Source organism: Gadus macrocephalus, chromosome 21, assembly GCF_031168955.1.
Source record: "Gadus macrocephalus chromosome 21, ASM3116895v1".
Taxonomy (NCBI): domain Eukaryota; kingdom Metazoa; phylum Chordata; class Actinopteri; order Gadiformes; family Gadidae; genus Gadus; species Gadus macrocephalus.
In genome coordinates this window covers 17824137-17968315 of record NC_082402.1, presented here as the reverse complement: position 1 = coordinate 17968315, position 144179 = coordinate 17824137, and the positions used below count along the sequence as shown (strand labels likewise).

Genomic DNA, 144179 nt, shown 5'->3' with positions numbered 1-144179 from the left:
CCCCCCTCCCCCAATGGACATGTGAAATCTTCTACCATATATATATATTTTTTTTTAAAGACACTTATATTTATGTCTGCATATTTATATTTATTGTGCCTATTTCTGTTGTTTGTGTTTGTATTTAGCTTTTTGCACTGCTCTATTTTGCACTATGGGTAGTGAGCACCACCCCAATTTCCTTGTACAAGTTTGCACAATGACAATAAAGTCTGAATCTGAATCTGTTAGGAGCCAGGGGTGCGTTCGTATTACGCAGTTTTTCAATCAATTCATAGTAACGCATTGCATTTTTCGGACAGTAACGGTAACGGCGTTGTAACGACGGAAATAGTAATTAATTAGATCACCCCGTTATTGAAAAAATAACGGCGTGGGTGTTACTAGCTTCATACTTGCTAGGTGTTCAGTAGCACTAGCTGTAAAGACCTTTTTACCCTAGGTTGGATTATTCAGCAACGGCACATATTTTTCAGGTGGTGAAGCATCAACCCAGACACAATTGCCAGCTAAATCTTTCCCCAGAATGACATGGACCCCCCCATTTACGAAGCCAAAAAAGCCAAAACTGATTTTGTGCAAAGGAACACAGAGTGTATCTAACCCCATTCCCTGCCCCAGCACACAGTTACCTGTGTCAGTGTCCTGAGAAAAGGGCAAAGGAGACGACAATATGAATGAGTCCCTTGCTTCTGTATCTCGCAAAATTCCAACTCTACTTTGACCACCAGACAAAAATCCATCAGAGATAAATGCCTCAACACCAGAAAATTCCTCATTCTCAGCTTTATAGAGGACCATCTTAGAGACAACTGGAAGATTCCTAACTGGAACCGTTGGTGGTTTAACAAATGTATTGCCTCCTCCGCTTTCCAGGAAAGTATTTACAAAACTCATCAAAGCCACCTGAATGTGAACAATGGTTCGGCTTTGTGGACGCGGACCACACCATTTTAGCAGAGCGACCAACATTGGTCGATGTAGCATGCACCTCTGGAACACAGCTGCTCCCCAACTTTCCTTTATGAGCCAGAATATATTTGTCTGCTAACGTTGCTGCTTCATCAACAGTGTTTACCCAACGCTCAGCAATAATAACTCTCCTTTATGAGCCAGAATATACTCAGAATATACAACTTCAGCTGGAATACAATCTCTGAAATGTTCCAACACAATGATATCACAGAGGTCTTCAAAATGAATGACCTCTAAAACTCACCATCTCCATATCTTGAAATGTTTGCTAATTCCAAATTAGACTGTCTATCAGCCTTTTCCCAGGACCTGAGTGTTGCCGATAGGCCTCTGGCAACAACTCGTATGCTATAAGAACTGCATCTTTTACAGTGAAATAGGTCTGAGAGGCCGCTGCTCTAAGAGCAGAATAGGCTTCTTGGGCCATTCCTGTGAACACTAATTGTATCATGACCACCCTGTCAGAGTCAGGCCAACCTCTCATATCTGCTATACGTTCGAAAAGTGTAAAGGATGTGTCTGGATCTTTCTCGTCAAACCTTGGTATCAGACGTAAATTATTAACCACATCAAACCCTTTTAACCGTTCTTTAGTGGGTGTTCCAGACCATTCTGGACCCTCAGGATTACCTGCTTTAATAAGGTCTAATCTGTACTGCTGCAACCCTATTTTTTCCCTTTCCAAAGACTGTCTTACCCGCTCTTTATCAATTTCCAACTTATCTCTTTCCATCTGCAAGGGCAACAGCTTATTTTGCTGCTCAAATGTTAGAACTACTGAAGGAGAAACAACCTCAACAGCAGGGTTGCAACCCGGTCTCACGAAAAGACGTGACACTGTCACGTTATTTAATCTATTGAAACGTGATCAGGATCACGTATTTTCAAAATTTTCGTGTTAAAAAGCACAAATTTCAAACCCATGTATTTCAATTGGAAGTATTTGTCGTGTCACCAGCACGACTTCCAAACTAAGGTTCTGTGCGGGAGCGTTCTCCCTAATGTCCCTTAAGGAGCTCCGTACAGTAGCCTACATTTATTGTTAAAAATTGTGAACAATATGACAGCTTTAGGCCACCCCTTTCTACTTTCACCTTTGATTCTGAGAAATTGTGACAATTCACGGATATAGGCTATTAAATGCAGGTGCGCTGCTCAGGCAAACTGCGAAAGAAAAAAGGGTAGCTGCTTAATCTGTTCTTTTTAGAATTGTATGTCTTGATGTTTTGATCTAGCCATAGATCTATTGTCTTGTTTTTGGCTATGTGAATGGAAGTCCGCGTCGATGCCTCGCAAGTCCAGTGTCGCGAGCGGACGTGACATCTAGAAGTCATACCGTATAATAATGGGTTATCATTAATATTGATGCGTAGGGGTTGATTATAACTCTTGTTTATTGTTTATACCACAGTCTGGGGGAATTCTCGTATTCTGATTGGCTGCAGGGTCTGTATTATCTCCTGATATAGGCCTACAGACACCTGCTAAGTAGTTCCAGTCAGTGTTTAGATTCTCTGCCCGAGCCCGAGCCCGACCCGAGCCGACCCGCGGGCCGGGTCGGGTCGATATTTCCCATCACTATCCTCGGGCCGGGCCTTTGATCGAGCGTTTTTACTTTTATTTTATCATTATCATAAATTAGCCTAATCTGAGGAGAAATCTATGCCATAAACAGAAATATTATGGGTCTTTATTACACGGGTCTTCTCAATGCCGTGGAACGCTCCGTTCACTTGCATGGGTCCGGGGATATCTCGGGATTGGTTTCTTTATTAATCGAATGGGAAATGCAATAGGCCTATTTAAGGACCGAATCACCGTTGAACTTGTTTCTAATAAAATTTCTAGCGAGAAATATACTATTTACTTGCATAATCTTTAGTCAGTGATTACGTCTGATCTTTAGTTTTATAGTTATTAGGAAGATTGTATCGGCTCGCTCGCATGTTTCAATGACGTCAGGTTGCTAAGGACGCTGCTTTCGCTAAACTAGCAGCTCACACACACACACACACACACACACACACACACACACACACACACACACACACACACACACACACACACACACACACACACACACACACACACACACGCGCACACACACACACACACACACACACACACACACACACACACACACACACACACACACACACACACACACACATAATGCATTTCGCTGCAGATATTCCCTCAATTATTATTACTTTCAAAACGTTGGCCAAGGTGGAATATCCTTTTTATTTGGGCTGCTTCTAGGACATTTTGGGTGGATTTTGAACGGTATGTGGGCGGGACGTTTTTTGCAGGACCTGGCAACCCTGCGCTGTTGCCCGGGGTGCTGAAATGCTCCGGAACAGATCTGGATCCACTATGGCCAAAAGACTTGTATGCCCCCCCACCTTAAATAAATTCTATGGCAGAATAAAGAATAAATTCATGCATTATCATTCAACTTGAACATGTGTTTTTACAGTATAGCGTGGTGGAGGGCTGACGTATGTTGCCCAACCCGGAAGTGAGCATCGCCCTGGTTTCCCTTGACAAAAAGCCAACGGGTTTTTCCATTGGATTTTGGATTATTGCAGAAAAATTAGCATCTTTGAAGCACCTCCTCAAAAACTGAAAATAAATAAATAAATAAAAATATCTGTGCTCCAAAGAACGAAATGTAAACCAATGCATTCTGAATAATAATAATAATAATAATACATTTAATTTAGAGGCGCCTTTCAAGACACCCAAGGTCACTTTACAGAGCATATAGTCATCATTCAAAACTATGTAAAACAGACTAGGAATAAAAGAAAAACAGAGGTTAAACATGAAGAATAATAATAATTAATAACACTCAAAGACGCCTACAGTGAAGGGGGGACCTCACTAACCACCACCAATGAGTAGCACCCACTTGGGTGATGAATGGGAGTGTTTCTCCGATTTTTCCATGCTACACAGAACGAAATGTAAACCCATGCAAATAAAGACTTCATGTTCATAATCATTTAAATATCATTAATCTTCTATTTTTTTCAACGGGGCTGCATCCAGTCACTTGACCGTCATGGTTGCTATGGTGGTTGCTATCGACCGCCCCCTCTAATCCTTACATGGTTCTAAAAACCACGCGGCAAAGGAGCTGCCGTCCATTGTGTTGTTTTTGTCGTAAACTAGGGTCAGATGGTTAAAAAATAGACAGATATTCCAAGGTATCCTTAAAAGGCAGCTTGGATGTTTTTATTTTGTGCAGTTTAGACTTCTTCTATAACCTATTTTTGAAAGCAAAACACCAAGCTCATTGATTTAACGAGGCAGGGTTATTTGAAACAATTTATTGAATAAATATTTATGAGAGGTCATTCCTTCTCCTGAGTTTGCTTCCTATTTATGTCTAGTGTACACCCCTACTGTCAACAAGCATCACCCCCCCCCCCTCCCCATATGGATTTGGAGAATTGCTGCCACGTCCCGGTGGTGGAGGTATCATATATATGAAAGAGGGCATTAAATTATACTACAATGATCAATTAGGAGGCCGAAGCCCTAAAGGAAGTGATGCAATAGGTGACTGAGTCGACAACATTTAAGTAAGCCTTGGGGTCTCTTATATATCAAAGGGGGTCTCAAAGGACGCATATACGCTTCAACCTGTGGCTTACAGGAAATGACTCAGCAAGTGCTCCATCTCGTTGCACCTCACCCAGCGGCTCGCTTGCAAGATTTTGGCCTGAAGTTCTTCCCAGACCTACACCGTAGCCATCCAACCTGCATATCGGAGAATCAGGCCTCTCTTTAATAATGACAAAGTTATGAGAGGAATACACATAAACTTTTGTTGTCTCATAAGCGGCGTGGTGCCGGCTCCTTTTGACCTTTTGACCCCAGACTTCTGAGGGAATAGCTGAATCAATTCATTAGTCAATCAGAAGTATGTAAATATCTTCCCGGTGTCGTAAGAGGGCGAACAAGGTGTCCTTCAACATCTACGCTTCCGGGCGATTGCAATGGTGCCACACATGAGCATATTCGAACATGTTTAATGGTAGTAATTAGCTGTCGAAATTGGAGGCCTTAATCAATAATGAGCAGCTATTGATTTACTTTCCGATAGAAATTTGTGACAAATGACATATTATTTAGCATCTACACGTTGAGCTGAGTCCAATGACACCAAGCATGACACTCTAGCAAATGTATTTTACATGGTACATATGGTCTAGGACATGATCTCGGTGTGGCAAGAGGGCAAGCTTGATCTCATTGGACTCAGCTTAACGTGTAGATGCTAAATAACATGTAATTTGTCAAGAATCTCCATCGGGAAGCAAATCTATAGCTGGTCATTATTGATAAAGGCCCCCAAAATCGACAGCATGTGTGGCACTGTTGCAATCGCCTCGAAACGTAGATGTCAAAGGACACCTTGTTTGCCCCCTTACGCCTCCGGGAAGATATTTTCATACTTCTAATGGATTGATTCATATTTTAAGGTTCTCGGAATGAGACTTTAGGCGGCTGCAGCAGAAGTGTTGAGACGAAAGATGATATCAAGACATTTATAGAATATTCCGATTCACATTATGATTCCTCGTCATAACTATCCGACCAAACATCCTTCACATTCACCGAGCGAAGATTATGAAAGTCCAGGTCCCCCCTTGCACTCGGGTTCCGACTGGGCCAAGTTTCGGGCAGGAAGGGCCCTCCGGGTCCGACCGGGCCAAGTTTCGGTGCGGGGGTCCCAGTTAGGCCCTAGAATAAGGTATTCAAATTTCAGGGCGGTACGACCTTCCTATCTCAAAAACTGTTTTTCCACCACATTCTGGACCATTAGGTCTTGCAGGCAACACTTCTGAGGGCACCATTGCAATCGCCTGGAAGCGTAGATGTTGAAGGACACCTTGTTCGCCCTCTTACGACACCGGGAAGATATTTACATACTTCTGATTGACTAATGAATTGATTCAGCTATTCCCTCAGAAGTCTGGGGTCAAAAGGTCAAAAGGAGCCGGCACCACGCCGCTTATGAGACAACAAAAGTTTATGTGTATTCCTCTCATAACTTTTTGTCATTATTAAAGAGAGGCCTGATTCTCCGATATGCAGGTTGGATGGCTACGGTGTAGGTCTTGGAAGAACTTCAGGCCAAAATCTTGCAAGCGAGCCGCTGGGTGGGTGCAACGAGATGGAGCACTTGCTGAGTCATTTCCTGTAAGCCACAGGTTGAAGCGTATATGCGTCCTTTGAGACCCCCTTTGATATATAAGAGACCCCAAGGCTTACTTAAATGTTGTCGACTCAGTCACCTATTGCATCACTTCCTTTAGGGCTTCGGCCTCCTAATTGATCATTGTAGTATAATTTAATGCCCTCTTTCATATATATGATACCTCCACCACCGGGACGTGGCAGCAATTCTCCAAATCCATATGGGGAGGGGGGGGGGGTGATGCTTGTTGACAGTAGGGGTGTACACTAGACATAAATAGGAAGCAAACTCAGGAGAAGGAATGACCTCTCATAAATATTTATTCAATAAATTGTTTCAAATAACCCTGCCTCGTTAAATCAATGAGCTTGGTGTTTTGCTTTCAAAAATAGGTTATAGAAGAAGTCTAAACTGCACAAAATAAAAACATCCAAGCTGCCTTTTAAGGATACCTTGGAATATCTGTCTATTTTTTAACCATCTGACCCTAGTTTACGACAAAAACAACACAATGGACGGCAGCTCCTTTGCCGCGTGGTTTTTAGAACCATGTAAGGATTAGAGGGGGCGGTCGATAGCAACCACCATAGCAACCATGACGGTCAAGTGACTGGATGCAGCCCCGTTGAAAAAAATAGAATACCACTCGACACACTCAGGAGATTAATGATATTTAAATGATTATGAACATGAAGTCTTTATTTGCATGGGTTTACATTTCGTTCTGTGTAGCATGGAAAAATCGGAGAAACACTCCCATTCATCACCCAAGTGGGTGCTACTCATTGGTGGTGGTTAGTGAGGTCCCCCCTTCACTGTAGGGGTCTTTGAGTGTTATTAATTATTATTATTATTATTATTCATGTTTAACCTCTGTTTTTCTTTTATTCCTAGTCTGTTTTACATAGTTTTGAATGATGACTATATGCTCTGTAAAGTGACCTTGGGTGTCTTGAAAGGCGCCTCTAAATTAAATGTATTATTATTATTATTATTATTCAGAATGCATTGGTTTACATTTCGTTCTTTGGAGCACCGATATTTTTATTTATTTATTTATTTTCAGTTTTTGAGGAGGTGCTTCAAAGATGCAAATTTTTCTGCAATAATCCAAAATCCAATTGAAAAACCCGTTGGCTTTTTGTCAAGGGAAACCAGGGTGACGCTCACTTCCGGGTTGGGCAACATACGTCAGCCCTCCACCACGCTATACTGTAAAAACACATGTTCAAGTTGAATGATAATGCATGAATTTATTCTTTATTCTGCCATAGAATTTATTTAAGGGGGGGGGGGGGCATACAAGTCTTTTGGCCATAGTGGATCCAGATCTGTTCAGGAGCATTTCAGCACCCCGGGCAACAGCGCAGGGTTGCCAGGTCCTGCAAAAAACGTCCCGCCCACATACCGTTCAAAATCCACCCAAAATGTCCTAGAAGCAGCCCAAATAAAAAGGATATTCCACCTTGGCCAACGTTTTGAAAGTAATAATAATTGAGGGAATATCTGCAGCGAAATGCATTGTGTGTGTGTGTGTGTGTGTGTGTGTGTGTGTGTGTGTGTGTGTGTGAGTGTGAGCTGCTAGTTTAGCGAAAGCAGCGTCCTTAGCAACCTGACGTCATTGAAACATGCGAGCGAGCCGATAAAATCTTCCTAATATAAAACTAAAGATCAGACGTAATCACTGACTAAAGATTATGCAAGTAAAAAGTAGATTTCTCGCTAGAAATGTTATTAGAAACAAGTTAAACGGTGATTCGGTCCTAAAATAGGCCTATTGCATTTCCCATTCGATTAATAAAGAAACCAATCCCGAGATATCCCCGGACCCATGCAAGTGAACGGAGCGTTCCACGGCATTGAGAAGACCCGTGTAATAAAGACCCATAATATTTCTGTTTATGGCATAGATTTCTCCTCAGATTAGGCTAATTTATGATAATGATAAAATAAAAGTAAAAACGCTCGATCAAAGGCCCGGCCCGAGGATAGTGGTGGGAAATATCGACCCGACCCGGCCCGCGGGTCGGGTCGGCTCGGGCTCGGGCAGAGAATCTAAACACTGACTGGAACTACTTAACAGGTGTCTGTTAGGCCTATATCAGGAGATAATACACACCCTGCAGCCAATCAGAATACGAGTATTTCCCCAGACTGTGGTATAAACAATAAACAAGAGTTATAATCAACCCCTACGCATCAATATTAATGATAACCCATTATTATACGGTATGACTTCTAGATGTCACGTCCGCTCGCGACACTGGACTTGCGAGGCATCGACGCGGACTTCCATTCACATAGCCAAAAACAAGACAATAGATCTATGGCTAGATCAAAACATCAAGACATACAATTCTAAAAAGAACAGATTAAGCAGCTACCCTTTTTTCTTTCGGTTTGCCTGAGCAGCGCACCTGCATTTAATAGCCTATATCCGTGAATTGTCACAATTTCTCAGAATCAAAGGTGAAAGTAGAAAGGGGTGGCCTAAAGCTGTCATATTGTTCACAATTTTTAACAATAAATGTAGGCTACTGTACGGAGCTCCTTAAGGGACATTAGGGAGAACGCTCCCGCACAGAACCTTAGTTTGGAAGTCGTGCTGGTGACACGACAAATACTTCCAATTGAAATACATGGGTTTGAAATTTGTGCGAAAATTTTGAAAATACGTGATCCTGATCACGTTTCAATAGATTAAATAACGTGACAGTGTCACGTCTTTTCGTGAGACCGGGTTGAGTATTACTCTTTACTGCTGGCAAAACAGCACTTTCAATTAAAGCAGCCCTCAATACCTCTTTAATTTCCTCTTTTAACTGATTATCCCAAATGTCAACCTCATAATGCTCCACAGGCTTTAACAGTTGGTCTCATGTGCAACTATTCAAAATTGCCTCAGAGGGACACTGAACAAAACTACTGACAGAAGCCATATTAAAACAATTTTGATTACAAAAACCAAACCTCCCCACTAACTGCCTATCCAAAACGGAATAATCTCAACCCTTGCCGTGTTCTTTTTGGAAAAAGTCTGCCGAATCAGGATCGCTTTAACTCCCTTTATTTGGTAAAGTTTTGGACTTGTCTCTATGAAGCAAAAGGAGGGGAATTGGTATGTGTCTTTGTGCTGTCCCTTGCGGCTATGTGTTGGCTTTGCAACTTGGTTTGTGGCCATGTGCGGGAATTACCCTTGTTCTTGTGGCCTTGAGCGTCTGGGTCTCTCGAACATCTTGACTGCTCGTATCTCTAGAATTGACACATGATGAATGGCCTCCTGTATGAGCTGGACGCCTCCCTAGGCTCCGGATCCCTCCTTAGCGTGAGAAAGAAGCCTCTTTTAATTGGCAAGGGCATATGTGGCCTGTTGGTATGAATGTGTGAATTATGTTACATCCTAGTCTTCATGCAGCTTGAGGTGGGTATTTATGCTGCATGACGTTTAATCAAGGAAATGTGCTACAACAAATACACCAGGGAGAGTGAGCCAATTGGGCAGGACTGCTTTAGCGGCTCCCAAGCCAAGCCTGCTCAGGTGCGCCGCATCTCACCAATGGGTGTGGCTCCGCCCACCAGCTCCCTGCAGATTACACAAGCAGCAAACAACAAAGGCAACCCTTTGGCCGTAACACTACTTTGTTCAATGGAAAGCACTATTTGACGTTGCCTTTCAGCAACGTGTGCAGACTGCTCCCAAGAATGACTGTATCTTTCCCCTAAGATTCAGAACGAGCTAATGGTGCCGAGGAAGACCTGACTAATAAGAGCCGCCTGAGTGATAAAATACAGGAGGCTCAGTACTTTACTGGGTCCGCTGATGAGTTTGTGGTCGTCAGTGGGACAGAACCGATACCATTTCTATCTATTACCTCAATGAGGAGGAAGAAAGCTCTGAGATAAGAGAGGATAACCTCAGTCGTTCTTGGTCAGCTGAAAAAGTAGGCCTTCACCGATTTACTGAAAGGAATTATCCTGCAATGCTTGCAGCTTACTTGGTTTCAACATATTTGAATAAATGTAGGATATGGTATTGAACGCTGGAGGCACAATATTCAATCTGAAGATGGGGCCTTTCCTTCATCAGCATTGGAAACTCAAATGATTCAAATAACCGAAATGGCATTTTTCCCAATGTACAATGTTGCTGAAACATATCCTTACACTTCCAGGGTCTGCCATGCAAAGGCTCAAAACATGGCTCAGATCTACCATGTCTGATGACAGATTCACAAAAATGGCACTCATGTCCTAAGTCAAAGAGTCCCTCGTGGTGGAATGCCTCTGGCCACAAGAGGAGGCCGCTAGTCTTCCATGAAAGGTGATCAATGTAGTGGAGATAAGTCAGCCAACATGTTCTCTCTGTTTGCATTCACACTGATAATACGAGTGTTCCACTTTCTTTTTCAACAAAACAATCAAATTCAGATTGTCTTATGTCGTTTATTAAACACTAAAATCTCTCTCTGTTTAAAGGCCCACTATGCAACTTTTTTAGCCAAAATTACATTAATTATGCTGGTTGAGAGTTATTCTGATGGTTCTGCAACCATTTCTGGGTCGTTTGGTGGGTGTGTCATTGCCCCATGTCACCTCTCCAAGGAAAAAGCGCGTATGCAACTTGCTCTGTTCGGACCGACACAATCCGGATGTGACGCAGCGGAAGTATCCAATCCCGCCTCGAAAATGTAGTCAGATTGTAGTTTCAAAAATGCTTTACGGCACAGGCACACACCCAAACATGGCAACGGCTAGTTGCGAGGCAATTGTTGCATTCATCATGGATCAATCGACTGATAAGGGACCCAAGAGGCGACTGTCGGTGGAACAAAAGAAGAATGGACCAGAAAAGAGATCAGACACGAGTGAAAGGGGAACTATGCAACTTTTTTGGCTTTGATTTACCTTAATATAACAGGCTAAGAGTCATTGCGATGGTTCTATTACACATTTTAGTTCGATTGTTCGTGGCGGAGAAAAGGAATATGTTTCTGCCGGCGACCCGCCGCCCCCTCTCGCGGGAGTCTCGGGTCTCGCGAAGTAACGAATTGCTTTACGGCACAGAACCCCAAACACGGAACCGGCTCGATATAAACAAGTAACTAAGGGATTGTTACATTCATCATAGATCAGCCGACTAAAAAGAGACAGAGAAACCCAATGTCGGAGGAACAGAAGAAGAGAAAAGGGAGACTGACCGACAGAGAGGCCAGACACGAGTAAACGTTGGGCAAGCTTTTCAGGAATAGCGTGAACTGAAAGAAAAAGAAGACTGCTAATCAGACGCCGACTTGGCCGTGTTGCTTTTGAAATTGAAAGTACCCTTGGGTGAACTTTGTCTTCGTGGTATTCTTGATGTTGATAGTCTCTGTACAAATGTGTTTGCTCAACCATTTTGTTGTGAGCCCTGTACAATTTTTTTTCTCAACCGTTTTGTTGTGAGCCCTGTATGTTTCTAGCTTGCTTGGTTGCAACCATATAAACACCTTTGTTTCCATGGGTGTTTTGCTGTTCGTCTGTCTCATCCCCCAGACACAGACTGAATCCCCGAATCCAGGTTCTTGTTTATTTAGATTATTATGTTGGCCAACACTCTTACACTGATTGTTCTGTTCAACCTAAGATAAAACAATTATAATCTAGGATATAAATTCTCCCCGTCAACTATAAAAAAGGATGGATTTATGTTTATTGCAATACAAAAACACCATTTTAAAAATGTATAACCTTGCCTACACTTTATGAACATCTACTTCGGACATGGCTCCATGCATTCGCCGGCTTCTTTGAAAACAAATGCACATGGCTCGCGTAGAAGTGCATGGGGAAGGGTCGTCAATGAGTTGTTACGACAGTGTTGTGAAATATCTACTACGAAGCTGTAGGGGGCGCTGTGTAGAGAAATGTGCATGCCAAAACCAAGAAAACAGCGAAGAAATGCCCGAAGTTGCATAGTGGGCCTTTAAGCAGACAACTCAAGCACACACGGCAGACTTATGATCATATAACGGAGTATTATATATTATAACCAGGTTACAACAGCGTGTAGCTATCCAGGGTAGAGCGGAGTACCAAGAGGCCCCCCTGGTGGCGATTCTGCCTTATACACTTTTCAGGAACACACAATAGATTACCTCGAGCTTATTAAAGGAGAATTCCAGTGTAAAACGGATTTGGGATATGTTTTGTATGATAACGAGTTGAAACCTTCGTTTTGGAACACACAAAACGCATATAGACGCTTTCTTCAGCTGGCTGTTTTTAGCCGATTCAAATCAAAACGCTATAAACTTTGAACAATGGGGGCAGTGGTTATGGTAAAAACTAAATCGCTATTTTAAACCATTTAAAAGGCTAGAAGTAGCCTGACACTTCTTTGGTAGTACAATAAGGGTCTTAACATATAAAACGAGGCATTGACAACTTTGTACCCGTCGATGCCATTTTGTTTTCAAGACTCGATAAGTAGATTGACGAACACAGAGATTGTGACATCCGTCAGCAACACGCAAGATCTGTGCACGCCAATCTACTTATCGAGTCTTAAAAACAAAATGGCGTCGACGGGTGATCTACTGATGGTATTGTGTATGAAATGTACTTTTTAATAAACAATCTGTATACTCACAAAGTTCTCAATGCCTCGTTTTACATGTTAAGACCCTTATTGTACTACCAAAGAAGTGTCGGGCTACTTCTAGCCTTTTAAATGGTTTAAAATAGCGATTTAGTTTTTACCATAACCACTGCCCCCATTTGTTCCAAGTTTATAGCGTTTTGATAGAATCGGCTAAAAACAGCCAACTGAAGATAGCGTCTATATGCGTTTTTGTGCTAAAAAACTAACGTTTCAACTCGTTATCATACAAAACATATCCCAAATCCGTTTTACACCGGAATTCCCCTTTAAGTACTTATCACATTGATCTCTGAACTTACAAAACTGATAAAAAACACACTGGTTAATATTCTATGTTGGGTACAACAACACATCTTACCTACATTTACATTTAAATATATTTCACTTTTATCCAAAGGGACTTACAATAAGTACATTTGTCATAAGAAAGTGAAACAATATATTGCTGTCGGTACATGGTACGAACACACCAAACGCGTACCCCGCGTATAGACGCGTATAAAATCGGCAATTTTTCCATAGGGAACCATTTTTTTACGCACGTATGAGCTGCGTACATGCGTTACATGCGCTAAAGCAACATTTTACCCGCGTTAGCGCCGTATATATACGCGCGTACATATACGCGCGTACGCGAGGAGTTAAAAAAATTGAACTTTCAACGCTCATACGCGTGATGCTTAGCCGCGATAGCCAATCAGCGTGGAGCTTGACCCGACGTCACTGGCAGAGAGTAGTGACGCTTGCACAGAAGCATACGGCCGACATCTTTCTTTATTCTGTGTGGAAATAGTAACATAGTTACGCCATTAAATGCGTTTATGGAAAAAATGTTAGCGAGAAATGTGCATTTTACTTTCATAATGTTCGCTCGGTGAATGTGAAGGATGTTTGGTTTGATAGTTATGACGAAGAGTGAACGCTCCGTTCACTTGCATGGACAGAGTCTCTGGTTGCTAAGCAACCTCAACGTCTTGGCGGACTATTTCTCTGCTGATCAACACTACGAATGGTGGAAACACACCAGACACACCATGTGAAGTTATTTAACCCGATTATTGTTATTTATATCCGAGATTATTTAATCTAACCCGATCCAAGCTCTATCATGCACCCAAACACGGCGGCGTTTGGGTTTCCTTCCTCGGACTCCTAAATCCAGCGCAGCCACAGGCGTGTGAGGCGCGTTGAACCATTTTTGTGACACACAATGATCAAGAGTCAAGTTAGGCCCGTTACACGCGTTACGCCCCGTGCCCACTACCTCCGTCAGTTGACCGTTGCCCATTGACTTTGAATGGGGACGGACGCGCAATGCATTGTGGATCCGTCCGTTCAGTTGGAGCGTTCGCCACCGTCAGAAAGTTGAAAAATTTTCAACTTTTTCGGCAGCGACGGTTCCGTCATCCAATCAGATCGCGTATGCAAATTTAAGCACTGTGACGCGACTCGGGCTCTGACGATACTGGAAAGCGGGAAAGCGGGTCATCTTGCCTCGCAACAAGCAGGAAGAAGCGGGAAGAACCCGGCGAAGCGATTTGATTGGCTGACGGATGCCTCTGCAAAGACTACTCCCCTATCCGTCAGCCACGCCTTCCCACGTCCGTTGACTGACGGTGCAGTGGGCACGAGGCGTTATCCAACGCGAGTCCCCGTGCCCACTACCTCCGTCAGTTGACCGTTGCCCATTGACTTTGAATGGGGACGGACGCGCAATGCATTGTGGATCCGTCCGTTCAGTTGGAGCGTTCGCCACCGTCAGAAAGTTGAAAAATGTTCAACTTTTTTGGCAGCGACGGTTCCGTCATCCAATCAGATCGCGTATGCAAATTTAAGCACTGTGACGCGACTCGGGCTCTGACGATACTGGAAAGCGGGAAAGCGGGTCACCTTGCCTCGCAACAAGCAGGAAGAAGCGGGAAGAACCCGGCGAAGCGATTTGATTGGCTGACGGATGCCTCTGCAAAGACTACTCCCCCATCCGTCAGCCACGCCTTCCCACGTCCGTTGACTGACGGTGCAGTGGGCACGAGGCGCGTTTGGTGTGGCCGTAGCATAAGGATGTTCATAGAACCAAGTGCAAAGCACTAATAATCGCTAGGTTTACCCATTCCTCGTAATACAACAAAGATAGCTAGGATAAGATGCTACATAACTAAGTACTATAACTAAATACGACACACAATAAGTGCGTACATTAAGTTCCAGAACGTAGGCCTACAACAAGTAGGAGGGACGGGGTGACAACGCAGAGTCTCTAGGTGAATGCACTTACGATTTTTTTATGAATAACAAAATCACGTTTCAATGTATCAGTGAATCAATTGTCATGTTTTTATGTACAACATACAGAATAAATACATACGTGTGTGTGTGTGTGTGTGTGTGTGTGTGTGTGTGTGTGTGTGTGTGTGTGTGTGTGTGTGTGTGTGTGTGTGTGTGTGTGTGTGTGTGTGTGTGAATGTGTGTGTGTGAATGTGTGTGTGTTTGTGTGTCGAGGTAGGCAGTGCGCAGGCGCGGGAGTTCCAAAGCGAAACTGACTACGAATCAGACTGCTGCTCTACGGTACCGGAGAAACGTTTAACAAACTGATATCAGGGTAAGAATACGCCTCCTCAAAAGCGATGATCTTTAACCACTTGTCCGTATTTCACTGTTTCTAATTGTCCTATTGATGACAACTGTTACAGGCATTATTTGCGTTTTTATCAGAGTAGTCCGTTCAAACAGAGCTAAAGTAAACCTATGTCCCCATTGTAGTGCTATGTTCACTTATGATCCTTCAAACGAAGTTGTCGTGTTAACACCTTATTTGATAACTGGACGTTGTCTGAAAAAAATCGCTACCTCTCACGTCAGCCCTTGTTCGGCTGATGCAATGCATTTGCCACAAAGGACAGAATACGCGCGCTCTCCAAATTTAACGACTTTGACCACGGAGTAGCGATTGTCGGCCAGCTTGAGCGCAGTGTAGGCCTACAGAACCAGATGACAGACCTACAGAAACGCATGATTGACCTACAGAACCACATGAAAGAAAAACACGCTGCAGCTCTAGAGGGAATAACAGCATGGAATGTTGTTCTCCATCAGAACTTAAAGAACAACACTGACAAGTCTTGTTTCTTTTTATGTAGCGTCCAGAATGAACAGCCTACGTGAATGGTTTGGGAGAGAAGGTAGGACTTTACTTTCACATTCTTGTCAATAATTTTTATTTTCCTCTTGCTGAAGACCAATTCCAGAATAATGGCTAAACACAAATGACCATAATGCCTTAAATTGAGTTTGTAGTGTTTTGTCGGTTGATTATTTTTCAGTGGTTGTAATGACGGACTGAAAGACATTTATTTACTCAAAGGAATGCGAATGAGGAGTTTCTACAGTGTGAACGGCAGTAATGGCTGTAGTCTCCGCATCTGTGAGGAATTTAAGCTAAAGTTGAAGGCCAAGGGTCAGACTGAGGTGATGTTACCAAACCAATGTGACTACCTCCTGGCCTTCTGTACCATCAGTACACGGCCGGGGATTGATATCCATGAGACTATGGAGAAATGTCCAGGTGAGGACTGCAATGGAGTTCAAAATAATGAATCTATTAACCCCAAATGATCCCTGTTATTATATATTTTTATTCTTTGTCTGGCCCTCCCTTTTCTGCTTTCTCCCACACTCCTCTTGTTTCACAATGCAGGTGGAAAGCAGGTTATTTTGGTGGTGCTACATCATACCTATGACCATGAAAAGTTAGTCTCTCCCAAGGCAAAAGAGATTTCATCAAACATCCTCCTCAGTGTGGACGTCACGTTCTATGAGGGAAAGATGCTGGAATGCCCCCACAATGAAAGGGAATTTGATAAGATCCTGAAAATAGTTGGATACCCCTATTCTACGGTATTTAAAAAAAATCCAGATATGCCATGAAAAACGTAGATGCATCACACCACAGAATCACATGTATAATAACATATATGGAGACATTTCTGTTGAAATTAGCTTGGAGATTTTGTCTGCCAGACAGTTTGGCCTCGACGGTATATTAGCCCTGATGGTTAATATAATTTCAATTACTTCCATTTCACACCCCACATTTTGACCAATACTTCTGGAAAATCACATCGCCTGTATGGTCGTTATTGTCATTTATGACATAAACATTAATATCTCTTCAAAATTTGTTTGATGACTTGGAAACAGAGGACAAAAACAACCATTGCAACGATTCACTCTTGCCTCCTTTTGTGGACAGGAACAGTGAAATAGTCATTGCAAATTGTGCAAATATATATTTTTCTTTATTAACATCTGTGCTTTTCAATTCCCAGTTCAACCGTTTGAAAAACCGGGTCATCCGCATTTGCTATTGTAAGTATGATACAAATTGAAACAACATTTGAGTAATCATTGATCTGTAAAGCAACATGAGACTAATTCTCACAATACCTAAAACTTCTATAACACTGAATATTCCAAATTTATTTTTTTCTTAATCTTAGGGTTGGTAAAACCGAAGGTGCTGCTGGCTATTCTCGTGTTCGTAGGAACACTGTGGTTTTTACCAAAGAAAGATCGCAGTCTCTTCCGCAAGGACTCTGCCAGTTTATGGAACTACTTGCCAACTGTTTCGAGTCCATCACCTTGATGAATCTAGTAATTAAGGATGCTGTTTGTAACATGTTGATGGATGTAATTATTCCAGGTGCTGTAGATAAGATTTGAAAGAGCGGAAGAGAGCAAGCCAAACAACCAATTTTTTTTTTTTTAATTGGTGAGAAATTTTGCATTTTACACACCTGTGATTGGTGCGATGTAGTAGTCTATCATCTAAATTGTCTCAGAGGCAGAAACCAGTCAAAAATATTTTCTCACAGAGCATTCCACTCACTAATAGCTGAATGATGCATGGCATTTCTATAAAATTATTAAACCCTATATAATATAATAATAGATCTTAAATCGTACCTACCGCACCATTAATGATGATATGATGAATGATGAATATCATCGTTGTGCTTGAGGATATATCAATGTTTGGGAGTGATCTCAAGGACCACAGATGTTCGGAGGTTATTGATCAAGAGGTTTAACTTGGTAGCAAAAACCTTTGCGTTCAGAAGTGGATTTTATAAAAAAGGATAATAGAATAAAATTCTCTACAATTTATTCATGTTATTCTTGTGTTAAGGGCTTACATTTGGACAAACAATCTTTTTTTGCATTTAATTCATCATTTAGAAGTAACTACTACATTGCCCATGATGCACATCTGCAACCCAAGCAGTGTTGTGTTTGATTATATGATTGTATGTACTTCACCTGGCTGGCTAGGCGCAGAATTGCAACTCGCTAAATATGTTATTTTTTTCTAGGAAGACATCTATCATTTATGAATTATATACATCAAAACGTCTAACTATAATCTAGATAAGTTTGGTTTGTTTACAACCAACTGTGTTAATATGTGTTGCACCAAATGTGTATCCAATTCATAAAGGAAATAAAATACTGAAGATATATATTTTAGTGACTATGTATAATGATGTAGCCCATACACTGGTACACAACCAACATTAGCTATTCCAGGCCTCCAGTGTATAACAAATACCGGCAAAAAATGCTTCATTACAAAATAGCACAAAATATAAGTTTAGGTTCGTAACACACACACTTGAAAATATACAGCAGCAGGTCCCATGCCTCAACCACACAGTAAGAATAGATCACAATCATCAACCAACGAACCAATCAATACACAGCGCTAGATGCTGATGTGTTATAGTATAGGTTATACTGGGAGAGGTTGATGCTGCTGCTAAGATTATAATGGGAGTTGTTGATGCTGCTGGTAGAGTCACTCAAACATCACAACATAGTTCGCACGAGACGGTTTTTAGTGGGCACGAGACAGTGACTAGTTGGTCCGGGAACCCTTCTCGTGCGGAATATATATAATATATGTATGTATGTATGCTATGTAATATATATATATATGTATGTTTTTTTAATAGCACGGTGCGCAAACCACACAGAAACACCACTGCTGTTTCTGTGTGGAAATGACAGTACAGAAGTTAGTTGGCTAATTTTGGCTTACATGAAACTTCATTAAAATGACTGTACTGTTCTTATAATCAGTAATAAGACCAAAGTTTGTAGTGCCAAACATAGCGAAGTTGGCCCTTTATTTATTCCTGTCTCGTTATTTCTCTCTTTGATAGATAGAGCAACAATGTGGATTCGGAAGTGAAGCTCCCATTCATTTTCTGCATAGAGTTTTAGATTTTTAGCCATAATGTCGTAACCATCCAAAGTATACTTACCACGAGCCAAGAGATTGTGCATTGTCTATTACTGCTGCCACTGAACTCTACGATCGTTTACCACAGAGCCGATTGTTAGAGATGAGGACCAGAGCGTCCACAGGGTGAAAACCAGTACAAAACAGGCTTATGAGGGCGGCTTGTGGCTTGTGGGTCAGGACCAGTATGAAGACTACAGGGTCCTGGGTTCTGGACCAGTATGAAGACTACGGGGTCCTGGGTTCTTGACCAGTATGAAGACTACAGGGTTGTGGGTTCAGGACCAGAATGAAGACTATAGGTTTGGGTTCTGGACCAGTATGAAGACTACAGGGTTGTGGGTAGTTTAGCAGGCTGGCTATTTAGGTAGCTGTATTCTGTCCTCTCAGATGCCTCCCTTTGCATCCAATGTGCAGATAGTTAACAAAAAAAAAATCCAGTAGGCGTTGCTTATGCTGAAGCGTATTTTACTGAATTTAGTATTATACGCTTCAGCATAAGCAACGCCTACGGGATTTACTTTTTGTTAACTATCTGTATATTGGATGCAAAGGGACGCGTCTGAGAGGACAGAATAGTGAAAAGACAGATCTACATCAAAGATAAACGTGAGGAATAACGTGTGGAGCTGCATTCAGCTTGTGTGGATTCTGCTTATCACAACTGCAGTAACTAACAAAAACAAACAAAATGGCGGCCGAAAACCCTTTTTTTTCATGCATTACCTAAAATGGCCACTAGGCGCCACTAATTTACAATGACTGGTGTCAGAACAAGCTGACATCAAGCCGTAGACCTGGAGTCAATATTGGGGGGGACCAAATCTCAACTAGTAATTCATGTTATTCTGCAAATAAAAAAGTACACAGATGGATTAGAACCGGTAGAGTTTGGTTTATCAGCCAGGCACATTAGCAAACAACGCCACAACATAGCTTTCCAACACAATGGAACTGACAAATAATTTTTATAGTCAGAACGCTGAATAAATAGCTGATTAGTTTCTTCGCGGAATTACGAATGAGTGACATGTTCCGTGGTGTTTGTTTGACCCAAAACGATTTGCTAGCAAAACTATATAAACTACTTCGTATCGTGGACAGTTGGAAGCAAACGTGAGTAACGTCTCCCTGACAGCAACTATGAAGATGGGACAACAATTCTAAGTGGTTACTCTTCACGTAAAAATCCATCATACATTGGCTAATTCACAATATACCCACTGCAATCAAATAGACTGCACCACTCTCCCCCCCAATATATATCGTTATTATGGCCGTGTTCTGATTAAATTTGCCAATGAATATTTCGGACGGAGGTGGTATTTTGGACGGTGTTGTGAATGTCAAAGAAAAACAAAAATAATATATTAGGGGGGGGGGGGGGGGGGGGGGGGGGGGGGGGGGGGATGTGTCCCCCCCCCAATGTATATTGGAATTACGGCCTTGGCTGACATGATTCAAGATTGAAGATGGTTTATTGTCATAAACACAACAATTACAAACGCAGTTGCTGTCAATGCAATTCTTGAGTCTCAAGCTCCTTCCACAGTGCAATATAAAAATAAAAGTATAAAAGAGACACAAGTAAGAGTGCTGACACCTAAATAAAGAAGAATAAATAATTAAACTACAATACTGGACATATAAACTACAATACTGGACATAATAAATAGAATGAAATTACAATTAAAATAAAATAAATATATAGTTATAGTTGTATTGTATAAATAGATGCAGCATAAACAGAGTGTGTGAAATGTAATTGTCAACAGCGGTTTTATACGGATGTTGATTGTTAAAAAGTGTCAACTTGAGTCAACTTGAGAGACTGTCCCTGAGTCTGGGGGGTTCGAGACCAGATGCTGCGGTAGCGTCTACCAGACGGGAGCAGCTGAAACAGTTTATTACCGGGGTGATGAGGGTCTTTAATAATCCGGTTAGTCATCTTCCTGCAGCGCTGAGTGTAGAGGTCCTCCATGGATTGGAGCTCCGTCCTGGTGATGGGCTGGGCAGCTTTCACCACCCTCTGTAAGGGCTTACGGCTGAGGGCGGAGCAACTGCCGTACCAGGCGTAGATGCAGGCGGTCAGGATACTCTCTGTGGTGCACCTGTAGTAGTTGAGTATCCTGGTGTCCTTGTTGAACCTCCTCAGCCTGCGGAGGATGAAGAGCTGCTGTCTTGCCGTCTTTGTGATGGCGTTGGTGTGGTGAGTCCAGGTCAGGTCCTCGCTGATGTGGACCCCGAGGAACGTGAAGCTGCTGACCCACTCTACTGTCATCCCGTTGATGGTGATGGGGGGCGTTCCCGGCTCCCTGCCGCTTCCTGTAGTCCACAATCAGGTCCTTGGTTTTTCTGAGGTTGAGATGGAGGTTGTTGTTCTGGCACCAAGATGTCAGGGTACTGACCTCTTCTCTGTACGCTGTCTCGTCTTCATCGGTGATGAGGCCGATGACGGTTGTGTCGTCACTCAGCAAACTTGACGATGGTGTTGGAGCTGTGTGTGGCCACGCAGTCATGGATGAATAGGGAGTAGAGGAGAGGGCTGAGCACGCAGCCCTGGGGTGCGCCGGTGATCAGGGTTCGAGTGGATGATGTGGCGTTTCCTATCCGCACTGCCTGGGGTCTGCCCTTCAGGAATCTCAGGATCCAGTCGCAAAGGGCGGTGTTGAGACCGAGGTCCTGGAGCTCCACAGCGAGCTTGGAGGGCACAATGGTGTTGAATGTTGAACTGTAGTGAATGAACAGCATTCTCACATATGTGTTCCTCTGGTCCAGGTGAGAGAGGGCATTGTGGAGGGTGAGGGTGAGGGCGATGGCGTCGTCTGTGGACCTGTATGCAAACTGTAGGGGGTCCAGTGAGTTGAGTTGTACTAATCATGTCATGCTGCAGTGAATATTAAAAAGTGTAATGACAGTTAGAGAGTTGTTGTTAGAGCTGTTGACGAAATGAGCTGTACATTACTCAAATGTTATTTCAACTTGTAGGCCTATAGCTGAAATATGTTTACATAGAATATATATTTGATCAATACAATTTAGTATAGTAATTGGGGTAGTATTAAGGCTAGGAATACATAATCTTGAATGAATATGTACATTTAACGCGTAACAGAATTCACATACACTAAAAAACAAGTTTTCCAAATTTACCTCAGAGTCAAACGTTTTATAATCATGACTAACCTGACGGATGATTGGCTTGGCTCCCGGCTTGAAACTTTTTTGTGGATGGTTCTGTATATCATTTCCTTAGTGTTAATTTGCCCGGGGGCCCCTGACCAAGAAAGTGCACAAAAACATTTTTCTTCATGTCTTTATTTGATAATCATGATCAGTTGGATAATCTGTATCTAATACAGTCCATGTGCCTTCGGCTGGTTATGCATACTCTTCTAAACGTTATACCCATTGGATACATTTTTAAACGTGATTCCCTCTTGTTGAATTGCATTTTAGTAGGTGACCTGTTAGATTACCTTGTAATTCACCAATTTTGTAGAAATATTGAAAGACAATGGCTCTAGTGTGTGTCTCCGGTCTGGAGCCACACCACTAGCTACAACATTAGCCACACCACTGGACTCAAGGCAGACGTTTCCTCTTTCGTCACCATTGTCACATTGCTAATTCAGAACTTAAATAGTTGTTGAATATCAAAACTCTTTCTAACTAAGAAGAAAACTAAGCTTGAACTGCATAAGGCAACTAAACGGCAAACTAACCTATAATTTGTGTTAGTTATCTAGAATGTATTTAATAAAATCCCTCACAGACTCCATAATGCCTCCATAATTTATTCCCTAAATAAATGCCATCCTTCAATAACACAACTGCCTTTCAACTTGTAGTCCAACTAATAAATTAGTCATCAATCATTAACAAAATAGAGAACATCAGATCACTGTTTACCCCCTCCCCATCACCCACTCCACCTGATTACTTTGGTACACCAGTTATTTTTAACCAATTTCAGCCCATTTCTCTCTCTGAACTGCGGGAATTAGTATTGCACATGAAACCCACTGCATTCCCCCATGATGCCATTCCCTCCTCTATCATTAAGGATTTTTTGATGCAGTTGGCCCTTCAATTCAAATAATTCTAAACTCATGCCTTACATCTGGCACTGTCCCCTCATGTTTTAAACATGCGGTTGTCCAACCCCAGTTAAAGGCCCACTATGCAACTTTTTTAGCCAAAATTACATTAAGTATGCAGGTTGAGAGTTATGCTGATGGTTCTGCATCCATTTCTGGGTCGATTGGTGGGTGTGTCATTTTCCCATGTCGCCTCTACAGTGAAAAAGCGCATATGCAACTTGATCTGCTCGGACCGGGACATTCCGGATGTGACGCAGCGGAAGTATCCTCGAAAATGTAGTCAGATTGTAGTTTCGAAAATGCTTTACGGCACAGACACACACCCAAACATGGCACCGGCTAGATATAAACAGCCAGTTGCGAGGCAATTGTTGCATTCATCATGGATCAATCGACTGATAAGGAACCCAAGAGGCGACTGTCTGTGGAACAAAAGAAGAATGGACCAGAAAAGAGATCAGACACGAGTGAAAGGGGAACTATGCAACTTTTTTGGCTTGATTTACCTTAATATAACAGGCTAGGGGTCATTGTGATGGTTCCATTATACATTTTTGTTCGATTGTTCGTTGTTTCAACTCCCCCTTGCGCATCTTGGCGGAGAAAAGGAATATGTTTCTGCCGGCGACCCGCCGCCCACTCTCGCGGGAGTCTCGGTCTCGCAAAGTAACAAATTGCTTTACGGCACAGATCCCCAAACACGGAACCGGCTCGATATAAACACAAGTAACTAAGGGATTGTTACATTCATCATAGATCAGCCGACTAAAAAGAGACAGAGAAACCCAATGTCGGAGGAACAGAAGAAGAGAAAGGGGAGACTGACCGACAGAGAGGCCAGACACGAGTAAACGTTGGGCAAGCTTTTCAGGAATAGCGTGAACTGAAAGAAAAAGAAGACTGCAAATCAGACTCCGACTTGGCCGTGTTGCTTTTGAAATTGAAAGTACCCTTGGGTGAACTTTGTCCTCGTGGTATTCTTGATGTTGATAGTCTCTGTACACATGTGTTTGATCAAACCATTTTGTTGTGAGCCCTGTAAAAATTGTTTTCTCGACCGTTTTGTTGTGAGCCCTGTATGTTTCTAGCTTGCTTGGTTGCAACCATATAAACACCTTTGTTTCCATTGGTGTTTTGCTGTTCGTCTGTCTCGTCCCCCTGATACAGACTGAATCCCCGAATCCAGGTTCTTGTTTATTTAGATTATTATGTTGGCCAACACTCTCACACTGATTGTTCTGTTCAACCTAAGATAAAACAATTATAATCTAGGATATAAATTCTCCCCGTCAACTATAAAAAAGGATGGCTATGTTTATTGCAATACAAATACACAATTTTAAAAATGTATAACCTTGCCTACACTTCATGAACATTTACTTCGGACATGGCTCCACGCATTCGCCGGCTTCTTTGAAAACAAATGCACATGGCTCGCGTAGAAGTGCATGTGGAAGGGTCGTCAACGAGTTGTTACGACAGTGTTGTAAAATATCTACTACGAAGCTGTAGGGGGCGCTGTGTAGAGAAATGTGCGTGCCAAAACCAAGAAAACAGTGAAGAAATTCCCGAAGTTGCATAGTGGGCCTTTAAAGAAACACAACCTTGATGCTAAATGCCTGAAAAATTACCGTCCCATCTCTAAGCTTCCTTTTATCTCCAAAGTCCTAGAAAAAGCTGTTCTGTCTCAGTTGACTCCCTTTCTGACCACCCACAACATACTTGAACCTCTTCAATCAGGTTTTAGATCCCTTCACAGCACCGAAACAGCCCTGCTCAAAGTAACCAATGATCTCCTCCTCACTCTGGACTCTGGTGATAATGCCATCTTAATACTACTTGACCTCAGTGCTGCTTTTGATGCTGTAGATCACAACATCCTCCTCACCCGCCTGGACCAGCAGGTGGGCATTAGGGAGACTGCACTACTCTGGTTCAGCTCTTACCTTAAACATAGGACTTTCTCTGTCTCTATTGGTCAGTTCTCGTCATCATCCGCCCCTGTCTCATATGGGGTCCCCCAGGGGTCCATCCTGGGTCCCATGCTCTTCAGCCTGTATATGCTCCCACTGGGTGACATTATTAGAAAGCATAAGATCTCTTTTCACCTCTATGCCGATGATTTGCAGCTGTACTTGCCCTTAAAATCTAGGGACCATCCAATCTCTCCTGGTCTGTCTTGAAGACATCAGAAACTGGATGGCTAACAACTTCCTCCAGCTAAATGGTGACAAGACTGAAGTCATAATTTTTGGTCCCTCCAAGGCAAGACACACTGCACTGTCAAACTTAGGTCACCTCACGCCTCTTGTCAAACCCCATGCCAGAAACCTTGGTGTCATCCTCGACTCTTAACTCTGTCTTGACAAACAGATCAGCACTGTAGTCAAAAATAGTTTTTACCAGCTCAGAGTGATCTCCCGCCTCAAATCCTTCCTATCCCACAACGACCTCGAGATAGTTATCCATGCCTTTATTACATCATGGCTGGATTATTGCAATTCCCTCTACCTTGGCCTCCCCCAATCCTCACTCAGACGTCTGCAGCTGGTCCAAAATGCAGCTGCGCGTCTTTTAACTGGCACCAGGAGGCACGAGCACATCACACCCATTCTGGCCTCCTCGCACTGGCTCCCAGTTATTTTTAGGATCCAATTTAAAATTGTTTTATTTGTTTATAAGGCACTCAATGGGCTGGCCCCGGGCTTCTGTGTGTGCCACACTCACGGCTCAAGCAGAGAGGTGATAGAGCCTTTGCCATTGCTGCTCCACGTCTGTGGAACCAGCTCCCCCTGGACATTAGATCCGCCCCCTCCATTTCTGCCTTCAAATCTAGGCTAAAAACCCACCTCTACTCCCTGGCCTTCCTTGCCCCTTGACCTTTTAGCCTACCTCCTGTTCATGTCTGTGTGGTATGCCCTGGAAATGAATGTTCCCCCTTTGTATTATTATGACCTCTATGTATTGTTGTGTTGTTGTATTTTATTCACTTTTTATCTCTATTTATTATTATTATTATTGTTATTTTTAATTATCATTATTATTTTTATTATTTTTATCTTATTGTACAGCACTTTGGTCAGTGTATGCTGTGTGTAAATGTGCTCTATAAATAAAACTTACTTACTTACTTACTAATAATGCTCTGTGTAATAAACATCTACACAGGAACAAAAATAAGTAAATGGCTCCTCCATTTTTTTAAGCAGAACAGCAGAAATTGAGTCATTGTGAAATTAAGGCTGGGAGTTGGACTTGGAACTCCTTCAAACTGATTTAACTGGACATCCAGTCCATGGACTTTCTCTTTATTCGTATGACAATTATAACTAGAATTGCAATCCCTGAAGGTATTGCGGTGTGACTGAAGATGAACGTTGAAGAATCATTACACTGAATCTAGGTAATATTCTGAACATTTTGAATGTACAATTAAGTCTGTAGAATGAAGTATGAATGAGTTGAATGGTTTTGAAGTCATACTGCTAACGTCTGCTAACGTCTGCTGACGCTTAAATGCTGCACTACACTGCTGAAGCTGAAGATTGAATCATTACACTGAATCTAGGAAATCTGCTGAACATTTTGAAGGTAGAATGAAGTCTGTAGGATGAAGTATGAATGAGTTGAAGGGTTTTGAAGTCTCACCGCTAACATCAGCGTTTACGTCAGCGCTAACGTCGGCCCTAACATCACGGAAATCGGCGTGTTTCCGTGATGTGTCCACGGATTTCGAGTTATTCGTCCGTAGTCATTTCACGGATTCCTGTGAGACCAGGTTGTAAAGGAAGTACACTATCTGCACTATCCGTACTCATTTGAGTACGCTAATTTTTCAGATGTGAGTGCTGTTCCAAATCAAGTACTCTGTGGTGCACTTACCGGAAATGACGATCAAGACTGCCGCCGTGGCTCCTCACCCGCAATAAACATCCCGCTTTGAACGGTGAACTCTTTACGCCTAGCAGCTATAAAAAGCTATAAAAACTATAAAAACTACAAAATGACTATTAATGCAGGCTATGTGGAAAATGCGCCGACTTTGGCTCAGCCTGGCTCCGCCTCTGTCGCTACGTAGCTAAGATGGCTGCCGTTGAGTACGGGGAGTGTCCTTTGATCCACACTTCACTATTAGCCCATTTTGAGTACGGCATCCGGGTCCTTGAAGTATACTTCTTTTCGACGGATCTGAATTGGAACGTACTCCGTACTCAAATTTTGGCTAGTAAGTACGGACAGTACGGGTATTGGAACACGGCAAAAGACTACACCACCCTCTATCACGGTGACTTTAACAAGACTCCAGAGCAAGCCCCCAGGAATAGTAGCCTGGCTCCGCCCGCCTAAGTACTTCCGCTCAATTTGAATTTCCCTTCAGTACTAGGTCTGGACCTGCTGTATGTAATTTGGTTTTCTGGTGCCGCTGTCACGTTAAAATTGTACCGGGGGCGAAAATTGTACCGGCCTACGTCATCGTTTGTTTATATCCTGACAACCTGACAACCTGCCCGGCAACAGACGACGCGATGCAGAAAACATGTTTCCAAACGACGAAATAACATAATACAGATAGCGGATCGCTATCTGTATTATGATAGATAGCGATAACACTTGTTTTTACTTTATATTTGTATTGTATTTAATTGTCTAATCGAAACAATAAAAAAAATTGCCCGCAAAACGGGCGATCGCGTCAAATGACGCGTCAAATCACGTAGGAAGGTTCTTGAACATTCTAGACTATGAAACCTGCTTAAAACACTCAGTTTCAGGGGCGTTGCTAGACCTAGAGTTTTACTGGGGCACAGGCCCCCAACTGCCAATACTTATTTTATTTTATTTTATTACGTGGGCACAATATGAAATAGATGGATACAGAAGGGTATGTACGAGCTTCAAAATCATTGTCACTGTCATACTGTAGGCTATATTAAAGCACTGGTAAAGGTAAAGATTCAAAGATAGATTCATGAGTACCGTACAATGATATGTATTTAAACACATACACATCTCAAAGATTTACAAATAAGGTAACTGACAAATAAACAAAAAGTCTCTTTATGACCTTCACCTCTTTATCAGGAGAAGTCTACACATCTATATTTATTTAAAAGCTGTGTGGAAACAGCATAATTTTGCCAGAACGACATGGACTATAAAGGCCAGAAACAAGGTTTAAAATATAATTTCTGACTTAAGGTGAGGTGGCTCATTGTCACCAATCAACCTGGAAAATGTTATAGAACATCAAAGCTCTTAAATTTAACTAAATAAGGCCATACACTACTGCATAGAGCCTTTTTAAATTATTATTTTTTCACTATTAAGCTGTATTTTCCTTTTTAGTGTTAAGGAAGTTTTTGGCCACTAAAACTTCCTCAAATTTTGAAGATTATTAATTTTCCGTGTGTGTGTGTGTGTGTGTGTGTGCGTGCGCGTGCGTGCGCGTGTGTGTGTTATAAAACGACAGGCTACAGACGCTCAGTATTGAAAAACTGGTGCTATTTATGTGGGCAACATTCTCTAACAGCAATCAAGTTGTCATTGTTTGTGTCAAACAAGTTGTGCATTTGTTGTAACGTTAAAACAGGAGATGACTATACTCTGCGCTGTTTCCAGCTCCCGTGGTTTCCAACGAAACATTCAGAAGAGTCACGTGGACGAATCCGGAAATAACTGATTTTTTTCATTGGTTGTTGCGTTAAATCGTAAATTTTCTGATTGGCTTTTATGTGGCCCCTTTCGTTTTTTGATTGGCTGGTAAGTGGCAGGCTCGACTGAGGACTCCCGAGGCAGCAGGAGATGCACTTGATGAATCCTGCCGATTCCATAGCGAGAGCGGCGCTTCTGCAGATTAATTTAATGATGATCAATGGAATTTTACTGGGGCACTGGAGACTTTTACTGGGGCACGTGCCCCAGTAAAAAGGGCCTGCTCAGTTTACTAGCTAAATTTGATTAAACAATTCAATACAATACAAATATAAAGTAAAAACAAGTGTTATCTAGCGATCCGTTATCTGTATTATGTTTCAAGAACCCTCCTACGTCATTTGACGCGATCGCCCGTTTCGCGGGCAAAACATTTGTCATTTGACGCGATCGCCCGTTTCGCGGGCAAATATTTTTATTGTTTCGATTAAACAATTAAATACAATACAAATATAAAGTAAAAACAAGTGTTATCGCTATCTATCATAATACAGATAGCGATCCGCTATCTGTATTATGTTATTTCGTCGTTTGGAAACATGTTTTCTGCATCGCGTCGTCTGTTGCCGGGCAGGTTGTCAGGATGTAAACAAACGATGACGTAGGCCGGTACAATTTTCGCCCCCGGTACAATTTTAACGTGACACCGCCACAGCGGCCGCCAATCAGCGAACAGAGGCCGTGTCTGAGAACAATGACGATAAAGTCGTACGCCAGTTTGAGTTGTTGTTGTAGGTCGGTAGTTGATTTACAATGTGCAATTTTTCCCTGATAAATTAAATTCGACGAACAAAACCTGCAGCTGTCGTTGACGGACATTTTCGTGCAGACGCGCAAGGTGTTTGGTTTGTGTACAACCTGCGCGTGATTCCCGGCGCATGACATGCGTCACAACCAAATGTTAGCGATTGGTTATGGCAGATCCAGAGTGGCACTGGGCAGATCCAATCATTTTAAACTTCAACAGACACCCGCCTTCAAGTGAGTTAACGTTTGTCTATTGATTAGGTCCAGACTCTCTGTACAAATGAAACGAAATGAAGTGAAGTACGAGAGTCTGGTAGAACCAGGCTACAGGAATAGTGCATACTTCCGCAATCCACCAGTGCTCAGCGGCCAAGCCTGGTATTGCAGCTGTTTAAGCAGGCTGTGGACGGGTCCCTTGATTCAAGGGGCCCAGAAGTAGATGTCTCCGTTCACTCCAATACAAGTGGGGAACAGGAATGTGTCTCCACAAAATATGTCTGGATCAATCAAAGGCCCACAATTATCTTTACGTCATGTACTATTTTTTGTTGTTGTAGTTTTCTCTTTTCAAAACGCCACCTCAATCGTTTTATAAGCCGTTTTATGTGATTATTTTTTGCTTGAGAAGGAGGGGTGGGCAGCTGAAAGGAGTCGTAGTGAAATGTTGTTTCGGCATGGCATTCGAGAGGGCCTAGCGCACGGCTCCGTTAACTTCTTGTATCCAAGGTTTTTCCTTTTACTGAACATGAATGACGTTGAGTTTTTAGGCACTGTGGTGACTTTTTATCACTAAAAGTCTTTTAGTGATAAAGGCATTTTTAGACTGGTTCAGCTGCTGCTCAATGACTCACGTTCCTCTGCTTGCGATCATTGCGATTCACCATTTATTGATCCATTTATTCAAAAGATCCAAAGACAAAGAACGGGTGCATTACGGTATAATTTTTATAATATTGTTAATAGCCAAATAGACATTTCAGTTGCGTTAGTATTTAATTTTTCATTTAATTGTTTAGCTATGTATGACAGTTAACAATGTTGGGTAGGCTACTCCAACCTCGTTGCTGATCGATATGTAACCATTTAATTGTATATAAATGATTGATTGCATTTTTCGTAAATAGTTTGATGGATCTGTTTCTTAACCCTCATAGGGTGTTCGTTTTTTTGTTACACAGGAGGTGCTGCTGGGTCTGGTGGACCCATTGCATTTTAGGCCTTTTAATTCAACATAATCTAACTTTTTTTTTTAAATACTCACCAAATGGTTACTTCAACCCAATTGCAAGTAATATAAACAACACATATGTTAAATTTTTTCCCTTTACCTTTGTTAAATCACATTTATGAATAGAGGTGCCACTCGTTTTTGTTTATTTTCGTATTAGCATGTAATAAAATAAGGAAATGCATCATAAAACAGGCATAACTGGGAAATTATCAACATCATTAGAAATTGAAACATACTCAAAAACATCTGTCTGAACAACACATTAAAGCCTTTGAACACAGCCATTATACGTATATCAGTCTATACCACAGGGGCAGAGTCTCACTGTGTGTGTATTGCATATGTATTTTTTGCACTGGTTGCATGTATATTGTGTTTTATATTATGATGTATTATGTATATTGTGTATTTGTCTTTTACGTTTCGGAGCTGGCTGATGCTGATCCTCCTCTTCAAACTCAGTGTCAGACTCTGAATTTTCAGAAATGTTATCCTCACTTTCTGAAACTGTTTCCTCTGCATCACCATCAAAACCCTGTCTCTTCAAATATCAACTGTAAGGCAGTCTGAACAGAGAATCGCTTTGCCATCTTGATCAGTTGTGGTATGGAACCACGCTGACAGAGATTTTTTATAGTGTCAGATCCCCAAGCTTGGTTCCCGCAAGACAGAGGGTGAAATGTGTGGGAATATGGGTGTAGATAGTGTTGGGTGCTCCAATGTTGCAACCTTCACACCAAGGGCCCATTCACCTGCTTTACTATCCACACACACACACACACACACACACACACACACACACACACACACACACACACACACACACACACACACAGAGAGGAGAAAGGGAAAATGAGGGTGCACAGAACCTATGATTTCCACACTTAAACTAGCTCCGGGTCTACTGGACCCGAACACCCTGTGTGTAATATAAATGTGATGGGGGGGTATACAGGGTCCTTGAAAATGTTTTCTGATTTATGTTCCTCACAGAAAATGAGCCAAAGCCAATGAATCTTAGTTCAAAAAAATAATTATTTGTATCACTTTTATAAAGCTAAAAACTGAAAACGGGTCCCACAGACCCGAAAACCTTATGAGGGTTAAGCAATAACATTTAACTGTATTTTTTCTAGGCCTACATACATTTACTATGTTGTTGGTGTTACATGTTATATGGAGCAATCTTTTCATATTCATGAGGTTCTATTTCATGTAAGCTACGCCGTCTAGGCCTCGCCTTATGGGCTTGTCCCGTGCGCGCACTGAAAAATTTCAACTATGCACCTATCAACGTGGGCACCGGCCACATTTCCCACGGTACCGTGTATATAAGGCGGCGCAAACCACCGCCCTTTTCTTTCAGCTTTTTGTACTGATCAACGAAAACGAAGATATGACTTCCAACAATAAGATGACCGGTGGCAGCGGCGTGGGCGAGGCCACGGACCAAGGCCACTGGAGAGCGCTCCTGTAAGAGCTGGCTGGCCCTTTTCAGGGTCTCAGTGCGCCTCCTGTCCCGCTTCCCTGGTGCCGGGTGACGGGCACCTGACGTGTTTCAGGTGCCTCGGCACTGAACACGCCGCGGCTGCCTTGGTTGCTCCCCCCGCCTGCCGCGCGCTGCCTGAAGAGGGGCTCCTCTCCAGGCACCTTTTTTTTTCTCCCCGTTGGTGGATCTCGCTGAGGCCATCGACATCTTCGGGGCCGGCGTTCCGGAAGCCCAGGACGCCGACGAGCACTTCGACGTTGACGACGTCGCCTCCTTGGACAACGTCTTTCCTGGTTCTGCGTCCGAGTTCTCCCGCTCTGGGGCTTCCACCGAAGCCACTGTCGTCCCAAGGGAGAGACCGCGCCGGATGGCCGATCTCTTCGGCGAGATCATGGGTGAGGCGGCGGCCATCAAGGGCATCCCTATGCCACCCCCGCCTCTCGCCCCCATGTCGGATGACATGCAGGGCGAGTGTTTTTTTTTGCACCTTGTCTTCCTCCCGGCGGACTACCCAGTGCCCCCTGTTCCCACCGGTTCAGCACCTTTTCACCGCTGCGGGTGAGGACCCCTCTACTCTGAAGGCCCCGGTGAGGGCCTTCACTGACTTCACCAACGTGGAAGGGTGGGCTGATACTTAGGCGAGGGGGATCCCTCGCCTGAAGCCTTCCCTAGCAGCGCTTCTCTGTCCGGGCGTCGGATGGCGTCCTAACGAGAAGCCGCTGCCCCCCCGACCGCCTCCAGAAGCAGATTACCGGCCTGACGGACAGGGTGTTCGTCTGCGCCTCGCAGTCTGCCGCGGCGGTCAACAACATCGCCCTGCTCTCCTCTGCCCTGGTCTCCTTGCCGGCTGGCAGGGATGCTTACGGCCCGGAGGAGGCTGACGGTTTCCCGATTCTCCAGCGCCATCCTTCAGCTGTGCCAGCCGGCAGCCATTTCGGCCGGCCGGCATATAGCGTGGGCCACCATGATCCAGAGGGCCATATGGCTCTCTCACACTGCGGTTCCGGAACGAAAGCGGGCCAGCCTCGTCCAGGGCCCATTAGCTACGGATGGACTGTTTTGGCCCCGGTTCTCGGAGGTGCTCGCTCACCAGCAGTCCGTCTGTGAGAACCGTTCCCGGTTCGGGGCGATTCTCAGGCTCCTCCCACCAGCAGGCCAGGAAGCGGGGTCCAGGCCGGTTCCAGCGCTCCAGGGGGCCGCCTCTGCCTCCAACCCCGATGCCGCAGCAGGACTCGCAGCAGCAGCAACAGCAGCAGCAGCAACAGCAGCCGCCGCCGCAGTCGGGGAGAGCAGCACCGCGGAGACAGTAGTTCCGCAAACTTGCTCCCACTTTTTCTTATACAAACAATAAAGAAAAGAAAGACCGTTCGACCGAACGGCACTACATACTCCCTAAAGAGCGATATTCCTTTAGATTACTTCTTTCCCCCCCTCAGCCAGATGGCTGTATTGTGGCGGCCGGACGGCGTGTTTACATAACCTCTGGTTCACCTGCTCCTAAGAAGCGGTGTCCCTTTGAGCTTCGTGGGCGGGTTGGAAACCCATTACACAAGCCTGTGGATACGGACGCATGTACTATTTTCCTAGTTTCCCACATTATCCCCTCTACCTCCCTTCTACAGTCTATGGAAGGTGAGGAGACGGGTCTGCGTGCTGTGGTTACAGCCAGCGGACAACACACGGTCATGAGTGCTACGGCTAGACGGCTCGTTGCCTGTTCAGCGGACACGAGCGCGGCGTCTAGACAGCTCGCTGTTTGTACAGCGACTAGCTCTGTAACGTCTACCACTCTCCCTGAGACTCCTCCCTTTCATGGGATGCCCCCCTTGGTCCACACACTGTGTGGAGGCGGTAGGGGCAGAGGAATACGGGTTATTCCTGGACAGCGTTCTTCAGCTGTCAGCTCGTCCTCTCTCGGACCACTATGCGTGTTGGCTAGAGCGGTGCGTTTTACCATCGTGGTTGGACTACACGTTGAGATGGGGTCATCCCATCCCATACATAACAATAAAATTAAATACGTAAGATTTCTAAGATGTGAAACCAATAAGCTAATTAGAAAGCTATCCATTGAACCTATACCAGACCACTTAGTTAATGTACGTATTGTGCACTGTTAAAGTTAACTTACAGAGCTTAGGGTTGAATCCAAATATCTACTACTATCCCATACATTTGTAATTTAGCATCATCCTAGAGGTAATTAAATGTTACACAGGCCATATGAGAATTAGATTAGCATCAAAATTCCTCAACAAACAAGTTCCTCAACTAAGGCAAATTTTTTGTGTCATAAATATGTCCATCATTTACAATTTTCAATAAATAATTAAAATCAATTAATTTAATATAAACTAAACGCCCACAGTCCCTCGTCTGCAATTCTTCACAGCAATCCATTTCACACTTACAATCTGACCTGTATGGCGGCACAGACATTATACATACATTAGCAGATAATGATTTAAGGCGCAGAACACTCACAAATTATTAAAAGATTGTTTTATTCACAATTGAATTGTAACAAATATAGTTAATTTAAAAAGTTTGCTGCTCTTAATATCACTTTTAATTTCGAAGCTCATTCGATTTTTATATAAATGTAGAATGTTTTTTGTCTTAATGGAATATTTACATTTTTCCAATCATAATAAACACAAAAATAAAGAAAAAAATCAAAACAATTCCAAACAAAATGAAAATACTGCATACAATGCTAAGTAAAATATGTGCAGCGGAATGATCATCGGCGATATGTCCTGCAATAACATTTCTGAGGTTTGGTCGCCACACTTAAAGCTTTTTATAAAGGATCGATTCACAACTAGAAAGGCATTGGAATGCGACACATCAATAATCAATATTGAAAGTATCACCACAATCAACCTACTTTGAAGAATAAACAAAACCAAATATGACAAAGATGTTCGAAAGAAGATAAGCATCAAGTTTGTAAAAGGTTACACGTTTAAGCATCTTGATGCCAATATATAACAATCAGAGGCCTTCAAATGCAACTCTTGTCCCATTTATTCCCTTCAACATGGTCAAAATACGAAAGGCCATCATCTGAATTTGCATTTTTCAATAATATAACACAATTGTAAGAAGTGATTTTAGCCAGCAAAGCTAATCAACCTATGCTAACCATTTACATATAGCAAATCACAGTGTCTAGTAATGACTCCAACCCATCTTTCATAGGCAACATTAGCCACCACAAATTGTGCTAACAAAACAAAAGTTGCGGAATGACAAACAAATTGATAAGTCATATTCATTTGTCCTCAGGTCAGCCATAATTCCTACTTCAAAATGTTGCACCTTTTTATTTCCAGAAAAGAAAATTAAAGCTAATCTGGTGGCCAAGAAGCCATGATGTGTTTGTTACGGTGTGTTCACAAGGTCTCTGGGCCACAGCTTCAGCACAACCCTGGGGGTCTAGCTCTGTAGACCCAGGCTGGAGGAGCACTACGCTACAGGCAGAGGAAGACCACACATTGTCAGGTGAAGCAGGGAAGACTCCCCCTTCTCTACCAGTTACATCCCTAAAGCTGGTCCTATGCATCAATAAATATCCACACAATACCCAAATGAGTTACTGAAAGTATTATTAAAAGTAACTGATACTTCTTTCACCAGACTGAGTTTAAACATTGTTGCCCAACTGTAACACAAACTTAGGACAAACAAAACGTACATGAGGTGTCATTATAAAAGCTTGACACAGGTAGTTTGGACAGGTAGATTGAAGCTTAATCTACCTGTCCAAAGAATAGAGAGGATCACATCTCTGAATGTATTGCACATTGCAAATGTCCTCCATCAGTATTGAGCCGGTACACTGCTTCCATTTTGTGCTTTCCAAGACAGAAAATATCCCACTAAAGCAAATAACACAAGATAACAAAAGACACAAACTTACAAAATACCAAGGGCAGTGGCCTGGGATATAGCCGTCAATTCAAATTGGATGACACATCCATTTAATCCTTTGTCTCCCCAATCCCGCCATAAATCTATGGATTGCATTCCATGTGTACTTTATCACACCATTATAACAACCATCGGCTAATCAGCGTGTCCTACTGGTTAGTCCTACTGGTTGCTCCTACTGCTTAGTCCTACTGGTCCCTCAAATGCAAGCAGTCTGAAGTCCAAACCAGTGCTTTCCAACAGATAGGCCTGGTGGTGCCTGATGTCATCTTAATGTTGAAGAACATCACATTAATCCCATAAACACACCCGGAGGACTTTGTTCCAGTGTCCAGATCCTACTTGAACAATTATAGAATAAATTAACAAGCTACATTTATTCTTTTAAACATCGGCATATGAAAACAACTTAAACCATAAACCTCAACTAAGAAAATAAACCAAACCAAAGATATTGCAGATGGGGCCACAGTGATATGAGAACGGCTTTTGAATGCGGTTGCTACTAGATTATGTGAAGGGATCTGGAAACCACTGGCAGAGGAGGGGGAGAAGAAAGGAAGGTTGTGGTACTGTAAAATCGTATCCTCTATGGAGAGGATTCAACCTGTGGATAAGAAGTAACTCTCTCATTAAGCTGACTTGTCCCATATCCTTCTTTATATACCTCATTGATTTAAAATCAGAATAATTTCTATCAGATTTTCGGTGAAGTCATATTATACGATCTAATAAATAATACGTGTTGATTTAACGCAAGATGTCATTTGCTCTCATTATTTGTTAGAAACCACATGGATGATACAAGGCCATTTCTGGTGTGTGATTTTGGATAATTCAACCACTAATTTCATCACTGAATTACCACATTATTGAGATGTCTTAGCCCATGAACATATGGACATGTTTTAGACTTTTTGTAATTCATCAGTGATCAACAAAAATTGAACTTGACCTAATGTGATATGAGGACAGTGCAACAAAGAATGCTATGGAATGGTCAGGTTCAATCTTTTGAAATGAACTTCCTTTGTTCTTTATTCAGTTGGATAGTTTTGAAATAAGAGGGAAAGCTTTTCAGTAAGATTCCATCACCACTAGATGGCAGTGTTCTACAGGAGGCTTAAGGTGGCGCCACTCATGTCCCGTTTACATTAAGGTCTGCTTTTACAGAGGCAGGTCCACATGTGGGTTGAGGAGGTAATGGAATCAAAAGATGTGATATTGAACTGGACCTTTGAAATCATGAGCAGTTTCTTAAACCTACGACCTTCCATTCATCAGCTACCAGACCACCTTAAAGAAAACCAACATGAAGGAAAACAAATCCAGATCAGTTCTATTTAACCTCTTTAGCTCGTCTCCATGTTGTTGTGTGTTCCCAGGCAGCGAAGGCACTAATTTGATGACTAAATAAGACAAAATGTTGGATCAGGAAAACCTTGCTCTCCAACACAGGCATCAACGTTTTAAACAAAGTACATTAAATACTGAACATCCAGAGTATAAGAGAAGGGACTCAAAAACCAATGGATGGGTATAAACAATACTGTGTGTGTGAGGCGCTCCTCACGGAGGAGCGAATATATCCTGCACTGGGCCAGGGGCCACAAGATGGGGAACTATTAGGGAGTGTGCCACAGATGTGGTGGTGGGGGCACTGTTGAGCTGTGGGAATATATGTGGTGAATGAGGGACTATGGGAGAAAGAGGCAACAGGCTGGTTTGGGATTCAAAGCTGCACAAAACCAAGCCTATTGTCAGTTGCCATTCATAGGGCAGAAAACATGTCAAACATTATATTAATTGGAAAATATTGGTACCGTAAACCTAAATTCTCAGGGTTTTCCCCAGACAACTGTTGATCCTGGATATGTTGAGCAGGCTCAGAGTTTGAACTTGAACCAAGCACCTAGACTAGGCTGCCGTCTTGTCTTTGTGGGCCTGGTCTGTGCTGTCCCTCCTGATGACGGGCAGCGGGTGGGCCTCGGTGTTAAAGACCCAGTGGTCGGAGGGGAGGTGGTCGTCCTCAGAGAACAACAGGTACAGGTACCTGGGAGAGAGAGGGGGTCAGGAGGATGGAGGTACACTTATACATACATCAGTCCTCTCACTCCATATACACAGGGAACCCAGGTCCTCTCACTCCATGTACACAGGGAACCAAGGTCCTCTCACTCCATGTACACAGGGAACCAAGGTCCTCTCACTCCATGTACACAGGGAACCAAGGTCCTCTCACTCCATGTACACAGGGAACCAAGGTCCTCTCACTCCATGTACACAGGGAACCAAGGTCCTCTCACTCCATATACACAGGAAACCAAGGTCCTCTCACTCCATATACACAGGGAACCAAGGTCCTCTCACTCCATATACACAGGGAATCAAGGTCCTCTCACTCCATATACACAGGGAACCCAGGTCCTCTCACTTCATATACACAGGGAACCAAGGTCCTCTCACTCCATATGTAGCCGAGCTAAATTTAATTTGATTTTGTTTTATTTTTTTATACCTTTTTTTATTGTGAACTCCATACCTTTTTTTTATTGTGAACTCCACCAAATATTGGTTCCTAAGTAAGTTGGTTTCGTTGTTCCCTATGGCATGCCTTTTGTTTCCCTGGGGAGTGGTTTGGCGTTGCACCTGTGTGTCTAGCGTCAGTGAGCGCTGATGCACGGAGCTGGTGAGTTGCGTTTGTGTCTCTCTCCGTTAGATTTTTATGTTAACCCCTTGTTTGTTGCCCTTGAACGGTTGTGGTGGTTCACACTGCTTTGCGACGTGCTTTTAGGCACGCGGGAGAAACTCTCTGGTGCATAGACAATTTCATTGAACTGTTGGAAGGGTGGACTTTTTAACTCGTAAACTAGCTTGAGCCGGTGGTAGCTTAGTTTTTTCCCGCCTTGATATTTCAAATGCAGTTGTGTGATCCGGTATGTGTGGTTAATTGTTTGCTTCCTTTGTTTTGTAGAGTGGAGAGTGATATCCCGGATTGTGTGTGACGCCCGTGTTGTTTTGTCTCCTTTTGAAAGGTATGCCTGTTATGTGTCTTTGTTTATGGTATAATATGTAAAATGAGTGTGAGAGGAAAATGACAATTCTCTATTCTATTTTATTTCCTTTATTAGTGTATATATTTAATATACTGTCTTTTTATTTAATTAATTTATTTGAGATCATTTTATACTTTGTTTACATTTTTATAATTTATTCCCTACATGTATTCATTGAAAGTCACAGGATATATTAAGCTAGCGGGAGTGAGCGCTGATGCACGGAGCTGAGTGGAGAGTGATATCCCGGATTGTGTGTGACGCCCGTGTTGTTTTGTCTCCTTTTGAAAGAATAAACCTCCAGTACTCGACTCCTGTGTGTGCCTCAATCAAAGATTGAAGACACAACGCAGAAAGACATCGGTTACACATATACACAGGGAATCAATTATGGCAAGTGACATACGGGCACTTGCCTTTTGTTTCTGAAAGGACACCATTGTGAAACTGGATTTATAGAGCATACGTTGACCTAGTGTCCAAACATGAACAAACTAATAAAGTGAATTATATTATCAGTTCAATTTTATGCACTGTTTGGCTCTTTCCGTTCATTAAACCATCTGGTTTGCCAATGTTTGACATTAATGTGTCTGCTATTTAGGATCTGAGCGATCCTTTTCAAGGCCGACTGTGGGCTTATTTAAGTCATTGGTTTGGAGAACCGAACATAGCCCTATAACTGTCCTACTATGACTGCTGTTCACTGTCTGAACATCTCTTTGAATGAAAGAGAAATGTGGGTCGAGTCTGATGAATGAAATGAGCCAGTTCTCTGATCCAAGCCTTTAAACACAGCTAATACTCATGAAAGATGTTTGATGCTTTTGAACACTCTTATCAATGGGCGTGATAAACAAATACATTTTGTTAAACATAAGCAATAAGTCAAGGAACATAGGTATACAAGGATTAATAAATATTCTATTTGACCAAGAATGAATCCTGATGGGCTGATTAAGATCGCTGAAGCCGTTCTCTGAGCGTCAGTCTGCTGTTGGCGTGACGTTGGGAGAAGCAGGTCTATGATTGTTTGGAGAACTCCGACATTTCAGTCACCTGCTGAACCGGCCTTTTCACAAAATTATTCCTAACTGCTAACAGCTCTATTAAGATTCAACTACACAAATGATTTCTAAATGCTATTTTATAACCTCCAATTGAAGGGATGGAGTGGGTCGCGTGATTGTGCTCTCAGCCCTGAGGGTCTGGAGAGGGGCCTAAAGGGACAGCTGGCTCTCTGCAGAGACACCACAGACAGAGGAGGCTGAAGGGGAGGACATGTGTGCGATATGGAGAGAGCGCCGGCCGGACAGACTAGCCAGACAGAAACGCACACACACATCTTGCACTTAGTAGGCTATTGGCTTAAAGATCCCATATCATGGTCTTGAGGGTTAATAATTGCATTTTGGGGTATAACTAGAATAAGGTTACACGCCTGTATGTTAATAATACCCCTTATTATTCTCACACTCTGCAAAACCAATTTCAGAATCTTTCAAGTCTGTTTTGTATTATGTCTCTTTAAAGGGGTAGTTCGGAATTTTGGACATAGGGCCTGATTCCCAAGTGAGCATTGGTATTCTATATCAATGGAGACAGTTTTCAACAAATTTCATACAGTCCTTCTAGTTGCAGAGTTCGCTCGTGCTAGGCTAGCGCAAGTCAACGGGCAATGCTAGCCTGCTATTAAAAACAGTCTTACCCACTCCACAGTACACCCGAGGTAAATCAATTATAACGACAGAATATAAATCTAAATGTCTGTTTATAGAATAATGTTAGAAATAAAACCAACCTTGCATTGCATTGCATTTTGAGGGAATTGCGGGGTCTCAGCAGCAGTGTTTATATTCCTGTACGTAGGCTACGGCAGCGGCGGACTGATACCTAGGTTCCGCTGTCATTGCTACAAACGCAGAGTACAGTGAACGAAGGAATTCTATAAGCGTATTAAATTAACAAGATATGCCCACATTTGGAGGAGTTAGCGATGCATCTGCTTTTGAAGACGATTATGAGGAATTTGTTGTATCCAACGAACCGTACATGTACGAGCCGGTGTTTTGATGTCCAAGCCAGCAGCAACAAGCCACAGTCGAGTCCTTTCTGGATCTCGCACTGGAAATTGGTGGAAACTTTGTGGTGCCCATCTGTACCGTTTATTTCTACAATTTCTAAAAGCACACTGAACCATCATGTTGCCTAGTCGTTCAATTGCGCTTCTGTCCCACGCTTCTCTGTTTACGTTCTTCTGTCGTGATTCGGTTACAAACCTAACCAGCGCATAGTAAAATTCCGCTTCTGCTGAGAGAGTAGTCCCTCGATGATTCATGCGATGCAAGGTTAGTTTTATTTCTAACATTATTCTATCAACACAGACATTTAAATCTATAGTCTGGCGTTATAATTGATTTACCTCGGGTGTACTGTGGAGTGGGTAAGACTGTTTTTAATAGCAGGCTAGCATTGCCCGTTGACTTGCGCTAGCCTAGCACGAGTGAACTCTGCAACTAGAAGGACTGTATGAAATGTGTTGAAAACTGTCTCCAGTGATATAGAATACCAATGCTCACTTGGGAATCAGGCCCTATGTCCAAAATTCCGAACTACCCCTTTAAGGCCCTCCGAGCAGCCCAGTCTGCCCTGATTGGTCAGCACGCCCAGTCTGTTGTGATTGGTCAGCACGCCCAGTCTGTTGTGATTGGTCAGCACGCCCACTCTGCTGTGATTGGTCAGCACGCCCACTCTGTTGTGATTGGTTAAACGCTTTGCGGGTGTGTCGGCAAATTCACACCATGGAGAAGTTGTTAACATTGCAGATAGCTCGGAGGCAGGACTTCTGCACTTCAGCATCTCCCACAGTCAGACGTCACACTGTTACAGAAGTAAAGTTGGAGCGCAAACAAACTGTTTCACACACTTAATGAGGGGCGTTTTCGGTGGGCGCGAATACTCCTGGCAGATTTTTCTATGTTAGCAGACATGTATACTTATGGCATATAACAGTCTAGAAAAGTCTAAAAAGCATGCTATCAGCCCTTTAACTCCTAGCTTAAACTGGAGAGCATTCTGCGTGGGAGAACAGTGACAAGATCAACGGACAATTGTGTGGCTGACAACTAGGGGTGTAACGGTACACAACAGTCACGGTTCGGTACGTACCTCGGTTTTGAAGTCACGGTACGGTACAGGACGGTTCGGTTCATAGTTATGGTGAAAAAACGGATTGCTTGACAGAACGAACATAAGTTTAATTAGTAACGAATTAAACAACAGTTTTAGCTGTCAGTATGAAACATACAAATAAAATGATGCAATTCTCCAATAACCTTAACATAAAATTAATGAAAAATCCAGTTTTAATGCTCAGTCTAGGCTCTTTAAGCTGGTATGTAAACAAAGAGTTTGTAACATATTCCTGCAGCTCTCTAAAGCTCTGAAGTTCTCATAAATATAATCAATCATTAAATAAAAGTGCAACTGCAGCCTTTAATTACAGCTTATGTATTTTATAATCTATTGGTGTTTTCATTGCCTCTCGTAGGTCAGAGGCAATGAAAACACCAATAGACCTGGTGATGGCATTTGCCCGTTCTGAATTCCCAGACAGGTGTAGGGGTTGATTAAATAGTGTAGGGAGCTGGGTTTGAACGATTTGAACAACTTTTTTTCATTTTGCAGCGGTGACAGTAACAGTAACACCTGGATGGTGCCGTCACGTTAAAATTGTACCGGGGGCGAAAATTTGTGCAAGTTCGATGTGTTCCCATTTGCATAGACGATCGCTGTTGAACAATGTCTGCACACAGCTTTCGACTTGTCCACTCGTCTTTCCCCATTGTGATAATTAACCTGGAATCCAAAGTTCTCCCACACTTGGGATTTAAATGACAGGGGGGCATCTTCAAGCTCCGGTTTTCTGTTGTCGCTCGCCATGCAGTTCGCTCTCAGTTCGCTAGTAGACATCAATCCACACACAGTCGCGATCGCGCTCTGCTACTGCTACTACGAGTTCGCGCACGTGCGAGCCGAGCCTAATAAGGCTAAACGGTCCGGGGGGAACTCCGACTTCAAGTTTTAAGTTCCGCACCGCAAAACAAGCCTTTACATTCGCCATATTAACGCTATGTACGCCACATTTACGGACCGCGGTACACCTCTGTAACCGCACCGAAGTGCCTGTACCGTGACGGTTCGGTTCAAATACGTGTACCGTTACACCCCTACTGACAACACAGTTAGACACAGACTCCCGATCAGCCACCAACAAGACTGTATTCACGCCGATAAGAAGAGAGAACCAGACCCAGAGCTTTTGGTGACAAATATCAACAGCAAACTAATAACTAGGACACATGGAGCCTTGCTTTGAGGCCAGCGAGCCCTGGAGTGAAGGGGACCTAAGAATAGCTGGTCGCTGCGTCCTTTAAACATCACTAAGGTCAAAACACTTCACACGGCTTCCATATTAACCTCACCTCCACATTTAGGTTATTGGATGACTTTGTGAGGTATACATGCATTATTAGTCATATATGACTGATGATGCATTTGATCATATATCAGATGCAACTGCTTATATCTTAATTTGTGATCTTATGTTTAGAAAATCAAGGAAATGTTTTTGTGCGTCTTGTGCAGTTTTTTGTAAGGGTTATTGTATGTTGAGTTATAATCTGAATCTACTCAATGTGAGGAAAAGCTGCCCATTATTTTCCAACTGAAGCCAGTTCCACTGATTGCTGTTTTCTCGTCATCCTACTTGAAGTGAACTGCTGCAGTGTGTGTGTGTGGGTGTGCGTGCGTGCGTGTTTACTTGAGGGTCTCAGCCTGGTAGAAGCTCTGCTGGACGTCGTCATGGTTGGGGGAGGTGGCGTAGACGTCTCTGATGCCGCTGTAGCCCGCCTCCACCCTGCAGTGCTGCTCAAGGGCCTGGAACACAACACAGGGGGAGGGGAGGAGCTTATACCCTGGCCTGCACACACTCAAGCACACAGGGGGAGGGGCGGAGCTTATACCCCCGCACACACTCAAGCACACAGGACTGAAGCTGCTTTGGGGCTCTTGAAAAGCGCTTTATAAATGCAATGAAGAATTATTATTATTATTATAGATAAGGTATAACTTTATTCATACCAGACGGGGAACTCTGGTGTCACTGCACAAAATGAAGCTACATAAATCCCAGCTGAAACACTTTGATATTGCATGCAACTATTTGCTTGTTTCGTTGTCGTCATGTTTATGATAAAGTTCTGAAAGTATTGTGACATGGAGTAGGGTTGAAGAGAGACGGGCGACTTTATTGGTCACCCAGACATATGGGTTATTGGTGTGCGGTGTGTTGCCATCCCTGACTGAAGCACTACGGCGAGGGTAGGGGTTGACCTTTAGACGACTCAGAGGCCAGCGGAGGCTGGATCCTTGCCGAGCCGGCGGCTGATCTGCCAGTGATACTTTGGGCGTTAGTGTCCCACGGGGGCACATATGAGGCCGACTATCGGTGCTAACCATGGTGGTCACTAATGTGACCACCAAACAACCAGAGGCTGGTAACTAGATGACGGGCTCCTCAAGTGAGCACTCGTAAGCAGATGACCAGTCGAGCCAGTAGCCGGTCCAGTGGGTTGCAAGGTTAGAATGCACGAGTTGCCACCTAGGTCGGAAAAACAGTCTGCCGCTTCTCATTCCCCAGCGCCGCTGTATCTCTGGCAGATCAGCAGCCGGCCTCGGCAAGGATGCGGCTTCTTCTGAGAGGACTTCTCAGCAGCCCTGCGCTGTAGTGCCTCCTTCAGTCAGGGAGGTCAACACGCTGCAGACCAGTGACTCATCTGTCCAGGTGACCAATGAAGTTGCCCCTATCCCTTTAGCCCTTTAGTTATATTTTAACCTTTTTATCATGGGGAACATTTGCGCCTATGACGTTTTCGTTTGGCATCAACTTGACCCGTGTGTTCTTGAACACTCAATGGAAGTGTTTCCATGCTGGATTTGGGTCCCACACCCCTCGCTTCAGGGAAGAACTCAATAACAAAAACAAACCTTTCCCAGAGTTGTAAATGAATGATTCCTTACCTTATGAACATTGAGATACTTAATATGTATTGATTGAGACGAAACCTGTGAGGTGTTCTGCCACAGCGATTAGAAGACATGCTTCCCTATTAAACCCCATTGTAATGACTGTAGCAAACTAAAGCACCTCACAGAACCGGTTAAATAGGACCCAGAGTGCATTGTACATCACCAATACACATATCTTTACAATGTCCAAGTGTTATAAGAGAGACAGCTAGCAAGAAAAACAGAACAAATAGAGGGAAAGAAAGGAAAGGAGGTGGAAATAGTTTTATTCCATCCATCCATCAATATTAATTCAGGACTAAAGCGACTGAACCAGAGTGCCCCTACCTGGACGGCCTCCCAACCCCAGTCGCGGTACTTGGGGTCGTGGGTGAACCTCCACATGTACATGAAGGTCTCGATGACCTCCGGCCTCAGGATGAAGTACTTCTCGTTCTGTCGCGTGGCGATGGCCTCCACGCCCCCGTCAAAGCGGAAGGCCTCTGGTCCCAGCTTCAGAGCTGCAGGGGAACCAGGGACATCCCATTACCACCAAACAACTAGAGACAGCCAGAGGAGCAGAGGAGCTGAGGGCGTCCAAACCGGGATACCACGCCTCAGCATGTTGGTTGATTGGACTAATTGTGGAAGAATAAATAATTTATTACAGGCATTGACGATTCATAATTAAAGAGTCGACGTGTTTTGCATGGAAGTCTTGAAGACCTAAATGCATGAAATAGTCTGAATATTCATGATGGCCGACTTCGACCTAACGTTCACGGGGGCATCACGTCAGCGTCTGGAGGAGCGTTGCCTGAACGTGTCATGACATTCAAGTCAGTAAATCGTCCTGAACATGTCCAGACAAATCCTTCCAAGTGCTTTTGTGTTAAATCCGTTAATAGAACAGCGCGGTCTCCTCTCCGTAGTCGCCAGCATCTCTTTGGGCCTTTATGATTCAAAGCCTCCCGTCAATGAGGTCACTCTAGAAGCTCATTGGTTTACTTTTCACACGCTGAATAACAAATAATAAGTAGTGCTGTCAAGTGATTAAAATATTGAATCGCGATTAATCGCAGTAATGTCATAGTTAACTTGCGATTAATCGCAGATTTTTTTCGATTCTAAATATCCCTTGATTTCGTGCTGCTAGCCTTTTAGTGAGATCAGAGAGTGTTGAGAAGAACATTAAGAAGGGAGACCCGCAGTGAATTCAACCCGGTCCACTTGACAACGGGTAGGTGCATGATGTTTCAATCACTGAACTTTCGAATAAAACTCTTGCTCAGCAAAGATGGGAAATAAGAACAGTAGAAATATTCCTACCCTACGTAGGCCTATACACATTACCAGGCTATCGAATAACGTCTACACACACTCACACACACACACACAAAAACACACACACACACACACACACACACACGGTGGCGGAGTGCTAATCGGGAGAGTCGGGCGAATTCCCGGTGGGCCGTTAACGTTTCGGGGCTGTCGGGCTGATTACTGCGGGATAACAATATTGCGTTTATAAAAGTTCCTTGCAGCGCCGTCCGGCAGCCTGAGCAGTGCACCCGCAACCTCTCACTCACTCAACATACGCAACGATGACAACAATGACAACATTGAACTCTTGTGCAGGCTCGAACAGACTGATGCACAAACACACACACACTTTTAAGGAGTTTTCACCCACTCCGTATCCTTGCTTGCCCCAACAAGTTTGTGCGGCGTGCTTGTTTATTTTTTTTCCGGTGTAGCTAGATCCGGTATGGTGTTGTCGTTTTTCTAACGTGACTAGTTGTTGCTAGACAGCAGGTTAGAAAACTACGTTTGCCAAGCAAAAAAAGCGTTAATCGTGCGATAAAAAAATTAACGCTGTTAAAATTGGTTTGCGTTAACGCCGTTAATAACACCATAAACTGACAGCACTAATAAGTAAAACATTTATTTTTTTTATGAAATTATGATAAATCAACATCTAATTCTGTCATTAAAATTAAATAATTCTTAGAGATAAAACGAAAAGGTGACCCCATGCTCAGAAAGTGAAGTGACCCTATGCTCAGAGAGACCCCACGCTCAGAGAGAGAGAGACCCCACGCTCAGAGAGAGAGAGACCCCACGCTCAGAGAGAGAGAGAGACACCCCACGCTCAGAGAGAGAGAGAGAGACCCCACGCTCAGAGAGAGAGAGAGACCCCACGCTCAGAGAGAGAGAGACCCCACGCTCAGAGAGAGAGACCCCACGCTCAGAGAGACCCCACGCTCAGAGAGACCCCACGCTCAGAGAGACCCCACGCTCAGAGAGAGACCCCACGCTCAGAGAGAGACCCCACGCTCAGAGAGAGAGAGAGACCCCACGCTCAGAGAGAGAGAGAGACCCCACGCTCAGAGAGAGAGAGACCCCACGCTCAGAGAGAGAGACCCCACGCTCAGAGAGAGAGACCCCACGCTCAGAGAGAGAGACCCCACGCTCAGAGAGAGAGAGACCCCACGCTCAGAGAGAGAGAGACCCCACGCTCAGAGAGAGAGACCCCACGCTCAGAGAGAGAGAGACCCCACGCTCAGAGAGAGAGACCCCACGCTCAGAGAGAGAGACCCCACGCTCAGAGAGACCCCACGCTCAGAGAGAGAGAGACCCCACGCTCAGAGAGAGAGACCCCACGCTCAGAGAGAGAGACCCCACGCTCAGAGAGAGAGACCCCACGCTCAGAGAGAGAGACCCCACGCTCAGAGAGAGACCCCACGCTCAGAGAGAGAGACCCCACGCTCAGAGAGACCCCACGCTCAGAGAGAGAGACCCCACGCTCAGAGAGAGAGACCCCACGCTCAGAGAGAGAGACCCCACGCTCAGAGAGACCCCCCACGCTCAGAGAGAGAGAGACCCCACGCTCAGAGAGAGAGACCCCACGCTCAGAGAGAGACCCCACGCTCAGAGAGAGAGACCCCACGCTCAGAGAGAGAGACCCCACGCTCAGAGAGAGAGACCCCACGCTCAGAGAGAGAGACCCCACGCTCAGAGAGAGAGACCCCACGCTCAGAGAGAGAGACCCCACGCTCAGAGAGACCCCCCACGCTCAGAGAGAGAGAGACCCCACGCTCAGAGAGAGAGACCCCACGCTCAGAGAGAGAGACCCCACGCTCAGAGAGAGAGACCCCACGCTCAGAGAGAGACCCCACGCTCAGAGAGAGTGCTGTGAGGACCTCGGTGTGCATGTTGTTTCTCCACACGCACCCTAAGGTGCACACGTTGGTGCCGGTCAGAGTGGTGGCCCATGACCCCCCTACGTGTGTGCGTGTTGCGGTCAGAGTGGTGTTCCGCGACGTGTGTGCGCGCATGATCTATAAGGAGAGGACTGTGCTCCTGGTCATACTTGTGCGGGCGTACGACTCGTGGCAGGTGCGAGCGATCTCGGCCGCCAGCTCCATCTGGTGGCCGGTCTGGTCGCCGGGGGCGCCGTCCGCACCCAGGGCGATCATGCCCCCCGCGAAGCACGTCAGGTGGCCCATCTTGTGCTCCAGAAGACCCCCCTTCCACTCAGCGATGTATGTCAGCCCCCCGCTGGACTTCCTGATCAGGTTGGTCTCGATGGCCTGAGGGACGCAGAGGAAAACCAACGATGGATACTTAGATACACCCCTCCTGTGTTTGTGCGGCCTGAGCCAGAATGGACTGGTATCTGTTTGTGAGGTGGGGGGTCGAATCTCAGTTTTTGAATGCTTGGTTTCATTTAATACAAACAAATGTATACAAAAGATTATACTTTTTTTAATGCATAGTTGGGGACTGCGGATAGCAGGCTATGTTACATGTCATCTGGATATCCCAGTGATGAAATATATGTGTCAGCGAGCTAGACGTTGAGAACTCTTCACGTCAACGCTTCTGTTTAGGAACCGGTAAGCATCATAAGAATTGCCAAGTATAGGAGGACAGGATTATCATCAGTTAGTTTTGGACGTTCAAACATGGTTGAATATTCTGCTAGCACTTTGACAGCTGCCGTCCAGTGTGAGGATACACATTACCCAGTGCGGCATTACACTTCTAATGGTTTAAGAAGGGATGTAATAATGAACGTATTCAGCGGCTATTTCAACGAGTCCATAAGACACCAAACAGCTGTACCTACCATAATTAATGTGCTGGTTATGTAGTCACCATAAATAGAACAGATAGCGACGATCCGACCCTCACAATAGCGGCTGGGTGATTTATCACCGGTAAATAGCACTAGTCCTGCTGTGGAATTTATTTAAATGCTTAATGTTGAAACCACCTAAGATCATTGAAAGAAGGCCTCATACTGTCCAGAGCGTGGGTCTTTAGGCTGAAGCTATGATGTGACCAAGGCCAACTCAGATTGACCGGTGGACCGCAAAGCCACTGACGTGATGTTGTTGTTCTGCTACTTTATTAAAATTACACCTTTGTTTCACCAATTTAACCGAAAAAAGGATCATTAGATCAAACCCTGATTGTGCAGCCGTGGTCTCCGCCCGCTGCGTTTACAGTGAAAGATGTGCACTATTAATCGACTGATTTATCTTCTCTCCACCGAATATACAGATATTACTAATTATGAATTCAGGGAAGCCCCAGTGTGTGTGTGTGGCGGGGAGGGGGGGGCGGGGACATATGTAACACAAGGTACCTAAACCTACCTCAAGTGTTCTAATAGGGAAAAGACAAGTTCCCTGATTGCTGGTTCTATCCTATAATTGGCTGAAACGGGACATTTTTGTACTCGATCATTCTACCGTTAACTCGGTTGGTTTATGGGGATGTTTACTTATGCAATATTGCAACTACTGCACCACTATGTTCAGGGTTTACTGCTTCAGTAAGCCAAAGGTTCACAAAGACAACCATTAAAACCATTAATGACATAATGTCAAATACAGCTGCAGACCAATGTATATGGATTGCTTATAGCAGTTCCTTTTAAAAAACAGAAACTTAGCGAGCTACTTGAATGACATAACCTGAATCTGAAATTCAATAAGATGCTTTGGATAAAGTGGATTCGAATTAGAGAACAAGTTCCAAATCTTAGTCAAATGTATCACATTTTGTTGAGGGGAAATCTTCATAATTCATACTTATGGTAATAAGAATGTCACATTTCATGACAAGAAAACCAATAAAGACAATTTAGAGTGAGTGCTAGAGGTGCTACACAGAGATAAAGACACAGGTGCCTTAGTGCTTTTTACTGCTGCGTCGCCAACGGTCCTCATTATGATACCACCAGCCCATAGCCGGGCGGCCACTTCCTTCACCTCTTCTCATCCACATTAACTCCCTTCCAAGAACACTGATTACCACGGTGTGGGCTGGAGCGGCAGCTGCATCTGCTTTTCAATTTGCTAATGTGTGTGTGTGAGTGTGTGTGTGTGTGTGGGGAACAGATTCTCCTTGATTAGTTTCCTATGGTTGCTGATGTTCTCTGCATGTTTCCCTCCCCTGGTTCTCGGCCCACCTGGCACCCACCTTGTTCAGAGGAGGATGCTGCTCTTCACCAGTACCCCATCCCTTCACTGTGATTGGTCGTTTTGTGAGGATGTGTCGTTTCATGTAAGCTCCATGTAAACTTAGTTTACCATTCAGAAAGGCAGCAATGTCTTCCAGAGGCTTATCTATACATCCTCATTATGCATCTGCCTAAGCAAGGAGTAGATTAACTCCAACAGTACTGAGGTTGAGATTGGTTCAATTGGTGAATCAAAGGTGTATTTTTAATAAAGTAGGAAACAACCAACTCATGTCATTGGCTTTGGGATGCACTCCTCAATCTGAGTTGGACTTGGTTACAGCAGTGCTTCAATGCGGCCTAAAGACTCAAAGTATGAGAGCTTCTTTCTCTCTACGAGAGACCATCCTCACACCATCCACCTACCTGCAGGGCATCGTAGTACATCTTCTTGGCTTCCTCGTCAGTCTTGTCAGACATAATCCAGGCTTTCAGCAGATACTCATAGAAACTGTCACCCAGACCGCCAACAGAAACGTGATCTGCAAGAGAAAACATTTAGATGTAAAGTTTGTTGACCACAAACACGCACACACAGACACAGTGTGTGACGGAGTGCGTTTGACAGGAGTGTGACGTATTCGGTGACAGCATCCTAGTGTCCCTTCTGGCTGGCTGTGCTTGTACACAGATAACAATGGCTTCCCGCACAAGGCCTATCTACAGTATAAGGATGCCATTAACCAGGCGCAGCCTCTTGTTGGGAGTGACCTGAGGCACCAGACCCTGCATACTCCAATAGGACATCAGACTGTAGGACTCTCCCATAAGGAGCAGGATGCAGAAGGCCTATATAAGGTCACCATGATTGTTTGGCACCGTTACATATTGTACAGACTGAATCTATAGAATCTTTGCAAGCAGGAAAGTGAAGGAAAGTGGGTCTGGATTTGGTGGTCTCTGTCGGTATATAAATGCACACGGCCAAGCACATCTCATGGTCTCGGAGTGAACATGACAAAGAAGTAGATGGGATTGAGGGAGCCTGGGGGACAGGGCGAAGGGGGTGAACAAATGAGGTGCTAGGTGGACTCACGTTGCCCCCACTGCCCGCTGTTGGGGTTCAGGTAGTTGGGATACAAGCCGTGAGGTTTGTCCAATCGTTCCAGCACTTTCCGGATGTTCATCACCTGAATAGAGAAATCACAATCAATGCAATACAACAACCATGGATCAATACAATGAATTCAGACTTCATGGCCAGTGAAAGGGACTGGGAGGGCGTTGCTCATGCACAACCCTGACATGACTTCACACACAGCCTCCTTTACAGCAGGGGTCCCAACCGTTTTTGTTCCAAGGACTGGCATATTCATCAGAAAAAAATTCATTGTTTTTCAAGATGTGTCATATTCACAACAATCAAAGCAACAGGAATGAAATGCTTGAATCTAAGGCTCCCTTCATCAATGGAATAATATAAAATAATAGAATTTGTGAGAGAAACACAAGAAAAGATGCCTGAGACCTAAATAAACCCAAAAGTAGTGCAAAGACACAGTGGTTTAGTTGCATATTATGAACTAGGTGGCAACGAAGGCTAGATGTACAAATTTAATGATATACCAACATTTAAACTTTCAGAACAATTCACAAAATGTTTCCCTTTTCTGGACTCTATGTGTTTTTTCTGGAAATGTTTGAAGGCCCGGTTCTAACGGGTTGGGAATCAATGCTCCCCAGGACCGGACCTCGTCCCCCAGCGGTACCTTCTGAGCGAACTCGGGGTTCCCAGAGAGCTTGCTCAGGTGCATGAACTCCAGATGCAGCGTCCCGTACTCGGCCAGGATGCTGCTGCCGCCCGACGCCCAGGGCCAGTTCCTCCCGATCCCGCTGGCGGAGGGTCAGAGGAACACAGGTCAGCTTTGGGTTCTTGTTTCTAACACAGACTGAGCTTAAATTAACTCTATACAGGTAAAGGAGAAAACTCAAACTCGCAGAAAAATACACAATAAAGGTTTGAATGAGATGTTATAGGATTCTAAATTGTGTTGATTAAAGACAGAAGCGTTGCAGTAAGCATTAGTGGAAGGCCCTTATGAGTTGATAGGAGAGGCGCATGGGGACAGACCAGCAGGACCAATCCAAAGTTCTCGGGTGTGTGTGTATGCATTCCTTCTCGTGTGTGTGTACATTTACATTTACATTTTACATTTAGGGCATTTAGCAGACGCTTTTATCCAAAGCGACTTACAATAAGTACATTTGTCATAAGAAGTGCATCAATATATCGGTACAGAAAGGATGTTCATAGAACCAAGTGCAAGTACAACAATCGCTAGGCTAACCAATTCCCCATGTTACAGCAATGATACCAGCTACTGCAGTTGCTACACAGTTAAGTACCATAATACAATACAATACAATACAATACAATACAATACAACACAATACAATACAGTGTACACTGGTGGCCAGAAGGGGGAGGGTGGCTATGCAGTGTCGAGGTGGACTCTGAACAGGTGAGTCTTGAGTCTTTTTCGGAAGATAGTGAGCGACTCTGCGGTCCTGAGAGTGGCAGGGAGCTCGTTCCACCACTGAGGTCCCAAAACCGAGAAAAGTAGTGACTTTGCTGAACGGCCTTTGCTAGCTCTTAGCGATGGCGGTACCAGACGTCCAGCTGAGATAGTTGAGCGGAGGGATCGAACTGGGGTGTGTGGCTTTAGCAATGCTTGGAGGTAGGCAGGGGCAGTTCCATCGACTGCCTTGTATGCCAGTATGCCAGTGTGTATGCATTCATTCCGGTGTAAGTAAGTAAGTAAGTAAGTAAGTAAGTAAGTAAGTAAGTAAGTGTGTGTGTGTGTGTGTGTATGCGTTTGTGTTCGCGTGCGTGTATGCCTTTGTTCTCTTGTGTGTGTGTGTATTAGTTAGTTCTCGTGTGTGTGTGTATGCGTTCGTTCTCGTGTGTGTGTGTGTATGCATTCATTCTCGTGTGCGTGTGTGTATGCATTCGTTCTCGTGTGTGTGTGTATGTGTTCGTTCTCGTGTGCGTGTGTGTATGAATTCATTCTCGTGTGTGTGTGTATGCGTTCGTTCTCTTGTGTGTGTATGTGTTCGTTCTCGTATTTGTGTATGCATTCGTTCTCGTGTGCGTGTGTGTATGAATTCATTCTCGTGTGTGTGTGTATGCATCTCGTGTGCGTGTGTTAGATGAGCAGAGGCAGATGACTTCCAGGGCGAGGAATGATGGACATGTTGGCGATGGCGCTTCGAGTACCATTCATGAATACAGAAACCCCCCCCACCCACACACACAGGGTTCATGCAAACCCTTCATCTATCAAGGTTACTGATGATGTGTGTGTGGGGGGGGGGGCAGCAATTGAGAAAAATTAGAAGCCGAGACTTGGGTGAAGTGCTTACATGAGAAAGGAAAACACACACGCACACACACACACTTCTTCTGGGTACCCATACTAATGATCTAGAAGCTTCAAGCCTCACACAGTGCCAGCCACAATTAGTTTCCCATTACAGCGTGGATTAATCCCCCTGCCGCCCAGACACGGGACCCCCAGGCCTCCGTCCGCCCGGGCCCTGGTCTCAGACCCCGGGTGACGCAGTGGAACTGGGGTTGATGATTGTTACGAAATGAATTTCATGAAACAACTTTATTCGGCCTGTTATAGACTGCAATTAGGTTGCGTGTTTGTGTGTGTATTTCTGTGTGTGTGTGTCATGGCGGTGTCTCTCACACCAGCAGTGGAGTCTCATTCAGAAGGATGTCCCCACCACTGCGTGTGCTGTGTAACCTGTGCTCTCTCTCCACAGGCTGACCCGAGGCTGCTGTGTGACGCCAAGGACGCAACTTCCGGGTAGCCCACTTGGTTTGGTTAGGAGGACGCTTAGCGTCGACCTGCTATCTCGGTTTGTATCCATTTTTCTGGTATTTATATCTGCGACTTGTTCTGTATACTCTGTATTGTATTCGCTGTTTCATCGTTGGAGCTCCGTCTGCATCAACCACCGTAAGCATGGACTCCGGTTGCTCTTGTTCCGCCTTTCTCATGGATAAGATAGTTCTGTTAGAGAGACGTATATGTCAGTTAGAGGATGAAAGGGTAGCGAGCATAAAGAAGACAGATACTCCAGAAAGTATAGAGAAAAGACCCGCCAGGCGGACTCGAAGAGCTAACGCCATCGATAGCAGTGACTCCGTCAAGGCAACCCTGTCGGCAGCACCACTTGCGAAGGCGGACAGCAGCCTGCCTCGCAAGTCTTTGTCGGGGGTAAAAACGCTAGTCATAGGCGACTCTGTTACACGTAAAGTTGGACTACATAATGCAAGTTATTTACCTACCCGGGGCCAGGGCTCCCGACATTGAAGCTAATCTTAGGGTGCATACGGAGTTTAGATGCACCAAACACCGACACTAGTTTCGACAACATTGTAGTTCATGTCGGCACCAACGATGCTAGGACGAGACAAACCGAGGTCACAAAAAGCCACATAGCTAGGCTTTGTGAGAAAGATGTGTCGGCATCGATTAATTTTCACTCCCCGATAAGAGTAATGATGAGCGTTATAAATAGCAGATTATTGTATCTAAATCGCTAGCTGGCACGATATAGTTCAGACTCAGAGCAGGGCTTTGGTTTCATAGATAACTGGCCCTCCTTGTGGGGTCGCCTGGTGTGCTCATGAGAGACGGTCTTCACCCTACTGGATTAGGCGCCTCAATTATGTCAAAAAACATAGATAAATGTCTTCGCCAGGCGTGACTCATCCACTCACAGCACGCTGGGTTGCAGGTGTTTAGCAAATCTGCTAGCAACATGAGTCTAGAACAGCAGGTGGGTAAGCTGGTAAGTCAGGATGATGTATCTACAGTATTGCATCAACCCTTTCAGAGTGTGAACCGGACTCCCTCTGAAAATAACGCTGTACCTATCTGTACGGCGGTCTCGAGGTGTAAAGCCCGCAGGCGAAGGCCGTGAACAGTATGCTAAAATCGCCCTGACCACTCCAAGATGCACCACGGGGCCGTCATGGAGGGAGATCAATCCATCAGAGAGTGAGAGAGGAAGAGGCATCTCCAAGGATGACCATGGCAAATCGTGGCATCCCAGCCCAGAGCTGGAGGAATCATTTCAACTCTGCGCTGCAGGCCTTGTCGGGCGCCCTACTCGGCCCCCTTCTCTGTCACGCCGGCAGCGGCCTACTTTCTTTCTGCACTTCCTTGTCACTCCATTGTCTATCGGCGTTTATGCCCCCCCCTGATATCCATCTCCCTGTTCCTCTTCCTGGGGGAACGACATTGAGGCGCGATTGATTCACAGTTAGCAATTTAATTACAGCCCTCAAATCCCGGCTGCCGACCGGCGCATGTATCCCTGGGTTTGGACCCGCCAAGCATTTGGAAATCTCCATTCGGCTTTCCTATATTCACCTACTGCCGACTAGGAGGCAACATTTAGTAATTGAAAAACAAACGTCATCCAGTTCCATAGCTCCCTTCCTGCTGAATCCTTCCTTCTGCACATATACCATGTCGGACATAGATTTTCTTATATATCTCATATTCTAAAGAAACCACTATATTATACAAATTTTTTAGTCACGCATCAAATAATCATGATTCTATTTATATATTTCAAAGTCAATATTGTTGCTGTAATCCTGTAATATATATTACTGGATTAGGAACACTAAGAATATTAATCTAAAATATTATGCATCATGGATAATCCAATTTACTAAAACTGTAATTTTTATCATACACCCTGCATGCTTGCTAATATACCATTTCAAGGTCATGATTACTTCACAGCGTTCAACAGCCTGGAGGCAAAGATAAGGAGCCGTCTATGAAACAAAGCTATGGGCTGTAGGGTTGGCTGCCTACTGTCCGGCATGTACTGCTCATCAGTGACTGGACACCGGACACTTCTCTGGAGACTCTCTTGGCCATAGGACTAGAGACAATGCATACCAATCAATCCACAATATAACATTATGTATTTGGTTGACAAACCCTTTCAAATAGGAGAAGTAGATTACTTTATGCCACCATGCCAATCCAGCCGTCAAGATGTAGCCCTTTTCTGTTTTTACAACGTCTCCAGCTCTGTGTAGAGCCCACCGTATTGTGCTCTGTGTAGAGCCCCACAGTATTGTGCTCTGTGTAGAGCCCCACAGTATTGTGCTCTGTGTAGAGCCCACAGTATTGTGCTCTGTGTAGAGCCCCACAGTATTGTGCTCTGTGTAGAGTCCCACAGTATTGTGCGTTGCATAGGCTACTGCGTTAGTATGTCAGAAAAGTCTCAGGTTCTCATTCCGTTGTACTTGCTTTTCATTTGCACAATCCCAAAGTGCTGCACAGGGCTGCAACACAACGTGCAGGTAGAATTAAAACCATCATACAGGATTTAAAAATAACCTGATGTTCTTTTAACATCGTCACAACTGTTCCAACGTTGGGCTACACAGAGCCCTCAACACGCGCCTCAGTTCTCCTTCACTTGGGGACCGTTTATATACACTGTGTCCCGATCAAACACAGACCTATATTGACCTTTTATCCTAGTTATACCTCACCTCATCTTCAAATAAATACCTTACATATTATTCCAAAAAGCTATTTTAATGTGGCCAATCTAAACTACAGGGCTTTCTTCATGGACCTTCTTTGTGGATCTAGTTCTGGAGAGCAGCTTGTTCAAACAGCCTCTGGCTCTGTTCTAATCTCCTTGGCATCAAGTCGAGTCAAGCTTTAAAACAGTGTGTGTGTGTGTGTGTGTGTGTGTGTGTGTGTCGGTTTGTGTGTGTGTTTGTTCGTGTGAGGCCAACCAGTGACGGTGTCACTGCAGGACAGTAGAGCTGAATATGGCCTGTAACCTGGTCAGTAGAGATCAGAAACATTAGCCAATCATCAAAGCCTATTGTCATGGAAGAACTAGCCACCGACGCGTGACTTAATGTTGACTAAAACCAAGACACACGACTGGCCTACAACACTCCCAACACACTGAGCAGCTTAGATAAGCATGTGTGGAAGTGTTTGGGACTCTATAGAGACATGATGAGACGTGTTGCTATACGATTTGGACAGCTGAAAAGACCAAACATGTGTAAGGCTTCCAGAACGCCAGCAGTCCATTTCTGTAGAACAGGACAGAACATGCCGCAGATCACGTGTGTTTTATCTGGGAATGGAACCTGGTGGCCAAAGAAGTTTATATTAACACAATATTGGCAATGCCTTAAGTTAGCAGCCCCACCTCCTTTGTATGGACTATAATAGCTGATGCACATGATGACCCATAGATGGCAGCAGACTCACACGGGTCTCATGAGCACGTGCAGACTGAAGAGGAGCAGGGACCTACCTCTTCAGGTTGAGCAGGGCCCAGGGGATCCCGGTCGATGTTTTGAACGCTGGTAAGAGCCTTTCACCAAGCTCCACCGCCTTCCTCCGAAAGACCTGGGAGGACAACAGAGACCATGAGGCCAACATGCTGGGGAAGAAAGAGGAATGCATACACAATCAAATGACTTCAAATTCAGATTGTTTTCCTTTGAATAGCTACCCTTAATGTATTATCTCCCTGCAGAGTGAGTCAGGAAAAACATTGCACATCCCTGTAAACTTAATTAGTCAGCAATCAAAGTCAAAAGACTTATCTTCAAAGTTGGATGCACTTAAACCTGCCAACTTACAAATAGTCACTTAGCCAGAGAGTGCTATATCAAAGGACTAATGGACTTAGTTGGACCGTTAACCATGGTTTCGATGTTTCAGGCCTGCAGTACAGAGCCCGCAGGCTCTGTACTAATGTGAACTCCCCTGGGTTAGATGGCTCTATGGAGGAAACACACCATTCAGCCGCTCCTGTCTCACTCAATCACTATCCACCCCTGAATAAAATCCACCCGTTCAATTGAACCACTCTATGTTTTCAACTAAGGTCCAACGACATTCAACACCTAAACCTCCCAGAACTATGCACGCTGTTTTGGATCTACTCTACAAACAGCCCACAGAGCAGCGGTACGAGTAGAGGGGAGGAATAGAGGTCAAACCAGGCAGCCATGCCCTTGGTAAGCGCACACCCACTGGTTTAGCCACCAGGCAACCCCAGAGCCTGGAAGCCTCTTGTAACATCGGGCCCCACATCGCGGTGTGCATTCGTCTGTGTACGTTTGTGGCCGTTCTGCCTGTTTATCACAGCATCCTGCAGCCAGCTGATAGGAAGCCCATCTGATAAGAGCTCCTCTGGAGGCCTTCGACCTCCAGCGGTGTCAACAGTTAGCTACACAGATAGCCAGCCTCCATCCATCTCCCTCCCATGTCCAGAAGGGATCTTAAAAAACGAGCTGACATCATGAACGGCGGTCTCATGAATCTCTTGCTGACCATTACCCCTCCAGAATCTACAGCCCAGGGTTATCTGGTAGTTGTTGGTTTAACCTCTGTGCTGGTCTCTTTACTCTGATATCTCATGTCATGATTTGAAATCATGGCATGGGATATCAGAGGTTGAAGGACATATGCTAGGCAATGTTACTGTATTTATTTTACATTGGTCGCCTCAGGCACAATGCACTCTATCAATTATACTGCCATCTCGATATGTTATATATAGTAAAAATATCTTTACATAATAAAGTAATACAATTTTTACATAATATAGTAATATCTCTTCATATAATATAAATATAAACCTTTTCAACCTGCTTCATAAGCGCTTTCTGGTTTATGCATCACAAATATGAGAAAGGAATATACTGTGGTCATAGACACAGCGGGTATTCAAGTTGACAGGACTACAACAAAGAATAAACTCGGAAAAAGGTCTGATAAAAGCCAAAAGGGAATTTAACAAAATCACTTGTGAAAAACCAAATGCAGCCTGCCTCTGAGTGATGACAGGAGACGCCTTCTCCTCCCATAACCCCCAGGAGGTCCTCGGTCAGATGGATGTGTGTGTGGCTGTGTGTGCTTACTTATTTTGTTTAGTGGGACCTCAGGGGGATGGATGTCAAAATGATAAGGATGGTGAGGATAGTGTTTGTCTTACAGCAGAGAGACCAAGAGTAAGAGACACAGAGAGTGAGAGCAAGAGAGACAGAGGGTGAGAGCAAGAGAGACAGAGGGTGAGAGCAAGAGAGACAGAGGGTGAGAGCAAGAGAGAAATAGAGAGAGAGACAGAGAGAGAGAGGCAGAGACAGAAAGAGAGACAGAGCAAGAGACCGAGAGACAGAGCAAGAGACCGAGAGACAGAGCAAGAGACCGAGAGGCAGAGACAGAGAGAGAGACAGAGCAAGAGACCGAGAGACAGAGCAAGAGACCGAGAGACAGAGCAAGAGACCGAGAGACAGAGCAAGAGAGTAAGACAGACAGACAGAGTTGTGTTGATCCTGCAATGTACTGACATACCCTCATTGTGGTGCATTGCATTGTGGGATGGGCTCAGGCACCTGTAGAGTGCTAATTATCAAGAAGGACCGAAGGATGGAATCAAATACAGTTTCACTTAACATGGAAGGTTGATGTAACTTAGCAGCACATTATGCCCTTATTTTTGCCAGGAAAATAGAAAATAGAAAGAGAGAGAGAATAGTGTATGAATAGTGTAAACAGAGTGCACCAACTATTTTTCAGACTAAAAACCTGTATTGACCAAACAGACAGCAGCACCACCAGATAACGCTCAGTGAGTCTGTGTTCACATTGAACATCAAGGAGCCATCGATGTACAAAGACAGCAGGACCTCCTAAAGCCTCTCTCGCTTTGAGCTGTCCAGTGGAATCTTTCAGGCAGGATGAGACCCAAACAAAGGGAAATGCTGAGTTCAACAGTTGAGGAAAGGAAACGCGACTTTGTGTCCTTAGTGTTAGTGGCGTTCAGCGTGTGTTGGTTATGGAACTCATCAATTTCCTCCAATTTTCATTTTATGGACGTTTTCTAACAGTTTGGGCTACGGCTGCACCGGAAACCTGCGAGTCCTCTTCCTAATCCGTCCCCTCAGCAGTCTGCACCAGAGGTTCCCACCGCTATCACTGACGGGCTGTTACAGGAGCAGCCAAAAACAATACCACTCACTCTATACCTAAAAAAACATTTCAATCTCAATATTGGAAAAGGTTTTTGCGGAAAATCATAATTCACATATGACATGTCTAATGACGTAGAAAATATGAATATGGTATCAAAATGCAGCATGTTGATCATAATGTTAGGTTTTCAGAGGAGTAATGGGAGCACAAGGCTATAATGACTCAGCAGGCAGGCTCAGCCTCAGGTCTCCCCTCTACAACGCACTTTCCGCTGTACAATAAGGGCCAGTCGATTCACAGCGTGTGGCGCTACGTGTGGCCCTGTGTGAGTGAGACAGAGTGGGGACAACAGCGCTAGGAGGAAATACAACTGACAGACAGAGCAAGGGGAGTGGCATTGGTACACCTCGTGTACCCTTATAGCTCTCACTTTGGTGTGTGTTCAGTGTGTGGTTGTGTGCGTGGGTCTCGGGACAGCTCTCTTAACTAGGATGAATGGAGCAGCGGCTTGGCAACGAGGGGCCGTTGTATCACAGGACCCCCCCCCCAGCCCTGTGTCTCCTCTCCTCTACCCTACAGGACTAAACTAACCACGCATACAACGTGTGTGTGCAATATTTAGTTCTGTTCAGTGTAACATGCTTTTTCTGTTGACTACCTTTTCATTCTCGAACTCTCAGAACAGATTAATCCTATGGAGACCAAGGTCAAAGAATCTGACAACAGCAAGGCCCTGCTGAAGGCTGTCAGCTCGTTCGTGTGTGTGTGTGTGTGTGTGTGTGTGTGTGTGTGTGTGTGTGTGTGTGTGTGTGTGTGTGTGTGTGTGTGTGTGTGTGTGTGTGTGTGTGTGTGTGTGTGTGTGTGTGTGTGTGTGTGTGTGTGTGTAACCAGGTTGAACCTAGTCATGCGACATGCAGCTGGCCGGTGGTGACATTATAAAGCGATACTGAAATTAGGATCTGAGAAAGCCCAAAGTCACAGCCTGCATGTTTGTAGGTGTGGAGTGTCTTTAACTGCATCATTTAAGATCCTTCAATGGATAGCCTCACTAAAGTGGGATGTCTTTTTTGACAGCAATGTACTACTTGCCGTTTTGCTTGAGTCGGTTTATTGAAATTGTATATTATGGTTTGGTGTGAGATGATCGTTTGAATACAACTTCAAATACAACTGGCCTAATGCTATAAATGGCCTGTTTAATTGCCCACACACACACACACACACACACACACACACACACACACACACACACACACACACACACACACACACACACACACACACACCTCTTGGTGAAAACATTTGTAGGCTAGCAGTCGCTGACTCAGCTAAACATTTTGACATTCAACATTTCTGAAAGGGCTGGCATGGAAATGTGGCACCAACCAGAAGCATGAATTTACATAGAAAATTGCACCCTGGAGAATATTTGAAGAGGGAAGGCACATGAGATTGGTTGATGGATGGCAGTGGGAAGGAAAGCTGCACGATAAGCTGACTATCCAAAGCCAGCTACTGAGTGGCCGGGCTGGGATGTTTGAATATCTAATATAAACCTATAAAATGTTGTTATAATGTGACCTTTAAATTCAGATCTAAATGGCTCCATAGCTGGTGTTTGGTTCATCAGGAGGTTGGCCGGGAGAGGGACGGAGCCAGCCCCAGTGAACAGAGATGAGACTTCACTGAGGAGGGTCGGGCCCCCGTGCTAGTTTGAAACAATCTCTGAGTTCACTTAGGAAGAAGTTCATAGAAACATGTTACGTATCGACCTCCCAAAGAGATGCTAAACCAGGGAGACACCAAGCCAGCTCTAGAGATTAATACACCCTTGTGTCCACCGGAGGGAAGGGAGCCCGGCCTGCTGGAGCGCCTCCGCCCCGGGAACAGTGAGCCCACCGGTGCCCAACCTTTTTTGACCCAAGATCTACTTTTCAAGTAGCCAACCTCCCGAGATCTACCAGCAAACCTACCTTCAAGCGGGGGGGGGGGGGGGGGGGGGGGGGTGGGGTAGAGAACAATTGTTGACGGCTTTCAACTGCTGTCAACAATTGTCTCTCTCTCAATTGTTGACGGCTTTCAACTACTGTTGACAGCGCATGCGCTACCGCGCGTATATGTCCCGCGCAAATTTTATTTTATAAAAAAAAAAAAATATTTTTTTTTTCTTCACCCCTCGCGGTCGACTTGGGATCTGTCGGCGGTCTACCGCGACCGCGATCGACTGGTTGGGCACCCCTGCATTATGGTAAACGGGTACCTGTTTCACTGGTAAACGGGTACCTGTTTCACCGGTAAACGGGTACCTGTTTCACCGGTAAACGGGTACCTGTTTCACCGGTAAACGGGTACCTGTTTCACCTGTAAACGGGTACCTGTTTCACTGGTAAACGGGTACCTGTTTCACTGGTAAACGGGTACCTGTTTCACTGGTAAACGGGTACCTGTTTCACCGGTAAACGGGTACCTGTTTCACCAGTAAACGGGTACCTGTTTCACCAGTAAACGGGTACCTGTTTCACCGGTAAACGGGTACCTGTTTCACTGGTAAACGGGTACCTGTTTACTGGTAAACGGGTACCTGTTTACTGGTAATCGGGTACCGGTTTCACTGGTAAACGGGTACCTGTTTTACTGGTAAACGGGTACCTGTTAAACTGGTAAACGGGTACCGGTTTTACTGGTAATCGGGTACCTGTTTAACTGGTAAACTGGGTACCTGTTTTACTGGTAAATGGGTAAGGCCTGTGGGCTAAGAGCGATTCACCCATTCCAGTTAAACTTCTGTGCATGGTATTCCTATGTCTGCCCCAAGGAACACACAGGAACACTCCTGAACCGGAAAGCACACATTGCAGAAAAGTAGACTGCTAAAGTTATAAGCTAAAAGGTCTAACTAATTTAGTAAGTGCCATCTATGGATTTGTTTTATATATAGTGAGCGCCGCAGCAGCAAGAGGAGGAAAGGAGTGAGGGATTCAAACGTTTCCTCACTGCACACAAAGGCCCAATCCTAACAGGGGAGGGAGAGGGGAGCTGGATGTAGCCTTTGAGTAAACATGTTAGCATTATGCCATTTCAAAGTGTAATCCACGTGGCGCTGGGCACAATGGCAGCTCAATGGGATTCAGGCCAGAATGTTGACCTAATACCTAATAATATTTAAAACGTGGATGCATACTGTTTACCTTTTTAATTAGGCCCATTGATTGGTTACATTTTACGTGTGACTTTTTGTCTTATTCCTTGTGTCATGGGCCTAAGTGTTATTTGAAATAAAAATTGTTTGAGGGGGGGGGGGGGGGGGGGGGGGGGGCTGTTTGAGGGGAGCAAGGAGCGATGATGAATGGCCTGCAGCAGCTCTGACTGCTCCACTGGGATGATGTGTGAGCTCATGTGAAGACCTCAAGTGCACAAGGACACATCAACAGCCATCAAAGTAATCATGGTTTCATAAGGTAGATGAAACCATTCCCCCGACCACACTGGGACGGAAACGCGTGAACTACGATGATGCAAGTCCACCACTGGCCACCCTGCCCTTCACCGCTGTGCTCGTCAATAGGGTCAAACACAGGCCACACCCTTTTAGGAGCAGTACATCTGACTTTTGACTTAATGGAGTCGAAAGTGAGATGTACCAAAGTCAACGTACCAATACCAACTCTGCACATTGAAATCACAGTTCTGATTCCCCCCCCCACACACACAGTTTCTATATTTCAACATTAACTATAAAATAGGCGATGGGTGTTCTAAACTGGGGAACGTGTTGATCTCTGATCATGTCCACTCGTCAAGTGTTTCCATTCAGTAAAAAGATAATGCCAGCGCTAGTCATGATTTATAGTGTTGGATTATTGTTTTATCCATTCTGCAACCTGGATTTCAATCTTATCTGCCCTCTGGTATGCTGCACCCCTTATTCAAGTGGATTAACCCAGTTTAAATGGATAAAATACTAGGGATCTTAATCCTTTGTATTTGGTAAATTACCTTGATTTGGCAATGTATGCAAAAAAAAAATCATATAGTAAGAATTATGCATTGCATGTATACAAACAATATAACATGCAATATTTGTTCCTATAAAAATCATGTTGTATGCAATAAAAACTAATACAAACAAACATGGAAAACAAATGTATTTACCTCTCTTATCCTGTAAAGCGCGATAAGGGAACCCATTTTCTCAGAAGGACCTCCTAAAGCCTCTCTCGCTTTGAGCTGTCCAGTGGAATCTTGAACAGGATTTCCTGGCCAAGCTGAGCTGTAGCAGTGACGTCTGTCTATGCAGACCGTCCGACACTATTGGCCTGCCAACACAAAACACTCAGACTGTCTTCCCATGAGAAGGCATGACAGAAGAAGATGAGGAAGTCCTTTCCTGTTCCACCTCCCAGCTGGATTTGTGTATCCAGATGTGTGTCTGTAGCTCGTGGAGGTTTTTAGTATTTAATTCTGTAGCAACATGTACCGTGAAATAGGGCTGCACCATTAATGATATTCAAATCACGATTATATATTATTACTATGTGATCTCATTTCTAAATGATGATGATTATTCAGCATTTTTGTTTTGATTCATCAGCTGCATCAAAACAAGCGCTTCTACTTTCTCCCTCAACAAAGGTCAACACCGTGGTACAGGAAGTCATGCAGAGCAGCAGACGAACATTAACCCCCAGAGCAAGTGAGACAGCGGCCAATTTCCATCAGACTGCAAGAGAAAGGTTTCCATCAGACTAACCCAGAAGGAAACCCTGCTGATGATGATAGTGAGAATGAGATTCAACTGTATTCATAACTACCATCATAGACCTATAATTATCACTATCTGTTGTATGTATTGATCATCCATAGTGGTAAACTACCATCATATACCTATAATTATCACTATATGTTGTATGTATTGATCATCCATACTGGTAAACTACCATCATAGACCTATAATTATCACTATCTGTTGCATGTATTGATCATCCATAGTGGTAAACTACCATCATAGACCTATAATTATCACTATCTGTTGTATGTATTGATCATCCATAGTGGTAAACTACCATCATAGACCTATAATTATCACTATCTGTTGTATATTGATCATCCATAGTGGTAAACTACAATCATAGAGCTATAATTATCCCTATCTGATTATATGTATTGATCATCCATATTGGTACACTACCATCATAGACTTATCACTCTGTTGCACACGCTCAATCTCTAGTTGTAATTAAACCCAAAGCTATAATGTGGAAACCCCGCTCGATACTGTAACAAATTTCTGAACGGTGGTAAACTACCATAAATAGTGGTAAACTACCATCATCAACTTCCTTTAATTATCACTATCTGTTATATGTATTGATCATTCTTCTTGATCGCAATCTTATTAAACAAGTGAATATAGGTTGCTTTTGATAATATGAACAGTTGTATGACAACTGTTTTGTTTCAGATACTAACTTTCTCTTAAAGGGGATAGCCTACTTAGTTATCATACAGGAAACTACCTTAAAAGGGAAACTTCACCCATTTCCATTAAGCTTTGTATCGTTAGAAACCCACTCATATTTTTGAATGGTCGTGCATCATTCCCTTTTTTTCTGGAGAGACTGGAGAGCTCCGTAACAATCTCCAACACTTCCTGTTTAAGATGACGCAATATGACGATTTTTGCGTAGAAGTAAATAGGAAGTGTAAGAGGGGAGGATTCTCGTAAGACTACAAGCACTAGTCTCACCCCCCTATAGGGGGTGGGACCCACTGACGCTACGGACCTATTAGAGCAGTGCCAGTGGGTGGGACTTCACCAGCAGAAACTAAGATCCACAGCGTCTGAAGCTAAGCTAACAGAGGCTGTTGATAAAACTGAAGTACAATGGCGGAAGGTACTGGATCTTCACTAGAATAAGAGATGTCCCGATCTCATTTTTTAGCTCCCGATCCGATTCCGATATTTTCATGTTGCTCCCGATCCGATCCCGATATCTCCCGATACTGGATTTTCGATACTGATTTCCGATATCACTTTTTGTGTTGACAAACAACATTTAATTTCCTGCTCATTAAGAAATAGACAGGCATCCAAGCTACGCTCAATAGCTTTTATTCTCTCACTTTAACATAACATAACAAAAGCATTACTTGTAAACTTAACATAAAGTAAAGTTTTGGTTACTTAACTTATTTGAGGCAACAAGTTTCCACCCTTTTTTCAAGTAAGCTTATTATTTTTTACAATGTGGGTGGGTAATAATAGTCACAGAGCTTCTTATTTCCTCCATCTTAATCTACTGCACTGACTTCTTCAGTTCAGTGCAGGTTTTGTTTAATGAAAACCAACATCTGCACCATCTCGGCTGACAACCGGTTCCTTATCTCATCAAGGACATTCGCACTGCACTAAACAGTCTCTCACTGTCCACCGATGTACAAGGTGCACAAAGAAACTTTGTGGCTGTATCAGCCAGTGCGGGTCGCTGTGTAGCATGTACCCGCCAGTAGTGCAGAGGATTCTCTGACCTTGGGATGGTTTGTTCAGCCAGCATTGAGAAGAGCCGTGGAATAATCCATAATAATGTAAGGTTTAGAAGTTAAATATTTGAAAGTTGTAGAATAAATTAATGTAATTTATATTGGAGTTAATTTTTCTAGAAATGTACTTACAATGTTTAATCAGTTAATCATTTACATATTTATGTCACACAATTATTACTTACATATTTACATGTTTACATATTTAACAGTCAGGATATTCTGTTGAATCTGCCTCTCTGATTCCCTCACGTTTACCTGTCTTAATTCTAGCTGCTGATTGGTTAGCTCAGTCACGTGATGGGTCCGAACAAGGAAGTGTTTGAAAATAGTTTTGTGTCAACGCCGATAACGGCCCACCACTAATATATATATATATATATATATAGATATATATAGTGAGTGTAACATAATTCACCTACAGTATTTTGTTATGCGTTGTTCTTTCCACTGTGTTAGGCATGTCGTTTACTGTCTTGGTGGTTCAGGGATCGCTGTCCCTTTAAGGATTACGAGCGTCTCATGACGTCAGAGCCCGATGCGGGATTCGTTTACGTTTTGATTTCCTGGTTTCTCTAACGAGTCACACAACTGTGTGCTCAACGTGCGAAATTGTATCTCTCATTCAACGCAATTTCCACATATATAAATATATATACTATATATAGAAAAAATATGGATAGATAAATATGTATCGGCCATGAAATTGAATGAGATCGGCCGATCCCGATTTACCTTAAAAACCCAGTATCGGGACATCCCTACTTGAAATGTTGTGTGAAATGATTTTTAGGCAGTCTTGCGGTATCAGCTTGGTAGATGGAACAGCGAGGTGTCCGATAGGCGGAGATCTAGATCAGCGGGAGTGGCCAGCGAAGCTGTGCTTCGTGGTGCATGGTGGGAGTTGTTGTCTTCAATCCACAAGCGCTAAAAAGTCACTTTCTGCCTTTTCTCGGTCAAGACGGCACCAAATTAGAAATTTATTTTATTATTAGACTACATATAGGACCCAATTTCAATACATATTCATACCTCCACCGGTGAAATGCTCCTTTATAACTTTAGACTGCAAAACATAAATGCACACCCATTTATAATATCCCCCCCCCCCCCATCACTACACTATCTTACACTTGGATTAAAAAAAGATAAATCCATTATAATTGAATAATCGAAATATGTAGAATATTTAGGTGAAGACAGAACATAAGATGGTCTTCACAAGGCTATAGGCTGAGCGTTCTCAATCTGTCTGGTGCGATTATTATTGTCAAATGCTGCCCGAGGAAACACCTCTGTAAACCTCTCTCAATATCAGAAACACAGAATACTACCTGGTCAAAGGTTGTGTATATAAGAGAAGACAGACTGAAGTTGATTGTGTTTTCAGTGTCAGATTCCCAAAACTGTTTTATTTAAGTTAAAAACAGGAGTGTTCCAAAGTTGTGTGATGGTCCTATATCAGGCACAATACAATTTGTGTTGCGTTTCTTACTTAATCAGGTAAATAAGGGCAACAACGAAAGAAACAAACAAACAAACAAACAAACACAAGAAAGAAAGAAAGAAAGTTTTGTGGATCCTGCATTATACTGACATTCCCTATTTTTGGTGCATTGCATTGTCGGATAGGCTCAAGCACCTGTATAGCGGCAATTATCAAGAGGAGGAGGAGAAGGATGGATCCATTTCAGCTTCACTAAGCATGCAAAGGTTGGATGAACAGTTCTGCCACATCTCAGCAGCACAACATCCACTTATTTCTGCCAGGAAAATTACCCACTTTTAGGAAAGTGACAGTTGTCATGGAAACACTCTAAAGCAGTTTGACTCTGAATCACATGCTAATTTGAACATGGTAGACATTACAAGTGATTAACCCAAAACTTAATCAAGCAGCTACTAAGATGGCAGGCAATCAAAGGAACAGGCAACAAGCAATATCATATAACCATCATGGCAACTCTTGGTCAACCTATGATTGCACATGCTTTCCGTGCAACTCTTCTTGAAGTTCCGTTTAAGATTTATTTTAGTTTCCATATCTTTTGTTTTACAAGTTGTTTTTGACAAGTCATCAGCTCAATTCAACATGGTCATGTAACAGGTAATTCTACTTCCAAAGGTTGGGCAAATTTCAAACATAGAACCGTGTTTTTGTCCAACCCATTCCGAAATGTATATTTTGTAGGGATGCACCGAAAATTTTCGGCCGAAAATTCCTTGATTTTAATGAAGTTAGTACACAGTCATAGCCATAAATTCAATGCTACTAGGGTTGTATTACTGAGTATAAACGGTATAAACTTTGAAACTAGGTCAACTACCATCTTCTTCGTCAACTCTCCTCTCACACTCGGTGACAGCGACTGGCAGCGCGCCAACTCTCGGTGACAGCGTCTTATAACGTTCTAAATATATTAGTATAATATAATTGTATATATAATATCACAGCCAAAAGCTCTGTGCGCCTCCGGATGGCCGTAGCGCGGGGAGCTCTAGTAGGGAAAGGGCTTTGCGGGGTTTGTTTATCGGCGTTGCTATGGTTACCGGTCTTGCGTGTTCCAACGCTTTATTAGGTAGCCTTTCTATTAGGTTTGTATATTTTTTTTTTAATGAAAAAACGCTTCAAAAATAGAACAGTGCAAAGACAAACTTCTGAACTTTTAACCTAATACCGTATACCGCGGCAACCCTAAATGGTACTAATAATTGTCATAATAATTTCTTTCGGTTTTTGGCCTAGATTTCCTCATTTTCGTTTTTCGGTTTCGGCCAAGAATTTTCATTTCGGTGCATCCCTAGTGTTTTGAATACAGTTTAAAGATTGAGAGACATTTGAAAACTTTCTCCGGCCCCTTCTGTCCGTGGACCTCCCTGACATCAGAAGAAGGCAGGGTGAGGGATGATCCTACATTGGCCTAACAGAAGCCTACCCTTGTTCAGAGCAATTGTTTGTTGCTTGTTGAACTTGGCTGAATGGACAATTTTGGCATTTCAACTGGTTTACCCTACGAAAACAATGGGAAAAATGGACGTGAGGTTTATGAAAACACTCCTCTATGTGATCAGCCCCTTTAAATCTCCCCAAGGACCTCCTCCAGATGGTGCACTACACCAAAGGGACGTGCCAAGAACCCCCACTATGCCATTCAAGACCGCCTCACACCTAGAGCTGTCAGCCTGCTCCTGGCTCCTCCACCTGTGTGGCGATAGTTGACGGCAGACCCATCGTCGCCACGAAAACACTGCTGACAATCCTAGGATGGATGAAAGATTTGACACGAAAACTGGTTTCTTATCTAAGGACATTGGATCAATTGATTTTTCAAAGTGCTTGACTGCCCCTTCTCAATTGGAAACGGAAAAGTATCCTGGAGCAGATGAATATAAAAACATTTAAATTTGAGGCTGACCTAGGTTCAATTTACGTTGAGGTAGTTAAGTCAATGTTCACTTATGCAACAGGTTTGTGGAGTCTAGGCAAAGGATATTGCATCAGTGGTGAGTTGTGCCCATATATAAGTATAATTATATACGCCGTATGCAAGTATAATTGACCGCTGTCATGGAAAACAAAGGACTTTTTTCCTATAACGTATTTGGTGTCACTCCTCAAGTAGTCTGGTAACCTTTCAACCCCAGCGTCTTCGGTTGTTAACCGACGTCAACGTCTTTGGCAGACTATTTCTCTGCTGATCAACACTACGAATGCTGGTAACAAATAAATTGTAAAAAGACACCATGTGAAGTAATTTTTTCGTTTTGGCACGTAGGCGTGTAATAAGCGGGATAATGTCCCTTCAGTGGGAAGCAAACACCTTTGCTGCGCGTCGGGGTCCTGTTCGCCCTGTCGGGGCTTATATTAATTTACATTTACATTTAGGGCATTTAGCAGACGCTTTTATCCAAAGCGACGCTTTTATCCAAAGACGGCAGAGTGAACCATGCAAGGCGACAGCCAGCTCATTAGGAGCAGTTAGGGTTAACTGTGTCTTGCTCAGGGACACATCAACACTCAGCAAGGAGGAGCTGGTGATCGAACTAGCAACCTTTCGGTTACAAGACAGCTGCTCTACCTCCTGAGCTAAGCCCACATATTCCCGATAATGACCGGCATTCTATACATTATCCCTTACTTATTACACGGCTCTTCTCAATGCTGTAGACTGGCATGGGCCTTCCTAACGTTCAGCTGACATTTATTTTTGTTTATTACACGGCTCTTCTCAATGCAGTGGAATGCTCACGTCCACCATATTGACCACTGTCAAGGAAAGTGTTTATTTTTGCCTCTGATTCACGTCATCTGTATCACTCTGCAGTCCGGTAACTTATCAACCCCAGCGTATTCGGTTGCTAAGCGATGTCAACGACGTTGGCATACTATTTATCTGCTGATCAACGCTACGAATGATAACAAATACATTGTTATCATTCGTTATCATTCGTTGTTATCAGCACATTTCAAACCAAACTGACGCCCATGATTATGCCATTATTGTCCAGGTATGCAAACACATGTATGACAAAAAAAAGAGAGCTACCCGAAGTCGAAAAAAAAAAATTGACGACATAATATCCTATTATCATGAGAAGGCCTATGCCAGTGGTTTTCAAACTGTGGGGCGCGCCCCCCCTGGGGGGCGCCAGAGTTCTTCAAGGGGGGCGCGACGTGAGAAAAAAATAAACCCGAAAAAACCCTGAAAGTCGATGATTCAAATCATCAGTCGTACTTCAACTGTAGAAGTAACATAACTGAATCAATTTTCAACCGTTTATCTTCGTGCAAACCATTTAACATATCTACACACTTGTATCTTCAAGAATATCTAAACAGAATTTCGATATCATTTAAAATTTCTTCAGAATCACAGTTTTAGTTTCATAACGCTTTGTTTTCAGCTGTTTTCATTGAAGACGTCAGCCCATTCTGATACACCTACTTCTAGACATCGTAACTCATTCCTTTTTCAACCGTTTACCATCGTTCAAACCATTAAACAAATCTACACACTTGTATCTTCAATACTATCGAAACGGAATTTTGATAGCATTTATACTTTTTTCAGAATCACAGTTTTAGTTTCTTACCGGCATCGTTTTCAGTTGCTTATAATAATTTAGGTCACCATAGCAACGCCGGTAAACAAACCCCGCCAATTAGTCTAATCTCTGGACTGAAAATGCAGATCTGATTCGACTGGCAGTTTACACAGATTAAGATGTTCAAATGTATTTAAAAAAGGTTAAGCTAAAACATGCTTAGATAAAGTTGTTAAATTGTGTTAAGAAATGTGTATAAAAACGCACAAAGATGTTGTAATGATTAAAAAATATGTTTCAAATGTTTCAAAAATATGTTTCAAATATTTTAAAATTATGATCAGAGATGTTTAAAATGTGTAAAATAATTAAAATAGCTTTCAAAACACAGGTATTTAGAAAAAAAAATTGGGGGGGGGGGGGGCTCAGCTGACATTTTTTCTCTGAGGGGGGGCTCACTCTCTCACACTTTGAAAACCCCTGGCCTATGCTATATGCTATATGCCTAGAAAGATAAAAAATATATTAGTTACTCAGTTAAAGTGACTTTTTAAACTAAGTTAATTTATTTTCACACACACACAAACACACACCTCTGCATTGGATATGCGATCACAGGTGCAGGTACTGGCAGTGTAGGCCTGGCACTGTCCTTGATCTTATCCGCTAATTTGTGGGTTTCTGGAAGAGGGTTTGGGAGAAGCTGTGCAACACTTATTGTTGTTGTCACTTTCCTCCGATGAATGTCTGCCTTACAGTGTGCATACAGGGCACTGCTGGCATGATTAATTTCTTTAATGCAGAGTGTGCATTTAGCACATCATTTTTTCAAAAAATAATTGAAAAATTCAGACAGTGGAAAGTTATGCTTCACTGAATTCACCTCAGTGGTGGCTTCTAATTTTAGCCATGACCAATTCCAACTGCACTTGCACCCTGCGTCCTACTGCACAATAAGTGCATCCTTCTCCGATATTTCCCACCACTATCCTCGGGCCGGGCCTTTTATCGAGCGTTTTTATTTTTATCATTGGTTTATTGGCCTAATCTGAGGAGAAATCTATGCCATAAACAGAAATATTATAGGCCTTTATTACACTGGTCTTCTCAATGCTGTGGAACGCTCCGTTCACTTGGGTAGTAGTCCGGTGACTTGTCAACCCCAGCGTCTTCCGTTGCTAAGCGACGTCACCGTCTTTGCAGACTATTTATTATTTCTCTGCTGATCAACACTACGAATGCTGGTAACGAATAAATTTTAAAAAGACACACCATGTGAAGTTATTTTTTTAGTTTTGGCAAGTAGCCGTGTAATAAGCGGGATAATGTATAGAACGTCGCCGGTTTCCCGATAATGACCGGCGTTCTATACATTATCCCTTACATATATATTTAGCAGAGTAGGCCTAGTAATAAATGTGCACAAAGTTACATATGTGTTAAAATAAATGTTGGGTTGAAATCGGGCTCGGGCCCATAATTACAGTTGATGTGTCGGGTCGGGCCGGGCCGGGCTCGGACAGAACGTGCAAGGGCTCGGGCAGAGTCGGGCTTGATTTTCTGGGCCTGATCTAAGCTCTAACGTGCGCATGCGCATCCAATATTTAACCTTCAGTCGACGCTACGGCAAGGGCTGTGATTGGTCCCCTAACAAAATCATTTCCGGAATCACTTTTCTTTACTTCGAAGGCTCGAGGAGTCTCAGTCAGTCAGATTAGGGAATATTGACACCTGCACGCACGCAGCGATCGACGCCCCCCCCCTCCAAAAAAAAACCTCTTCGGATCTGCACGAACCACACAGGTCCCCAAAATGTATGATAAAAAAGCGACTCGCGCCAAAAAGCACGCCGTTTGCATGTCTGATTGTCTTTCAAAATTTGACATGGATAAAAAAGAGGTAGGCCAGAGACTACTTCTGCTCAGGTGAAGTTGAAAGGGATCAGATTGCCGCACAAAAACAAAACATTTTTTTGGGGATTAGGGATAGATAATGGTCGTGTTTTGTTTTGCGATCTCAGCCCTTGGTGTGTTAGAGGCAAAGGAAAAATGTAAATGGTTCATCCACAATGCAAAGAAAACAGGTATTTTTCTGTTAAAAGATCTAAAATCATACATTTAAGAAAAAAATGAAATTGGAAAACGCATGCATGCAAAGTAGGCTATATCCCAGCCTTCCAAAACAAAATCTCGTTTGAGGGTAAATTATAACATTGTTTCAATTATTTGGGAAAGAACAGCTGATACAGCGGTAAGAAGTTGTACTTGCATTTGCAAACACCTTACAGCAATCAAATATTTTCTTGACACAGACATCGTGTACAAGCCCATAACTCTTAGGATTGATGAGTATTTGATCGTGAGAAAACATAATTTTACCGCGAGTGAGTGTTCAAAAGAATGCATGAATGCGGGTGATTCTTTGCGCGCATCGTACAATACAGTCCATGGCAATGTTTATTAACGGGGGGACACATGTATATTATGAACATAAGTCGATAATGATAATGTATACAATACTGGTAAGAAACAATGTTTGTTAATGTATTGCCGCATATCCTTAAACAGACCCACAGTTGCGGCCACAGGGTCGCATATCATATATGTGTTAAGTTCTGTTTGCCGAAAATTACGACTCAGTGTTTCTGAAGTTGAAAAATGCTATTCCATGCGTGAATTAGGCCTATTATTTGACCATAAACTGAGCCATTTGAAGTCTGAAATTCATGTGGTCATGCATCTGTCTCAGTGGAGACTGCAAACGCGCTGTCAAAATATCATCTCGTCAAGTTCAAATGCGCTGACTCTTAAAGGGGTTGGGCGATGTTGCGCGTTACCCCCAAAACACACCTACGGGTTTCACACCAACCAATTTTAGATTTGCATTGGGCGCAAGAGTCATTATCCTCCCACAAAGCTACTTGCGTTTCGCGCTTCTCACTTGCGTTTCAAACCGTTAAAATATGGCCCTATGTCCGTGTTAGTAACCAAGCCACAGCATTGTAAACTCTATGTCTGTGTTAGAAACCAAGCTGTCGTATTTTAAACTCTATCTCCGCGTTAGAAACCAAGCCACAGCACTTTTTTATTATTGCTTTGGTGAAGGGCCATGGTGGGGCTGGTGAAGGGCCATGGTGGGGCTGGTGAAGGGCCATGGTGGGGGAGCCGACGAAGGGCCATGGGGGGGCAGGTGAAGGGCCATGGTGGGGCTGGTGAAGGGCCATGGTGGGGCTGGTGAAGGGCCATGGTGGGGCTGGTGAAGGGCCATGGTGGGGGAGCCGACGAAGGGTCATGGTGGGGACGGTGAAGAGCCATGGGGGGGGACGGTGAAGAGCCATGGGGGGCAGGTGAAGAGCCATGGGGGGGCTGGTGCAGGGCCATGGGGGGGCAGGTGAAGGGCCATGGGGGGGCTGGTGAAGGGCCATGGGGGGGGGACGGTGAAGGGCCATGTTGGGCAGATGAAGGGCCATGGGGGAGACGGTGAAGGGCCAGGGTGGGGCGCTGGTGAAGGGCCATGGGGGAGACGGTGAAGGGCCAGGGTGGGGCGCTGGTGAAGGGCCATGGGGGGGCTGGTGAAGGGCCATCGGGGGGCTGGTGAAGGGCCATTGGGGAGACGGTGAAGGGCCATGGGGGGCAGGTGAAGAGCCATGAGGGGGCTGGTGCAGGGCCATGGGGGGGCAGGTGAAGGGCCATGGGGGGGCTGGTGAAGGGCCATGGGGGGGCTGGTGAAGGGCCATGGGGGGGGACGGTGAAGGGCCATGTTGGGCAGATGAAGGGCCATGGGGGAGACGGTGAAGGGCCAGGGTGGGGCGCTGGTGAAGGGCCATGGGGGAGACGGTGAAGGGCCAGGGTGGGGCGCTGGTGAAGGGCCATGGGGGGGCTGGTGAAGGGCCATCGGGGGGCTGGTGAAGGGCCATTGGGGAGACGGTGAAGGGCCATGGGGGGCAGGTGAAGAGCCATGAGGGGGCTGGTGCAGGGCCATGGGGGGGCAGGTGAAGGGCCATGGGGGGGCTGGAGAAGGGCCATGGGGGGGCTGGTGAAGGGCCATGGGGGGGGACGGTGAAGGGCCATGTTGGGCAGATGAAGGGCCATGGGGGAGACGGTGAAGGGCCAGGGTGGGGCGCTGGTGAAGGGCCATGGGGGGGCTGGTGAAGCGCCATCGGGGGGCTGGTGAAGGGCCATTGGGGAGACGGTGAAGGGCCAGGGGGGGGATGGTGAAGGGCCATGGGGGGGACTGTGAAGGGCCATTGGGGAGACGGTGAAGGGCCATGGGGGGGGCGGTGAAGGGCCATGGGGGTGGACGGTGAAGGGCCATGGGGGGGGCGGTGAAGGGCCATGGGGGGGGAAGGTGAATGGCCATGGTGGGGAAGGTGAAGGGCCATGGGGGGGAAGGTCTTCTGAGCTCTCTGCAAAATCCCAATCAAAGACTGTCGTGGCGGCTGTTTTTACGAGCCTATAATACAAGGTTCAGAGGCCCCATCTCTTTTATCCTCGGTGGTTGTGTTTTTTTTGGTCAGTTTCAAGTGTTTTCTTTCAAGGTCTGTCTTTTGTTTTCATTCTTAAATTGCTCATTAAAGTCTAATGATCCATAGCTGATAGTAGCCTGGCTAAAACCAGACCTCATCTCAATCTACATTGAGAAGAGGTCTGGGAACCACACATACATTTTCTCGTATTTGAGGCGTGGTTTACGAGTGCCCGGAGCCTTTTATTGGGCGCTATGAATGTCTATTATGTGAGTCTGTACGTAGCTCATAGCCAATCGTATCAATTATATCAGATGACGTATGAAGATCGACAGAAATTCGATGAGGAAGAAGACGATGGGTGTGTCGCATAGACGTCGTCATCGTCTTGCCGTCCCTCCCCGTTCTGTGATTGGTTCCCTATCTCAGGCGAAAATCCAGGCTGCCTAGCAGAGTGAAATGAAATTGCACGCAAGGCAGCCTGGGTATACCTGGGCTAAGCTGATGGTGGGCTGTACAAGAGAAGATGCTGGAGTAGAGAGGTACAAAGATATATTCATATCCTTTTTTTTAAAGAATTGTTTGACTGAAAAAGAGTAAGAGGTAAGTAACTAAGAGGGTAGCAAAGGTTGGTCATTATCCCGGCGTAATATTTCCTTCAGGAGGGGGTGTGACGGCCTCTCTTGTCTACCTGACCTCATAGGTCGGCCAATGGGCAGAGAGACGGGATCGTCAGGTGATCTGCTGCAGGGCTAAAGTCTGCTGGTTTGTCATTCCATCTCTCACCCACTCTGTTAGTGCTACTCTTTGATAAACATGATACGCGACACACCTACACACACACACCACACACTCCCACACACACACACACACTCCCACACAAACACACACACACACACACACACACTGTTAGTGCTCGTGTTTTTGTTGTTTGAAAACAATTTAGAAGGAAAATAAATATTCCTTGAAAACATTGTCCAACCCAGGCTAGCGACCACCAACTTCCTTGGCTAGAAGGTTTTCCCCATGAGCTCCAGAAAATGAACAAATCCACTAGTTCCAATTATTTGTGTACACACCACTGCACATGCTCACAGACTTGGACACAGACAGAATTCTACGTACATTTATACCACCAACTAAAATCTATTTGATTCAGAAGTGAATGCTTAGGCTGCGTTCCAATCAGTTCAACATCACCCCCTCCTACACTTAAGGCCTTTTTATGGTCCCACGTTCCCGCAACGCAATGACCACGCAGACGCTTCGACGCAATCGTGAACGTTTATGGTTCTGCGTCAGGTTTATTAAGCGGACCAATCACAGCCCTTGCTGCTGCGTCTCCTCGATGGAAGGTTACGATTTTTGGGAGGCGCACGTCCGGCCCTTACGTTGGACAAAAGGAGGGTCCGCAAGAACGTAAGTGGTCAGTAACCCCCTTGTGTTGCGTGAACGTGGAACCATATGAGCCCTTTAACCTCTCTACTATTGAAATGTTTCTCTGCACTCAGAATTGAATACAGCTGGCATCTTCGCTCTGAATTCTAAGTATTAAGTGTCTGATTCCGTTCAGTATCTTAACTTGAAACTTGTGGATTGGCACTGTTAACTGTTAACCTAGGGCGAAAGCAAAACCGATAAATCCCTCAAGAAAGTTTCAGATTTCAGACAGACTGTATGATTCTCCGGTATAAATATTCCTACCCTTAATAAATATAAGTCATACAATTTATGGTCTGTAAAGAAGGCAGAAAATGTGGTGTAAAGGTTCGGGGTACAGAGTGAAACCACTATTGTATTTCCACCAAGGAGTTTCCTGTGGTGACACCATAGGCCATACTGTGTTTGGTGGTCTGGCGGGGCTGTTAAAAGCCTGTCAGCGGGGTTGCTTACAGGCGATACCAGCTGCCCTTTTGCTGATCAATATTTCATCAAAGGCCTAGAAAGCCCCTTGAGGCCTTGCCAAGCTTGGGACCGATCTAGGGAACAGACCGGGTGAAGGAGCGATGGAGGGAGGCAAAGTTAGTGGGTGATAATGTTGGGAGGCACCTGCTACCTTCCCTCACTCTGACCTTCTTCCCACCTATCCTAGAAGAAATGATTAATCTTGACAACCTCAGTTTATAATCTCCAACCCTCCTTTTCATAGCGTTTTTCTCTTTTACTGCTTTTTTCTGTGAGTGGGTCCAACAACAATAAATGTGACAACTACATTAGCAAAGATCTGGAGATAAACTACATTCTGAGAGAAGGCCTATTTTTGGCATAATCCCTTTCTCTCCCCCTCCCTTTCACCTTGTCTCACAACTAAAGTGTGATTAGAATTTTTTTGCGGATGAGGTCCATAGATGGTAGATGATAACTTCACCACAGTCATCAATATTAAATGTGAAGAAAAACCAAAAAGTGTTTTTGATGGAAAGAAAGTCAAGCCATGTCAAACCTTGGCATCATAGATTTGATGCATACTAAAAAATGCATCAAATCTATGAGAAGTTTTCAACTGGGAGAGAAGTTGCGAAGTTGAGATTCAAAGATGCATGACTAAAGTGTATTTGTTATCAAGCACCCACGCTTTGGCACCGTCCACACGAAAAAGATTTTTTGGTGAAACCGCATAAGTCGTGCGTTTCGGCTGACCGTCCAGACGGAGACGGCGAATCCGGTGCCCGAAGCGCATATTTCTGAAACAACCCTCGGAGATGGTTTCAAATCTATCCGGACCTATGCAGTTTCGTGTTAGGATTGGTGTGGAAGCCCGAAACGCAAACGATGACGTCATTAGCCCCCCACCAGCTGAGGGACGTCAGAGTTGCGTTGAATTTTTTATTTATTATTTTATTTGTATTCTTTTTGCAGCTTTAAATAAAGCCCCTTGATAAATTGAATTGCTAACTGTACATTAAAAAGTCTTTCTGCTCGATTTAAAAGGTGGAATCTCCTCGTGACATAATGTTTGTTTACAGCGCGCAGGCTGTATGAGCGGAGGCTTGATGCGCTCCACTTTTTTCTGTGGAGAACCAGCGCCTTGAATATTTACTACAGCGTTTCTACAGCTCGATGCGGATCGCAATGACTCCGTCTTTACGGAGATATTCCTGAACCGCATAAAACGAAACCGGATCGTTTTCGCCCGTGTGGACGGGGACTTTGACTCCAACCTATTTATTGACGCCACACCCCGTTCACACTTCCTTGGAAGCAGGAATATTAGTGATAAAGGCCCAGCATGAATCTAAATCAGGGATCACCCATGAAGAGCCTGCATTTAGTAATAAACAAGACCATCTCCAAAAGCAAAAACATTATAAGCGTATTCAATCAGACAGAGGTGGATTTTGGCAAACATAATTTAGTGTCTGAATTTGACCAGAACACCTCTTCCTTTATTACCAATTGTGGTAATAAAGGAGACTTGGAGAAGGCTCTGTGGTGATGTTCCCCTCTCTCCTTAGGGCACGCTCAATATTGACTTTCTCTTTCTATTTAATGTACTTTGAATATTTATTCACAAGCAATTGTTAAAGAATCCTAGACAATTGTGAATCTTTATTTTTTCATCTATAGCAAGTATTTTCCTTTGTACTATGACAACACAGAGCTGAGGTTCTAACGATGTTGTGCCGTGTTTGTTTCCCTTTCTCTTCCCTCGAGAAGGAGAGGAACAGAAGGACAGTGTTTCCCCTATATGCACCGAGCAGCGGCAGTACACCACTGCTGAAATATGACCGTCGCTGCTGATTTAATTTTTTTTATCGAGAGGAGAGGAGAGCTTCAGCTTATCTCTTTAAAATATGAATTTTATATAATTTTGCGCTACCGACGCTACATATCCAGGTAAATTCACACACCAGTGAGTAAAGCATAGCTATAAACGGAGAGGAACTTCCGTAAAGTTCGAAATAAATTGGCAGATTCGGTGTTGGCGGTTAGTAGATCAGTGAAACATCGTTGCGACACAATTGACACCTCTAGCTAAATGTAGTAACCTAGAGAAACAGCTACAACATTGTTTTCAGCGAACAGTGAAATGCATTGGCTTCTATGAGCTGTCGGCGTCAGCGACGGCGCTACACCGGGGCTATAGCCCCGGCAAAAAAATGTGTAGCCCCAGTTAAGCCCCTCTAGCATTTTAGCACTGTTTTGCAAATGTCGAGGATGATTTGAGAAATGTACCAAAGCGACTGAGAAAAACTGTAAAGGTTCATATGTATGCATTCTGTTCCAAATCCACGCTTGCGTGTTTGTACTGCGCCCGTACCCCGTTTACCCTATGCTGCGTGTGTGTGTGTGTGTGAGAGAGAGAGGGGACAAGAGGGGGGAGGGCGGGGGGAGTCTTTTGTTTATATCACCTATTTGTTTATATATACTCGCGCGTTAAATAAAGGTTAATAAGGTTAGCTGCAAATGGATGTTTAAATAAGGCTAGCTGAAAATGAATCGTTGGTTGATCAAGAAAAGAGTGCAGGTAGAAAATGAAGAACCAATGAATGAAGTCTCCCAGACGGCCAACGAAGAAGAGGGAGATTCGAAAAATGAATCTGAGAGAGGAACTCCTGAGCCAGGACCAGAAGGAGCACCAGGGCAGTCCATCGCTGCTATCAGCTCTACATCCCCCGTTAGCTGCACTGCTGACACAGACACCAGCCCCTCTGATTTAAGCCAGTCACCTGCTAATGAACCGAGACGGCCTCTTCTTCGGCGTTATCCGGCCACCAAAGTTGGACAGCAGGATCGCTATTTTAATCGTAGATGGTATGAGGATTACAAATGGCTTGAATATTCCATTTCAAAGGACCGTGTTTTCTGCTTTGCATGCCGCCACTTTCAACGTCCAGGAAATCATGGCGAGAAGGCAGCATTTACCCACAACGGCTACCAGAACTGGAAGAAGGCGACAAGTTCCTTCAAGACACACAATGTTAGTGTGGAGCATAAATATGCTATGGCAGTGTGGAATGAGTGGACTATTCAGAAAGAGTCTGGCTCAACAATTTGCAATGCTCTGAGTGATGGACATGCAAAAATAGTAAACGAGAACAGAGAGTATATGAGAGCAGTTGTGGAGTCATTGCGTTTCACCGCATACCAGGGACTTTCACAGAGAGGAGACACAGAGAATGACACGGCTGTCAACCAGGGAAACTTTCTTGAACTTTTACAGATGATAGGCAAATTTGACAAAACAGTTGCACAGAAAATATCTGACAATCCAAGAAATGCGAAGTACACACATCATGACATACAGAACGAAATACTGGACATTATGGCAAATATGATAAGGGATCAGATAAGTAGTGAAGTACAAGATGCTGAAATGTTTGCTTTGATGGTAGATGAGAGTAAGGACCTGAGTAAAACTGAACAAGTGTCTGTTGTGTTGCGCTACGTGAAAAATGATAAAGCTGTGGAAGAATTTCTCCATTTCACGCCAGCTGACGGTTTGGATGCAGAGTCACTTTTCGCTACAATCAAAGACACTCTGAGCAAATGTAACATTGATCACACTGCCTGTATTGCTCAGTGTTATGACGGCGCTGCAGTGATGTCCGGTGTTCACAACGGGGTCCAAGAGAAATTCCGAGAAGAGGTCCCTCAGGCAATCTACATCCATTGCCATGCACACCGCCTCAATCTAGTTTTGGTGGACTGTGTGAGAAACGTGAAGCCAGCGGGGGATTTTTTTGTTATTGTGCAAGACATGTACAAGTTTTTCTCAGGCTCATTTGTCCATGTCCATTTCGTTAAGAAGCAACGGGAACTTGAGCCCTCTCAGCAGCCCATTGAACTCAAGAAACTGTCCGATACGCGCTGGTCCTGCCAGTATCACTCGCTATGGGCAGTGCAAAAAACCCTACCCGCCATCATTGCATCGTTAAATGACATTAAGGCGCAACCAAATCCACGCAGATCCACTGATGCTCGGTCATTACTCGCACTCATTGATGCTGAATTCATCCTCCACCTTGTTCTGTTTGAGGATCTTTTTCGTACAGCAAAGTTCATGTCTGACACTCTACAGTCCCCCGAACTTTTGCTGGAGACTGCCACCGACCTCGCGCACTCAGTCATCACGGGCCTAAAAGAAAAGCGCACAGAGGACTCTTGGAGAGCCATATGGAGCAAGGCAGAGGCGCTCTGCACCAAAGTCAGTGTCGCAAAACCACCGCAGCTCCCACAACAGAAGAGGCAATCTCAACAACCTCACCATCTGCAGGACTATGTAGTTGAAGCTCCAGTTCAAACAGAGCATCCATGCATGTCCTCTCTGGATAAACTCCGAACATCCTCATTCTACCCTGTCATTGACCGACTAGTGAATGAAATGACACGACGGTTTTCAACAGAAGCAGGTGCCGTTCTCATGGGCACGTCAGCCCTCAACCCCGAAAATGCCACATTCCTTGAAAAGGAGAGCCTTGAAAAAAAGAACAAGGTGAAACACTCAGCAGCACACTGGAATTTCTGTCCATGCTTAAACCTTACAAAGACTCCTTTGAGGACATCTATAAACGTGTGCGCATTGCTGTTACACTGCCTGTAACCTCCGCATCATGCGAGCGCAGTTTTTCGTACATGCGGCGCGTAAAAACCTACTTGAGGAACAGAATGGCAAACCCTCGACTCAGCAACCTTGCCTGCCTGTCCATACACGCAGAAAGAACCAAGGCCCTGGATGTCCAGAAAATTATAGACTCATTTGCACTCAACCACAGCAATAGACGCATCGTCCTTCTGTGAGTTTTTTTTTTTTTTTTATCATTCAAACAAGCTGTTCGCACTTCTCGTTGCGGCTGCACTTTTTAGCCTATGTTATGAGTTTTACTTTTAATATGATGTAAGTTATGATGTTGTCAATGCATAGTTGTTTGTTTTCATTTAATACTTGTTGCAATTTGGATGTTTTGTCTGGTTATGGGCAGGCGCATGGTCGCTGTCCGGATCTGAATGTCACCTTCTCGTTGCGGCTGCACTTACTATTACTATTAATGTAATGTAGCCTAAGTTATTATGTTGTGATCCGAGACAATATTGTCAATGCATAGTTGTTTGTTTTAATTTATTATGCATATGAAATAAATACTTGTTGCATTTTGGATGTATTGTCTGGTTATGGGCAGGCGCATGGTCGCTGTCCGGAGCTGAATGTCACCTTTGCACGCACGTGAAACATTTCCGCCATTGCCTCTTGTATTACATTCTCGTGCTGTGTATCATAGCTTCTTTTATTGAAGAAAAAAACCAAGAACCTCTTTATAAAGTAAGTGACGTCATGAAAATCAATTATTTTCTTAGCTACCCCACGTATCGGTCAAGCCCCCCCTTAGCACCGGGAGAGAAAAAATCCTGCCGCCGTGCCTGGTCGGCGTTCAGCCGCGAGTTTAGGGACCGTCTGCAAAGTGCAAAACTGAAAACGACCACAATGGTACAATTTCAATAGCGTCACCTCTTTATGGTCCTACTACTACCTTTATTTTGACTAATATATCTCTTCTTATTTTTGAGCAACAAAATTTTTTATTCAGCAACAATTTCAGTAGTGTCGCCATTATTGACTCTAGAGCCCCAAAACTTGGTCAATAGAGGCATGGCCTCTTTATGGTCCTACTGCAACCTTTGTGATGGGGAGAGGGGAGGGAGTGGAAAGATGCATTGGTTGGAGACACAGACCTTTTCGATTGGTGTATTTGTGTTATGTGATGTTTGTTAAATAAAAGTAAATAATTGTTTTAAAGATTATACTTGTATTATGTTCAATCTCTCCATATTTCCCCTGCTCATTACTGCGCACAAAAGTACTGTATGTACACCCTTCTGGTGCTTAAACACATAGAAACCTCCCTGAAGGGTGCGCTTTGCGAGCACACAAAAAAAAGAAGAAAGAAACATTTCACCTCCACTGCTGCAACTCCATCCTAGGGGAAACACTGAAAGAGCAAGGGGGATCGGTTCTTTGGGAAGACATTCACATAGCAAACAATTGGACGGAGCCAGCTACACTCATGCAAAGGAAGGTAGCACATTATTCTGCAACACAGAGTATTGTGTGATTCGGGAACCAGGGAGAAGGGAACCAAATAAGACAAGAAACACTTACGTCCTTCCCAGACAGATAGTAGGCAGACAGGAGGCCGCCCACAAACCGGATGTTCACCTCAAACACAGAGACCTCCGTGTTCTGAAAGAGAGGAAGTCATCAGCGTTTAGATTATACTTAAAATCATTCAGAAATTCAGACTTAGTTGACAAAAACCCTACAATCCCTTTTACCCAGATCCTCCCATCTCTTGAAAAAACATTCTTGAGGCACGATGATAGTGGTTGACACATGGTATTTCTGATTGGCTTCAGTAAGATTTATGTATGGATCAGAGGGGGAAGGAGATGACACTGGTGGTCTGCGGAAAACAATTGCACAAATCTGGGTGGTGTCGAAGGCCATGGTCCCTCAAAGTGAGTGTGTTTGTGTGGCAGTTCACATCACCAAACACATACTAACACATACGTGTAAGTCCTGATATTCCCCTGCTATTTTCCTGATTGGCCGTACAACATATCCTGACATTTGTACCCTGAAAATCTTGTGGAAAAAAATAGTAACCCTGGGATAGTATTTTTTAAGTCCCACATGTAAGGGGAAACCATTAAATATCACATATAAGGGTAAACTATTAAGCTTCACATGTTAGGGTAATTCATTAAGGTTCACATGTAAGGGTAAACCATTAAGTCCCAGATGTAAGAGTAAAGGATTTAGCAAAGAATCAGAAGCTATTCTCTGCGTGTGTCGGCAGTTAACGTTTGAACCTTCAGACCTAAATAAGGTCTTTCAGCCCTCAGGTCGGTCACTCACTGGATGCTTTTTGTTTTTTGCGTCCTTCTCTGTAAACTCAGACTGTTGCAGCAGATATAAATCCCAGGAGATCAGCAGATTCTGAGTTTCCCAAACCACCCAGTCTGGCAACAACAACCACTCAATGGTCAGAGGAATGGTTGATGACCATGTCTTGTCCTGGTTATCTTTGCGGATAAGGGCTAGGTTTTCTCTAGGGACATGGTACAACCAAACCAGGGTTATGTTTACTTCTCTAGGGACATGGTACAACCAAAGCAGGGCTGTGTCTCATCAATCAGCAGATAATAATAATAATAATTTATCTTAAACATTGACATTTTTTAAGGAGGGTTTTGTTAATTTTAGTTTGCGTATAGTTTAATAATACTTTCTTACTATAATAACTTGGTTCTATTTTTATTTTAAATGGACTATTAACATTAACATAATATTACATAATATATGTAGCTATATTTTATGTTCTAATTACTATAAGGATTTTAAATAGAGTAACTCAACATTGCAATATGAAAATGTACACCAATCAAAATATATTTTTTATTTTTTTAAGAGCATACATACTGGCAAATTGTCAATTAATATGCTTTAGCTTACTGAATGGCTTACTGAATGCATGGACTACCACAGCTCTCCTGCACCAGCTACAGAATGCCTTTGTTGTGGTAGGCTACCGTAGCTGCTAGTGTGATTTAAACCTGGATCTTTTCCCCCGTTAGTACGGTTAGTTTGGGAGGGGAAAATTGATAATTTTAAGCCTTCTGCGGACTAAATCAATAGAAAGTTGTCTGCTCTGACACACAGCCCAGGTTGCTCCCGGCACGCTTCCCAATGAACTTTAGTTTGGTGTGAACCTGATCCGACCCAACTACAACCAGGGGGTGAAAGCACTGTTCTGAAAAGTAATGTTGGGGGACTATAGCTGCTTGTATTCACTCAGAACAACTAAACATTTTTGTCAAAGCGAATTGCAAAAATGCAAGACCATACAAAGTTGTTGCTCCTTTATTATTGTCCACAACAAGGACAGTTTGGAGTTTCCCTCGGATGCTTTGTCCAATAGACAACAGTTTGACATGTGTTTTACCATGTTTGGTACGCCTAACAACGTCAAGTGTTGATGCTACCCCAACCCAACCACAATTCAACAAAGTACTTGAAATGCAACGGGAGGGGCAGAGTGCATAGAAATGCTTCCACGTAACGTTGCTTTACAATTCATCTGAACATTGTATGTCTGCCCACTAGCTTTGCGTTTAGCTTTCAATGAATAAAAAACATGGATCCAGACGGTTCTTATAAATCACCCAATTTTAGCACATAAAAAGGGATATTTGCCAAATAGCAAGTTGTTTCCATCCCTGACAATTGAAATCTTACATCTCTACATCTTAAGTACAGGCCTTTAAACTCCTTCAAGTGGAACAGAAACATACACTAAACGGCTTGGTTCCACCTGTAGGGCTTGTACATCGTGAGGTCACACCGCAATGGCTACCTCCATTTTAGAAGTATGTGAGCATAGGAATGTTATTGGTAGCAATGGGGTTTTAGTCATTGTTTAATTCTTAATTATTATGTGGTGACATTGTTTTGTTTGAAATTTTCACATGAGGGACATGGAAAAACAAAGTTTTAAAATTGACCTAGATTACGGTATGATTACATTAAGTGAGGAGAGACAGAGACAGAGACACAGACAGACAGACAGATAGACAGATAGACAGATAGACAGATAGACAGATAGATAGATAGATAGATAGATTAGATTAGATACCATTAGCAGGATAAGTATAACATTGGAAGAACAGCATTCTGCTGCCATTTTGAAACTACCTCTTACACATACCTCGTACACACCACCAGAATGTTGCTGAAGCCAACTTAGAAACCGAGGCAAATTAGAAAGATATTGAATTAGATTTGCTTCTTGATTACAGTTTAGGAAGATGATACAGATGGATGTCTGTCGGGTTGTAATGGAGTTCATTATTGTAATGGAGCCAGTCTAAAATTAGCAAACCATTGAAGTTATCAGGATAAGTCACAACAAAGTTTGTTTTTGCAAAGTTTTGAAATGTTTGGAAATGTCCCTCAACCTAAGCCCCGTCCACACGGGCGAAAAACAATCTTTTCCATTCCGTTTTCCTTGGCTGCGTTTCAGGAATATCTCCGTAAAGAAAACGAATCGAGCTGCAGAAACGCTGTGTTACATAATTGAGGCAACTCTGGCGCTGGTTTTCAACCAAAAAAAAAAGAAAATGAGGCGTTTTCGCATTTTCGACCACCGAAATCGCAAGATCCACCTCGACGGTCAGGCGAAACGCACAAGACTTCTACGTCTTCACAAAAAAATAATTTCCGTGTGAACGGGGAATTCATCTTACACCCTGTACACCTGGGGCACCACAGTAACACGCTGCTTCCTTCTTTGACATTGATATATTCCTTCAAATATAATCCATGTCTCTGTACGGTATGGTTGCATAGACTAAACCCTCAGTGCAAACCACTCTGGGAACATCACCACCTGGGTTTAAAGCTATGACGTTGTTATAATGTAAGGGTACATTTCTCTTTTTCTTCAACCTTTCAGTGTTTTCTGCATTGGTTTCAATGCCACTTTCATATCACATCAGTGTGGGAAATAAAGTATTTTCTCCTTACCAGGCTGAAGTCCAGGTTCTTCTCTACCCAGGCAGTAGCCTCATCAAAGTCCTCATACATCTCCATGATGTACAGGGTATCCAAGGCATCCACTATGTTGGCTCCCTTCAGACCGCCTGGAACACACAGAGGGAGACATTAACAACCACTTTATAGTACCATTCAACCGAGTACCATCTTGGAAGTTGAAGATACCGTCCTGCTGGCCTGAGCAACACTGAGCAGGACCAGGACGCCACATCTGGAGCTCTGAGAGAGGAGCCTCCCCTTCAGAGCAGTACCACAAGCCTTCAGTATCAAAACCTAAGGACTGAACTGTGAGGCTCTATGAGGAACTATTACTGTAACTAAAGGCGGTTTGTAATTAGAAATTAGGCCCCCACGTGATTAACAAATACCTGTTTTCTAATGTATAAAGACTGACGGCTAATGCCATGATGCTTTGATTTCTTTGGATTGAGGCATTTTCTCAAGAGGTAAATAGGTAAATAAAGACTTTCTTTATTATTCTCTACGAACTTTGGGACCCATCACGTTCCTCAAATTTTCCCCTAGAGACTCCATTCCAATTGTAAAATGTTCAGATTAGCTTGGAATCGCCCGCTTCTTTGCAGATTAATTTGATATTTTATACTTTAAGATATTCTACTCATTCAATACTATTTTTACAATGGAGGATGACACTGACATTCTCTGACATTTCACCTGCTTCATACTTCGTAACTTGGTCTATTTTATATCGTTAAGCTTCGTTCAAACGTTTAACAAATCAACACACTTGTATCTTCAACAATCATGAAATAATAATAAAACAGAATTCAATATAATTTATACTTTATTCAGAATCACAGTTTCATTTCATACCAGCTTCGTATTTCTCATTGAGTTACATTGATGACGAGGGAATTCAGGCAGTGTTGCCAGATTGGACGGTGAGGCCAATGCGGACGTCGCGGAGCCTAAACAACATAAATATTTAACCTTTAACCATGTTTAGCTTAAATGGTTACATCTTTTCATGTTAGTGGCGCTAAAATGATAAATCGATTGAAAATATAATGTATATCGGGAGTTCGTCTGTGGGGACCCCCTCTGCTATACACTACTACTATCACCACCACCACTTCTAAAACACTACTAGAGCTACCAACACCTCTAATATACTACTGCTGCTACCACCGCCGCTAATATACTACTGCTGCTACCCCCGCCGCTAATATACTACTGCTGCTACCCCCGCCGCTAATATACTACTGCTGCTACCCCCGCCGCTAATATACTACTGCTGCTACCCCCGCCGCTAATATACTACTGCTGCTCTACCACCATCGCTAATATACTACTGCTGCTACCCCTACCACCGCCGCTAATATACTACTGCTGCTACCACCACCGCTAATATACTACTGCTGCTACCACCGCCGCTAATATACTACTGCTGCTACCCCCGCCGCTAATATACTACTGCTGCTACCACCACCGCTAATATACTACTGCTGCTCTACCACCATCGCTAATATACTACTGCTACCACCACCGCTAATATACTACTGCTGCTACCACCACCATCACTGCTAATATACTACTGCTGCTACCACCACCACTAATATACTACTGCTGCTACCACCACCATCACTGCTAATATACTACTGCTGCTACCACCACCACTAATATACTACTGCTGCTACCACCACCATCACTGCTAATATACTACTGCTGCTACCACCACCGCTAATATACTACTGCTGCTACCACCACCATCACTGCTAATATACTACTGCTGCTACCACCACCGCTAATATACTACTGCTGCTACCACCACCAATAATATACTACTGCTGCTACCACCACCATCACTGCTAATATAGTACTGCTGCTACCACCACCAATAATATATACTACTGCTGCTACCACCACCGCTAAAATACTACTGCTGCTACCACCACCGCTAATATACTACTGCTACCATCACTGCTAATATACTACTGCTGCTACCACCACGATCACTGCTAATATACTACTGCTGCTACCACCACCACTAATATACTACTGCTGCTACCACCACCACTAATACACCACTGCTGCTACCAACACCGCTGATATACTACTGCTGCTACCACCACCACTAATATACTACTGCTGCTACCACCACCACCGCTAATATACTACTGCTGCTACCACCACCATCACTGCTAATATACTACTGCTGCTACCACCACCACTAATATACTACTGCTGCTACCACCACCGCTAATATACTACTGCTGCTACCACCACCACCACCACCGCTAATATATTACTGCTGCTACCACCATCGCTAAGATTCTACTGCTGCTACCACCACCACCACTACTGCTAATATACTACTGTTGCTACAATATGGGTATCAATATGGGTATCGTAGAAAGCTGAAGTTAATAACGTACAATATTAAGATTATCGTTCCACTGATTATCAAAGACCATATTTGTTATATTACCAATTATCAATATCACTAATTTCATACAATATCTTCTTGTTCAATATTATTTCATGGGTATTTTTTGTATGCAAGTTCATCTGTCACTGCTCCCCAATAGGTCCAGTGAACTGGCCCAAGTACTGCCTACAACCTACGTCCAGCTCAAGTACTGCCTAGAGCCTGGGGTCCAACCCAAGTACTGCCACAGTTTAGGTCCAGCCCAAGTACTGCCACAGTTTAGGTCCAGCCCAAGTACTGCCTACCTACAGCATAGGCCCAGCCCAAGTACTGCCTACCTACAGCATAGGATCAGCCCAAGTACTGCCTGCCTACAGCATAGGACCAGCCCAAGTACTGCCTACAGCTTAGGTCCAGGCCAAGTACTGTCTACAGCTTAGGTCCAGCCCAAATACTGCTACAGCTTAGGTCCAGTGAACTGGCCTAAGTGCTGCCTCAAGCCTTGGTCCAGCTCAAGTACTGCCTACAGCATTATTTTAGTGAGTTGGCTCAAGTACCGTCACTAAAATATGGACTGCATAGTTTAAGAGCTGCCCTTGCTAAAAACGAATGGCGCTTTTCCAGCGGCGAGTACGCTTCGGACCAAGCACGCCTCAGCCCAGTGAGGGTATAGCGGTATAGCCCAGCTCAGTTACGGCTCATGTTTCCACCGCCGACAGTACCCTGATGGTAGGGGGCGGTTTAAGCCGTAAGGCGATAGCCGCGGCAGCTACGTAAGCATCGTGATCTCATAGCAGCCTGACACAGTGTAGCCTGCTAATAAATCCAAGGAAAAAGAAGAACGCAACACAATGAACAAAGAGCAACAATGTAGGATGTCCAAGAAGGACGGCAAACTTTTGCGCGACATTTTCTTCAATAAACAAAGCTCTCGCCATTGTCCATAAATACCTTGCGGGTAATGTATTAGGTTGTTATTATCCCCCTGTCGCAAAGTGGAAGTGACGATTCTGTCATCCGAACAACGGACGGCATGTGTAGCTCGAACTTGCCGGCACCCTTTCAGGCGTCTCACTCCCCCAACAGAGGAGTACTGCGAGACGAGTACGGGTCAATATGGCTAAGTCCAGATCACGACCACTTTTGGTGGTGGAAACGTGTCCCGTGCCGCACCTTTGCAGACTGAACTGATCCTCCCCACCCTCTGGTGGAAATGCGCCAAAAGGCTTGCAAAAACAAACCTTTACACAGGCAGCAGCCATGTAGTGGCAGCAGAGACAAATTAACAATGGAAAGTACATCAAAATCAATCCCTTCAGTAAAATTCTGGGATGTTTATATCTAAGGATTTCTGTGCGATTGGCAGGATAGCATCAAAAGATTACATTTTTCATTTGACTGTAGTAAGTAAATTTTTCCCTAGGTCAGGGGTAACTTATTCATCCAGTTTTTGTCAGTGGGGTTGCAATTAGGGAATATTGATTGCGTCACAAATTCTTTGAAAAAGGTATTTGAGAAGAATACAGGGAATAATCACTCAAAATTGCCACAGACCGATTTTTGTCATACAGCTTTGTATATAGGCTGGCTCAAATACTGTCCAGTGCGTATGTCCAATAAGCCAGGGCCGGCGATTGCTATAGGCGAACTAGGCTATCGCCTAGGATTATGGTCCGTAGTTCATGCAATGCAATGACGCTTTGACGTAGTTGTGAACCTCTTATGGTTCAGAGGGCGAAAAATTGGAACGGGGCCGCAAAACTCAATCTCGCCTAGGGCAACCAAAGGGCCAGAGCCATCCCTGCAGTGAGCTACTATACTTCTAGTAGAGTTCAGGCTATATAACAACCTGGAATATATGAAATGCATATTTGTGAAATCACTATATGGCAGCCTTTTTTTGTAACAACATCGTTGTGTCATGTGGACCATGACGTAGTGACTGGTTAGTTGCTGTTAGTACCACACAACCGAAACACTTACAGCCCTACCCCATCCAGAAAGTTTCTGTTGTGTTCGTCAGATTACGCCATACTTTTTTTGGGTTGTTTGTTTGCCTGGTGTTTCTGTAGTATTTATTTTGTGTATGTGTAGTGTTTATTTTGTGTTTCTTTAGTGTGTGTGTAGCGTTGTGGGATTGAGTGGGGTTGTTGCCCCTGATGCTGGCTAGGGGTATATTAGGGTGCCTGCCCGCTCAGCCGTGCTGGGCCACATAGGTTTCCTCCTTTTTGTTTATTTTGTATGTTGTTGTCGTCTTGTTTTGGTTTGTAGTGACATTATGAACACACAACACCCCATATTTCTTCATCTTCTATTATTACACCATGACACAATTTACTTTTATACCTCATGTTGAGTTACGTATAACGATAAATACTTTTATTTAATTTAGTATTGAATCAAAGATATGTCACTTATGGGATAACTCTTTTGGTTTTGTCACAACCCGTAGCAAGATTGTATGGGGGTCGACTGATATAGGGGAGGAAGAGAAAACTAAGACTCTAGCAAATAGTTATCAGAAAACTTTTTAGCAAATAGTTATTTTGTGTTGTGTGACGTGGGGAGAGAAAGGGGGCTGTGTGTTTTCCACTTAAGCAAAAAGGTTTGAGTAAAGCAACGATAGGGCAAGAAAATGGAACCTCAACAGATCTGGCTTGATCTGTAGTTCCAACCATTCTCTCCCCAATCTCCTGGTATCTCGTTGCAGGCCTTCTCTCATGAGATGTCCGGGGAAGGGGTTATATTAAAGCTACTTGCATGCCATGGAGTGCCGCGTTAAGTAGATAAAAGAAACAGCCCAGGGGTCTCAGCCTATATACTGTCTGACTTCAGTTCACCACCACACCGTCTGTGTCGCCAATTCTCCTTTTCCTCCAAACCATGCATACGCATGTGTCAGAGTTTGCTTAGGGCTGGGCACATTCTCCCGTCAAGTTAGTATTTATAGATCACAACCTTGGCGTGGAATGTCACGTACGCCAATTTCAGCCCCGTTTTGTGCGTACGCAACGGTTATAAATGAGACCCCAGCTCTGTGTTTCATATAATGAGGGGGTTTAGTGCTGCTCTGTGTTTCATATAATGGCGGGGTTTAGTGCTGCTCTGTGTTTCATATAATGGCGGCACCGTGCAAGGGTCCCTTCACATCAAGTAGTACGACCTAGAGCATATCAACATCCAGGCGACACGCAGAGGACCTCCTGCACTACACTTTAAAGCCACTGATATAGAAACATTGATCACACTGGCTTATCATCATCAGTGGTGGTCAAAGCGGTGGCCTGCTCAACAAATTCTGCTTTCATGTTTCAACTCATTTTCATTCTGATTGTATTACAACCAAAAGCCCTATATAACCTTATCACATTTTTATTTATTTTTTAACTTTTAAAGGCAACTTCGGCCAAACTTCTGCCGTCAGGTCAATGGTCCACAATATCAAGGGGGCTACACCCTATCAAGGGGCGTCCACCCTATCAAGGGGGGTCCACCCTATCAAGGAGGATCCACACTATCAAGGGGGGTCCACCCTATCAAGGGGGGTCCACACAATCAAGGGGGGTCCACACTATCAAGGGGGGTCCACATTATCAAAGGGGGTCCACATTATAGAGGGGGGTCCACACAATCAAGTGGGGTCAACACTATAAAGGGGGGTCCAGACTATCAAGCAGACTTCACACATGAAGCCCTACGAACAGATTCTCTGAGCCTCTCTGGAAACTCAAAATATCGTGGGACATTTCCACACGTGTACGGGAATGAGGTATGCGAGATTCACTATTATTATAGCCGTTTGATTCATTGATTAATGGATTCATAATGTATTTTTACAGGTTTAGCCAAAGGACCCTGGTAAATAGTTAAGCTGTTTAAGCCATTTCAAATGACAGGAAGAAAATCCTTGTTTTATGTGTGATTGTCCACATCTAAATCTAGATATCAGATCTGTCATTCTTTAAAGGTCCAATGACATGAAAACGTCTCTTTATGAGGTTTTCTTACATTTATATGAGTTAGGGCTTTGACTTTTGCCCAAAAATCATATTCGAAGTTTGTTTGTTTATTAATATTAATATTTGAACATATTTGAATATTTATTAATAATATTTTGACCATTAAATGCCTTCAGTAAGACCTGGATTGGGCTTTGCATGGTTTGTTTACCTCGTTGCTATGGTTACCGGTCTTGCATGTTCCAACGGTTTATTAGGTTTCTCATAAATCGCTGTCTAATAAATACCTCATTCACTGCCTTTTCCGTGGACATTACAATATTATGAATAGACTGCGTCGGGTTCTCCGACGTCTCTCCCTCTTGGCCTGCCCAGAACAGGTTTGAATATTAAGGGCTGCCTAATATTCATTCGAATTTTGATTTATTTTTTGATATTCGAATTATATTCGAATAACGAAGTTCGGAGTCAAAGCCCTAATATGAGTTATATTCCCCTAGCCTGCCTAGGGTCCCCCAGTGGCTAGAAATTGTGAAAGATGTAAAATGAGCACTAGGTATCCTGCTCCGCCTTTGAAAAAATTAAAGCTCAGACACGCCGTTTTGTAATTTGGCCACATATGTCGTCATAAGGAGCCAGGTTACCTCCGCTATCTCTGCTTTGCCCGCCCAGAGAATTTGGCCCACCAATGAGACAATGATCTAAGACCGTGCGAGCGGCACATGTGTGTGTGTTTGTGTGTGAATACACACACTGTAACAAGTGTTGTACATTTCTTTGTTATTTGGATAACCATTCTGCTGTTAGTGTTAAGGGGCATAACACGCAACATAAGTTAAGGTTTAGGTAAAGCTCACATTTGGTGTAAAGACTAGACTGCGTCAGGTTCTGTGGTACTTCCACAATGAGACTTGGGGGTTATCTCGGCCAACAACAATCGCGGACAACAATCCCTTTCCCCTCCATGTCGCGGTTCAATCTGGGCTTCAGCGAGTCAAAGCCAAAGTTCCATTCCCCAATTCCTTCTCAACCATCGCCGAGATAACCCCCACTACGAGTCTCGTTGTGGAAATAGGCCTACCGGAAGTCCAAAAACGGTAAGCATCCCTTTCTCCTCCTCAATGTCGCCGCACAGTCTGTATTTCAGATTGCGCGGAAGTGGAAGAACCGGAGATGTCGGAAAACCCGACGCAGTCGTTTGAGATTCATAAGATCATCCGGAGGCGCACACAGCTTTTGGCCGTGATAATATATATTATATTATATTACATTATATATATCTATACATTATATTATTTAATTATAGAGTTCCAGGACTCTTGCCGGAGCTCCCGTTGTGTTCTAGAATATTTACAGAAGACAGCCAAAAGCTGTGTGCGCCTCCGGATGATATTATGAATCCGAGCCATTGCGATACATCAACTGTAAACGGAGCGCATTGGTACTGTGGCCGCAAGCTGCTCAGGGCCACTACCCCACCCTCCACCTTGACCCGCCTCTAAAAAATTGCTTTTGTTTTTGGAAAGTTCATTGTGGGACTGGCTCGTAGTGGCTGTAATTCTGCACCCAGGCTAAATTTCTTGAACATCTTCAAATACTGTATTAGGGGCCCACTAAAACCTATATAAAAGCATCCAAAAAGTAGCATGCCATGGGACCTTTAAAGGGCTCATGTCATGCCACCACTGCCAGGTGTGGGTGTGATTAGCTGGTACAAGCCTTTTGGAACAGGGAAGGAATGATTTTCATAGTGACATCACAAGTGGGCGTGTCCAACTAGATGTACGCTGGATAGATCAGTCTATCAGCCTACCCAGCGGACTATAGCAAACGTTGCTTGTCTATCCTTCATATATCTAGGTGGACACTCCAGAGCAACTTTGTGAAAATGAAATGCTCCACACACCACGGCGTAATACTACAGGTGACTGAGAAGCCCTCACTCGGATTCAGATACCAAAAATAAGCCGCTGCTCAGATGGAGCTTCACCATCCACACACAGTAAAGGCTTGTTTTGCGATGCGGAATTGAAAACTTGAAGTCGGAGTTCCACCCGGACCGTTTAGCCAAAGTATACTAATCCGACTCTGTTATCCGACTCCGTGACTACGGAGACCCCTCAGCAGCTCTCCGCCGGGATGTCGTTAACGCAATGCAATTCGCTGCCCGATCTATCTTATGTGTTGACTACAAACCATGTAAGCACTGTTGTAAATAAACTTCCAAAGCTTTTCAAATCTTATTTGATGTTTTACTGGTCCTTAAGTTGCAAAGTAAACAATGTACAAAGTACTTAAGGTGCAAAGTCAAACCGGAGAAGTGATTCCGTAAATGATTTTGTTAGAGGACCAATCACAGCCCTTGCCGTCTCCGTTGCGTCGGCCAATATGGCGTCGACTGATAGTTAAAAAATATTGGATGCGCAGGTAAGCTATGGAGAGGGTCTACGACAGGCACACCGGCTTCGGAGAGGGCTCTCCGTGTCTACTACAGCACTTTAACATGCACACGGCGCATTTGAAAAGGCACCATCCAGGTGTTACTATAACCGTTTCTGTGAAAAAATAACGAACTGTGCAAACCCAGCTCACGACACTATTTCAACAACCCCTGTCTGGGAATTCAGAAATGCAAATGCCATAACCAAGTTTTTTGGTGTTTTCATTGCTGCTGATCTACGGCCATCTCCGTTGTTGACAAACAAGCAGTTATCTGAAATTTTCCCCTTAACTATGAACCGTACCGTACAGGGACTTAAAAACCGAGGTACGTACTGAACCTTGACTTTTGTGTACCCCTAACACACAGCGTTGCATTTTAATATTGGTGTCTAAAGTACTCAGGTAAAAACACAAGTGAAGTACAGATGATTTAAGATTCTGCTGAGAAGAGAAACATTATAACTTTAACTGACCCTATGTGCACTGTAGCATGAAACTAACCATTTTACAACGTTCACAATCAGAAAACGTCATATCGCACACCCCTAAAGGCAAAGTTTATTTCTTATTGAGGTTACCTTTTACTTGCAAACCTCTAATGTGAATGAGCATATGGGCTTTCCATTGTGACAGCATTAGGAACTTCATGTTTCATCACACAAACGCCTCACTCTGTTTACTAATAAGAAAATCTACCACTAAACTGCACATGAGAATACGTTTTCACAGTTTTCAGTTGGCCGGACTTCAGCCCCTGGCTCTGACTTAGAAATTTCTAGTTTAGCATACATAAAACATGTACACATACATCATATAACATTCTAGAGCAAAGGGAAAAGTGAAAAAGCATTATATCACCTCTTTAATAGGGTATTTTCTCCTTAGTCTGTAACACCAACTGGTTCCCATGGTTCCCTAAGTTAGTAAAACAGTAAGAAGCTACCTATTCAATCCTCAGAAAAGATTTTTGTTCTGCGTGTCAAAGAAATTTAGATGCTCAGATATAGTCCAGCGCTTTCACAATTAACACAATTTTAGAGAGACGCCGAGATCGTTTAATGGCCTGTGGCATGTGCCACCGCGACCACTGACATACCATGGCATATGCCGTTCTGGAACGGTAACTGCCGTTCTGAAACGGTAACTGCCGTCGCGACCACAGACATACCATGGCATATGCCGTTCTGGAACGGTAACTGCCATTCTGAAACGGTAACTACCGTTCTGAAACGGTAACTGCCGTCGCGACCACTGACATACCATGGCATATGCCGTTCTGGAACGGTAACTGCCGTTCTGAAACGGTAACTGCCGTTCTGAAACGGTAACTACCGTTCTGAAACGGTAATGCCATGGCATATGCCTTTCTGGAACGGTAACTACCGTTCTGAAACGGTAACTGCCGTTCAGGTGGAACGGTAACTGCAGTTCCCAACAATGGTATGTGACACCAGCATAACTCCTCCGTATAATTTCAAGACAGGTATTGCCATAAATGTAAAGGTATATATTTGGTATTTATTGACACAATATCACAACATAACGCCGTAAATAAAGGGATTTACACGTTTCTCTCGTCCGTGCTGTTGTTATGATATTTCCGATCTGTTTGTTGTTGCTTTTGTAATGACAGATGCTTTTGAAAACAGCCGGACTTGCTCCGGTGACGGTAGTTATAGCCTAGCCTTCTAGGTGGCCATAGAGCTATAGTCTATTGCTTTGTTCCAATATCCATACTATCCGCAGTCATTATACTTTATTTTAGTATGACTTCTTTTTTATATAGTTTGAGTACGTAGTGCGTTGCAATTAAGATCAGGGCGAAACGATCGCAACCGCAATAAACATCTCGCTTTGAACGGTGAACTCTTTACACATAGTAGTTATAAAGCTATTAAAACAACAAAATGACTCCATTAATGCAGGATACGTGGAAAATGCATGGACCTATTAAAGAAAATGCGCCGACGTTGGCTCAGCCTGGCTCCGCCTCTTCAGCTACGTAGCTATTAGATCGCTGCCGTGGAGCACGAAAGGTGTACATCAATCCACACTCATCGGTTTGACCGTTTGAGTATACCATCCGGGTCCTTTCACTACACTTCCTTTCGCCCTGATCTTAATTGCAACGCACTACGTACTCAAACTATATAAAAAAAGAAGTCATACTAAAATAAAGTATAATGACTGCGGATAGTATGGATATTGGAACAAAGCAATAGACTAGCTCTATGGCCACCTAGAAGGCTAGGCTATAACTACCGTCACCGGAGCAAGTCCGGCTGTTTTCAAAAGCATCTGTCATTACAAAAGCAACAACAAAACAGATCGGAAATATCCTAACAACAGCACGGACGAGAGAAACGTGTAAATCCCTTTATTTACGGTGTCATGTTGTGATATTGTGTCAATAAATACCAAATATATATACCTTTACATTTATGGCAATACCTGTCTTGAAATTATACAGAGGAGTTATGCTGGTGTCACATACCATTGTTGGGAACTGCAGTTACCGTTCCACCTGAACGGCAGTTACCGTTTCAGAACGGTAGTTACCGTTCCAGAAAGGCATATGCCATGGCATTACCGTTTCAGAACGGTAGTTACCGTTTCAGAACGGTAGTTACCGTTTCAGAACGGCAGTTACCGTTCCAGAACGGCATATGCCATGGTATGTCAGTGGTCGCGACGGCAGTTACCGTTTCAGAACGGTAGTTACCGTTTCAGAACGGCAGTTACCGTTTCAGAACGGCAGTTACCGTTTCAGAACGGCAGTTACCGTTCCAGAACGGCATATGCCATGGTATGTCAGTGGTCGCGGTGGCACATGCCACAGGCCAATAAACGATCTCGGCCCTACTGCAATTTTACTTGATAGGTAATATCAATTATGTAATTACATGATTTGGTTGATTCTGTGGGATGTGTTTGGAATAATCTAAAGTTGCAGATATTTAATATAAAATGTAAAAATAAATTCCACATGCAATCAAATTAATCCTTTCAATGGAGAGAACACAAGGCTACTGGCCCGTCAAACTTTAGTCTTTGACTGATTTCTAACGAGACAAACTTGCTTGCTGGAGCCCTCCTCTTCCTTCCACACCTTTTGGGCAGTAATCCACAGTTAGGCTTTAGGGGATCTTCTAGAATCAATAAATGGCACTCTCCTTTACTGCCACCTCTTATCCATAAACACAGAAGCTAGCTCTTCTTACCTCGGGAAACGTGAGTGATTCATGTACATATTCACGTAACTAAATAGTGCTGAACTTGGGTCACACAAATTAATTTCAGGCATTTTATAAACCTGTTGGTCAGAAAGTAGCTTTTAAATGTCTAATGAAAACATTTCAATTGTATTTAATTATCTTTAACTTTAGAATAGGGTTGGCCGATAAGCTATTTTTTGTAAACTTGTATGAATATAATTAATCGAGAGTGCAACATCCAACATCTGTTTCAAATGTGACATAAGCTGCTACTTTTCTGCCACTCGTTGGAAGCATCTTGAAATTTTCCCATTCTCGTTTCATACATAATAAATCCATTAACAAATCCAGTATAAGGCTTCGAGGCATGTTTGAGTAATAGACTAGCAATGAATTATGAGCTTCATAAGCTTGCTATTCAGAACTTAAAAGTGAAAGTAGGGTAGGCCTATAAGCCAAAACTATTGATTAAAGGTCTGTGTGTAAGTTGTAGTAGCACCTAGCAGTGTTGATGCAGATTGCAACAACCAACTGAATACCCCCCCTCACCCCTCTACCGGTTTGTATTGTGTAAGGTGACTTGAACTGGTCTGTATTGTGTGAAGTGTCTTGTACTGGCCTGCATTGTGTAAGGTGTCCTGTCCTGTAACGTATTGTGTAAGGGGTCCTGTACTGGCCTGTATTGTGTAAGATATCCCGTACTGTGTGAGGTGTCCTATGCTGGCCTGTATTGTGTAAGGTGTCCTGTACCCTGTACGGTGTGAGGTGTCCTGTACTGGTCTGTATTGTGTGAGGTGTCCTTTACCCTGTACCAGACATGGGGGACTCGAGTCACATGACTTAACTCGAGTCAGACTCGAGTCGCAAATTTGAGGACTTGAGACTTGCTTGACTAACACTGATAAAAGACTCGACTTGACTTGACTTTGACTTGGTCTTCATGACTTGACTTAGACTTGAGACAGATGACTCGAAATTACTTTTTTAAAGTTAGATTAAAGGTTGGATGTGGGATATGCGATACGCCGGCAGATTTTGAAAATGCACAACTCAAATGGTCCTACCCCCTCTCCTTCAACGCTGACTCTGACTCCACCCATTCTAGGTACATGGATGCGCAATCACGCACGAGCACGAACACAGATGCGCGAGAGTGAGCCAGGCTAGCTAGGTTGGAGTTTAGGGTTGTCTTCTATTGCTAGGTCCAAATGTGGATTAGCTAGTTAGCTAGCTCCAGTAGCTACCGCAGGATAACAACAAACAGAAGCTTGCTCTGGGTCACGAGCTTTGAGTATGTGCACGTGCACGAAGGGGTCACTCGCGGGGAGCGGGGGAGGGGGAGTGCAGTACGACCGTTTGATTGACGTACTTACTGTCCAATGCCACTCGGTGGTTCTGAAAATCATTGGCTGGAGTTTTTCGAGCCCTGCCCGTTCCACAGATGATTGACTTGTTTCATTTTCATCTCAGTAGGCTACTTCTAACTCAGTGGCTGTAAGTGGGTTATGATAAGGATTTCACGTAATTTTCAAGTAAAATTACACCGTCAGAGCCAGAGCGTCAAACTGGGCTGTTCTCAGCATACCGCAAAAGAATTAAGAGGGTTCAAGTTCCAGTCCCCAAATTCAGTTGAACCACTACCTGGACATTTGTGATGGACAGAGCTGCCTTCAGTATTGGGCCATGAACAGGCGCACCCTCCCCTCTTTGTTCAAGGTGGAGGTAAGAGTTATGGCAGTCCCTGCATCAAGTGCACCTGTTGAACGTTTGTTCAGCCATGGTGGGGGGATAATGTGACCCCATCATTCACAACTCAAATTATTTTTTTTGCCAGTGCAATGCATTGTAAGTCGATGTATGTCGCGTGGCAGCAAGATTGCTACCAGCTTTTAGGCTTGTGTATTACCATTTCCCCTTCCTACAGTATGTGTATGCGATATTACTTTTGAAATATTCTTTTTTTTCATGTCTGATGCCATGTGTTGCAAATAATATTCTACAACATGTAGCGAGATTGAGTGATTGACTTGAACTGTTCTCGTATACAGCCACCTAGAGGTTCTATTTGATTCTGTTCATAGGTTGGAGGTAATGATCATAAAAACATTTTCAAACTATTCACATAATGGTTTTGGAATGTTTTGAATAGTTTGAGTTATTGTTAATGTTAAGACATTGTTATTGTTAATGTTGAATTAAAACTCAACTTATGAACCACTCTTTACCGATTTTTAAATGTGGAAACTGGGTAAGATCAGATTATTGTATGACTTGACTTGTAACTTGCTTGACCTGAGCAATGACTTGACTTTCGATTTGCTTGATTCTCACCACAGTGACTTGGGACTTGCTTGAGACTTGAAGGTTATGACTTGAGACTTGCTTGTGACTTGCACATGAGTGACTTACCCCCACCCTGCCCTGTACTGTGTGAGGTTTCCTGTACTGGCCTATATTGTGTAAGGTGTCCTGCACCCTGTACTGTGTGAGGTGTCCTGTACTGGCCTATATTGTGTAAGGTGTCCTGTACCCTGTACTGTGTGAGGTATCCCTATGCTGGCCTGTATTGTGTTAGGTGTCCTGTACCCTCTACTGTGTGAGGTGTCCTGTACTGGTCTGTATTATGTAAGGTGTCCTGTACCCTGTACTGTGTCCTATGCTGGCCTGTATTGTGTGAGGTGTCTTGTACCCTCCACTGTGTGAGGTGTCCTGTACTGGCCTGCATTGTGTAAGGTGTCCTGTACCCTGTACTGTGTGAGGTGTCCTATGCTGGCCTGTATTGTGTAAGGTGTCCTGTACCCTGTACTGTGTCCTATGCTGGCCTGTATTGTGTGAGGTGTCTTGTACCCTCCACTGTGTGAGGTGTACTGTACTGGCCTGTATTGTGTAAGGTGTCCTGTACCCTGTACTGTGTGAGGTGTCCTATGCTGGCCTGTAGTGTGTAAGGTGTGCTGTACTCTGTACTGTGTACTGTGTCCTATGCTGGCCTGTATCGTGTAAGGTGTCAGTAGGTACTTCCAAAATGATGTCACCGTCTACGACAGCATCGAGTAGCCAGGTCTGTCAAGTAATGAGGTTCCTTGATAGATTGTTGAATTGTAATATATAGTCTGTACTATAGGTCTTAGCTTACAAGTAGTGGTTGTGTAACTTTAAAGAGATGGTTGGTTGCCTTACTTTTCACGTCAAAAAAGAATAAGAAAACATCGAGCTGATTGGAACTGTACACATAAGCCGTGATTTCTGTTTTGGGAAAAAAACAAATTGAACAAGGTGGGATTTTTGACGGCTTTAGCATGCAAATATTTCTATAGATATAATTTTTGTTAATTAATCACAAACGGGTACAAGTAGATGACACTATTACAAATGAATCCTCAAAGAATAAAAGGCGTCTTGGACACTTCTATCTAACGCCACGGTGTGTGGGTGGTGGCCATGAGGTCAACACGCCTCTGTCATTCCCACAACTCTTAGCCACAACACGTTCTTTAGAGATGCATTCTCTCCAGCGCCGATTGTCTGTCCTGTAGAAACTTGGAGGACCCTCCCCATGTAGATATAAAGGGCTCATACTCAGGGAACCAAAACACAATGCATATTTTCATGGGACTATGCACAAATTAAAACAGACTTATGAATATTCTATTCCATGTCTGTTCCGCAAGATGTCACTAAACTCTACCTTGAATTATAAATCAGTATAGTAACTGGCTATGAGTTGTCTCAAGCTGGGTGAATTTTCAAAGCAGTTTCACTGGGAGATGGAGTAACGTAGCCGGCTTGAGAACAGCAGTAGCATTGCTTAATTTCCTCTGTATTATGCATGTTTGCCGAGACAGTTTGAGATGAAGGGGAAGCAAAACTTTAGACCTCTTTTTACTGAATCTTTCTAGGCAAACAGTATACATAATATGCTTTACTTTGAAAAGAAAATGATAGAATAGTGACCACTGCCAAATACACAAAAGGGTTTTCAAATGAAGAATAAGCAGAGTCATTGGAAGCAAAACAAAGCAAATTACATGCAACAATACTTTTTCATTTTCTTTTGAGAAGCCAAGCAATGCTGAATAACCGATAATTTGGCACCCTCATCAACCTGTGGAATGGTCTACTGATACAAACTATTGAAGACAGACGATTTGAATATTAAAGACAGCCGACTAAATGTCCTTCTATCGAAGCTTGACAGTTGAGGATTCAAGGTCACCCCTCCTATCTATGCCTCAATCTATCCCTCTACCATCTAACCAGTTGTAATTGCTACCAAAAATAACCCTGTAGCAAGCACACATAGGGCCTGTGCTGGACAGAGGACGTCTGACATTTGACATCTTCAACCTGTCACTCCCGATGTCCCCACGTACTTCAAAACCTCATCCATGCCAGTGTGCCAGTGCCCAAACCGTCAACTGCAGCGAGCCTTGAGGAGCTCTGCCTGGTCCAGTTCACCCCCATCTCCTCAAAGTGGCTCAGAGACTGGTCCAGGCTCACCTCTGATCCTGCCTAGCCACCCACTAGAGCCCAGAACAGGAGCACAGAGGAGGCCATCTCTACAGCACTACAGCACTCGCCAAGGTGGAAATCAGTAACACCTACGTGAGAAGGCAGGTCATCGGCTTCACCATCAACCCCTCCTAACTTGACCTGTGCATCAATACCTACCTCGGCAACTGGATGCTTCCGGGGCTCTTGTCATACATGACAAACATTGTATAATAAATGTGTAATAACGTTGATTTTGAAGCACGATTTCCTCTTATATTTCATGAATAGGAAACTCCATGGAGTGATTTGCAACTATGGTCACAATCACCCACACTACTACTATTCTCTTTAGCGACAACTGTATTATTCATGGTACTTCCGTGTATTCACAATAACAAATAGCTTGCACACATCACATCCTTTCATCTATATCGTTCACATCTAATGCTTGGCAATAATTGTATCTTCTTTGAGTGGTACTGTAAAATACCCAGATTATCATAATCTAGCAATGCAAAGCAGAAATGAACAATAAGTAACAACCACATAAGCTTACATTGTTTATTAAAAAACAAACTAAGACCAACTAGACTAAAAATATGGCTCCCTGTTCTGACAGAGGATCCCCGGGGTCCTCTCCTCACGCGGCCTCAACAGCAGTTACAAATTTATCCAAAGCGACTTACAACCATTCATACACACATTCACAAACCGACGATGGAGTCAATGCAGGGTGACAGCCGACTCGTAAGGAGCAGTCAGGGTGAGGCGCCTTGCCCAGGGACACCTCGACACACAGCCAGGAGGATGGGGATCGAATAAGCAACCTTCCAGTTATAAGTCAACCCGCTCTACCTCCTGAGCTACTACAGCAGCCTCCACACTTCCCTTTGCCACTCTACACCACCTCAGCATGTAGCCAACAGTGTCCTCTCCTCAGCGGGTATGAGAGGACTCTGTGTACAAGGGATGGGCATGATTAATTGACGATCGACTAATTGATCGTTAAGAATTTCGTCGTTTACGTAAACTTTTCATCGATTAAACTAATGCAGTGTGCAATTAAACATATTACCACACAGGGGCAATATTACAATTTGCGGCTCCTCCCCCGCAATGAACGGTGAACTCTTTACGCCTAGCAGCTATAAAAAGCTATAAAAACTACAAAATGACTATTAATGCAGGCTATGTGGAAAATGCGCCGACTTTGGCTCAGCCTGGCTCCGCCCTATTCCGCTACGTAGCTAAGAGGGCTGCAGTTGAGTACGAACAGTGTACATCGCCACACACTTCGCGATTTGACCGTTTTCAGTACACTTATTTTCGCCAGATCTGAATCGGAACGCCCTACGTACTCAAACTTAGACTAGTAAGTACGGATAGTATGGATATTGGAACACGGCAGTGTTAATTTCGTCAACGAAAAATATGACGAAAAATGTTCGTCAACTACCTTTTTTCCGTGACTTAAGGTGCGGCCACACCAGACGCGTATCTCGCATACTTTTTACGCGAGATACACGCGTATAATGTTGCTTGACCATTTTGTGTCAAAAATTGTCGCATACGCGCAATACGCGCTATACCTGTCCTAAGTGACTTCAACCTCCTGCGACATACGTCCACTGACAAGAACATATATACATATTAAGTTGTGTAACCTGACAAGCGGGACAGTCTGTTCTAGTAGTATCACTTAATATTACTGCTAACTGGTGCTACTGCTAACCGGCGCTAACTTTTTTCATAGTAGAACACAACCGATAGCTGAAGCCAAGCAAAATACACACACACATTATTCACTGATCTTACCAGGAACGCCAATATCCTCTGCCACGTCGACCCACGCCCTCTCTGTTTTGTTCCTGTCCCTGTACGACACCATCGTGGTGTCGTACAGGACAGGACGGCCGCACACGGCGACGATGATATTTTGATCCACCTCCATTTCTGTTCGTGTAGTGTCTGTAGTGTTGATCAGCAGAGAAATAGTCCGCCAAGACGTTGAGGTTGCTTAGTAACCAGAGACTCGGTCCATGCAAGTGAACGGAGCGTTCCCTCTTCGTCATAACTATCAAACCAAACATCCTTCACATTCACCGAGCGAACATTATGAAAGTAAAATGCACATTTCTCGCTAGAAATGTTTCCATAAAAGCATTTAATGGCGTAACTATGTTACTATTTCCACACAGAATAAAGAAAGATGTCGGCCGTATGCTTCTGTCCAAGCTCACTACTCTCTGCCAGTGACGTCGGGTCAAGCTCAACGCTGATTGGGCAATACGGCTAATCGTCATGCGTATGAGCGTAAAAAGTTCAATTTTTTTAACTCTTGAAATGTACGCGATATACGCACTATACGCACGTATAGCGCGTAAATATACGCGCCTCATACGCGCAATACGCGCGTACAACGTTGCTTATACGCATATTACGCGTAATACGCGCGTATACCAATGGTTCCCTATGGAAAAAATGGCGATTTCATACGCGAAGTACGCGAAATACGCGTCTGGTGTGGCCGCACCTTAAGACGAGACATTGACGAGCTAAAAATAGATCTGTGATAATAAAAACGATGACGAAATGTCATTTTGTTTTCGTTGACGAGACGAGACAGGACGAAAATGTTATTGGTGTGCTATTTGGCCATTCAAAATGCACGATATTTTCCAATCAGTACACTCCCGTAAGGTTCTTATGCAACTGTTCACTCCTACAGCAAATAGGACGGACCTTAGCTACGACTTGGCAACGGGAGGTATGGTCCACTCAGCTATGAGCTAACGTTATGCATTGTACATGATTCGAAATTCTTCCCAGCTTTTATTCCACAGATACTAGGGTCTATAGCATATAACCGCGTTGTCTGATTACAGTTTAATTAATTTTTCACAATTTACCGGCTCTCGTTTTGAAGAAAATCACTGCGCCATTCGTTTCAATGGGAATCGCCACGGTCTATACTTCAATAAGTCCACCACATAAGGTGGACTTTGAAATTCGTCCCAGCCTTTATACCCAAGATACTATAGGGTTTATAGCATATAACCGCGTTTTCTGATTACAGTTTAATGCATTTTTCACAATTTACCAGCTATCGTTTTGAAGGCTGAACAGACAAGAGTACTATAGTGTGGCGTCACGTTTCGAGAGCAACAGATTTTCGGTTCTACACAAACCAAATTAACAAGGGGAAATCCTATGCCACACAAACCTTTTATAGAAAAGGAACAATCTTTTTGCGAATTGATTTGTGAGTTTGCTTTACCAATGATGTAAGTAATATTGAGAATAGATTGTCTTCATATTAAAAAAAAAACTAAACTAAACTAACGTTTACAAACTTTTCCTTTTAATACCCCAGGGGAATACATGAACGCCTCGACATTTTTCGATTGGTAGTGATTTTCACCTCTTGAAATTGATTTATTTTAATTTTGAAAGAAACAACACATGGAAGCAATGGAGAACGCCATCTCTCGTTCGGTTGTTTAGAACTGAAAATCCGGTTGCCAGGACAACGTAACGTTTTCACTTTAGTACTCTATTTGAGTGGAACAACTTAGCAGGTGTCCATATAGCCTATATAGGGTTAGCCTAATTGAACTAGTTTAAAAAGAGAAAACATTTTGACTAAAAGTAATGACTAAAAGTTGACTAAAATGTAAGAACTTTTCGTTGACTAAAACTAGACAAAAACTACAAAGGAAAACAATGACTAAAATGTGACTAAATATACTAAGCATTTTCGTCAAAAGACTAAGACTAAGACTAATTCTAAAATAGCTGACAAAATTAACACTGGAACACGGCGATGTAATTATGAAGCGGACGAGGCCACGGCGAAGTCTGGTGTGGGACCATGATTTAAAAAATGACTTCTTGGGGAGCACTATAGGCCTACCACTCAAGGAGAGGTTAGCATCGAAGCGGAAATAAAGAACTTTCTGAGCCCTTGGATTGTGGAAAGTTGTTCCCCCGCCTTGCCAAGTTAGCACGGAGGAATTTGTGCATCCCGGCAACGTCGGTCCCCTCAGACTCTGAGGGGACCCGCTCTGAGCCTCAGAGCGGGTGTTTTCGGCAGCTGGACTGACGGTCACCAGGCTGCGGTCGCGTCTGACCCCAGAGCATGTCAACATGCTCATCTTTCTGAACAAAAATCCGTAGACTGGTTGGTTAAGTTATAACATGATTGTTTTTTTGACATTATTATTATTATTATTATTTTGGGAAGAAACTAGGGTTGTGTTTATTTTTAGTTATGTTTATGAGCACCGGCTTCGAGCTGCATGCTCCGTTGCTTAGAGCAGAGTAGCGCATAACTATTGAACGGATCTGGTTTAACTGAGTTAATAATCTAATAATAAAGATCCCAATGAAGAAAACACGCAGCATTTGTATTTTCATTTCATTTTGAATATTTATATATATTTTTTAATTTTAATGTAAAATATTAACGATTAATCGACTAATTGATCGTTAATCCTCCCGACGATCGACTAAGACAACTTAATCGAATGCCCATCCCTAGTGTGTACACAAGGCCCCAACATTCTCCCCTCAATATTCCATAGCTAGCCCTCGTTTCACAACTTTCCTTTTGAGTGAGTCAAGCCTTGGACAAACGATGAGCATGGGAGCACCAGTCATCGGTGCCCCATCAAGAGGAGGGGTTTTCCTGTCTCCAGGCTCCTTCTGAGGCACAGCCCCTACTCAGCCTCTTAGATTGTCATTTTAGAATGATTTCTAGGTTTGTTTTTTTGGTTCACAGAACGTCCCGTTAACCAGCAGGGAGAAGAGTGTCAAGTAACCTCCATTTGCAGGCTAGTCCAGCGCATATAGCACTGGAGGAACATAACAATATCCAAGCAAATTAGCCCGCACAGGCTATTGTCGACTCCATCAAGATCTAGGTTTTCATTCCCGTCATTGCGATCTCAAAGATTACTCTTCCAAGCTCCTGTAGCATCTGGACCTATTAAAGTACTCGGGTTCTGCAGGCCTGCCACATCGCATTTGGAGAAGAAAAATCTAATCAATAGACACCCCCATCTGAACTTGGACAAGAAATCAACAAATCAGAGAAGTAGAGCGATGAGAGGCACGCAGAGGGTCTGCTGGGGTTGGAATGACACCAATGTATTAGCACAATGCATTATCGAGCTGCCATCAAAATGCAGAACGGATCTGGAGTCAGCCCCACAAACACACACCGCTGTTAATCTAAAAGGTCAAGGCTGGTTGGTGACAGAATCTAGAGGATCAATCACCTTTAAGAGAGAGAGAGAGAGAGAGAGAGAGAGAGAGAGAGAGAGAGAGAGAGAGAGAGAGAGAGAGAGAGAGAGAGAGAGAGAGAGAGAGAGAGAGAGAGAGAGAGAGAGAGAGAGAGAGAGAGAGAGAGAGAGAGAGAGAGAGAGAGAGAGAGAGAGAGAGAGAGAGAGAGAGAGAGAGAGAGAGAGAGAGAGAGAGAGTGTACCAAATAGATTGCTGGAGTGGCCTTGCTTGGAGATGGGCCGCAGCTCGTTGGCGCCCCAGGCGTAGCGCTTGTAGCCGCCCCACGAGTGCTGCATCATCTGCAAGGGAGACAGAGGGACACCAGCGGGTTAGAGCACCACCATTTGTCGTATTAAAAATTTGACTTTGATTAAACAATGGATTGAAAGAAGATAAGTGTCTGCACAGGAATCCAACGGAGGACAGGACCACCTTGCATGGAACCCATGCAAAGTCAGAAAGCATGAAAACACTACTGTTTATGGAAAGAGAAACACCACTTGAGGGTAGATATGCTGCACCCCTTCAGCATTTCATTTCATGAGAGGGGACAGGACAAATCTGTGAGGGAAAGAGGATTCACACAAAATAACTAGTGTAGGTGTTTTAATTAGGGGTCAGTTTACTAAATGGCAAAATGACACACACACACACACACCAACACGTTAGTGGAGCTTAGAATTCCATCATGATCATCCCACATTTGACATTTTGATAAAATGTGCCTAGCTGTTCAGAGAGTACCTCTCATTCCCAGTAGCCATGAGAATGGGAAGCTAGGGAACAGAGTATAGCTCCATCCATCAGCATGTCGTGGTTCTTGGCTTCCCAGATGTATCACTCAGGTCCTGTGATCAACCACATGTGTATGTAGGGGCTCTTCAATTATTATTTGTTTGGATATTGACCAATGGCAAAGAGAATGTGAGCCATATGGTTAGAGACGATAATAGAGGAGCATAATAGAGACAAGAGAATCAAAACGCATCAGTAGAGAAATCATATTCCAAGTGAGACCATCAGCAGAGCATCACTATGGAGAGAAGTTGACCAAAGTGTGTTCAGACAGCGCTACGGTGTCGTCCCAACCAAGAGAGGGTGGGCGATATCCATGGGAACTGATAGTGGGAGAGAGAGGGTAAGAGGAAGAGGGGCATAGAGAGAGAGTTTATCCCTTTTTCCCCCCACCAAGATTAGCACGTATTTGCAGGTTTTGAAATTGGGGAAAAACCTGCTATTAATAGGAGATTATTATTTTCTGGTGCGTCACATTCAATGTCACAAACATGCCAGAGCAGCAGTTAGCAGCAGTTCTAGAAACAGCAACGAGGCCAGTGAAAAGCGGAACGCTGGCTACTGATTTTTGGTATCCGTTACTTATTCAGTCTCTTTACAACTCAAACCACCAATGAACTAGAAAGAACAATCGTCATTGCATGTTGACCCACTGTAATTACCAGCCAACGTGTGGAGCTTCAACATGAACCACGCGGGAAGCTGGCGAGAATGAGTCCAACAGGGTGGGATGTCTCCATCACGGCCAAGAGGAGCTGGAGCCATACGCACCAGCGGCTAGAAGCATTTGTCCTGGGAATTGATACCGATTGTAACCTTTCCCACTAAAGACTAAAGCCAGGTGTGTGTGTGTGTACATATGTATGTATGTATGTAATGTTATTATATATACTGTATATACATATATACACATGACATAGCTAAATATACATGTTGCATGGAAAAGTACAATAAAAGTATTCAAAAGCAATCAACAATTGCTTGCCGGTCTGGACACTTTGTTTACTGACTGATTAAGATTGCCACCAAAATTAATTTTATATTAATATAATATCAATATTTTAATTGCAGAAAACATTAAAGACTTAATGAACCTGTAAATCAACTTGAATTTACATTTCCATAGGCTGAATTAATGTTTAAGAGCTTTAAAAGTAAAGAATTCTCCCTAGGATTTTGTTTCCATTGCAGGGCTCCATTGCGGCCATAGTTGTAAGAAGTTGCAGCACGCAACATCTTATTAACCTTATTAAGCTCTTAATAACATTAGGGCCATTAATGCTTTTAGGAGGGTTTTCATTTGGAACGTTTGCAGCTATTTCAATATTAAACACTGACAACAAGATACCAAAATGCTCCACTTACTAATAACTGGTCGCTCGTGAAACATGACTAGAGCCGGTAGGGATTATTTTCTATGTCATGAAAACGCAATCTCTTCAAAGAAATCTATCAAAATTAAAAGGATAATCAGTTGTTGACATGACATGATTCTGCCAGCTTTATTGCTGTTTATTATTTATTATTATACTCTTTATTATTTGTTCAGAATATTCATAACTTATTTGTGTATTATTATGTATTCGGGCCGTCCCTAGTTTGTTTCATAAGTTAAACTAACTATTAGTTTAATAAGTAGAATAAAGGTCCAGAAACAGTTGTATAAATATATCAATAGATGTTTGTAATCAAAAGGTTATTAGGCTTGCTTAACTTCATAACAACACCAGCACCACCACCACCATTTCGCTTTTAAATGTACTATTTATGTCAGTTTTTGCCATGATAATGAATGTATGATTAATTGCTCAGCACTCCTAAAACAAATAAAGCACCGATATAGGGACACAGAAATCTACATAGACATTGTGTAGCAGAGTTTTATCTGCAATTTCACTTGATACTTGGCTTTGTAGATCAGGGATTCCCAACCCATGACTTAACGGAAAACTGTTCCTTTGACATTTTGGGTCAAAGGAACACAACCTTATAACACACACTTTACTTTTCTTTCATGCCATCATTTTCCACAACACATATCTTAGTGCACAGCAAACTGAAGAAAATCCACAGTCAGAGTCAGTGAAATTGCAGATAAAACTCTGCTACACAATGTCTATGTAGATTTCTGTGTCCCTATATCGGTGCTTTATTTGTTTTAGGATGGACTCTGTGCCCTCAAAATCCTAAATCCCCAGTATTGACTCCACTGTTCCCTGCCCCACAGCGCTCCCGATGACAGGGCCTTGAAGCTGCGTTTACGGGGCCTGCTCTGCCAGGCTGCGCAGGCAGACCTGTGGATGAGCCCGTTCCATACCACAGGAAGAGGGCTGGGGCTACGTGGGATAAGTGAGTCAGCTCTGTGGGGTTCTAACAATAGCTATATTAGGGCCATTATTTAACAAGAACAAGCAAAATAAATGCAGCACATCATAAGTTCTGGTTTTATTAGTTAATCAAGAAAAAAACGTACAGATTGAAAATAATGAAAAGCTGGACAAAGAGGGAAGACTGTAGCTATTTCGGTTGAAATGATAAGCAGCTTGTCCAGATCTGTCTACAAATAGTGTTGATACTCTACATGTCTCCACATTGTATACCTACCTCGGCATACAATCATATGTGGAAGGAACTGATGACGATGAGCTTCGGTCTTTCCTCAAGTTAGAATGGAATAGCAGTTATTTAACAGATTGTCAAAAAGGACATCAAGCTGAGCATGTTAACTTTGAAAAGAATATCGGAAAACATGAAATGATGAAATGATACGATAACGTGAGATTTCGTAACAATCTGCTGACCGTGAGTGATGGTCTGATAGTCGATGGACACGGTAAACAAAATCAGACATAAATCTACATAGATGGGGAAAAGCCTAATTGTTGTTCCAGCATCATTGCGCATTTCAAATCTCGAAACGTTCTTTAATTGTCAGAAGTGAAGGCATCTCACAAAAATGTCCTAAATAATAATGAACTGAAACGCTCAAGTTTTTTCTTGGGCGGTGAACTGATTATTCACCTGAACACTGGGGTAACCTCTCCACACCTTCCTGAATTTACAATCAGATTAGGCCTGGCTCTCAGATGACTAAAATCCTGTAAGGAGGCCTTTCAGGCCCATTTTGGACATCTCTTTGCTTGGAAAAGTTAAGTAATTGGATATATTGCTTTAAATAGCACAGCCATTCAAAACTGAATGAGAGCAAGGTTTTTGTATATTAAAAACATTGATACTATTTATTATTTATATGTATTGTGTTGTTGTTGAAGCATTTCAAGGCTGTAAGACTCAGTAGCCAATCAGGACTATTTTGGAAGTTTGTGAAAGAGAATAAACATAAAAAACTGATGTTATTTATTTCATTGATAAAAAACAATGCATTCCAAGACTGTACATTGTCCGATTTTTTGTAAGACTCTGCTATTGTTGTTTGACGGACGGAATTGCGTAATTTAGTGTTGATAAATGCTGAACACTACACCAGGCCTGGCTAACCCTAAAAGAGGATACCTCAACGGGGGGGGGGGGGGGGGGGGGATACATGTGACTGCATAAATGTGTCCACAGACATGGTGACTCATGTATGATAATGAGCTTTATTGGCCCTTAACAACACTAACATGCAATTACAACACTGCCTCAGAAGGCTATTGGCCTGCCCTAAGCAACACGAGTAGAGGAATAAACTCTAGAGGAAATTTTATCCTGAACTCTTGAACATTTCAAACGTGCAAAAACATAATTATATATTTATGTGGCATTCAGTCCAATGCTTAAGATACATCTGTGGCATTCAGTAGGCTAATGCAGTGGTAAAGTGTCGTCAAGTGTGGTTCTTCCTTCAGATTACTAAGTGTTTATTTCTGTTCAATAGATTTGATCAATCCCCCGTAGGAGAAATTTGTTAATGTTTGTCCGTATAAAACAATAATGGTAAAAAAAAAAAAGAAAAAGAAAAAAAGAGTGTCGACCAATGACGGTAACTCTAGTCAGACCGTGCAATCCGAAGGCTCTACTTTACCACTCCCCCTACTCCAGGGGTCTCAAACTCGCGGCCCGCGGGACGATATTTTGTGGCCCCCTACTTGATATCAAAGTTAAGTGTTAGTGCGGCCCGCACGTTTTAATTTTTTTTTTTTTTTTGCCGAGTCGCTGCACTTGCCCGTTGGCCTCATTTATAAAGCTTGCTGCGCACAAAAACCTTGCATAAGACAGAGGTGAAATGTGCTAGGCCAACGGTATGGCTTCTTCCAAGTCTGTGTGCGCTGGAGATACGCCCTTTCTGTGTGTATCTCTTTCCAAACACCATGCACCTGACCGGGTTCTCTCCTGTGTGACTCCTCTGATGTATTTCGATCTTGTTATGGGCAGGCCAAGAGGGAGAGACGTCGGAGAACCCGACACAGTCTATTCATAATATTGTAATGACCACGGAAGAGGCAGTGAATGAAGTATTGATTAGACAGCGATTTATTAGAAACCTAATAAATCGTTGGAACACGCAAGACCGGTAACCATAGCAACGCCGGTAAACAAACCTCGCGAAGCCCAATCCAGGTCTTACTGAAGGCATTTAATGGTCAAAATATTATTAATAAATATTCTAATATATTCGAATATTAATATTAATAAACAAACGAACATCGAATATGATTTTTGGGCAAAAGTCAAAGCCCTAACACACACACACCAACGTTTGCGGTGAAAAATGCTTCTGCACATTTCACCCCGTCTTCGCAAGGTTGTTGGGCGCAGCAAGCTTTATAAAAAAATATATATATAAAGCCCTGCATGGGCCCTGCAGGAGCTGCGTGAGAGGAAGCGCTGCCAGGTCTCTGGCAGTAAGGAGTAGGCAAGAAAAGCCATATGTTCAGAAGGACACTTCATGTTCTGAAGAAGGTTCATGTTTTAAAGTCGTTCATGTTCAAAAGAGCCATTCATGTTCAAAAAAGCATTCATGTTACAGAACTGTTAATAGTAAAGCTTGATATTTGTACTTTTTTGTGGAAAACTTGATGCGGCCCAGCCTCACCCAGAATCTGCCTCCAGCGGCCCCCAGGTAAATTGAGTTTGAGACCCCTGCCCTACTCCCTTCCACTGATGCAGAGCAAATATAACTGAGAAGGGGAGGGCGTGGCCCAACTAGTTTGTGAACGACCGGGGGAAACGCGATGCAAATTAGATGTGGACATATTTGAGGCTTTAAAAAACCATTCAGAAATTACGCCCGGACCCTTTTTTTTATGTCCTTTGAAAAGTCAGGCAGAAAAGCAGACAGTCGTTCCAGTAATGTATGAAGCATTCAGAGACCGTAACGCTTGCATCGTATCAACTGGCTTGGAACACTGCACAAGCTAAAAAGCCATACAATGAAGGGGAGTTCCTTAAAAAATGCTTAAGTAACGTTGATGAAATCTTGTTCCCTGAAAAAAAACAAAAAAATAACTAATGGTATTAAACGTCCAAACACGGCTATTGAATCGCAGTTGCACTCTGATCTTCAAGCATGCAAGTATTTGAGTGTCGCATTGGACGAGTCTTGTGACAGACAAGTTGGCAATATTTGCACGATCTGTGTCAAACGATTGTGTGATCAAAGGAGAACCCCCCACACTCGGGTGGACCCACTGCTCCCCCCAGTCCGAGAAGATGAATGTGGCATAGATTTGAATGAAACAATAATGGCTGCATTTGTGAAAGCAAATTGCAGTAAATCTGTCCAAGCAGAGGTCTCAGCAGAAGTGTGTTTGCATGCATGTAGGTGTGTACGTGTGTGATCTAGGGATGGGCCGATAGTCGATTCTATCGACTATCGCCGATAGATGGATTCCATCGTCGATGGTCTGAAGTTGCCGATAAAAAGGCGATAATTATTTAAATAATTAATTTGTAATTTTTTTTTTTTTTTTTTTTTGGAAATACAGCGCTGTGGTAGCTATTTTTACAACTTAAAAAGCCCCGCAAATTGTAATTGAAATTAACTGGCACAGGTGGAAGACATACTATGTAGCGCTGACCTGCCGTATAGAGTGGCGAAGTCACGCCCCTTCCGGTAGGGCTCATGGGACCTATGAGATCGAAAAATATGAATGGGTGTCAATGGAGAGAAAATAATTATTTTCTGGTCCCAGTCTTTATATGCCCTGGATTACACATGTTGTTTGTGGATTTAAATGATAATTTTTCATGCAAAGAAAACTAAAAATGTTTGTGAAGAAGTTTGATAATTTTAGGTTTTATGTGAGGCCGCTTTGTGAACTACAGCTCTTCGCTGCTCTCGACGCATATGAGATACGTCACCACACCCGCCCTTGGAACTCGGCACAGAGATGGCGATCTCTCTGCCCCACTTCACCGCTTTTTCCAAGGGGAGGATAAAAGCATCGAAAGAGGTGAAAACCATTATAAATCGGGGCACGTGCAGAGTTTCAGTTATGCCGATGGGAAGATTGTGAACCAAACTCTGAACCATTTTGCAACAGGCAAATGTGTGTTGGTGTGTCTTATTGCTTCCCACGTCTGCGTCTGCATCTTTCCCACTCCTGGCTAATAGTTTCAGCTTTTGTACTGTATATCAGAAATGATCACCCTGTACCACACTGCTGACTTGTTGATGTTTTGTGAGCACTCACGCATTTCTCTAGGTATCTTAAGTTTCCTACTGGAGTCATCAAAACTTTGGACTTTGTTGTTGTAAGAAATATTGTGTTGCAAAAACACTTTGTGTCTTACCCTTACCGTTACCCTAACCTTAACCCCAGTAACATTTCTTCATCATAAACTACAAGTTACGCAAAATGGCATGCAAACATCCAGTCCAATATGAAAGAAAAAAGCTAGCTTCATTAAGGAATCGAACCCCTTATCCCCGCGTTAATGAGCTGTTCTCTGACCACTAACCCATCAGGTCTTAGTACATGCGATTCAAGAGTTAACCACTTGACAATCTTTAAACTTCGGTTGCCTAGAAATTGTAAAGACAGTGATGTGAGTACATTGTGCGAGTATCCGTCACTCGCGATGTGTGCGCAGTCCAAAATGAAAGAAAAAACCTTGCATCACTAGGGAATCGAACCCCAAATCATCAGTTGGTCGTTGGTAACTGTAAACAAAGAGATCGCATTTTGTTTAACTGCTAACTAACAAACGGGTTTATGTGTTCACTGAACAAAGATTATGGAAATAAAAGACCACTTTTCCATTAGAAAAATCTTCAGAACCATTATTACCAACCCATAGACACTAAAAGCCAAAACCTTTCTCACATGCATGCACACCAATCGCGAGTGACGGCTACGCGCACACATGCACACCCATAGCGAGTGACGTAGGACGTAAAGTCCCGCCCAGGTCGAAGTGGCGTCGATTTAGAGAGTCCCGTGTGTCATCAGCGTGTGTCATCATGACAGCGCCTCCGGCACCGACGTATCGAAACTTAGATCAGCGGAGGCTCTCGCTGGTCCAAGAGGAAGACCATCGTTATCGTTTTTAAGAAAAAAATTGAAAAATAAAACCGAGATTTTTTTCAAAGTGATAAATTATTATAAATAATTATTATTATAAAGTTGCCCCCCCCCGATAGCATCGACTATCGGCAATCGCTAGGGGGCGCTATCGGACGATGGAAGTTTGTAGACGATTGCCCAACCCTATCTGACACTTTGCAGTTACACGGTAAAAAAAAAAGCTCTTAGCCAGAGGCTCTTAGTCTCTGGCTGGTTGGCCAACCCTGCACTATAGATTAAGTCAGGGGTAAATGCTGATTGGAGATTTCAAAATGTATGATGCGTTTTCTTCATTGCAATGAAGTTAAAGTGAAAAATAATCTACATGATGTTAAACACTCTTTACTCTACTTTCCTGCTATGCTTTTCTTTAACGCCTTTCTTAGGTCTTTCTTCCTAAAATTCGTATCCCTGCGTATGAATATACTGAATCAAGAACTGGATTTTTAATCGAATCGTGAGATACCGAAAGATAACATCACTAGTGCAAAGTATTGATGAGCTTGTTTGACGGAACACCCAAAGAGAAATCCCACAAGTCAAAAGAAAATACATTAACTACCTGTTCTACTCATGTTTTTAAATAACATTACATGATGAATTCAGAAAGGGCATTTTGGTATCTCTTGGCCTCTTTCAACATTGAAATGGCTGCAATATATTTTTGTTATTAAACCCTTCAATTATGAAGGGCCATTCAATTATGAAACAAAGGACAAAATAATGGTCTGGACGGGCAAGAGGAACTGGCTTCTTTTAGTTTTTTTGTGCTACAGAAAATCCCCCAGCATGCGATCTGTTCCTATGCCGTATGTTACCATGCCCTGGTGCGGGCGTGAACGGACAGCAGATTATGCTGAGCTGTAGAGACAACTGGCAGAAGGATCTCCCCATGACACAGGTATGTTGGCACTAATTAACACACACACACACACACCCACCCCCCCCTACCCCCCCTTTGGATGGCTCCTACTCTTCGAGCTGATCAGTTGAGTCAATGAAATATGTCTAAATCCACACTTCCATTCCACATGGCAGATGATTTGTTGATCTAGTTGCTCCAGGGTTGTTTACCAGATATTTGTTATGCCTTTCTGAATTAAAGCGCTCTCTCTCTCTCTCTCTCTCTCTCTCTCTCTCTCTCTCTCTCTCTCTCTCTCTCTCTCTCTCTCTCTCTCTCTCTCTCTCTCTCTCTCTCTCTCTCTCTCTCTCTCTCTCTCTCTCTCTCTCTCTCTCTCTCTCTCTCTCTCTCTCTCTCTCTCTCTCTCTCTCTCTCTCTCTCTCTCTCTCTCTCTCTCTCTCTCACACACACAGAACCTATACCCTTGCTCGCCCATTTTATCCTTTGGTTAGGTAGCAGTGTGAACCGCTGGAACAACTCTTAGATGTTTCTCAAAGCCCAGACAAGCGCTGCTGCTGAAACACACAGTTGAACACATGCATGCACATGTTGCACAGTCCTCCCATTAGGGAGAACACATTAAACATTCACAGTTAGTTTGTGCAGAAAGCAACCATCTAAAAACAATCGAAATCCGCCAATGTATCTATCACCGACATTTCTGTATGTTACATCTAGGCCATTTGATATAAAATGTACAGGAAAAAATGATTTCTCTGTACTAGGGATCGACCGATACATCGGCTCTATATATTTAGAGCCGATATTTAGAGCCGATACTGCTTGTGCTCCCTCAATCATAAAAATTACACTGATAACAAATGTTACAAGTCTCAATTTAAAAAAAGGAACATTTATTGAACTTCAATATAAAAAACAATATTTAATAAATAGTAAAAACAGGTGAGGTAGAACAAGTAAGAACAAGTAGATGAACAATATTTAACAATTATTAAAAACAGGTGAGTTAGAACAAGTAAAAAAAAAAAAATAAAAAAAAAACGTGGCGAAAAAAATATCGGCGAAAATCAGCCGCGTATCGGCCGATACCGATACACGTAAAAAAAACGCGAATATCGGCCGATAATATTGGCCGACCGATATATCGGTCGATCCCTAGTCTGTACATTTACACAATTGGGCTTTCAAAATGAATTAGCCGCCAAGCTAATGGGTTAGCCGCCAGGCTGCAGTATTTAGAACAAGATCTACACACCTGAATGAAGACACACTTTCTGTGTATTGAAAACAATGATAAAAATGTTTTAATAAATGGTAAAATAGTAACTTGGCCACCCTTGTTTTTCATACTAAGTATTATACTATAATTTCTGTTAACAAAAATGTATGCCATCACTAATGTATGCCACACGGAGCCATACCTGGGCCTAGATTCACATGGAGTATGATGTTCTTCATAGCCTGATTGGTGCTTAGCCGTGTTGATTGATTGAGCCAAGACCAACCAGGACATTGCAACATGAGATCAAAACCAGCTGGCAGCCGACCAGGGAATGTGGTAGACATAAAAAGATTATTCTACATGTACCGTCACTGCGTGTTTGGCAAAAAACTCCCCTCTAGCTGTAGTGGAATTAAACATTATGGCAGTAATATTACAATTGACAACAGAAATATTGTGAAAACTGTAGATACCTCAGTAATAACATCACCTTCATTATCTGCTATCCAACATAGCAACTCCCCAAACATCTATCAAGTCAGACCAAGTACTACATGAATCACTCACCAGTGCACGAAAACACATCCATAACAAGTACTACATGAATCAGTCACCAGTGCACGCAAACACATCCAAAACAAGTACTACATGAATCAGTCACCAGTGCACGAAAACACATCCATAACAAGTACTACATCAATCACTCACCAGTGCACGCAAACACATCCAAAACAAGTACTACATGAATCAGTCACCAGTGCACGAAAACACATCCATAACAAGTACTACATGAATCACTCACCAGTGCACGAAAACACATCCATAACAAGTACTACATGAATCAGTCACCAGTGCACGCAAACACATCCAAAACAAGTACTACATCAATCACTCACCAGTGCACGAAAACACATCCAGAACAAGTACTACATCAATCACTCACCAGTGCACGAAACACATCCAGAACAAGTACTACATCAATCACTCACCAGTGCACGAAACACATCCAGAACAAGAAAACAAGAGCTAAAGTGAGAGGGGGTTCATTTCAGGAAAGCAGAAGGTCTTGGAGACAAACACTAAATGTCCTATCATCTTGCCCCTTATACCTCTGCTGTGGGAATAGTACTACTGGGAGAAGTTAAATGGGTATTGGAAAGCGCTGTTTGCAAGATGTAAACTGACAGAGTAACTGTCAGTTGTTGTTGCCAATTGACGGTTGCCATTGTTATAATTGTTATTACAAAATGGGATACACAACTGACTTTACGTCATTAGTTGCCTTTTCTGATTTTAGATTATATTCACCTTGCTACAAGGTTGCGTATCGGCACTGATATCCGATTAACATGCTCCTGATTTGATTAGATTCCAATTCAATCCATTATTTTAGGGATATGTCAGCTACAATACAAAAGTGCTTTGATATGAGAGGGTATTTCACACTAATACTGTGAACTATACATCCTCTAACTAAGTGTATCAGTAAAAAGGTTCATTGTAACATTAATCTGGCCAAAAGACAAATTAAATGATTCAATAGCATTTACAATAGAGCTGTTCTCCAAAAGTCAACTAGTCAAATGGTCAATAGGTGAGCCCTAAGTCGACTATTAATTAACCAGATACAATAGGTCTGTATAACCAGCATTATAATAACTCAATAAAACAAGATTAATCATGGGAAGGAGAAAATAATTATAAAAAGGAAGACTGCAGCTTCAGGAGGGGACGTTTTCATATCAGATCTGGCCAGCTTGTCTGCAACACAATGACTCCAATCAATATGACAATAATTAGTAAAAAAAAAAAGATTGAGTGTTCTATCGTTTATTGATCTTGATTGGAAATTAATTAACCGTAATAAAGCTATCTCAGCTGGATAAAAATGGGACAATCTGTGCTGACAGCAGTGTTAATTAAGAACTGAAACCCGAAACAGGCCCTGGACCCCTGGACCCACAGTGGCCTGGACCCCTGGACCCACAGGGCCGTCGACCCCTGGACCCCTGGACCCACAGGGCCGTCGACCCCTGGACCCCTGGACCCACAGGGCCCTTGACATCTGGACCCACAGGGCCGTCGACCCCTGATCGACCCCCCTCGACCCCCTCAGCATGAATATTGGGTGAAAAGCTGGGGGAAAGTTATCCTCGGGAACACCTCTAATTTTCTGTCTCTAGTACTATTATTTGAAAATTGTCTGTTATGATGTGCAGAGTTCATGCACACTAGTGACACTAGATGCAGAAAACACATTTCCTGGAAGTGTATCTCCCATTGTTTTCATGTAGAACTATCGCTTTTCAAACGTTTAGTTTTAGAGTACATAGGTTAGAGAGTTGAACATAGATACATACATTGGTCAATTAGTGACATAACATTAGTTTTACCACGCAAGTGTTAGCAGTATGTTACTTTACAATTGGATTGCAATACTTAATACCTAAATTTGTTCAATTAAGTAGGATAGCAGTCCTACAGTGAAAAACAGAACAGTAGGATAAAAGTGTGGTTCATCAAGATGCTGGCAAGGTGCTTCAGGACTGCAGAAACAACCAGGCCACCCATGTCTCGAGGTTAAGAGCATGCAGCTCTTTATACTTTCATTGTTTTTCTCAGATGATTTGCATCGAGTTCTTTAACTTCCGTCAGCTTTACAGACATTGTCTACTTTTACTCATCTGCTCTCTTTCCACTCCATATTCTTTCTCTTGCCATCTCTTGCCCTTCCCTCCCCTCTCCTGATAGTCTTCAGCCTCTCTCCCACCCATATCAGTCACAAGAGGAGACTGTGGAACATGAAGGTTGAATTATTATGAATATTTAGATTGAAGTTAATATTTTAGCAGTTGTGGAATTATCCAGAAAACTGGAAGAGCCTCCAAAGGAGGTGGTAAAAATCACAACTACTGTCCAAGCACGGGACAACACTGAAGCATTTTCAGAAATATATCTTGGTTCTAGTCATATTCAGGATGACAGCAGGCAAAACTATCTAGACCAGGGATGGGCATTATTCTTCATTGAGGGCCACATAAGAAATTCAGAATGCCTTTGAGGGCCGACGAATTCGGTCATGTCTTGACTCTTAACCATTAGATAGGGTTATAAAAACTATATTGCTGCAACTCTAATTAAGCATTTGTAATTAAAAGTCACACCAAATTAATGTGAATAAAAAACAGAATTACATATTGTACAGTTTGGTTTACAAGTAACTATATATTTTTTTGAACCCACATCTGCATCCATACCAAGTGCACTGACCTTAAAAAGTATTGTAGTGCATCCACCTTTGATAATGTGGCCATTACAACCCACACATGAAAGAAAATAGGTAGGAGCCAAGTCTCTGATGGGCCTGAACAAGTGCACTGAAGTCAGATGTAATACCTGATGTGGCTCTGCGCAGCACAGCTGGCAGTTGTTCATCACTGGGCATCCGTGGCATAATGGTGAAGGAGTTGGACTGGTAACTGGAGGGTGGCCAGTTCGAATCCTGAAAAAATCCACGGATGAGGTGCCCTTGAGCAAGGCATCTGAAACCCCCACCTGCTCCCCGGGCGCTGCACCGCGGCAGCCCACTGCTCCGGTAGTGCCGGTGTGCCCCCATGTGTGTGCCCCCATGTGTGTGCCCCCATGTGTGTGCCCCCATGTGTGTGCCCCTCTGTGTGTGGACCTCTGTGTGTGTATGTGTTCACCGGCTACCCGGATGGGTCAAAAGCAGAGAAAGAATTTCCCCCTAAAAAGGGATGAATAAAGGACTTAACTTAACTTAACTGAGAGTGGATCTGTGTCTGGACTTTTTATACTTCATCAATAAGAAGCTTGAATGAAACTTGTTGCTAAACCACTACATGCTCCTCATCACCATTATGCACCAGCAGTTTTCACAATAAAAAGCCCTTCTCCTTTTCCGATATTTAACTGCTTACAAGGAGTTTTTACAAAGATAAATAAATAAAAAATAGGATTAGAATTATTTCTGAGTGGCAGACTGTGTTCCAAAAAGGGAACAGAGTAAAAGAAAAAAAACCGATTTATATTTCTTTAAGATCTTTCTATGGAAATGGAGAATAATCGCAATAATGATGACGTGTTTGGTTTGGCTATTTCCCCCCTCCTTAACTCTGCCCTTCTGTTCCGTTTGTCTGCTTTCTGGCTGAGAGTTTATCTGAAAGTTTTAAATGTAGGCAGAATGAATTAACAGAATCCTTAAGTGCTGAGTCATTGTGTTTCACCGTCGCCTTCAGGATAAGATTGTCTTAAGTAAAAATACGTCACAAAAATGTGTTATCCCTACCTGGTTTTAAACTACACTCTCTAGAAGTTTAGTTTTTGTAATTGTGACACTCATATCTGTGTAGACATGCATTCCTGTGCAACCATACAAATGATCGATTAAACCGTTCGGGAGTCTTCTAGTCAACTCTCACTCTGCAAATTAAGAGTTACGATCAATATGTCTGCCCTTTCCCCCCTCTTTCCGCTGGAGTGCAGAAATATTAGCTGGCTGGGTGAGGATCAAAGAGGTATAGCCTAATGGACATTTGTTGAAGAAACATGTACCCTATATGGCATCCATGCCCCCTACTGAGAATGGTCAGTAAGAGGGAATGTTGTCATTGTTTTGACATAGTGGAGATTGGTCGTGTTTGACGGCACAAAGCGGGAAAGAACAAGGATTGGGCAGCATTGGCAGAGGAGTACACTCTTGATGAAAGTGATTTTTTGGAGAGCCATGCACAGTGGTTCATAGGGTCCAGATGTATGCCAGTTCCTAATGCACTTGTGTCAGAGACTGGAGAGAAACAGTGGCAAGACAGGTGATGGCTCAATCATCGGCAATTCTTGTCAATAGACAGTTCTCTATCACAATTATGTGGTTCACAAAGAAATCATTCAATATAAGTAACAATAATAATAAATAACTAACTAATAAATAACAAATATCTTATTATTACATTCTGTCACATTTCTTGTCATTCCTAATGACTAACATTAGGAATGCAAGTAAGGGTTAGGGTAAGTAACATTCTTAAATCTACCTAGAACGCACAACAATTAAAAAACTTGCGTACAAACCTTTGCTCGTTTGGCAAGCATTGCGTTGTAAGAGGCCAGAGATTACTTTACCTTTTAACATAAGCACTCTATACAAACATTTCCAGCTTGATTACGTTTTCAGTAGGGACAATGGTCTCTGGTCCTTGGTTGGGACATCCCTATCCCCATCCCCATTTTCTAGTGCTCCCCAAACATCCCTACGAAGAGATAAAATGTAAACATCCTATGTGGAGTATATTCCCCATCTAGGCCAAACAGGGACTCGTGGCCTCAGAGCTCTCCATGTCTTTCTCTTTGCCTCACCCTTCTTTAGGTGAGGCCGGTCACCTGCTCCAGACCCATACACCCTTGCTTCATTACCTAGAATAATCGCTGGGATTACTTCGATTCCTAGGTCTGTTCGCACTGACTGGTGAACAGCCAGTAAGAATAAAAGAGTCCAAATGGCACCAGCACTCACAATCTTCCTGCCTGCTGGATCCATCCTGTCTGAGCTAATGCAACGTACACATGGGCAGAGCTGGCGGCGTGAAAACGCCAACTCATCCGAGTGAGCAGGGGGAGAGATTGAAAAATAAATGGTTGTGTACGTTTGATTGACATGTTATGATCCTGGGTATTGATTAAATTTTGAGGGACAGAATTTGCCAGACGTAGTTTCCAAAAGACTATTCAAAATTCAACTTAACATTCATATTATTTCCTGATGATATGCATGTATAAACCTGTGCTCCTTGGAGCAGTGGGCTGGTTGGATACGTCAAACTTCTGATAATATAATGAATAATATATAAATAGTATTACTATTATCTACAAAATATTTTTGAACAAAAAAGGTACCTTGCTTTCAGTCTCACTCCAAACAGCTCAGGATGGGGATAAATATACCTATTCCTGCGAGCCGAGTACTCTGTACTTCCACAATACTTTTCCTTTTTTCCCAGAATGTTTTTTATAAAACAGCCATCTTCGCCCGCCCTAGGAGTTGTTAACTTCCTCTATGTTTACAGTTTAACACTGGGACTGCCACTACCAATCTTTCTGGAAATGATGAATCATTCAATTTCATTATTAAATAGCCATCCAATCTGTTTTCATCCCATTTTTTATTGACTTGGTTGGATTTAAGCAAAATAATTCTGGAATTTATTTGTGCCTGAAATTTTTTGGTGAATATTGGTGGAACAATTCCCCCCCAAAACCCTATCTCCCCTTTCCATTTGCAATAAAGTTTCCCGGCGTACTGTCTATCAATGTATTATTCGAAAACATGTGCCTACTTAAAATGTACAATTGGTCAAAAGTGTGTCAAGTAAAGGTTTCATTTCCTCTTCATGGGTATTCAGAGGTCTTGGCAGCCCTATTTCGTACCTAAATGTTAGAAGGAAGAAAACTAAACGGCTTCACAAAAAGCAGATAAAAAAAACTGATGTGCAACACAGGTTGCAATTCAAGAGTTTGTCAGTGACAACAACATCTATTTACGAGCAGGGCATACAATATCACAACAACCTAACGATTTCAAAATGCACAGAATGCTTGAGGGCTTTATTCATCACAACAGGCAGGTTACCACCCTCTCGACTTAAAGGCCCTGTGTGTTTCTGCCCTTACAGTTGAAGGTGTTTAACATCGTCTGTTTTCAGTTCAGCCAGAGTTTCTTCCCAAGTCAATGTGTAATAAGTTTCAGACCGAGGGGCAATATAGACCATCAGCTTAGTGCAGCGCCATCTTACTGACAAGGCCTCTCAAGAAAGGACCATCTGCACAACATAGCTACTTTCATTTGCTGTGACATAACTTCTCCATAGCTAGCACGCAATAGAAGTGCTTCCTGCTATCTGGATGGGATTTATTTTTACAGTAACTTACTGGCACAAATGTAGAGGTAGAACAAAATATTTAGCAAATTGCACACCAAAAATTACTACATATGCGTTTTATTTGTTAGGAATGCACAATAGTGTTTATCTTCTAATCTAGTCACTACATTTTTATCTTTACCGTTAATGGTTTAAAAACGGATTGGGTTCAAATTCCACTCAATAAGCTTGACCCATGCATAACGCATTAAAGGACAATTCCTAGGGATGCACCGAATTTTCGGCCACCGAAATCTTTCGGCCGAAAATGGCCCAAAAGCGCATTTTCGGTTTTCGGCCGAAATACTTTTATCACCGAAAAAACACAGCCGAAACAGAGATTTGTGATGACGCAAACAAAAAGCGCGGCCAGCACACTCTTGTTCTGGACAAAAATTGCAATGCCTTGATTTTAATGAAGATAGTACACAGTCATAGCCATAAATGCAATGGTAGTAGGGTTGCCGCGGTGTGGACATTTTCACACAGAGTAATACACTCGTGTCAACACCGGTGTTACCGAGTATAAACGGCATAAACTTTGAAACTAGGTCAACCGCCATCTTCTCCGTCAACTCGCTGTCACCAATTCTCGGTGACAGGGTTTTATAACGTTCTATATATAATAGTATAATATCATTTTAGATATGATATCACGTCCAAAAGCTCTGTGCGCTTCCGGATGGCCGTAGCGCGGGGAGCTCTCGTAGGGATTGGGCTTCGCGGGGTTTGTTTACGGCGTTGCTATGGTTACCGGTATTGTGCGTTCCAAAGCTTTATTAGGTAGCCTATCTATTAGGTTTGTATATATTTATTCTTTTATGAAAAAACACATCAAAAATAAAACAATGCAAAGACAAACTGCCAAGCTTTTATTTTTTTATCAAATAGGCCTAAAAATGACGCCAAATTCTTTTATTACTGGAAAAAAATGATAAAAAATAACTTGTTGTTGACGGTGTGCAACACCGATAATACCGTATACCGCGGCAACCCTAAATAGTACTAATAATTGGCATAATAATTTATTTCGGTGTTTCGGTTTTCGGCCTTGGTTTCCTTATTTTCGGTTTACGGTTTCGGCCAAGAATGTTCATTTCGGTGCATCCCCAACAATTCCGGTATTTTGAACATTGAGCCCCCTTTCTGGTTTGTCTAGGATGAAATAGAGTTGTTAACACTGAAATTTGGAATATTGGTCCTGTCTCGAGAATTTTGGCTAATTTCGAATCGCCCCTGCCTGATTCACAATGGCTGGCTGGCTATGTTTATCACAAACACCCCTTAACGTTCATTTTCAGAAATGGGAAACTCAAGAGGGGTTAGTGGTTATCTTTATACCACGTACTACTAAAATGTAAATTCTCTCTTTTCAAAACGCCCCCTCAAGCGTTTTATTTTATTTATGTATTTTTTGCAGGAGAAGGAGGAGTGGGCAGCTGAAATGAGTCTTAGCCCGGCATTATAACTGATAAATACGAATTGTTGTCCAGTTGGCAGGAGGAGTGTAATTTAAAGATCACATATAGAGAATCATCGGGGGGAGTTATTAACTTATACTTCCATGGTCGGTAAACAATGCGACTGTGCTCGCTCAGACCTCTCGGTGATGATGCTCCAATGCTAGGTAACGAGAATATTTCTCCATCCAGCACGACATGCACGAGGGAGTGGCTAGGCGCCCATGATGCGGAAGCAAATCTCTCCTTGATGTTCCTCTGCGCCATTGAGCAGTTTTCATAGGAATGAATGGGCGGCCATGTTTTAGTCCGCTGTCCTTTCTTTAATAGGTCCATGGCTAGAACCGAGCGAAAAGACAGCAACCACCCCCCCTTTCTGTTTCCGGCCCGGTTTCCGTTTCATTTACAAAATGCCAAATAAAAACACGACAGAAACTGTATTTCGCTGCGAAACTTAATGAGGAATATCCACGAACACCACTAACCACTCGATGAGTTTCACATTTCTAAAAAACAAAGGTAATGGGTTGTTTGTGAATGCCCATAGCCAGCCAGTGTGAAGCAGGCAGGGGCGATTCGAAATAAGCCAAATACTGGAGACAGGGCCAATATTCAAATTTCGGTGTTAACCACTCCATTTCATCCTAGACAAACCAGAAAGGGGGATCATTGTTCAACATACCAGAATTGTCCTTTAACTATGTCTTTTCGAAGATTTTGTATTCTGCAGACTCAATAAATACATTAACCAGAGAATATATCAGGTGAAAGGAGCATTGCATTATCTGTCTATTATTAAGGAGAGGTTGATGTGGACGGTTACAGCGCCTCCTTCACAGAAGTGTGAAACCTAAAGCTCTGGTACTGAAATCAGCACGGTTAAAATACAAAAAAGGGGGGCCCTGAGTATTGACCATAGATAGTATATAAAGTGGATGTAGCATCCGGGCAGACCTCAGTTATTCCAACTGCATCCAATTCTCTTGGCTTATGAGCGTCGCCATCTTGTCATAGTTTGACTCCGCCTCATTTCCTCTAACCAAAAAAGGGCATTGATGTGACGTCGGGGGGAGGGAGATACGCCCATCTAGGTGACGTACACCGTATTAGCTTGTAGCTCATTAGTATTTAAACCATCGATTGGTACAGTTGACCGCAGAGCAAGGCATCTTGACCCCGGAATGAACAATAGGAATGAACGCAGTCGAGTTCAAAAGGACGGTGATAGCATGCTAATCCTGAAAACTAGCCCTCGAGTCGAGGTGAGAGTCAGCAGCTAGCTGTCACACAAGAGGCCGCCCCAACCTCCAGGCAACCTCCAATAAAGTAAAAACTAGCCAGCAAAAAAAAATAAATCAACAGTGTCAACAGTGTCCCCCCAGTGTCGTCGTGGAGATATTAACTAAACATACTGACTAGAATGGTCTTTTGGACCAGGCTGTACATAGGTAAGACTAAGACTGTGAAAACAGTATTTCAGAATTGCTTACTTTTGGTACCACCTCGTAGTGGCCACCCAGTGCTACTGCAATGTTTGTCACTTCCGCATTGGATACTGGTAGAACTCGAACTCACCGAAACAACACGGCCGAAACAGAAATTTGTGATGATGCAAACAAAAAGCGCGGCCAGCACACACTTGTCTGGATAAGCGCCAATATGTCTGCGGCGTGGACGTTTTTCAATATTTCTGACCCACGTATAACGATTTGCAAAAATTGCAATGCCTTGATTTTAATGAAGTTAGTACACAGTCATAGCCATAAATGCAATGGCACTAGGGTTGCCGCGGTGTGGACAAGTTCACACCGAGTAATACACCGGTATTACCGAGTATAAACGGTATAAACTTTGAAACTAGGTCAACCGCCATCTTCTCCGTCAACTCTCCTCTCACACTCTGTGACAGCGTCTGGCAGTGCGCCAATTCTCGGTGACAGCGTCTTTCTTATAACGTTCTATCTATAATAGTAATATAGTTGTACATATAATATCACCGCCAAAAGCTCTGTGCGCCTCCGGATGGCCGTAGCGCGGGGAGCTCTCGTAGGGATTGGGCTTTGCGGCGGGGGTTTGTTTACCGGCGTTGCTATGGTTACCAGTCTTGTGTACACACACACACACACACACACACACACACACACACACACACACACACACACACACACACACACACACACACACACACACACACACACACACACACACACACACACACACACACACTTTTTTTAGATACAAAATAACTCGGTGTTGGCCTCAACATCGGTAATGGTACTAATAATTGGCATAATAATTTCTTTCGGTGTTTCGGTATTCGGCCTTGGTTTCCTCATTTTCGGTTTCGGCCAAGAACTTTCATTTCGGTGCATCCCTAGTATTGACTCAGAAATCTAAATCAGTCAGGCATCTCATTTGCATACATGATGATGAAACCAACGTCAACTTTCAAGAAATATAAACCTTTGCACGGTTGGTTGGAGAGAAAATGCCTTTGATGCAGCAACCTCACTTTCTGTGTTTCATTTCACCGTTCGGATCTCCAGCTGCCACATCAGTTTCAGGGGGCAGGAGTACTTTCCTGGACAGACATCTCCTCCAGCCAATCAGTGTAGCAATACAGGTGCACAATCAAAGTGCACTGTTCAGTGGATACACATGAAGAAGAACGGCAAAAACGTCCTTCCTCCGAGAAAGTGCTAAAACTTGTTCAGATTCAATTTGTACATATTGAGTCTATTTCTGCATAACTAAACTTGTGAATGTGTTTCCTCTACTAATATTAACGTTGCCGCTCGCTGCTTTGGGAGACGCCATAACTGCATTGCCAGAGGCAGACCGCATTTACATCATCAACTAAAACACAGTCCCTGATTGGCCCGATTACAGCATCAACTACGACGCAGTCCCTGATTGGCCCGATTACTTGGTAATTCCAGGATATGGATGTTGGGAGCTAGAGGCCCGGACTGATCTGTGTAGCTGAACAGAATGTGAGGTTAAGTGATCAGGATGGTGCACAGGCTACCAACTACATCTGTAGAGATAAATCATTATAATGAATTACTTTCTCATAAGCGTTGTTTCAAACACGCCCAATTCAACCAGATAAGTCTTTTGAGTCAGGAACATTTCGGCCATGAAAAAGTGTTGTTGACAAATGGACCTCCCCCGGTTTCAAAACAGCAATTCACAAATCTTGACCTGTGTAAAGCCACATCCATTTAGATGAATCAATGAATAACCAAAAAATGAAATCTGACGACCAGTGGGGCACTGAACTCTGTCTAAAATGTCAGATTCAACAGTATTCTTTTTTACTTGATCAGGAGTAAGAATGTTCTTGCTTTTCAGGATTGACCATTTAAATGACTATTAAATCAATAGGTGTGTGCACTGCACACACTGTTGGATAAACAGTCCTGGCTTTTAAGACTTCAGGCTTAGCCAAACAAGATAAAGTGCTCTGGGAAGGATGATCCAATGACAGAGCAAACTTTTGTGCTGCAGTCATGGGACGGTTGCAAAATGTTTACTATATCCATTAACGGATAACTATGCTCTTGGTAATCATTAACGGTAACCTATGTCATGTCACTAACCAAAGATAGCATTGGACTTTATTTGGTATCATTTATTTAGATAACGATTTCCATTGGTATTATTGTGTATTGTATCGATAATTAAAGGATAACCCAGTGGTTAGTATAAACATGTTTAAAAAAATGCTCCATACTCTACTCCATATAAAAGATAACCAACGACACAACAAGCCCTATGAGGCCCGAGGCATACCGGTTGAACCATCTGTACCAGGGGGCCGAATGAGCCTGGCTCCCAGGGACACTGGGAACCGGGCTTGGCAACGACTGTCCAAATGGCGATGCAATATGTGCCATGTTTGAACACAGACGATAAGGACAAGCTGCCCGATTACGCTTATTTGTGACCTACGATACATATTGGTATCCTACGAATTGGTGCTCTGTTCATATGGAAGGAGGGCAGTACAGACGGTGACCGGCATGGCATGGAGATGGAACCTATACTGGTCTGATTGGTTTGTAACCTATACTGGTCTGGCTGCTACCTATACTGGTCTGGCTGGTTTCCAGAGAGAGGTTACTTCTACAGAGTCTACATCTGGTCTCCCAGTACAGAATGTGGTTGATGATCCTACCTCCTTGACTTTAGCCCGTCTCTCCCTGGTCCGGGGGTCCGGGGGCTCCTGCCCCGTGGCCCCGGGGGGCCGCTGGTACTCCACGGGGGGCAGTCTGTCCACGTCCCCCCCATCCGGCCCCAGGCTGTCCCTCAGGACCTTCTCCTTCTCCTTCAGGATCTCCTGCTTGATCTCTTCGGGTCGTTTCTGCAGCGTGTCCTTGGCTTCTGTCAGGGCATCTTCGTGATCTTTGCGGATCTTGGCCAGGATCTTCTCGTCGTTGGCGGAGCCGGAGCCGCTGACGGTCCCGGTCCGAGTGTTGGTCTCCACCGCGGACGAGTGGAAGAACACCCCGCTGAGCAGCTTGGAGGAGTCGGGCAGAAAGAAGATGGCCCCGAAGCACAGCGTGATGAAGGCGCTGAACACCAGCAGTAGGATGAACCTCTCCGTCAGCCTGAAGGAGGAGGTCGGCCCGGCGGACTTCCTGCTCGGCGCGGCGGTGAACGGCAGCAGGGTGGCGGCGGGCATCGTCCCGTCTCTCCGGCGCCCAACCACCTACTAAACCAGTTTAAAGCTTCAGTCCGCTTCCGTCGCACCCGGGGTCGGCTCTCTGCGTCGTTCACCCGGTTATTAGTCCATATCCAGGACAGCGGTGAGCGTTAATGCGGACACAAGAACGATATGATCTCCCGTAAGAAAAGTTTCAAAGTGAACGAGTTCCCTCCGCGCCGTGCTGCCGCCTCCGTGCGACGACGCGTCTGCCCTCCGCCGCCAGCGGAAAGAGGCGCGGGCTGGCGCAGCTGACGCGTCGTTCAGCCAACCAGGAGCGGTGTTTCCAGAGGGCGGGAGCCAACCAGGAGCGGTGTTTCCAGGGGGCGGGTCGTCTCCGGCAGAGCCAATCAGGAGCGGTGTTTCCAGGGGGCGGGTCCTTAGCCTACTCCGTCCGCTCCAACGTTTCAAACTCGGACCAGACCTCAGCCTGTCTTTCTCGAACTGCGCCCTTGGTACAGACTGAGCTCCTGTTGCCGGGATCCCTCCGTATTCAGCGGACCAGTAGGAATAATAGTAAACCAATCACTTATTGTATAGGACTATTGGTTTCATTTTGCATTCCACAACAAGTAGGCGACGGCTCCATGCAGACGGTTAACCGCCTGATCCGTCACGTGACTGGTAGGAGTTTTGTCGCCGGGGGTGTAGAAGACGTGGCCTAATGACAGCACTGCTCAACACAACCATACACCTAGACGGCAGGTCTCTCTCTCACCCCCTCCCTCTTTCTTTCCCTCCCTCCCTCCCTCTCGCTCCCTCTCTCCCTCCCTCCCTCTCCATCCCCCTTCACTCTCTCTCTCTCCCCCTCTCTTTCTTTCTCTCCCTCTCTCTCTTCCGCTCCCTTTCTCCTCCCCCCTCCTTTCTTTCCCTCCCTTCCTCCCTCTCGCTCTCTCCCCCTCTTTCTCCCCCTCCCTCCGTCTCTCTATCCGCCCTCCCTCTCTCTCTCTCCCCCTCCCTCTCTTTTTCTCCCTCCCTCTATCCCCTCTCTCTCCATCCCCCTTCTTCTCCCTCTCTCTCCCCTCTCTCTCTCTCTCTCCCTCACACACATGCCCACACAATCAACTGGGTTTGCGAAGGGCCGTCAGTTAGACCCTAACTATAGAGACAGAGAGAGAGAGAGCACGTTTTTTTGGTTAACAACCAACTACAACGTAAACAAGTAGAACGATTGATAAATGTCTAATATTGTTTCCCCATTCGTATCATGCAAATATTTACCAATGCATGCCAATCAGGCATGGTTAAAAAGTACCTCAAGTCATGAAGAGCTCCGGCTGGCTCTGTGTTGAACAGCTCCATTTCTCTTGGGATGGACCACTGGGGCCTGGAGCCCGATACACCCACACAGCCCTGTCCCCGTTCAGCGCACAATCATCAGGGAACAACCTGGAAAAATGGACTGGCATCCTTTATAAAATGAAACATGAACTCTCGATTATCAGTTTGGTACGTGTTCCAACTGGTACTGTAAATATTACATTTGTGTCATCACTGTGTTAGGCTAAATGCTGTGTGTGTGTGTGTGTGTGTGTGTGTGTGTGTGTGTGTGTGTGTGTGTGTGTGTGTGTGTGTGTGTGTGTGTGTGTGTGTGTGTGTGTGTGTGTGTGTGTGTTGTGGCAACCCGCCCCCAACCCCTCGGGCTGGAGGGCCCAGGGGAGAGGTGGTGGAGGGCGTGTACCGGCGGCAGCCGACAGAGGGAGCCAGAGGCCGGCACTCCCGACACACTAACGAGGGGGATGGGAAACACCTGGGGGGGGAAGTGAGACACGCTATTAACCTGCGCTTTCCCGGATCCAGTGGGAGAGTCGGTGCGAGACGCTGGGAGGATAACGAGACCCACGAACGAGCGAGGGGAGGAGAACCGCGCCGCGCCCGGACCAAGCAGACCCACCAGAGACAGCTCAATCCTTGTTTCACTGTTTCCTAGCTCTCGGAGTTAGTGTATGATTTTCGTTTGCCCTCCGGGGAGATCGCTGTTCAGAATAAACGCCCTCCGGGCTTTGAACCAGCCGCCCCGTGTGGTGATTCCTTGCCTCACCCAGACATTCTCGGGCCCGGGTTGCCACATATGGTGGAGGATGCGGGCAACTTGACCTCGCTACGAATTACAAGGAATCACCCGCCCAACCCCGATGCAGAACCCGGAAGCCGCCGCCGCCGTGGCCGCTGCGCAGCGGCACCAGCGAGACACCGCGGAAAGCCTCGCTATTCTCCGAGAGGCGGTGATAAGGCTCACCCAGCAAGCGGGGCGCGAGGCTCCGACAGCCGCGCCAACCAGCCGCCTCACCAAGCTCGGACCGGACGACGACGTGGAGGCGTACTTGGAGGTATTCGAGAGGACGGCCCGACGGGAGCAGTGGCCGGAGGACCACTGGGCGCACATCCTGTCCCCCTTTCTTACCGGACCTGCCCAGCAGGCCAGCCAGGACCTGACGCCGGAGCGCGCCAGCCAGTACCCGACCCTGAAGCAGGCCATCCTGGCCTACTATGGTCATAGCCTCGCCGCCAGAGCCCAGCGCTTCCATGTCTGGCGATTCGACATGCGAGGCGCGGTGCGCGCGCAGATCTCCCAGCACGGACGGCTGATACGGAGGTGGCTCACTACGGGAGAAGGACCCAGCATCCTGGATCGGGTCCTTATAGACAATACCATCCGTCAGCTCCCCCCAGACGCACGGAGAACCCTCGCACACCACCACCCCGACACCGTGGACGAGCTGATTCGACAGCTGGAAAACTGGCAGGTGGCCCAACAGTTGGGGGGCGGGCCCCGGACCCCGTCGCGGGCCGCCGAGCCGCGCGGTGACCAGCGAGGCCCGGGTGCCGGGCAACAGGGGGTCCCACCGAGACCACAGAGCGTCGCCCCGGGGCTCCGGGAGGACCGACGGTGCTACACTTGTGGGCAAACCGGACACCTAGCCCGACAGTGCACCGGGAACCGGGACGTGCCCATGCCGTCGGCCTTCGCCGACGGGGGACGACCCGAACCGTGTCTGCTGACCAACTGCTGGGCCCACCAGACATCCGGAGCCCCAACGATCCCGGTGAGAGTGGGGAAGAAGGACACGGAGGCCCTACTAGACACCGGCAGTGTGGTCACCCTCCTACGCCCAGACCTTGAGGGGGGACGGAGGGGCGAGCCCATAGAAGTCGCGTGCGTCCACGGGGACACCCGCACCTACGACACGTGCCACGTGGTCGTGAGGACCCCCCGAGGGGTGTATGTGACGCGGGCCGGGATCGTGCCCAACCTGCCCGTACCCCTGCTCATCGGCAGGGACTGCCCCCTGCTCACCCGCCTGCTGAACCCCGGCCCGAGTTCCCGGCTCCGGCGAGATCCATCACGTCGGGCCGGGCGGACGGTCCGACCTGCTTACGGGGCTCGGCCGGCCCCCGGAACCCCAGCGGAGGCGTCGGAGGAGGACGGCGGGACCGAGGGGGACGGACCCACCCCGCCAGGCACCCCAGCGCGCTCGGCGGGAGGGTCCCACCGAGTGATGACGCCGGGACCGCCCTTGGACACGCCGGACACCCTGACGGCAACCGAGCAGTCCGGTCCACCGGGAGGCTCCGAGAGCTCCCCGCTCACCGAGTTCTCGGATTTTCTCCCGACCGGGGGGAGGGGGAGAACGCATCGACCCGGACAGTTCGCCAGCGCCCAGCTACAGGACGACGCCCTAAAGCACGACTGGAGCCACGTCCTCGCCCATGAGGGACAAGCGAGGGATTCGGTGAGTCGCCTCCCACACCCTCACTTCAGCACCAGGGGGGGTCTGTTATATCGGGTTGTCGAAAAGGGGGGGGAAGTGGTAGAACAATTGCTAGTACCCCGGCCCTACATTAGTAAGGTGCTATTCATGGCCCACTCTCACCTGCTAGGGGCTCACCTAGGCATGGATAAAACCAGGGAAAGAGTGCTAGCACGGTTTTACTGGCCCGGGGTGAAAGGGGATGTAGTCTGCTACTGTCAGTCCTGCCCGGAATGCCAGCGTACGGCCCCGAGACCCACAGCACGAAACCCCCTGATCCCCATGCCGATCATTGAGGTCCCCTTTGAGCGGATAGCACTGGACATTGTCGGCCCACTCCCGAAGACCAGCAGGGGGCATAGATACATCCTGGTTATCGTAGATTACGCCACCAGATACCCCGAAGCCCTTCCCCTCCGCGCCGCCACCACCAAGGCAGTAGCCAGGGAGCTAATGCTCCTGTTTAGCCGGGTGGGGATAGCCCGGGAGGTATTAACGGACCAGGGGTCCTGTTTCATGTCCCGGGTCATGAAACAACTGCTCAGTCTCCTCCAGGTCTCCCAGCTCCGGACCTCGGTGTACCACCCACAGACCGACGGGTTGGTAGAACGCTTCAATAAGACACTGAAGCAGATGTTAAAGAAGGTCATGGACGCCGACGGGAAAAACTGGGACCAGCTCCTGCCCCATGTGCTCTTCGCAGTCCGCGAAGTACCCCAAGCCTCGACAGGGTTCTCCCCCTTCGAGCTGCTATACGGGAGAAGACCCCGGGGGCTCCTCGACCTCGCCAAGGAGGCGTGGGAGAGTCGACCCTCCCCCCATCGCACCCTGGTCGACCATGTGGAGCAGGTGAGGGACCGCATGGCCCAGGTCTGGCCCATCGTCCGGGACCACCTTCGGCAGGCCCAGCAGGCCCAGGCCCGGGTCTACAACCGCGGGGCCCAGCTACGCCTGTTCCGACCCGGAGACCTGGTCATGGTGCTGATCCCGACGTCGGAATGTAAATTCTTGGCCAAGTGGCAGGGCCCGTACGAGGTCATGGAACAGGTGGGGTCGGTGAACTACCGGGTGCGGCAGCCCGGGAGACGAAAACCCACCCAACTCTACCACGTCAACCTCCTGAAGCAGTGGAGGGCGAACCCGACCCCGACGGCGCCGGCTACCCTCGCCCTGGCCGCCCGGGGCGACATACCGGCAGTCCCCATGGGGGAAGATCTCAGTCCCGCCCAGAAACAGGACCTTGAGGAGGTCATCCTCCAGCACCAGGATGTCTTCTCCGAGCTTCCCGGGAGAACTACCAGAACGCAACACGACATCAAAACGGCGCCCGGCATCACGGTGCGCGTCCCCCCCTACCGGGTCCCAGAAGCCCGGCGGAACGCCATCCGGGAGGAAGTCACCCGAATGCTGCGTCTCCGCGTCATCGAGGAGTCTCGCAGCGCCTGGTCCAGTCCGGTCGTCCTGGTCCCCAAACCCGACGGCAGTTTCCGGTTCTGCAACGACTTCCGGAAACTCAACGCGGTGTCCGAATTCGACGCCTACCCCATGCCCAGGGTGGATGAGCTGATCGAGCGGCTGGGACCGGCCCGCTACCTCACCACCCTGGACCTCACTAAAGGGTACTGGCAGGTGCCACTCACCCGGGCCGCCAGGGAAAAAACAGCGTTTGCAACCCCGGGGGGACTGTATCAGTACACGGTCCTGCCGTTCGGTGTCCACGGCGCCCCGGCGACCTTCCAGCGAATGATGGACCAGATCCTGCGGCCTCATCAGGCGTACGCGGCCGCGTACATCGACGACATCATTATTCATAGCGCCAGCTGGGACATACACGTCCGACAGCTGAGGGCGGTCCTGGCGGAGCTGAGGAGGGCCGGACTCACCGCCAACCCCGCCAAGTGCCGCCTGGGGCTGGAGGAGACGGCGTACCTAGGTTACCGGGTGGGACGGGGGAACGTCAGGCCGCAGGACAGCAAAGTCGCCGCCATCCGGGACTGGCCCCGGCCCGCCACCAAGAAGCAGGTGAAGTCGTTCCTGGGCCTGGTAGGGTACTACCAGAGGTTTATCCCCGGCTTCGCCACTATGGCGAGCCCCCTGAACGAGCTGACCCGGAAGGCTTTACCTGACCGGGTGAATTGGTCGGAGGCAGCAGAGGGGGCCTTCGAAACCTTGAGGAGCGCCCTCTGCTCCGAACCCGTCCTGATAACCCCTGACTTCTCTCTGCCCCTTATAGTCCACACAGACGCGTCCGAGGTGGGGCTAGGAGCGGTACTCTCCCAGGTGCGGGCGAGAGAAGAACACCCGGTGACATACATCAGCCGGAAGCTCCTCCCCAACGAGAGGAATTACTCCACCGTGGAGAAGGAGGCCCTGGCCATCAAGTGGGCCCTGGACAAATTAAGGTACTACCTCCTGGGACGGGAGTTCACGTTGGTGACCGACCACGCACCACTGAAGTGGATGGCCGGCGCGAAGGACACAAACGCCCGGGTGACGAGGTGGTTCCTGGCACTCCAGGACTACAGGTTCCAGGTGGACCACAGGCCGGGCAGGGAACATGCCAACGCCGACGCCCTGTCCCGCCGAGACATGTGCCTAGGGGCGGTCGGAGACTACCAGGGGCGTGAAGCAGCGGTGGAGGAGTGTGGCAACCCGCCCCCAACCCCTCGGGCTGGAGGGCCCAGGGGAGAGATGGTGGAGGGCGTGTACCGGCGGCAGCCGACAGAGGGAGCCAGAGGCCGGCACTCCAGACACACTAACGAGGGGGATGGGAAACACCTGGGGGGGGAAGTGAGACACGCTATTAACCTGCGCTTTCCCGGATCCAGTGGGAGAGTCGGTGCGAGACGCTGGGAGGATAACGAGACCCACGAACGAGCGAGGGGAGGAGAACCGCGCCGCGCCCGGACCAAGCAGACCCACCAGAGACAGCTCAATCCTTGTTTCACTGTTTCCTAGCTCTCGGAGTTAGTGTATGATTTTCGTTTGCCCTCCGGGGAGATCGCTGTTCAGAATAAACGCCCTCCGGGCTTTGAACCAGCCGCCCCGTGTGGTGATTCCTTGCCTCACCCAGACATTCTCGGGCCCGGGTTGCCACAGTGTGCGTGTGCATGTGCATGTGTGTGTGTGCACTTATGTTCATTTCTTCCCTCTCTCCCCTTTGACCATATTTCTTTGCTCAAGCCATAATCCAAATATAACCCATCCAATCTGATCCCAGCACTATGGTATTATCCCCCGGCCAAATGGACTCATTTGTGCACTGAAGAGAGAGAGATCGAGGAGGACAGTACAAAAGGAGAGTACAAGAGAAATGTGGGAGGATGGATGGAGTTGATGGGGAAGAGAAGAGGGGGAGAGGGGGTGATAGTGAATACAAAGTGAGATCAGAAGGAGAGTGGGAGAAACAAGAGGAGAAAGGGGGTCACTAATTGGTTAGGGAGTAGTGTAGCTCCCCTGCATTTCATTTCCCTCCTGTCCTGGCACAAATCTAACGTTATTTAGACATTCCTTTAAGAAGCACATTCGAAATGTGCTAATGTTCCTGCAGCTGGTGTGTTCAGCGTGCATTATAGGAACGCAAAGTGTTTGAGGGATTGAAACAGACCAATATTCTGATTAAAATATTCATCATAACTTTGCAATCAACATGTTTATGTTCCCAAAAATGATTAAAGATTGCAACCCAATTTTAGAGACATTGAGTAAAAAAAGGATCAACACAATGAATGTAAGGAAGCACATAATGAATGTATTATTTTAATCTTCTACAATAACTGATTAGGAAGCATAACCATGCAACACACAATCGTCACAGCGTGTCTCTTTTTTCCCCTGTCATCACATTCAAATGCATGTAAATGTATGTAAAGTTTTACTTTACTAGTTTGACATAACTTGATCATCGAGTTATGTCTTGCCACATACCATACTAACACTAACTTTAAGCCTAATCATCTCTGCTCTTTGGCACTCCCTTTAGGGAGTGCTATTAATAAAGAAATATAAACATTCTGGTTGAATAAAGTTGCTGTAGGTAAGATTTGTATTTTGTGTTGTTGGAAATGCCATAACCATCCGTTAGCTTTCAGCCAGTGAAAGGCTCTGAGAATATCGGTTCTTGTTGAAAGCAACTGCCTCTGGATGAGAACATTTAGATATCAGGCCGCTCCCGGCTCATTTCTGACCAGGGCATCTCTTCATTGATTGGTTCTGTGAATCGGTCTTGCCTGTCAATCACATGCCTGTAACTCACATGTGCAGATACACATCAGGAGGGAACAGACTGGGAGGTCGTTATTTTTGGGGGGTTGTTTAACACATCCGTGGGTGGCTGTTTCAACCACACATCCATGTACTGGGTTAGTGTTTCACCAACACATCAATGTACTGGCTGGCTGTTTCACCAACACATCAATGTACTGGCTGGCTGTTTCACCAACACATCCATGTACTGGGTTAGTGTTTCACCAACACATCAATGTACTGGCTGGCTGTTTCACCAACACATCAATGTACTGGGTTAGTGTTTCACCAACACATCAATGTACTGGCTGACTGTTTCACCAACACATCAATGTACTGGGTGGCTGTTTCTCCAACACATCCATGTACTGGGTTAGTGTTTCACCAACATATCAATGTACTGGGTGTATGTTTCAACTACACATCCATGTGTACTGGGTGGCTGTTACAAAAACATCCATGTACTGGGTGGCTGTTTCAACCACACATCTATGTACTGTGTGGCTGTTTCACCAACACATCCATGTACTGGGTGGCTTGAAATAGGAAAGTGAATAGTGAAGAGAAATAATACAGATTTGTATAATATCTTTCAAAGTGCGAATCTAGAACACTATAAAGTAGTCATATGCTGGAAATGGAACATTCCAGTCAAATGAAATGAAATATCTTGTGGATTCTATTTTTATTTTGTAGGACACGTCCTGAGAACCAACTCCAGTGTGAAGTCAACTATCTCCTTTCTAAATCATCACAGGAATCGTTTCAGTCTCATCTTATTCTCTGCATTGCATTGCTGTTTAAGGTTGAATAACTGTTCCTCGATGTCAACCTATGTGAAGATCCGAGCATGTTAATGCATGTGGGCATGTGTATGCATGTGTGTGTTTAACGTGATGCTAGCTTCAGCACCTGCAGCCTCCCTGCTGGGGGCTGCGAGTGCTGCTTCAGGTAATTCATCATCAAGACGTACACAGTGCCATCACATCAAATTATTAGGTGATTAGCAGAGAGACAAACACACACACACACACACACACACACACACACACACACACACACACACACACACACTGCTCATAATCCACCATCACTCTTCATTAGACCTCAGCAACCGTGGGGAATGCAGCTCACAAGAGAAATCACAAAGTAGTCTACATGTGTATGTGTATATTTCTGTGTGTGTATGTGTCTCTGTTTGTGTGTATATTTCTGTGTGTGTTTGTTTGTCCGTGTCTGTGTATCTGTCCTTGTTCTGTTATAGTTATGATGTTACCTCATAAGATATGTCTTTATATATACTGTATGTGTTGGTATCTTATTTCATTGTGACTGTCATGGAATTAAATAACGGTAGGCCTATATATCCTATCAGTTGTGTATTTTTACATATCCCAATGAAAAACAAGAAGTTAGAAAATGTGTCCCCAAAATATTAGAGCCATAGGATAAAAGCCGGTTTCCATGGTGTGAGTGATTCCCTAGTGATCTGTGGAGGCCTCGTGGACGTTCTCTTTAGAGGAACGGGGTGAGAGGAACAGATGGGCCCACTTTCATCTCCAAGTTGTGATGCAGTGACAGTGTTGCAGAGCATCCACATTCTCCTGGTGACTCCAGGTGAGGGGTCAGCTAACACACATCCACTGATATCTGAACACACGAACACACTTAACTGTATCCCCTCATATGTTTGAACAGATATATGGCGTGTATACCCATACATAAAATGTGGTACTTTGTAAAATGGGGGTAAAAGGGTTTCAATAATAGCTGCTTGTAATAGCTATTTTAAATGCATTTATCATAGCTTGATTTGACAAATGAAGGCGAGAAAACTAGTTTTTTGTTGTTTACCACGTTGCTTATAGAATATTTATTGTAAAGGATGGAAACCTGCAGACTATCAGATAATTTTTTTAACATTATGGAAAAACATGATAATCTGGTTACTCAGAAATATTTCAAGAATATGGCTGTGATCTAATGCTTTTTTGGGTAGGAAGGTTACTTACTGAGTGAAAGGACCTGAAAGTATCTGAGCGGCAGCCATGATAAGAGCTGTACAAAATATCGGAATATTTAGGAAAGATGCTTCGATGCTTCCTGTATTATCTCCTTTTGAATACGTTACACTGGATCATCCCTTAGGAAAGGAGATAATGTCGTCCAGCAATTCCTCGTGGCTAGGAACATTTAGAACAGCAAACCATTTGTCCGTTCTTTAAAACAAACGATAAACATACCTACAATTATTTTCATACAAAATGTAGATTTAGATTGAGGGCATTTAGCAGACGCTTTTATCCAAT

The 144179-nt window shown here is 44.2% G+C and overlaps 2 protein-coding genes and 2 long non-coding RNA genes across 5 annotated transcripts; 2 read left to right on the top strand and 2 right to left on the bottom strand.

Moving 5' to 3' along the window:
* Window positions 1-15344: 15344 nt before the first annotated feature.
* Window positions 15345-18343, top strand: LOC132450121 (uncharacterized). 2 transcript variants are annotated; one of them, XM_060042125.1, is made up of 6 exons: window positions 15411-15426; window positions 15965-16006; window positions 16189-16389; window positions 16522-16721; window positions 17153-17192; window positions 17324-18343. In XM_060042125.1, the coding sequence occupies exons 2-6, from the start codon at window positions 15973-15975 to the stop codon at window positions 17467-17469; spliced, it is 621 nt and encodes a 206-aa protein (XP_059898108.1). In that variant the 5' UTR covers window positions 15411-15426; window positions 15965-15972; the 3' UTR covers window positions 17470-18343. The 2 variants fall into 2 exon arrangements, with proteins under 2 accessions (XP_059898109.1, XP_059898108.1); XM_060042126.1 differs by lacking the exon at window positions 15965-16006 and having other exon boundaries at window positions 15345-15426.
* Window positions 18344-34892: 16549 nt separating this feature from the next.
* Window positions 34893-134565, bottom strand: man1a1 (mannosidase, alpha, class 1A, member 1). Its single transcript, XM_060042107.1, has 12 exons — window positions 133346-134565; window positions 110589-110685; window positions 88578-88693; window positions 85155-85235; window positions 58334-58428; window positions 52714-52837; window positions 52041-52134; window positions 51371-51486; window positions 48845-49064; window positions 45817-45989; window positions 44222-44337; window positions 34893-38396 (listed from the first exon to the last, which is right to left on the bottom strand). The coding sequence occupies exons 1-12, from the start codon at window positions 133850-133852 to the stop codon at window positions 38261-38263; spliced, it is 1875 nt and encodes a 624-aa protein (XP_059898090.1). The 5' UTR covers window positions 133853-134565; the 3' UTR covers window positions 34893-38260.
* Window positions 38403-42520, bottom strand: LOC132450131 (uncharacterized). Its single transcript, XR_009523797.1, has 3 exons — window positions 42016-42520; window positions 39806-40922; window positions 38403-38744 (listed from the first exon to the last, which is right to left on the bottom strand). It is a non-coding gene; the product is annotated as an uncharacterized LOC132450131 (long non-coding RNA).
* Window positions 120347-120711, top strand: LOC132450136 (uncharacterized). Its single transcript, XR_009523802.1, has 2 exons — window positions 120347-120498; window positions 120558-120711. It is a non-coding gene; the product is annotated as an uncharacterized LOC132450136 (long non-coding RNA).
* Window positions 134566-144179: the final 9614 nt, after the last annotated feature.

Coding starts and splice junctions, on each gene's coding strand:
- LOC132450121 (XM_060042125.1), top strand. CDS start 15,973: ATGAACAGCCTACGTGAATGGTTTGGGAGAGAAG. Junction 16,007..16,188: donor TGAATGGTTTGGGAGAGAAG/GTAGGACTTTAC, acceptor ATTTACTCAAAG/GAATGCGAATGAGGAGTTTC. Junction 17,193..17,323: donor GGTCATCCGCATTTGCTATT/GTAAGTATGATA, acceptor TCTTAATCTTAG/GGTTGGTAAAACCGAAGGTG.
- man1a1 (XM_060042107.1), bottom strand. CDS start 133,852: ATGCCCGCCGCCACCCTGCTGCCGTTCACCGCCGCGCCGAGCAGGAAG. Junction 88,694..110,588: donor CCACTCCAGCAATCTATTTG/GTACACTCTCTC, acceptor TGTGTGTTCCAG/GCGGTCTGAAGGGAGCCAAC. Junction 52,135..52,713: donor ACCCCGAGTTCGCTCAGAAG/GTACCGCTGGGG, acceptor TTCTCTATTCAG/GTGATGAACATCCGGAAAGT.